The sequence below is a fragment of the Amblyomma mixtum genome, chromosome 3 (genome assembly GCF_055824585.1).
Source record: "Amblyomma mixtum isolate Tamu chromosome 3, ASM5582458v1, whole genome shotgun sequence".
NCBI lineage: Eukaryota > Metazoa > Arthropoda > Arachnida > Ixodida > Ixodidae > Amblyomma > Amblyomma mixtum.
The window spans coordinates 84,749,528-84,883,286 of NC_143014.1; the positions used below are offsets into that span (position 1 = coordinate 84,749,528).

General features: G+C 44.8%; 2 protein-coding genes across 5 annotated transcripts; one reads left to right on the forward strand and one right to left on the reverse strand.

The window, feature by feature from the left end:
- Positions 1–6,736: 6,736 nt before the first annotated feature.
- On the reverse strand, positions 6,737–96,531 carry LOC149350824 (transcription initiation factor TFIID subunit 4-like). Of its 4 annotated transcripts, XM_089579976.1 has the most exons (20): positions 95,443–96,531; positions 79,411–79,443; positions 72,892–73,050; positions 51,250–51,309; positions 49,871–49,888; positions 40,207–40,248; positions 36,215–36,349; positions 36,048–36,143; positions 35,607–35,726; positions 32,729–32,818; positions 28,109–28,231; positions 27,853–27,999; positions 24,593–24,777; positions 20,510–20,679; positions 20,304–20,434; positions 19,901–20,026; positions 15,539–15,595; positions 11,730–11,840; positions 11,560–11,610; positions 6,737–9,109 (listed from the first exon to the last, which is right to left on the reverse strand). In XM_089579976.1, the coding sequence occupies exons 1-20, from the start codon at positions 96,529–96,531 to the stop codon at positions 9,002–9,004; spliced, it is 3,051 nt and encodes a 1,016-aa protein (XP_089436102.1). In that variant the 3' UTR covers positions 6,737–9,001. The 4 variants fall into 4 exon arrangements, with proteins under 4 accessions (XP_089436102.1, XP_089436103.1, XP_089436104.1 ...); XM_089579977.1 differs by lacking the exon at positions 49,871–49,888; XM_089579978.1 differs by lacking the exon at positions 79,411–79,443 and having other exon boundaries at positions 95,443–96,527.
- A 258-nt stretch (positions 96,532–96,789) lies between these two features.
- On the forward strand, positions 96,790–117,980 carry tral (LSM14 family protein trailer hitch). Its single transcript, XM_089579980.1, has 7 exons — positions 96,790–97,053; positions 99,103–99,278; positions 103,781–103,952; positions 107,142–107,624; positions 109,953–110,088; positions 114,610–114,805; positions 117,294–117,980. The coding sequence occupies exons 1-7, from the start codon at positions 96,933–96,935 to the stop codon at positions 117,363–117,365; spliced, it is 1,356 nt and encodes a 451-aa protein (XP_089436106.1). The 5' UTR covers positions 96,790–96,932; the 3' UTR covers positions 117,366–117,980.
- The last annotated feature ends 15,779 nt before the right edge of the window (positions 117,981–133,759 follow it).

The following is a 133,759-nucleotide window of genomic DNA, read 5'->3' on the forward strand; positions in this document are numbered from 1 at the left end:
TCCCGTCGAACTTTCAAAGGCCTCATCTATCACCTGCTAATCTTATTTAAGTTTCTGTCGAGGGCGTTTCTGTCATGGCGCTCGTGGACACTGGTGCTGCGCTTTCTGTAATGGGCTAAAATCTTTGTCGCTCGTTAAGGAAGGTAAAGACACCAAATGCTGGACTATCGTTGAGCACGGCTAGCGCTCAGCAGCGTGTACCGCTCGAGTCGTGATTCAGTACTTCCTTTACACGATAGAGTTTGTCGTGCTGCCTTCCCGTCCTCATGTTATTTTCTGGGCTAGGTATTCCTGTCGTGCCATGATACTCTCAGTGACAGTGTTCTAGCGGTATAGTCGGGTTCTCTGCTCTGTTCCATCCTTTGCCGGACGCTACTCCTTCTGTTTCCTGTCTTTAAAGTCCTCGCCATCGAAGACATTGACCTTCCTTCATGCTTTTCCGTCCTTGTTCACCTCTCTTGCGACTCTCTTAGCGATGACACCGTCCTCTTCACACCGGACCATACTGTTCTGCAAGTGTCTTCCACTGCCATACACCGTACTGTCTGTATCCACTGGCGTCTCAGATCCGCCTCGATGGCTCAGTGGTTACGGCGCTCTCCTGCTGGCCCTAAATACGCGGGTTCGATCCCGGCCGCGGCGGCTGAATTTCGATGGAGGCGAAATTCTAGAGGCCCGTGTACTGTGCGATGTCATTGCACGTTAAAGAACCCCAGGTGGTCGAAATTTCCGAAGCCCTTCACTACGGCGTCCCTCATAGCCCGAGTCGCTTTGGGGTGATAAAACCCCAATAAATCAATAAATCAAAATCAAACCACTGGCCTCTGAGTACTTTTAGTCTCTAACCCATTTTCCTCCCCTACCGCTCTGCTCCTTGGTGAATGTCTTGGCACTATCCAACATATCGCGTCTCTTCTAATACGCGAGGAGACTGACGAATAGATACACCGCACCTCGCTATGAACGCGCTCAGCCCGCCTTCTGCGCCAGATCACTCTTCTACCGAAGTGTTCCTTCGCTCCATCGACGCCGACCTTCCTCCGCCGCAGCGGACACAGCGTCTCACCCGCCTTCATCAGTTCTGCTTTTCCTTCCTTGGACCGAACTTCTAGTTACACATCGCATCGACACTGGTGCCCACGCGCCGCTACGGCAGCGCCCCTGTCGTGTGTCTGCAACCGAGCGCCAGACTATTGAAGAGCAAGTAGGCCAAATGCTCCAAAATGGCGTCATTCAGCCCTCAAGCAGCCTTGGGCATCGCCTGTTGTGCTTGTGAAAAAGAAAGATGGTTCAATACGCTTGACTGTGTGTATTACCATTACCTTAATATCACGCACAAGGACGTCATCCCCTCTAAAGCATATGCGACGCTCTGGACCGTGTTTGCAAGGGGCAGCACTCTTCCTTCGATTTACGCTCCGGGTACAGCAGGTCCACATGTAAGCGGTCAATCGCCCCAAAACAGCTTCTGTGACTCCCGACGGCTTGTATTAATTTACTGTAATGCCTTTCGGTCTTTGTAATGATCCTGTGACCTCCGAAAGAATGATGGATACCATTCTGCGCGAACTAAAATGGAAGATGTTCCTTTGCTGCCTCGATGGCATTGTCTTTTCCCCCACTTTGACACCCATCTATCCCGCCTGAAGCACGTTTTGACCTGCCTCTCTGATGCCGGCCCGCAGCTCAACTAGAAAAAATACCGTCTTGCTGCACGCCAACTGACCTAATTTTAGGCCACGTTGCCTCCAAGAGAGGCGTTTGTCCCGACCCGGCCAAACTTCATGCTGTGGCTGTCTTTCCCAAACCTACCTCCACCAAAGACCTGCGCAGCTTCTTAGGTATGTGGGTAGCAAACCGATTATTCTTTCGGTTAACCTTCCTGCCTTTCCTTTTCTACCTCCTCCTCCTTTTTAGGTCTGTGCTCTTACATTCACCGGTTTATTCGCAACTTTGCTCCCATTGCTGCGCCTTTAACACAACTTCTGTTCGGCAGTTCCAATTTATCGCTGTGGTTTCCAGCGTTCGAAGACGCCTACATCACCTTGCGCCGCCTCCTCACGGCGCCGCATTTACTGCGCCATTTCGACTCGACCGCTGCTACCGAGGTCCACACAGACGCCAGTGGTGTTGACCTCGGCGCCGTACTCAACGCATATCTGGCTTCGATGAATACGTCGTTGCCTATGTAAGCCGCATATTCACGACTGAATCCAATTACTCTGTCAGTGAAAAATAGTGTTTGGCCATCGTACGGGCACTTACCAAATTCCGCCCTTACCTCTATGGCCGCTCTTCTGACGTTGTTACGGACCACCACGCGCTTTGTTGGCTTTCCTCCTTGAAAATCCCATCCGGACGCCTTGCCAGGTGGGTTCATATGCATGACATCAGCGAAGTCTATCGCTCCGGCCGCAAACATCGAGACGCTGACGCCTGCCCATTTCCAGCCGAGATCGCCAGCCTTTCCACGACGCCTCCCCGCCGTCGCTTCACGTCAGCGACATGCTCTCGGCGCAACGTACAGACCCCTGGATCGCTTCTTTTCTAGACTTTCTCTCCAACGTACCCCACGGCTGCTTTTCCGCCAGCCACGCTTCCCACTTCGCGATTCATGATCATCTCCTCTATCACCGCAACTACAGCTCAGACGGCCGCAAGTGGTTGCTTGTTATTCCTCGCCACTTGCGCACGCAAATACGCGCTCATTTCCACGCTGCCGCACAATGCGGTCACGCGGGAGTTTAGTTTTCAAAACATACCCCAGCATCCGGCTGCGTTACTACTGGCGCGGCATTAACACCTTCGTCCATAAAAAGATCTCACGGTTTTAACTTGGTTAGACCTATAATCGTGCGAGCATTCCCAAATAATTGGCTTATTGGGAAAGGAAATGGCGCAGTATCTGTCTCGCATATCTCGGTGGACACCTGTACCGCGCCGTAAGGGAAGGGATAAAGGAGGTGCTGACAGTAGAAGGAAGGAAGAGGTGCCGTAGTGGAGGGCTCCGGAATAATTCCGACCACCTGGGGATCTTTAACATGCACGGACATCGCACTGCGCACGGGTGCCTCTTGCGTTCCGCCTCCATCGAAACGCTGCCGCCGCGGTCGGGTTCGAACCCGGGTCTCCGGCTCAGTAGCCGAGCGCCCTATAGCCACTAAAGCGCCCTAAATCGCCAAGGTCAAATTCTGGCAATGGCCCGGGCCAAATTTGGAGGTTGTCATCGTGTCGGGCACGCTCAATTATGGTTGACATCGATTTTGGGCCAAAAAGGCAAAGGTCAAATTTCGGGGGACCCGCCGCGGTGGCTCAGTGGTAAGGCGCTCGTCTACCGAGCCGGAGTACCCGGGTTCGAACCCGACCGCGGCGGCCGCGTTTCGATGGAGGCGAAACGCAAGAGGCGCCCGTGTGCTGTGCGATGTCAGTGCACGTTAAAGATCCCCAGGTGGTCGAAATTATTCCGGAGACCTCCACTACGGCACCTCTTTCTCTCTTTCTTCTTTCACTCCCACCTTCCTCCCTTCCCTTACGGCGCGGTTCAGGTGTCCGCCGAGATATGTGAGACAGTTACTGCGCCATTTCCTTTCCTCAAAAACCAATTTACATTTACATTTACATTTCGGGGGTGGGCCAAATTTGGAGGTCACCACCGTGTTGGGCGCAGTCAAATTCGGGGACGGCCATGTTAAATTTGGAGGTAACTGTGTGTTATGCCTTTTTTACTTTTAACTTAAAGGGGCTGTGAAGGGGGGTCTCTAGACGCGATATGCCTAGGGTGCTAAAGGACGCCGCTTCACAAATATCCTCCAGCAAGAATTTTTTTATGCGTTTTGTGGAAGCTGAACAAATGAATGAACTTTATTCCCGTCAACATGGGGCCTCACGGTCTGGGCGCAGCAGTTAGGAGGGGGTGCTTGTCAGCTGGCTCTCAGCACCGGAGACCGCGGGGAAGTCTTGTAGTGAGCCGTCTCCGCTTGACGGATGATGAGTCTTAGCTGATACAGGTCGTGGCTCCGGATCAGCTCTTCCCAGGTGGCAAGGTCCGGGATGCTATGCGATTTAGCCCCAGGAGAATCCCGACACTCCCAAATTAAATGATTTTGCGAAGTCATTATGTGGCAGCTACTGCAGAGCTCAGGCTCCCCAGTGTCTTTATCGTGTAGTATAGAGTACGGAAAGAATCTGTTGACCTGAAGCTGAATTATCTGTACTCAAAATCTGAATTTCCGCGTCTTCGCGCCTTACCGTCTCCTCTCGTCACTTTTTGCACGCCGAAATGTCGGCGCTCCTCCGCCGGCCCCTCGCACTCGGTCCCCTCCGCCGGCTGCCGCCGCGCGCGAACCAGTCGGGCGAAACCCCGGCACCGCTGCTCGCCGCTAGGTGCGGAAGCGGTTTTTTAAATTGTACTGTAAATTACCGGCTCGCTTTTGAGATCCTGTACGCGGCGTGAACGCTCGTTGGCCTATATTCTACATAATGCAAGCATTTTATAGCCAACCTCAAACACCAGTTTCAAGGACCCTTTACTGTTGCTAGGCGACTGCCAAGAACGGTCCAAGTGACAAGATTTTTGGTCGGTGTTGGTGAGCGTACGAGTGCTTCCGCACTAATACATGCGCTCCTGCCTCGCATATCAACGCCACAAGACGTTGATATTGAAGACAGCCAGAGCACAGCGCTAGAGACTGTCATTTAAACCATAGCTTAAACATAGTGCCCTCATGCAGTGGACAGCGAAGCTGATCTGCTCGAGCCGCCGCTGGTTCGAAAACCCATTCGCAGCCATAAAGTGTTTCATAAGGGGGTTCGATGAATTATGTTGCGATATGGATCCAAAATATTATGACTCTGAGTACTCGAAGCTTTTTGCATGCCACAAAACTAGAAAGAAGCAATGACAGCGAACGAAAACTAATACGAATAACGCTAGGGGCGACACTTTCCGTTCTGCTTCAAACCTTTGTGGGAGCGAGCGCTGTTCCAACCACACCAAGGAGGCAGCGAAAAAAAAAAGCCAGTCGATACACCTTGCCCAAAAATGTGGTGAGAAAGGCCGGACAGGAGAAGGGAGACGAGTTTGGTGGGAAGGGGGAGGGGGACAGCCTTGCAATCCTACCAACAAAGAAACGTCGGGGACCAAAGGTCTCTACCCCTACCCTGCCTACGGCACCGCGTACGTGGGGGGGGGGGCACGCAAGCTTCCTCTGCGTGTGCGCTAGGCGCGGTTCCGATTGGTGGCGCCCAGTCTAAGTACCGGGTGAGTGAAACGCATTTTCGTCTCTTTTCATTTCGAATTTTCAAAGTGCAATAACTTTCGTTTGCATGCTCCGATTTCAATAATTCTTTTTGCACTGGTCTCAGGAACGCATGATAAATCGATTTAATGATATCAATCGGCACTGAGGAAATTATCGCAGTGCCCCTTTAAGGTGCGTCAAGCGGCCCCATGGTTTTTTTGGATGCTAGCACCAAGTCCCCCCCCCCCCCCCCCCATTTTACCAATTTTGCCGATCTTTGTCTGAAACCTGCTTGACCTTGAAAACCGAGTCTCGAACCGAAGTGAAAACCTGTGCTAGCCACAAAATTTGCATTTGGCCTAAACGTGCAAAATCGTCCGTCATTTTTTTTTTCGCACCTACAAACTTCGCAACATTCCCGCACCTTTGAAAACTACACAACGGCACCCTAAAATGGATGCAACAGGCAACAAAAAAACCACATATGTGCACTGCAAAGCTGGTGTACTGGATCCTACTCTCTTGAGGCCCTCCCCCTTGTCACACTGGCCTCGCACTGCAGTAAAAACTGCAAGTGCACCACTATTTTTATTTTTCTACAATGCAGCGCTGTTCTGTAGCCACAAACATAAATTGGTGCGGGAAGCAGCAGCCTTCTGCAGCACCAAAGCAGACACGTGTGCGAAGTCAAGCCTTTAGCAGAATTTTTTTTTTGTGACGGCACTTGCATAGTCCACGGTTTCAATGAAGTCCAGAGCTTGCATTTTACTTTTTCTCTAATCCGCAGTCTTTTTCACTACTTTTATGCTAAATTTACATTACAAACTCGCCCACTTTGCTATGTTCCCACCAATGTTATTGCCCAGATATGGAAGAATAAGTGTGTATGTGTGTGGGGGGGTGCAGCGCAGCAATTTGGCTTTTTGCATATGAGACAAAAAATGTTTACTCACATCTGGCAAATAGTTTTAAATCAACCCATAAACTAACAATATAACAATATGACATAAAAATGGATAAAAATCAGAAAGTGGCCAATTTAAGAGATAAATAAAAAACTTGAAATGCCTCTTACGACAGTACTACTGCCATTACTTTTCCCAAGTGTTTGCACCAATTATAAAACAATTACATAGAATGCTATGCTATAGCATGCTGAGAAATGCTGTGTAAAAGCAACATTTCAGAAGTCATACAAATGTCGCCCTAAATTCACAATAGGAGCTTTATGCCAATGCACTGTTGCATCTGCACTGTGCACCACAATTTCCAGTTATTGCACACCCACACGACCCTGAAACCACTTTGTTGTGCAGTTGATGCAAATGTACAAAATGCCTATGCCTCAGCTACAGCAATCTGTTTAAAATTAAAATGGAGAGAAAAAAAACTGCCACTGATGGGCACATCCAGTCGGCGCTGAACACGAGACATACATAGTGGTGCACACGCACCTTCACACACCATGCTCAAGAAAGCAGTCATGAGGCTAAATGTACCATGCTCATTCTTTATGCAGGAACGACTTTAGCATAAAAAAGTCCCATTGCAGTTACATTACACTTCAAAAACACACAGTAATTACAAATTCCTTCCAAGGATCATATCCCCTCAACAATAAAATCTTATTAAATATCTCTTGAAACATGTGCATACATTAGGTTATTTCTTCTTAATTTACAAGCAACTATGAAATATAAGCTAACTATCTGGTATCAAAGGTTAACATGATGTGTTTGTGAACTAAAACAAAAGCTTTATGCTTGTGGCATACTTACATATACAGTGCACGTTATGTGTTTGTCGGAGCGTAATAATGATATTTACAAGCAGTATCCATTGCAGCTCAGTTGTAGATAGGGAAAGCTTGACACGGCCAGTCCTACCTACAGCAGACACTGCACCAGTGCTTCTGAACAGCACCCAATAGAAAATTAAACAAGAGACAGGGTGGCGGTAAAATGGGCCACAAAAAAAAATAAAAGTATGAAAAAGGAAGGGCACGGTGCAATCAACATACCACTTCGCCTGCATGGAGTTTATGGTTGCATCAGTTTTCAAAACAGTCCAACAACCAACAATTTTGCAAAGCCTCATTTTTTTTTCTTTGCTCCATGCACAAAAAATTTACATGTCTTATCACAGAAGTTATGACAGCACAAAAGACTCCTGTGGAAAACAAAGTATAACCTATACATTGTTGTAAAAACACAAGGCTTTCATATACAGACATTACTATTTTCAATATAAACATATGTACAATGAGTTGGGACAGGAAAAGGAAGGAGAAGGAAAAAAATAAAACAAGTTCACAGTTCTATAAGTAGACAGGGAGCACTCTGCCATTAACAAAAATTTTTTACAGGCACAAGCTAGCACTAAATTTCTTGAGCTTGCCATGTCACTGCATACAAACAAAATAACAAAAGTATGCTTTTTTTTTCTTCTTGTTGCCAGCTTATCAGTACACACACAACTGAATGTCACTTTATACACATTTCTGCCAATTGCATAACCAACAGGTGATCATCATCATCAGAGGCTTTTACATAACAAAAACCTGGTTTCTGCGTAATTTCCAAAATTGTGTGTGCTACCAAACTCTGTTCAACTGTCTACTTTTACTCAATCTATGCAAAATAAAGAAGCATGCATAACAGAAGCCACTCATTATAAACAGTATACGCTGCAAATATATTCTCTGTGCTTAAAAACATGTTTGTTACTTGCCTGTGCACAATGAAAAGCAGTGCACAAGAGCGTCCATTCGTATCAGACAACAAGTAGAATCATTTTTTAAATGCAGCTATCAATGTGCTCCTAATCTCTTTTTTTTCCTGTCTGCTGCAGTCTCAAGAGCGCACACAAGTAAGCATCTCACTGCTGCACAAAACTATCAATTAGCTCACAAAATGCTGAGAACCACACAACAAGAACTTCTAGTATACCAAAAAACTAAAATGCTACACTACACTGACAAAACCTCCATGAGCACACTTCACTCATGGTGATTTTTTCACTCAGTAAAGGCAAAAAAAAATGATATTTAACGGACTTCAGATTACAAGCAGCAGGTGTCATTTTTTAAATGCAGCTATCAATGTGCTCCTAATCTCCTTTTTTGCTGTCTGCTGCAGTCTCAAGAGCGCACACAAGTAAGCATTTCACTGCTGCACAAAACTATCAATTAGCTCACAAAATGGCGAGGACAATAACAAAAACTTCTAGTATACCAAAGAACTAAAATACTATGCTACACCAACAAAACCCCCATGAGCACACTTCACTCATGGTGATTTTTTCACTCAGTAGAAGCAAAAAAAAAAGGATATTTAACAGACTTCACATTACAAGCAGCAAGCGCTAGTTCTAAACCACCAGACATGGTTAATAACTCCTTTGTGAGTTATCGATGCAAAATAAAAAGGCTGCAAAAAGAATCCACTCATGAAAGATAACAGGTGGTGGCATTTTTTGAAACACAGCTCTTTTTTGTGCTCTTCCCACTTTTCTTTGCACAGATTCACCCAGGCCTCAGCAACAAGAGAAAAGAACAATGCATGAACCAACAAATTGTACTGCAAACTGGGCGGCAATCAAGACATGGCTGGCACAAGTCAACACATTCGGGCAGGCAGTGGGTGAATATATTTAGAAGTGTGCACTCAGCTCAGTGAGAGCTCATGATTTCTGGAGGGTTAAGGGGGGGAGGGGGGGAAGCCACTTGTGTGTTCAAGGTGCAATTGCATGTGTGCCATTTTCTATTTGAGATAGGACTTGTACAGCAGTGTGCTGTGTATGCTGTCACGCTCTTGCTCCATGAGGAACAAAATGTCTTTCAAGTTGACTCGTTTCACTCTTGGCCGCATCTGAAGATATGAAGAGAACAGCAAGGAGTCAAGCAAAAAAGCCATGCTAAAAAACAAAAATTCTGTTTAGATTAGGGTAGACTGGCTAACTCCATTTAGCCTTGCTATTCTAGCCAAAGCAGTCAGGTGAAACACAATCGACAAAGCAGCTGTTGCTGAACAAGGCTTTGCTACAGATGAAACAGCACAATCTGTGTAAGTCAAGAGTACAATGAAATGCACCTTTTCTGTAACAACGTAAATATTCACTACTGCAGCAAAATACAGATGTTATTGACCAATTTTTTGGACTCTGATAATTCATACTTTACTGAGGAATCGTCACATTCCTCACAGGAATGTGTACATATGCACGACCAATATTTTGGACCCGTGAGTCCAAAAGTTTGATTTTTTGACCCAACACAGATGTGAGCGAGCTCTGCTGACACAACCAGCTGACTCTTTGCCACTGTGGAAGGTGGTTTCTTGAATCTTTACAACTGGACAAATTGGTTTGGATAGTCATGACAAATATTCTTCCTCTTTGTTGTTACTTGAGTTAAAGAGGTTCTGAAAGGGGCTCTCAATAAAGTTGCGGTATGCCTGGGATGTTAAAGGATGCTGCTCCATGGTCATTCTCCAGCAAGAATTTTCTAAGTCTGTTTTGAAGACGATCAGTTATCAGTCAAAATATGAATTTCAGTGTCATCGCCTTTCCCTCTCTTCTCGTCCCTTTTGCATGCTGAAAGGTTGGTGCTTCTCTGCCGACCCCACCGGTGGTGCATGCGGGAATTCCCCGGGGGGGGGGGGGGGGGGGGGGGGGGGGGGGCTTCCTGATTCACCGGAGTGAAAAAGCAGACTGACTGGCCGCAACCATGGTAGCAGCATGATGTCCGAAAAAATTTAACTAACAGCCATCTCTTAACTAGCATATGCAGGAGAGTGTAACGGAGGAGGGCGCAAGCATTAAAAAGTCACTAGAAAAGGCTCGCCAACTTCAGCACGCAGTGGGTTCTCTGCTGCGTGCAGAAGTATATTATTTTGCTCAGGTGTTCACGCCAACACAATGCAGTGATTGAGTTTATGCACTCTCCTCACAAGGCATTTCAGGGCCTCTTTAATGACAGGCTCTTCGTTCCCATCAAGGTTGTCTACAAAGAAGAGCGCGCGAACCTGGGTACAAAATCGTGTTGATAATGGGCATCAGCCGTGGCTGCCCATGAAAATGGACTCTGTCCTTGCCTCACACGATGCACTGCACACTATACATATACGTATAGCCTGGGAGTAAAAGGGGAGTAGGTTGTCCTCTAGCACACATCCTTTTAAGGGCATAGTACTCTGCCCAAGTCCCGCAGTAGATTTCAATCACTAAATAAACGGTGCTTACTATTGGCAACAGAGCATTATCCCCACAGCAAAGCATAGTGACTTGACGTTAGCAATGGGAGGAGGCTTTTTAAACGCCGCACCAGAGGTCTTGAGGTTAGCAAATAGAGGAGCTTGAAACCTCAGTTAAAATCTTCGTAAATGCTAAAATTTCGCATTTTTCGAAGAACGAATTGGTGTCCATTGCGAACCGTAAGTATTCCGTGAGTTTAGTGATGTAAATCTACCAGAGGGCTTGCACACCATGCCCTGGCCCCAAAAAGGGTGTGCACTAGAGGACAGCTAACTCCCTTTTTACTCCTATTTGGTGAATTCATGTTTAGAATGTAGCGCAGAACTGAATCATGCATGACCCATGCCCGTGTCACACATTGTGGTATCAGTGACATCAGGTGTGGTGGGGAAATGGGAAAAGTATGACTCTGGCTAATATTATCACTTGCAAATGGAACACGAGAAATGGCAAAATTTAAAATTTTTCAAATTGGTTTTTCTGATCAAAATGGTTTCTTAAAGTTTTCAAATTTTTTGGACTGTTTGATAATTCGGACTAATTTTTGGGTCCTGCCAGGTCCGAAAAATCATTCAGAGACTTCATATGTGAGCGGATACTTCAACTCTTGACAAAACCTCACCAGCATTTTCAACCCAGGATGCTTGTTCTGGTAATCTGATATCAAGCACTAACCTTTAGCCCTAAGTGACACAGCAGACTAATATGCTCACAAATCGCCAAGGCAGAAACAAAAAATTAACAGCAAACGTGCACGTCTATAGATAAGCATCTATGCTGTGAGACTATATGCACTGAATTTGATTACTACACTGCTCAAATCAGAACAAAAAATAAGGCTCTACTGCATTTCTTCTTAGTTCTGCCCATTAAGAATAGAGACCAAACAGACACAAGACACGCTCGCTCCCTAAAAAAGAATTCATTTAGTTTATACTGCAGCACTAGGTGTACATACATACAGACGCATTTCTACTATACAAGATACACCACTGCGTTTCATGGCCACTATATTCTACCAGATGACAGCAAAAACGGTCCTTGTAAAAAGGAAAAGTTTACTTACTGGAAGTTTTGAAAAAGAGTTGGTGAGACCTGAGCCGGTGCCAAGGCCAGCCTAAAAATTGGATCAAAGCAAGAGTGTCACTCATAGCATAAAAAATTGGAACACCCGAGCATTGCAGATTCTGGATAGCCAAAAAGACATGCAAGACACTTTAAGAAGCTCTAACTCACCCCTGCATTCCCACTATTTTCAGTCTTCAACTTTTTCCGTGGTCCGATGGCCAAAAGGGCTGTCATATTTGCTTCCCTTTGCCTCATCTCCTCCATTTCGGCTTTTTGCATCTGAAAGCCAAGACCAGCGACACTTTAACAATATTCAATGCAAAATGAAACCTCATGGTGAGAAGCAAGCAAAAGATTGAATCAGAGAAGAGAAGTTGTAAACTCTGGCAGCATACATCTCAAAGCAACAATCCAGGCTATCATATAATGCAGCTGCCCTATAAAGTAAAGGGTGGCATGACACTATGTTTAATAGGCTTCAAATTTTTTGCCCTATTTCATGATTAAAACAAAGAGTCATCAATTATTTCCACCCAGAATAACAACAAAGTACTCCTGTCCACTGCTCCGCCGTGTTTGGTCATCTTTAATGACATACAGTCGAACCCGGATATATCGAACCCACATATTTCGAATTATTGGCTATATCGAACACACAGATTACCCCCTTGAAAATACTATGTAAAAGTATAGGACAGTTGCGTTGTATATCGAATTCCATTTTCGCCGAACATTGGATATATCGAACGCCGCGCCGCGCCCCTGGAAGGTGCGCTTTCCCCAAAGACATTCCTGTCCGGTCCTCAGCCGCCTCAGCGGAGTACATTTCCGCAGTCAGCAGGCGCAGGGCCCTTTTTTTTTGTTCCCCGTTTTTGCGCCCCACCGGCGCGAGCTTTCCCACTCCTCCTCTCCTCCTGTACCGCCGGCGTGTGCTCCGTCAAGGTCATTGGAGATCAGCGAAGAGAGAGCGCCGCATGGAGACGCACGGCGACCACGCTTCTTGGGGAAAGAGAGAGAGAGAAAACGGTCGCTCGTGGGCACATCGTGGGTCTGGGGAAAAGAGAGAGCTCAGAAAAAAAAAAAAAAAAACGAAGCCCAGAGCGCCGATCTTTCTCCCTGCTCTTTCTTTTCCCTCTGTCGTTCCTTCGCAGCCGCGTTGACTGCCGCTCGCATAGGCTTCGCTCTTCTGCGCCTCGTGTTTTTTTTTGTGTGTGTGCCTGTGTTTCAACGCGCGACGTGAAGCAGGCCCCAGTAGCCAACTGTTTTGGCAAGGCAGGCCTTGAAGTGGCCGGAGATTAATGTCCGGAAGATTTAGATGACGATGAGTGCTTGGACGACGCGTTTCGCGACTTGTCCAATTTTCTCGGCGCCGTTCCGTCCGAAGTGACTGTTGAGGACTTTAACGCTGACAGCGAAGTTCAAGCGGTAGCTGGCGTTCAAGACGCCGACTCCAGCGACGACGAGGGCAACTGTGTTGTCGAAGAAACGCGTCCGTGCGCAGCCACTGAACTGGCGTCAGCGTTAGCCTGATTCGGCGCTGTTGCGGCGAAATGGAAGGCACTGTGCTCTCGCACCTGGACAGTCTCGAGAAGATCGAGGCCAGTGTTTTGAACTTCGTTTCCCAGGGGAAAAAGCAGCCCAAAATTAGTGATCTTTTTTTCCGCGAAATAAAGCGCTTTCACATTGCGCGCCCATACTATGTGATTCGCGGCTGTTCCAAACGGTAAGCCACAATTTGTTATGATCGGGAGTGCAGTTTTAGCCTATATCTGTATATCGAATTTTCGCTATATCGAACTATTTTCCGATCCCCATCGAATTCGATATATCCGGGTTCGACTGTATAGACCTTATGCGAAATGCACTGCCATCTAGCGGTCGCCGCGCGCGATCCGCCATGTTGGAGGATAGCCGCCGGATTCACAGCGCGTACTGGTACACGCTCGTCGCGCGCGCTCGAGTTTCACCGTCCTCAGTATGCCCACATATTGCTCAGTGCCTTGCTGTACGCAGAAGGGTCACAGAGATGCCCAGGGAAAAAAAGGCAAGAGCGCTTGATTTGAGCGCACTTCTATTTTTGGACTGCGATCCCCGACATCCGCGGCACAAATGTTGCAGAACCGTCGCTACATGTCGAGACATCGCACAACATATTTCGTTATCACCATGTAGCAAATGAAATTAGAAATAAGCTTTGTAGGCACGAAGAAAATATCACACAAAAGCTATTTTTCTCCTGCGATTGCCCGTGAAGTGCTGCGATTATCAGTCTCGCAAGAGAGTAATTGTGATCAGCTGTTCAGTGGTACGGGTCGCGCTTTGTGAGAACCGTTGCTCCTAGCGTTATCCGCCGCAGCGGTTACACGCGTTAGTTTTTAGTGCGAATATTTGTTTCGACGGAAACCTTAGCAAGGGTCAAGTGCCCGTGGCACGGAACGTTTGCGCTCTGCAAGTCAGTCAATCGTTTCTGTTAGACCAGGGAAAGGTGCCTATTTTGTGGAGCGACGGCTTGTAGGCATGTAGCGATTTCACTTTACCGGCCGGTTTCCACGAAACCGTGTGTTGTGTAATAAAAAAAGAAAGAACCGTAAGGGAAGCCGTTCAAGTGGTACCATAGTTCCAATTAGTAGCGGGAATGCATAACGCGTGTAGAATCCTCCAAAAATATCAGTGCACAACTGCTTGCTCGTCGTGGTAAAACCATAGACACTGCTGCATTCACGGGCTACGTGTTTTTAACGGCGATAGTCCAAGAATGGCAAGCACTTGTGTAGTGGGGTCGTGCGGGGACCTAGGGGTCTATGTGCCCGGTAATAATAATAAAGTGTTTTCTTTCTCTGTCTAGGGCAAACTAGGGGCTCTAGGGCACTAGAGCACTAGGGCAAACAAACAAATGCTGTATGAACTTTTCAAGGAAAATGAAAAGCGTCGCATGTTGAGAGGCCACTTTTTTTCGATACTACCAACATAAGCGTGAAGTTTACTATCGTTTGCTTTCGGCGCCGACGCAACACACAGAAAACGCTACCACAACAATAATTCAAGCGGCACAGCCGTCCGCAAAAAGTATCGAACGAAATAAAAACTGACTCAAACTAGACCGAAATGCGCACATTTTTAGCCGTAAACGAAAATTACACCTGCTTCGTACATTTCTTGGTGTTCAGCGTCGGCAAACTGACGTAGGACTCCATGAAAAACTTGTAGCGCCGTACTAGGTGGCGTTCGGAAAGTGGTTTGGACACGTAGTAAGTGTCTGCGAAGTCACTTAGAAACTTGGGCAGCAGAAACACGTCGACTGACCATTCAGTCATGTTTACAGGCTCAAGTGACAGTAAATAAGATTTTCAAGCGAGCACAGCAGTAAGGAAGCTAACGCAGGGCACGCCTAAATCCAGAGAGCAGAGGCGGAACGAGCTTCTGTCATCCTCCAACATGGCGGCTTTCCACTGGTTCTTCTTTTCTCCGATAGATGGCAGCAATTTTGCATAAGGTCTATAGCCTCCTGTTTTTAACATGCATTCCAAAATTTTTACACACTAAGAATACAGTACAATGTGCAAAGCTACTTCCATTACTCACAAACGCTCACTTTTTTTTTTAACTGCCAAACTTGGTGCAAGTGTAATTTCTCAAAGTTTGAAGGAAGACGAGACCTAATAAAAGTACAGTTGAATTATATACGGTAATTAACATATTTACTCATGTTATTTGCACGCTAATTATTTTTTAAAGTTAAGGCTTCAAAAATGGGGTACGTAAAAAAAGCAAAGATTTTGCAAACGCGTTTTAAAGAAACACTTCACAGGTCGTATTGCATAATATTTACTGTATATTGCCAACTGTAAGTTGACCCCACAACTCGCAGTAATTCAAATATCATCCTGCATATGTGCAGCAACACTAAAAAAATTAACAGGTCAAATGTACAACATCATATGCCTAGTCAATGAACCATAAACAAAACAAAAATGTACCTCTTTAGCCTTCTGTTTCAGCTTCAACTGCTCTGGATCCTCCATTTTTGAGCGACTCTGCAGGAAAAGGCAGGAAAAGTTGGTTAGCTCTTAGAACACCTCTGATATAAAACTGACCCACAAAAGCCTTTGAACACAGTTAAACAACAGGCAAAAATAATTCCAATGACTGCACAATGTTAAGATTCAGCACTTTCTTCTGACTACTCCAAGCAACAGCTGCATGCCTTTCTGTGTGTTATGTATGCATGGTGTACATCAATGCAGACCTGCTGTCAGAGGTTCACGGAAGGCAACATTGATGAACAATTCTATTTATCTGAACCAGGCCACACAGCTTCAGACTTAATGGTGCACTATATAGTTTGCACATGTACAATTAGGCTGCATGTCTTCGTCACACACGAGCAAAAGTTCGGCCTGTCAGCATTAATCTAAATACATAATCACGCCTCGGTAGTCCCGTGAATGTACACACAAAATCTGACAGCCACAGGTCCAGCAGTTCTTCCCTTATGAGTTTTCTCCATGCTCTCTGCTACGGGCCTCTGGGCCTACATAAACATGCAACAAAGTTATATGGCATATATTTAGTTAAATACATGCACGAGAGAATGGGTATTTAAATCAAAATTACAAGATATCTTATGGAAAACCACGTAAGACTTGGCAGCTATTTGGCCGCTGGGAGCAGAAATGTGGTTTAGACAAATAAACCAACTTGGGAGGCTGCTCAAAGCACCCCTATTGTTTCACGCCTGGAGGCAGGAGTGATGCATTTTTAAAAAAAATTCCATAAAATACAAATGTGCATTATTATGAATGCGAGGTCTCATGAGGATATTTATATTTTAAAGGGTGCGATTAAAGATAGTGAATAAATTAACTGTTTCGTTAATATATCGCCTTCCATAAACTTATGACTATCAGTGCACACGTGGGCAGAGAGGTATCCATAAATTACGATCCTGAAATGCTTCCATGCTCAGTTTTGCTATAAAATTTTGGTCTAAATGGGCTAATATTCCACAGCTATGCGCAGCTGAACGCCTTTCTTTTCGACTCAGTAGCACGGCAGCAGGGGAGCTTTCCTGGCGGGGACGTAGAACTGGTCGCGCGGCAGTCGCTCCAGTATTCGGGGACCTTGTGAAAAAGCATACAGATAGTTGAACATAATAACATCCAAAATTAATTTCGGAGTGAACTTGCACGATCATGGCTACATCATCACAAAGCAAGCCTGCCACTTAAGAGGGTTCACAAGTGCGAGTGCCCATATAGTATGTGCACTTTCAGAAGCTCTAGCGTGTCCATATTTGGTCGAATTTTCACGGGAGTTGCGGCAATGTCTTTATTTTTAGTAAAGCGAGGAAATGTTGCGAACTGATTTTTTATTAACGCTTCAATTTTCTTACAAGGCATAGGTAAATACCCAGAAAAATCATACTTTCAAGCATGTTGCTCTTTCTTGCCATTTCCTGAAAAAAAATAAGCTAACTACCAAAATTTTGTCTGCAATGTTTCCTCCCTTTTTCTTTCCACATTGTTAAGGCACAATTTTCATCCATATTGAGAGTGTGGTTTGCATTTTGCACGCTCTGAAAGTGCTGTGTATGCTTTCTGCATGGATTTGAAATTCACAGCAAGTTTAACCGCCCGATGTGCTGGTGCTGGGATATTTTCATGATACTATACTTTCAACTTCTTCTTTGGCTGTGCTCACTGTGTTTGTGCACGCGGGGTTTCTCGAACTGGGGCTTGCATAAACTTGGCTTATTTTTTTTTGCTTGGGCTGTATTGCTGTCTCTTTTTCTTTTTTGAGCAACCATGCACGCTTTCAAACCATCATTGAATGAGGGAGTGGAATTTGAGGCTAATAGACACAGGTGGTGTCCGCTTATTGTATACAGGTGCACAGTCTCCGCATGCTCACAAGTTTGTGCGCCCCCACTCTCCAATTTTGATAATCGCATTTCCCGCATATCATGCTGTCCCGAGACAACAGTTTCAAGCATAAACGAGTGGAGGCAACTCTGTTAATACAGCAGAATGTAAAAGCAACAAAAAAATGTGTGGTGAGGTGGGGCTATGACGCAGACGATTGGCATTCATCAAACATTCCCCTAATACCAGAGCGATCGCCGCGCAACCAGTTCTACGTCCCCGCCAGGAAAGCTCTCCTGCTGCCGTGCTACTGAGTCAAAAAGAAAGGTGTTCAGCTGCGCACAGCTGTGGGATATTAGCCCATAAATGATGTCCAAGGTTCCCCTGGGAGGTGAAACATTACCAGAGGCACAAAACATTTTGAAACCATATTCGCGACATGAAAGAGGCTCCATCAAGCTTCTGGAGTCTGAGTAATGCTTCACGTATTTTCTGCACATCCCTGCTGTGTATTGTAGTCTAGTAAAGGGGTTAAGCCGCGCATGGCAGTTGCAACAAGGGGAAGAAAGGCAGCTGTGCCAAGCTGCTTTTTCACTGTGTGTGGAAGGCTGGCTTTTGACATTTATAAAAGGGCTTAAGCTGTCCCCAAGGATCCCTGTGGGCAGGAATCGATCGATCAAGCGCGCAAGATTGAGAAAGGCAAGTTGACTTTCGCAGAGAATGGAAACAGGTTTGGAGGTGCCCCTCCTCCTCTTTGCAGTGCTATACAATACCGTCTCAGCAGGATAACAAAGCAGACTGCACTCAAGATGGGGGTGGTTGGACCCCTCCCTCGCATGCACTGGGCAAGGGGTCACCGTACCGACAGACTTGATGTCGTACATGCACACAGTGGCGTGTCGGCTCCGCAAGATACGCTAGCAAATATGGTGCCCGCTGGATTGATGGCAATGAGCTGGCCCATCAGCTCGCCTGCGACACTCTTTACCAAGCACCGTTAATCCCCTGGTCCAAGCTCTCAGAGGATGGTGGGAGACTCACCAAGCGCCACACCATAAAGGACGTTTACCTCGAGCTCTGTCTCAACAAACACCTTTACACACCCCCTCATCTATCACTCACCGTGCCGGAGGCTTGCCTTCTTTGGCATATCTAAATGCAGTCATCACCCCCTCCCGCCTCTTTCTCTATCACTATCGATCAGACCCTTCCTGTCCCAACTGCCCCTCTATCTATGCGGATCTGGCCCATTGCCTCTTCTATTGCCCAAATGCTCAGCAGTCAGATTCCTATCCCCCCTTCTCTATCCATCACCACCTGGCTCAAGCGGCTTGGCGCTGAAGGGGAAGAAGAACAGCGACGTCTGGCCGCCCAGGCATTCGACATGCTTGGACTGTAAATTATGGCCGAATAAAGGTCTTCTGCTACTACTACTGTCATATTGACGTAAACGCGGCTTATGAAGTCTTCATCATCTGAAGTTGAATTGCTCGTGTTTACATCATCAGGCAAGACAGCAAAGCAGTGGCAGTTCACTGCCGGTTAAGTACCAGACCATTGCAATGAAGCGAAACGAGTGAAGCGAGCTGCTGCACCAAAACAACCTTCACCCCCCAAGCCTCAGACAACAACTCAGCGACACACTCAGCAGCATGTATAAATGCTCTCGTATTTACACATCATGAGAATTGCTTCATGAGTGCACCTATAATTTTAGCACAAAAGCACTAATCCGAAGGTTCACGCCCAGCAAAATCATCGCCTTCTTGTTGCGCCGGGAGCACGAGTATAGTGCTTAGCATGGCCTAGCATGAGCACTCCATTAGACGGCACTGCCCGCTCATTGTAGTCTTCTACATAGCATAAATCCGGTGGTTCTGACCCTAGCAAAACTGTCACCTGCTTGTTCGACTGGGAGCACAAACCTAGCACCTAGCCTGGCTTAGCATGAGTGCTCCGTCCCGCAGCACTGCCCGCTCATCGTTGCCTTCTACGTGGCACAAACCTAGTGGTTATGACCCTAGTATGCCTGTATACGAATGCCTGTATACTGTATGCCTGTATGTACTGTATGCCTGTATGTACAGCATGCCTGTATACTGTATACGAATGTTGTAAGCATTCTCTGTCATTTTTTTTTTTGTTCTCAAGTTTAGTTTCTACTACTAATCTATTAAATTTACACTATTGTAACATGCTAAGATAACATGTAATTCTTAATATTTCCATGAACATATTTACACGATCAACTGTCAATAATTCAAACTTGACGGGGACCAAAAATCTGTTTGCATTAAGTGAAGTTAGAATTAAAGGGAGCCCTTTTAATGCACCTGATGTTAATGGGACGACAGGGTTGCTTAGAATAAACCGAAATTTCAAACTAAGTAAGTTCAAATTAGCAAGGTTTCAACGTATTGCAATTTCACTGCAAGTTTGCCAATGCCACAAACAAAACTTGGAAAACCTAGAACTTACCTTTGCCGCCCTAAGCAAAATCTCTCGCTCCTGCTCTTCATGCCTTTTCTTCTCTAACCTGTCCAGTTCTTCCAGAAACTTGAGCTGTGCTTTAACATCCTGAGTCACTTCATACCGGGAGTCAGTCTGAAAAATGACCGAAGATATAAGTCACAGGACAAGAAAAAATATGGCAAAAAGTAATCATTATCGACTTCTCGCCAAGGATACACAACATTAGGAGTTTTCTCAAATGCCTACGCAATGGCTGAAACTACCACATTATCCAGCCGTCAGCCATGCTCATTCATCAAACCAACATCTTTAACAAGGTGAACAAATAACTACTACCTGTAGATGCAGAAAGGTGTGACAACATCTCAGAAACCTTCATGAAACAACACAGAAACATATCTTTCCATACCTTGATGTTCTCAAGACGATGCTCAGCCACAACACCCAGCTTTTGCACAAGCGTTTTTAACCGCTCCTGGGTTGCATGGGAAATGAGGGCAACAACATCCGAGGGGATTTCTTCAATGCCGTACTTCACGGCTGCAAGATGAACAATAAAAATAAGTGCCAAGACTGAGCAAACACACAATGCCCCTCTGCCTAATATGTCCATACCTATGCTTGTGATCTTTCTTTGCAAAGGGTTCGTGAAGAGGAAGTTTTCATCTTTGCAGGACCTTATCTGTGTTCCGACAATCTCCGCATTAGATGCAAGAATTCTCTGGCTCTCTTCCACAAGGTTGACACCACCCATAGCTGCCACATCGTTGATGTCATCATCATCCCTGCAAAGAAAACCACAGCTTTTCAGGACTTGACAGCCTATGCTACACAGCATACTTTGTAGCATACACTGTACTAAATGTGCAAATGAAACAAATGATGTAACATTCCGCAAAATGCTTGTGCTTAGAACACTATGTAAGCATGCATATGTTTATGGTACACAGGCAGCGTTCACTTATACTCTTTTCTAACCATATGAAAAGCAGTAACTAATGTTGTCAACTTAGGTTCACTAGGCACTGCTGCTTCTGAAGTGTATTTTTTCCTGCTGCTTCTGAAGCGCATTTTTTTCAGATGGTGGAAAAAAAATATGCAACATAGTAAGCTTAAACCTGAACACATCTATGATAAATAAGACGTTGCAGGATATGAACAGGTCTCCGTGTGGTACTAGTTAATAAAGTAGTAGTTGAAGGCAACGTTGCACAGTGTGTTCACAAGCTGAAAGAAGTAAAGAAGAAAATACAGCCGCTCTACAGTAAGTGACACTAGTACATGCATTTGACCCCCCAAAAGCCACAGGTACAGCAAGCTTTTGACCGAATAGTACCATTTTATTCAATGTTCCCAATGCTGGTGCCTATAATCAGTCTCAGTAGTTCCTTGCAGCAGGTACTACCAAAGCTGCAATGAGTGCAAAAGCGACATTCTGACGCTGCAGAATGCAGTGCCAGTATATATAAAATGGCCATGTGGGATAGCGTACACTAAAAAAATAGCATACTTTGTAGTGTACATGAGCCAAACACTATTTCGAATTGAGCCTTATCATAGGCTCGTGTTACGCATGCCATTTCCCAAGTTTCCTGAGTGAAGCCATTGAGCGAAGCATAGTGGTGACCCTCACCCGGAATACTTCATTTGCTTTGCTGCCATAGGCATCGCGCAACCAACTGCAGATCAACTTTAATGAGATTATTCTATTCATAGTGCACTGGTAACAGGATTATCTCTCTTATAATAAGCAGTGGCCAGTTATAACGCACCATCTATAACTTCAATGTGAAGCACACTAGGCCTAGCGACGCCTAGACAGCACTGCCAGCATGCCAGCGGATGGCCCACTGATGTAAGAAGTGGGTCACTAGAGTAATTGCGCTGTATTATTGCTTCTACGTTACAGATAAGCTTACCTATCAATGAAATTATCGATATATCAAACTATATTTCATGATCCCCTCAGAGTTGGTGGGATCAACTGAATGCCAGATAAAATCCGAAAAGATGCCTTTCGGGAAATGCACTGTAAAACATTTTATACACACAGCCGTAACAATATGGTACATACAGGAAATGACACATCATGTGGCCCGAGGGTTGAAGAAAACTGCGGCATGTTCCAGAAATCAAACTCATACAGAATTTAGAAGCAGACGTGCTTTTAATCTGTGGTAATGAAGTAACTAATCAGAATTAATTATTAAGCACTTTAACCACAAGTGAAATGTAGGAGCGTGTGAATATTCAAAATTTCAAATACAAATTGAATATGTCTGTTATTCAATTCATATTCGATTCGAGAAATGGATATTTGAAAATACCTGAATATTCAGCAGCAAACGAATACCGCCGGCTTTCTAGATCCGATTATAGAAAAGCTACAATACCTGAACAAATTATTCGAAGAAGTGAGTCAGATGTGTCAGAAAAATGGTACTAAGGCGTCATCTTCACTTTTTTTTCCATCTTTTATATGCCAGGCTTGGATCTCGTGCGAAATTCTGCAAGTGGGCTTTCCCACATACCATACAATGAAAACAAGATGGCCAACCACCTGCTTCGAACCACGGAGAAGGGAAAGACTTTAGGAGACGCCGTTATGCCATACTTTTTTTACACTGGAGTGAGGGCTTCGCTTTGCCAGCTGGCTTGTCATTTCAGCACGTCTGTGCATGCATACGATGCTGCTGCACGATGGGCAGAGTCCCAGTAGTCCTCGTGAAAATACGTGACCTCCGGCATGCGACTTCCGGCACACTTTTTGTTATGCAGCTTGGACAGCGAGGGCAGATGGAGGAAAAGCACGAGCAACTTCTGTCCCGGCTAATTGCAGAAACCTCCTGCCTCCAGTACCTGCTGTAAAATTTTGTTTTGTTTGCTCTGCAGAGGACCACTCAAGCACTACGATACAAGCCGGCTCACATCTGTGTTTTGCATCGTGAACTCGAAAGCATCGAGTCGGAGCACACCCTCGGAGGCGTGACGGCACAAGTAGTAGACGCAGGCTCCTGTTCCCGCTTTCACTTGCTGGTGATCCAACTCCCAGGCTTGAAATGGATGCACAGCAACTTACCAATCGGGTCTAGCGTGCAAACCTACCAATTGCCGTCAAGTTAATTCAGCCTGCCTCAACGCTGTATTCTTTTTTCTTTGCCCGCTGGCTCATACTTTCTGTAATGTGCTCGCCTCTTTGCTTTGAGAAGTTATTTTGTGGACTGTGAAACAGGAGTGTTTAGAATGAACAGACACAACTGCCAAAATATAAAACGCAGTGAGGGAAAAAATACACTGCCGGCACTTTAACTGCACCTTGAGTTACGACGAGGTACAATTTTGCATGCATTATGGTTGCATCGTGGCAGCAATTACAACGACCAGCCACAATTATCACTGTAGTTGTTCAATTAAAACCAAACAAAGCTATAATTGCACAGAGTCCTTACCTGGAAGAAATTAGTCATTTCCCTGAAAATGCCGCAAACACACGACCATTGACGCTGTGACTGGCCTGCCAATATGCAGTCTCTGCACTCAAAGCTTCCTTCTCTTCAAGTTGCTAGCGGTGGTTAAGTAATGGAATGATACCTCCTGAATTTTCTGTCTCGCTGACAGACAAAAACGCACATAGCAGTGTGCTGCCGAGTTTTCTTTTTGCCACGACACTCCGGGTATGACATCCGAAAGTGCTTGGTATGCAGCACCAGCAGCATGCAGCGCGCATCTGTAGGATGAGTTCTCCGTAGACAATATCACGGTGTGGCCTCCGTGTGTGGAGTCTTTTTTTGTAAAAATTGTCAATATTTATAGCAAAACTATGACAACAAAGTCTGAATGCACCAATGAAGCATGCCAGCTGAAGTAAAAGCTAATAGTGTTGCTGGCAAGTGGAACATGGGGAATGACAAAATTCACAATTTTTCGAGCAGGTTTTTGAAGCAAAGTATTTTTTGAAGCTCACAGATTTTTGAGACTGTTCGATTAAACAGACCAATTTACGGGTCCCACAGAGCCGGAAAAATCAGTCAGTGACTTAGAGAAACACCTTTTCATTTTAGTTAATTCTACCACTATAATGCAGTGTGCACCACCAGCAGTGTCAATTAGCGAGCCCAAGTTGTGGACTTTCAGATTTGCTGCGCAAAATGAGATGTGAACCTATGCATAGCCTGAATCCTTCGGTGCACCAAAAGAACTTGCACCACTAAGTACCACAAAATAAAAATTACCTGATACATCAAGTAATGCTACAGCTCTAGAGGTCAAGCTTGAAGTCAAGTGTTAGAATTAGTAGTTGTGGCTGCACTTGCCAGAATGAAAACATAAAATATGAAAACTGTCATTGAAGACTGTCATCTCAGGAGTGGTGATAAGTATCTTAGTTAATACCGTAAACTTCCCGAAATGGAACTGCTGCACCATATAGGAGACAGATTTCAGCCAGCCAGGCCTTCAGGTTGCATTTTTATTACACTACTACAATTGTCATGGCTCTTGGCACCCAACTCAATGCAGGCAATTCACATTAACACAAACAGCATCTGCACACACAGAGGAGGTTCCAGCTACGAGATCCACGCATGTTTTGTTGCCTCTGTAACATATGAAGCAGCCAGCCCATGTGGAGAGCAGTACCGGCCACTTGGGGCACAAAGTGAAGTCTATTCTTAGATTAGTGCAGAGGCATGTACGCACCTGAGTGAAGAGTATGTGCGCTTCTCTTTGAGTGCAGTGACAGGTGTCCGTGTCGCCACAGGTGTGGCCACCTTTGTCTGCAGCGCTCCCACAGTGGCTGGTGACAAGGCTGCAGTCAAGTTGCTTGTCTTGGCCACCAAGAGACTCTTTGTACCAGGAGCTACTACTGTTGTGGCTGGCCGAGGCTACACAGCACCAAAGACATCAACATTCTCAGGTGAGCAATTGATTCAACTCAAAGAAAATATCGCTGCAAAAAAGTTTCCGCAAGCAGTTACACATCATGCTGAATTTTAGGCCGTCTCATAAAGTTTAATGCATATGGAACACATGACAACTACCCTATACATCAGCCTCAAGCTACATGAATTGCTACTTGAAAGCAAAGTGCACTTATTACCAGCGTAAGCAAGCTGTGTTTCGAGTTCGAAATTATGTTAGAAATGAGAAAAAATTTGCACCGTGAATGGAGATTTTTACGCCATGGTCAAGACTATAATTAACTTTAGAGCATGGTCCAGCAGACAAGGGAATGGAAAGAGGTGCTTGTTACGACATACATGACGGAAGCCAAGTCACCGAAACCAAGGAGCATAGGGCATGTCTTTTTTTTTTTAACTTTGTAGTTTTTCATGGATGGGAGGTTAATAAAAGCAGAAGAAAAAACAATCACATGCCGCCGGTGGAATCCAAACCTACGACCTCTGATTTTTACGTCCGGTGCTCTACCAACTGAGCTACAGCGACAGATATCCAATCTTTTGCTTTCGGGGATATTTATGTGTCGTGTAACCGAACCTTGAGTGTGTTCACCAGTGCCACCCTCGTCCATAGCGGCGGACGTAGTACGTCCTGTATGACTGCAGTGTTGGCTTCTGTCATGTTTAGAGCACAGTGTGAGCTAGGCATGTTAAATCTTCATGCTGTGAGCTAGAGAAGATTTCAAAGTGGACAGCTGCATTAACGAGCCAAAATAATTTCACTGTGATGCAATAGTGCACTTTGTGCAAGCCACTACTAGCTGAACACATCATTAGTGGCTCAAGTTTTAAGAGCATGAAAGTCATGAAAAAAATTCATTTTCTTGCTGCCTGGAAGCATGGCCTGACACTGATGGGTGTACTGTGAGATCACTAATGGCATTTTCGATCAACTTGCACAAGCCATTGCGGTGCACAGGAGCCCAAGGCAATGGAGCTCTATGTACAAAGGTGCAATTAAACAAAGATAACATTGCGCACCAGTGCACACCTGTGCCATTTATCGAAAATGCTATAAGGAAAATGGAGAGCACAGTTTTCATTTCGTAGCTGCACGATTTAAAGTACCATGAAATTAAGCCTTTTTGTGGCTGCCATGTTCAGAAATTTCTGCGGACACCTCTACACCGCCCCACGTGATCCTATAAACCAAAGCACAACTTGCTTGCCTACCGTGACAACATATTAAAGTGGAATCTGCATGAATACTGCAGTAATAACTTTAGAATAAGGCACACAATCATTCCAAAAAAGTAGCATGTGATATGGTTCACGACAGGTGTTCCACAAGCTATGTTAGTGTGGAATCCCTACAACGAGTAACTAATCACTTCACTTGAATTGAATAACTACACTCGTTTCATTCTACCTAATTATAAGAGGATATCATCGCTCAGCAATATTTTTCATCTAAGCCTTTTTCATAAACTTTACCACCACCATACACTCCACCACCATCTCATCCCTTACCCTCAATACATATCCAGCCACATCAACCATCGTCACAAAGAGGGCACTGAACTATAAACCACACAAACTTTCACTCAGTCATTCATACTCCGTACCGCACAAGAATGAAACTACCTTCCTGCAGAAGTCGTGAATTGGAGCTACTACAGCTCATTTTTAGCTTTAGCTAATAGTGTATATTCAGGAGCTTTTTAACATTGGTATAACTTTATATCATGCACTTTTATTTTGAACATTATGTCATTTGTTTCTATTTCAGTACTACTCCCTTCTGTAATGCCTTAAGCAGTAAGGGGCAAAATAAATTAAATGAAATGTCATAAGTGCCCTTGCACAAATCCCAACCCTTCTTTGAGTATTGTGTCTACACTTCATGTGAACACCTACTTCAAGAAACAACATAGAGATCCAAACCCAATAATGCCACAGAATATGGTTATTGAAGCCAGAACTGATCAGTTCACTAGAAATCTACCATATATGCGACTTCAATTTGCAGCGACTTCAATTTGCATCAATACAGCGACTTCAATTTGCATCAATACTTTCTAGGTTTGCAAGTCCACTATTCATTCGCCTTGTTGGATGACAAGGATACTTTTGTTGCTGCTGCACCGTATTTCACAGAACAAAATAAAAAGCACTGCGATGCCACTTTCTAAGCAAAAATCAAAACATGGAACATGATGCTGAGTTCACCAGGCATGTGCCAGAAAATGTAAGCACAATTAATGACTACACCTACTCCATCAAAGAAAATCTATGCAGCTGACCGAACTTCTATTTTTTGTAATTAAGCATGCTTTCTTTACTAAAGGTGTGAGCACAGCAGGTCCCAGATATTTGACTCATCAATACAGTGACTTTTTAAATGCCAACATTCTATGAGCATCTCAACATATTGCACACAGCACTAGTGTTGGGACACTGATCAGTAAAACCTCGTTAATTCAAAGCCATCAGGAGCACGAAAAATATGCTAATTAACCGGGTTTTCAAATTAACTCACCACAGCAGAAAAAAAAAGAAAAAATTAAAAATTCCACTGTGGGAACATGCTACCTTTACTGGACGAACTTTGCGATTACCGTACATTGCCGCGTCAAAGTCGACCATCCTGCTCATAGCCCTTGCTGACCAAAAAGAAAGTTGACTTGAAATATATAAGTCAACACATACAACCCCCCACCCTGTGTGCTTCGTCCCGTCGCTGCATTTTGTTCTGTAGTTTCCTGCAGGATGGCATCACGGCGCGCATAAACTTTAAGCATGAACTTTAAGCAACAAACACATAACAATGCAATCACAGGGACAGCAGTTCGAAATTCTTCTAAGTTCGAATTATCGAGGTTTTATTGTATTAGGACTCCACCATGGAAAAAAAATTTGCACTTGACATGTACACGATAAACCTTAAAGTAGGAACTAAAGGGCATCTTTGAAGTTTTGTTCAAGCTCCTTGAACCTTCACTCTACACTCAGCAATTAAAAAACTCAAGCAGTGCAATTCAAGCTTGCACGTCAGCCTACCGTGACCAATCGCTGATGCTGAGCAAGAACATTCTGGATGCCCGCAGTGTTAGCTAGCTGAGCTGCCAGGCCACCCGTTGTCGGTGTCATCACTCGCACCTGGGTTGTTCCATGAGGCACCGTTGGCCGCGCCACTCCGGCCACTTGCTGCGTGCCAAAATAAATCAACTTGCTTCACACTGACACAGACACTTCTGTGAGAGGGCTCTTGCACGCACGCCATCAAGCTTGAGAAATCTACTGCGATGCAACATACCTGGATATTGGGGATAATGGCTGGTGTTGATGGCAACGTCACTGCACCTTGTGGTGGTGGCCGCACTCCTTCAATGGTTAGCTCTTTTGTCATAAGAGAGTGCCGCAAATATGGAAGGCTTTTCTGAAATTAGCAGCAAAGATGTCCCCACCAATGGTGAATTTCATATCTACACATGATAAGAGCATTATAAATCTGCTAATATTGAAGCTTAGTGTACACCCTTGGCCAATAGTCTTCGGGCCACATGGTTTATTTTAGAAATGCACAGTGCTGTATTTACCGCACCCTCAGAAATCACAAGGTCTTGATAAGCACAGAGGTTCAGAGCTTTAGGGATGCCACATGTGATCCACTAAAGGGCAGAAAAGCAGACCCTGTCGCCTGAGGTCTTTTGACCAAGGCTGTACACGGCAGTACATGCTTAACTGGTACAGACAATAAGAATAAACACATTTTGGCGTAGAGACCTGTCAGCAACGAGAAGAAGGCAAAAGCCTACGTTAAAGAATTCAGACTGAAAATACCGTATGCACTCATGTAAGGGCTGAACTTTATTTTAGCAATTGACGAGGTGTGGCCCTTACATGAAACCAGCAATTTTCTGCTAAATTTGTTTTACTACAGCGGAGTCCCAGTTAAGTGTCCCCAATTTATGCAGCGACATGCATTTCTGTGGTGGACTAATGTGGTCCTGGCTAATTTTTTAAAGAAATAATGTAATAAAGGTATGGATAATATGATGCGCAATTATACATGTGATTGCTAGACAACCGGCACGAACCACCTGGAATAAAACAGATCCCTTTATTGGCCCACGTTGTCAATTTTTAGTGCAAATAAAAATTAGATAGAGAGATGTGCGTATAACTACTCAGATCCAGTGAACCGCACATGTGATCAGATTCTGTCGATGTGAGGTGGTCCTCATTTGGTTTGCTTTTCGGCTCGCTTCACTGACTATAAAATCATCATTTTAATGCGACGTTATTATGTGATGGTAAACTGGAAACAAGGTCAGACCTTTTATGATAAGTGGTGACTAGTTTCAAAGCCCCTTGCTGCAGTTTCAATGCAATTCCCGAAATACCCTCAATCTCATGCAAATGTAGCAATCTCATAAACCCTTATAAGGACATAGACTGGTGAAAGCTGCCTCATTACCAATAGGGACAGGAAATGGTGTCGCTATGCAGCTTTCTCCCATGAAGTGATCAGTCAAGTTTGGATGAAAATTCAAAAGCATATGACGCAAGTAAATGAGTAAAATTGATAGCACATTCCATCTGACATTATTCTGTCCTCTCATGTATTGCTCAAGTCCAATATTCAAAATACGAGGCAGCTGCGTGAATGGCGCAATCAATGAAATGTAGTCATTCAGGTGACAATATGAAGACACAATAGAATTAATGATTGAAACAAATTTCTCGCAGCACTTCTTACAGTTTTAACTGTGCAGAATATGAAAGCATGTGGCAATTCTAGTGATTTCAAAACACTGCAATCGCCTTGTAGACTGACATCATATCAACAAGGCCCTTCATTTTCAGGTTTTATTCTTTCCGCAATTCAGGGGGTAAAAATTGGGTGACAATTTTCGAGCTCAAATTTGGGTGAAAATCAGGTTATTAAGCAGTTCGTTTTTTTTTCGGGCAATTTTTTGCAGCACAAGGCAGTTCACTATAACAGTTTGTTCTTCTGCTAGACATAATATACCCTATTGTTTGCTCATTATTTCATACACATGGAAATCGCAGGTTTAAACAAAGCAAAATTTTTTTTGATGTATTACAAATATTTCATTGAATACATTGACAATCACCTTCAGAGCACTCCTGCGTCTGAGCAAAACCAGCCTGCCTTCATTTGTAGTGTGAAAACATTCAACATCACAACGATGATTTTAAATGCACAAGATTCTAGATAGGGGTGCCGTTAGTGTGGGTAGTGCTTCATACAGTGACTCAGATAAAACGTCTTGTCGGTAGCTATGTTTTGGCCTCTCACTTCTAAATTGCCCTTTTCGAACTTATCCTCAAATTAACCCGCGTCTAGAAAAAGGGGCATAAAAAGAGGTTTAAGATGCCTATACTCCGTATCATACACAGCAGGCAGCTCTGCGGAGGCTGCGGAAGTAGTACATCCATGAAACCATATTACTCCGCCACGTATCATTTGTCCTTCTCGAAGACTTGTTGAGCTTTTGGAAGAAAACAAAGAGCAGTATAAAACAAAGTGGTGGCACTGAAAATTACGATCAAAGCTCTGAGGCACTCAGTACTCGGACCCTCTGGGTTAATTTTCACTGCGTGTGAACTACTTTTTAGGCGCGGATTGAGTAAGCGCAACTCGTTCTACCAGCTGCATATCAGACTGCCAAAGTAATTTTTAATTCTCAAATCCTGATGAGTTGTAGGGTGAAAATATGGCAAGAGGTAAAATTAAGCACAGGAGATTGTCATTTATGACACTTAAGATCTGTCGCAATGAAATATACTTGTGTCCACTTTGGTTGTAGGGCAAACTACTTTAAGGGCACAGACTTCGCCTCCCCGAACAGGCGCACTAGCTTTGGCAGCGTTGTCTGCTATGTATGAAATAGAGTATACCGTATGAACGCGTGTAAGGGCCGCACCCGCGTACGGGCCGCAACCTGTTTTCCCAAAGAAAATATTAAAAAAAATAGGTCCATGTAAGGGCCGCACCCAAACTTTCCACGACCCACGCAGGAATAGCCTTTAAATGCACGCGCAGTGGCTTCCGCGATCAGCTTCGGCTGCCAGCAATGGCGCACTTGATCGCGGAGGCCACATACATGCGCAGGAGCTTCCAGGTGCCGCCCATGGATGGCGCCCGAGGCTGCGTCTCATCATCATCGTTGTCAACTTTTTCTTCCACCGCGAGCTCCCGCTATCCATATTGGCATCAGTATCACCAGCTCCAGCTTTTTGTGGCTCTCAAAGGAGTGGGAGTTGTGGCAAAGTGTTAAGTTCACCGCAATTGTGGCTTTTGTGTGCTGCCGCCAAACGTTGCAATTTTAGCACGCTATGTGGCTGGAATTCGATTTCGAACACGGCAAGCATGTGGCTGGCAGGAAATGAAGTACGCCTGCGGATAGCGCAACCAAAACGATGCATTGAAGAACACAAGCTGCACTGCAAAAAGTGCGCTTTCCGAGGCAAGCTGTGCAAGTTTCCAGAACTGGAAGAAGAGCTGCTCTGCTTGGTGATGGAATGCGGAACAGCTACGCATTGACAGCGGACATGCTGCGCGAGTTCTTGTGGGATAAGCATGCACCAGAGCACAGCACCAGCTCGGAATCTGAAGACTCTGCGAGTGACGACTGAATGTAGGACACCGTACAAATGCGTGTAAGGGCCGCACTTTTTTTTTCCAGATTCAAAGGCCAATTTTCAAGGTGCGGCCCATACACGTGATGTGCGAAAAAATTTATTTTTTTTAAGTAAAAACACACCAATCAGGGAACGAGCGGCATTTATCCTACATTCAATCGCCACTCGTGGAGTATTTCGACTCTGAGCTGGTGCTGTGCTCTGGTGCACGCTCATCCCAAAAGAAGCCGCGCAGCATGTCCGCTGTCAACGCATAGCAGGTGTTTCACACTTCTATCACATCGCAGAACAGCTCTTCTTCCAGTTCGGGAAACTCGCACAGCTTGCCTCGGAAAGCGCGCTTTGTCTACAATCACCGAGATGGCGCCACAAGTCCAGGGCGCAGTGGTATTTTCAAAATTCGCGCTCAAAAACTTCGCTCATCGGCAATCAACTCCTAGTGCCGTGGTAAGGAAAGAGTTAAGGTGCTTGCCCATCGTGCTAAAATTACAATGCTCGGCGGCAGCACGCGAAAGCCACAACCACCACAACTACGGTGAACATGCTAACACGTCTCAAAAGCAACAAAAAACTGGAGCTGGCTATACTGATGCCGATGTGGATAGTGGGAGGTCGCGTTGGAGGAAAAAGTTTACGATGATGGTGATGACCGTGGCCTTGGGCGCCATCTATGGACTGCACTTGGAAGCTCCTGTGCGTGTGCGTGGCCTTCGTGATCAAGTGCTCTGCGACGATCAAGTAGACCGTTTGCTCGAAGCCGGAGCTGATCACGGAGGCCATCGCGCATGCATTTAGAAGGCTATTCAAGCCTGGGTAATGGGAATTTCAGGTGCAGCCCTTACACGGATTTATTTTTTTTAAACATTTCCTTTGGGTAAACACGGTGCGGCCCATACACGGGTGCGGCCCTTACATGCATTTTATACAGTAAATGCCTCTCATTCCCCGATTGGTGTGTTTTTACTTAAAATTTTTTTTTGCACATTGTATGTATGGGCCGCACCCCAAAAATTGGTCGTCGAATCTGAAAAAAAAAGTGCGGTCCTTACACACACACATTTATACGGCAGTTGACCGAAGACACCCCTCTGAAATAAGCACTAAATATCAAATTTTCTTGCGGTGTCTTCAAGTTTATCACAAAAATTTTCACACAAATTGCAACAGGTACCACATTGCCCACCAAGCAGATAACACCACAGATAACACCACAAAATAAAAATTTTGTCCCCACCAACTAACTCCTGCAAATACAGTAACTTACTTTTAGAAAAGGTACAAGGCATGGCTGTGGTGAAGAATTGAGCTCCTTCTGAAGCTGATTTGTGAAGTCTTCAGGCTGAATTGTTCCATCCTGAAAAAAAAAAGAAAAATAAAGGAAAGTGGTCGTGAAGAATTTGCTTAGAAGCATTGACTAGATAAAATGTTCCTGCACTTCGTGTCATTTAGCATGCTGCATCTTGTCCTTTACCTAGTGGCAGCGCATGCTAGAAATGACATCACTCACTACACCTACATTTTCAGACATTCATGTCTGCTCCACTGCACGCATTAGCAAAAGGCACTGAATGCAAAGACTGCATGACCAAGAAGCCATTATATCATACAGCTCCGTGCAAAACAGAACTTGTCACACACAAAGTACAGTAAAACCCTGCTGATATGTTCCCCCTTGATACCCTCAACATCGTGGGCATTAAAATTGTCCCATAGGGTTATTTTTCTTCTGGTTAATACGTTCCTGGATAATACAATTTCCTGCCTACTATATTCAAAATTTCGACAAATCCTGAACGTGTTATATGCTTAGCGACCAATTGCTTGTGTGAAACCATACGAGTGGATCGAACTGGGGGCACACGCCATGCAAGAGCTGGAATGCAGCGGCAGTCATCTGCCCCGGTGGCTCCTCTGCAGTGCCTTGGTGCAAACGGGCAAAGCATAAAAAAAAAGTGTGTTTACATACGAGCGGGCAGTTTCCACGAGGACACAACATGAAAAGGAGAAATACAGCGGCTTCTTCGGAGTGTCTAAGGGCAAGGGGGTGAAGCATCTGAGAACTACACGAATGTGCTTACATATGGGCATGCTCGGGTCAGTGGAACTTAGAGCAAGAACGCAACAACAACCATGTGGCCCCTTTCCCACAGTGCATTTGTGCGAGGGGGCAAAGCATCCGCAAACGAGAAAGAGGCCACCAATTTTTGCCATTGACGCAAACGGATCAGATGTGTTGCGAAATTTCTTCCCTGCCAAGAACAACAAAAATGTGGACCAAATTCCGTGAACATTAGAAAAGGAGCTGCTCAGACCTTATGCCTAGGAATGGTAGTAGAGACTTTTTTGAAGTGAAAATGTCAATAAATACCTTTGTACCTCATTGAACAGTTAGATTCTTCAAAACTGGGCAGTCTGAATCACATGTTTTCCCAAGAAATTTTTTTTCTGCAATTTTTTTTTTTCATGCGAAAGCATTACTAGCCCCATCAGGAGAAATTTCATCAGCGACAGGCGTTGTTTTTGAGGCCCAGAGATGGTCCCAAAAAGATGACGTCATCACACTGTCTCCAAGCGAGGCGCATGGAGACAGTGTGGCGCCTCGCTTGTGGCGCATGGAGACATGGAGACAGTGGAGACAGGAGACAGTGATTGCCCGCGCGCTGAATCGGTGCCCTATATGCATGTGCCATCTGATAGATGGCACATGCATATAGGGCACAGATTCAGCGCGCGGGCAATCACACTCCAGCTCACACTTGTGCAGGGAGGCCAGTAGGCAAGGAGGAAAAGCAGTGCGCATAGTGACGCCATCTGACAGATCCCCCTGAGTCGAAGCCAAGATGGGAACGCTCACACACAAAGCACTCTCTCAACGCAGCCTCTGCCCAGATAAAATGCCATCTACTCCTCCTGTAGCGCACTTAGCTGTGACTAGAGTCACTACCTGCAGCTCGAAGTTCCGAGTGTGTGCCGGTCTTTGTGCATAACGAAGCATGCAGACGAAACACCTCGCAGAAAGAACTTTGATGAATGAAACTCGGCCACGCAAAAACTAATCTTTCGCATCCCCACATGTAAGCAGTCTAAAGTGTCTCTACCTAAATTTTTAAATATATCAACAAGGTTTTTGCTGTACTAGCCACAGGGTTGCCACCAACCCCAAGCACATAATATAGAACACATCCCAGCTACTTTTCCACACTCAGGAAAGGAAATATATGATACCACATGATGAAGTGCCATCTTACAGATCAGGCCACTAAAACAGCACTTGTCCCTCTTGTTCCTCTGCCATGACAATGTTTCTCTCAGCAACACTATGAGGCACATCATTGTCTAGTCCTAGTGTAACTATTCCCGTGTTGGCATGACCAGACTTATAGCCACTGATGACCACAAATGATGAACGCCATGGTGTAGACTACATACACTGCAGCTGTTTTATCTGGCCTGGACTGGTCATTCCTGCACCACGTATCATAGCAGTGCCATGAATGCATGCAGCCATGAAGTCTAGTTCATTGGTGCTTTTGCTTTATGGCAATTTGGCTGCAAAGTTTTCTTTTTCTCCACCAAAGAGAAAGGGGAGGGAGTAGATGGCACATGTGTGGCCAGTGTTGCATACGCACATAAGGCCTGAATTTTTAAAAATCATGATTAGCATGCTTCAACTTTCAGCCCTTTCAGCCTTGAAACTCCGTTTACCTAGAAATTTCCTGAAGTTTTCACAGCTTCGAATTAACTGTATATATATATAATTTACAGGCTGGGCTGTAAGTGTGTTTTCAGGAACTGAGTTCCCTTATCTACACCATATAAGTGCTCGGGACTAGGCAAGAGTATACAACTTTTCTTCAGCTTGGGCAGGCCTGAGGCTGGATATGTGACACTTCTGTCAAATGCTATTCAGGTCCAGAACAGTGAAGTCACCAAGTAGGGCTCAGGTGAGGCATAAGTAAGAAAATATGGTCTATGCAGTGCTAATAGGGGTGCAGGGCACTGGTTTACTAACACTGCCAGCAAGACAGCTTGGTTAGGACACACAGCAGCTGGCATCGTACTTTTGCCTGGGATTTCATCTTCAACATCGAAGTCCGAAATATTGTTTGATAGAAAAATGAAATGGAAAATCAACCACTTACAATGAGTCCCTGGATGAGACCCTTGACATTTGAGGCAACTTGTTCAGGTTGATCACTGGCAAGTCGTATCAAAGTGGATAGGAAGTTCTTGCATTTTTTCTTGGCAGTGTTTGGAGACATCTGCAACATGCACAACCCAAAGATGCCCCCGATTTCTACAACTGTCTGAAGACTACCCAAACTAAAACACAAAAGAATGCACATATGAAAGTATCCACTTGAAAAAGAGAGACGCAACTTTCACAGTCAGCATCTGCAAGCAGCCAGCCCTACTCCTAGTTCAAGAGCAACAGCTAGAAATTCAGGTATCACAGAACAACAAACAGGTATCATAAAATATGAAGTTAATTTAGCTTTTGGACATACTGCATGTTTCTGTTTGCCTGTAGAAAAAGGACACTGAGAAGTGGACATATAAAAAAGATATCTCGATATGCTCACCTGAGAGGGCGTTGTAGCTGCGGTCTGACTGTTAGCAACTGTGGTTTGAATGGAGAGAGGTTGTGTAACAGATGCAGTAGTAGTGGTGGCTGCCACCTAGAAATGGACAGAAGTGCAATCTGAGCTTTTCCTGTCCATAAAAAGTGCAACTGTAAGACAAACTGTACCTTGACTGTGACTGTCTGCTGCGGCAATGGCTGGCCCAGTGTTTGGATTGGGGTGCTACTCGGCACTGTAGGCACAATGTTGATACTAGGCTGACCCTGCTGCAAGACTGTGCCCACCATCGGTGTTGCATTGGTCTACAGTGAAAAATAGTTTTCCTTGTTACTGACGAAAGCACTTGCAAAATCAAAAACGAATTCAAGGCCTCTTCGCTACTACATAAACCAAGACAAGCAAACAACTAAACATAACAACCACTCCATCAAGCAGCTAATGAGTATTTTTTTCGTAGCTTCCAATACAAGGAGGACATTTGTGTAAAAAAGCCCTTATTGGATTACACAATTATAGAAATGCACATTACACTGCAAAAAAATGGGGCTTCTGGAGCAAATAACGCCAACAAGGTATTTACAGAATCAACCAGGCTGCATAGAAGGCACACATTTTTTTTTTGGCCTCCATATTTTTTAAGCCTGGCTTACACTCAATGCCCTTCATAAACTGGTGATCGAGTTGGGGTCTATTTAGTTTCTCCTAAAAACCTCTATGCTTCAAGCCTGTAAATGACACTGCTTGTGCATACAGCATGAAAATACCTTCAACCAAGATACAACATCAAATAAATGCTATTTGCGTGCCAGCAATACTGAAACTTTACTATTCTACTACAAATTACAGGATGTAACAACATTAAGGGGGGATGCGAGTCTTCAAAATATTTTTTTAATCTACGGTAGGGTTCTTATCAACATTATTCTAAGCATTTTTTATGTACAGCCCAAATATGCAATTAGAGTTTGAACAGCACAAGTGGAATTTGGTTATAGGCAGTTTTGCGATTTTAACTAGGCTCTCCGTTACAGGTTGGTTGGCTTATGGGGTTTAACGTCTCAAAGCGACTCAGGCTATGAGAGACGCTGTAGTGAAGGGTTCCAGAAATTTCGACCATCTGGGGTTCTTTAACGAGCACTGACATCGCACAGAACACGGGCCTCTAGAATTCCGCCTCCATCGAGATTCGACTACCGCGGCCGGGATCGAACCCGCATCTTTTGGGTCAGCAGCCGAGCACCATAACCACTGAGCCACCGCGGCAGACTCTCTCCGTTACAGGCTATCAGCCAAAAAATGTTTACAAATTATTTGAATTATTTACAGAATTGAATCACTCAAGATGCACTCTGCGCAGTGATGCTGCTTTTATACTTGCCTCAGTGAAAATACAATGGTACAAAAATCTACGAGCAGAACATACAAAACAGGTTGGGTGATAATTTAGGAAAGCAACTAATTAAATTTAATGCATAATGTAAAAGCCAGTAAAAATAGCATTCCCGCACAGCTCTACTCTTCCTGAATAAATTAATATCAAGCTCATTCCAAATGCCTAAGGCTAACCAGAGAAAAAGCCTGTAAGGCAGAGACTGCATTTGCAAAATCACAAACGGAGATAACAAGGCTTGAAGTCTATGCACACTTATTAGGTCACAGGACATCCAGTCATGGGAAAATGCCTGTAGCTTTGGCTGCACTGATTTGACGCCATCTTGAGAGTTGTCAAATGAAAGGGAGTGAAACGAGCTTAAAACGGTAGCAAAAAAGTGGCGATAAGAAAGCAGTTTCGAAACTGCGATCTTTTTTGCGATTTTTTTTTTTTCTCTTTAACTGCGAAGTTTATGAGAAAGCTGTATAGCTTTCCTTTGTAGCCGTATGGCTGCGCTCGGGTGGACGTCAATGAGTAATTACTCCCTTATTACAAATATACTCCACCTTGGGGGATTCCCCTAAACATTTGACCAAACTGCGATCGCGTGAAGTGGAACATCATTCGAAGCTCGCACTTGGTTTTTCAGCCACGCAACTCTCTAAGTATTCATTTTTTTTCCTACTTTGGGATCGTTTTGAGCGTGGGGTATTTTATGGAGATATACTTTGAAGTATATTTAGTACGAAGAACTGTTTTTCCAAAAACACTTCACCACCGTTACCTCTGGTCTCACTTCCTCTGCCAATTTAAAACACAAATTACAGAAAAAACAGCCAGTTCTGCACTCTTTCCTGGCACCATAGAGAAAGAGTTGCCACAATATTCCAGTATTTTCGTACTCATCTCCCGACAGTAGGCTAACCCTCTAACAAATGCACAAGGCTATTTTAATTTCTACACAAAATAAAGTGTTGGCACAGTAAACACCTACCAAGAGTTTACAGGAATAAATAAGTACTGAAAATTAAAATGTCCCTGCCCGTGCCACCTGGTATAACAGGCAACGAAACAACTACGGTTGGTTGACGGTCATAGCTGGCTATGTGACGGATATATCGAACTCCCCAACGCCAAGCGATGCCTGTTGAGATAACAGGCGGCAGGCTTCGCCACAGTACACACGTGCCCAATGGTGGTGCGGCAAGCGTTCATGCCAAGGTTCGGGCTTTTATCTCGTACTTGCCAACACTGCCAGGAAGATACAGTGGCATGGAGGATTGGAGACCAGCAGTCAGCACGCATTCATGCTTCTCACATCCGTCGACAATGCCCTGAAATCTGCGGTGTGGACGGCTATGCCCTAGCAGTAACCATCATGCACTCATGCCGGCCACACATGGGCAGTGAAAACGACGACAGCTTTCGCTCTTGCAAACCGCTTTCCACTCAACACGGCTGTGATGCGGAGAAGCTACCTTAGCGAGGCGCTTAACTTGCCGCCGTTGCGCATGCTGTGCTGTGCGGGGAAGCCAACCCAACTGCGCTCACCTGTTTTTTGGTGCCTCCAGAACTGCCGCAAGCGCTTTCGAAACGGCACTAAAACCTAGGGAAAAGTCTTCCCATTTCTCTAGTAAACCTGAGTTGCCATCCCTTCACTGACTAAATCGCACTGTTTTTGCGCGCGTTTCTGACGAAATTTTATACCACAAATTTTCGCTATATCGACCTATTTAACGATTTGTTACATGTTCACTATGACTAGGTTTTACTCGATATACTACTAACTTGCTCTCATCAGATACGTGCTGCTAATTATGCATCGAAGGTACCTCAACAATATAATTCTGGAGGTCTTTATCTGTTTGAACAAAGCCTCACACACCTTATTCCACAGTATTTAGTGACTTTTTGTGTGTACATATAATAACAAAGGGCTTTTTTTTTTTTATCCAGTGGCATAAAATGGCAGACACATGAATAGCATCCCATGAAAACATGCCAGCTGCTTCAAAATGTGACACGTTTTTTTGCCATCACTCTGCCCTTCTCTAATGTGCATGCATGGGTGTGTGTGCTTATGTCTGCGTGCGGGTGCATGCTCTTCCTTTGTGAAGCACCTATGGCTCGCATGGTACTAGACAAGGCTAGATTTCTTTTTGTATGTAGTACGAAATGAGAAAGTCACACACATTCTAACACAGAGGTTGGCCACCCATAATAAAATTTGAGAAAAAAAATAAGTTTCCTCTGCTTCACTTTCCTTAATATTTTTACACAACACAAAAGTGCTAAATATTAATGCAGCACAGCTGATGTAGTACCATCAGAGTCAAACCAAAATTCTAACAGGAAAACATTAACCAAAACAAGAACACCAAAATATTAGCTGCTGGAGAAGAAATACACGGAGGGCCTTAACACTTCCATGCAGCGGTCTTTGCGTCATCAAAGTGAAAATAAAATGCACTAATAGTCAGTCTTGCCTCAAGTAAAATCTTCATTTCACTGCGCCCATTTAAACCACCTTGTTTGTGTTGCATTCGGAGCTCAAATAACCCCAGGTGGTCGAAATTTCCAGAGCCCTTCACTACAGCGTCCCTCATAGCCTGAGTCGCTTTAAAACGTTAAACCTCCATAATTTGCAATTATTTGATTTAATTCCATAAACAAGTCATAGAAGCCTAAAGCAGTTCTTTTCAGCCTGGTTGCCCAATGTTATAAGTTCGGAACGGAACAGTAGTTCCAGGCATCACAGCAGTATATGCTGGTAACAAAATGGCATACTTTTCTGCCTTGGAGCTGCTGCACAGGTTGCGTCCCAAGGCTCTGAAAAGATATATTAGGTCACCATGAAACACTGCACTTGTAACAGAAAGCCGCACCATTTACACCAACAATGCATGTCACATAAAAAAAAAAGGTTTAAAATTTTTCTATACCACAAATATGCTGGAATTATTTAATAAGTACTTATTAACAAGCACCTAGGTGTTTTTTCCATACAGCATTTGACAAATCAGCAAAGACAGATAGGACTGATGTTTAAAAAATAGCACAGTGCTAAAAATAGTTCTTTATATAATTACTAAATAGGCTTCTTAGCTTATATAAACTATGTCTGAAAAATATTCAATTGCTAACATTCAATAAAAAAAAAAAAACCAAGTTGACCTCTTTTATTAAGCACAATTTTTATTCACTACTCAGCTTTTCATAACCATTATGAATCAGCTATCTGAGTCCTTCATGCTACTTATAAATTAAAAAATGAATAAAGCATTCAGGGTTTTAATGTCCCCAAATTAATGTGCAACAAAGCTGATGATAATTCGGACAACCCGAGGCTCTTTCATCTTAAGCCTGTTATCAGTGCAGGAAAATTCTGGATGCAGTAACTCAGGCACAATGGGATAACCAGCTCTAGTATTCGTCATCACCAGCCTGACTACGCCCACTGCAGGCCACAGGCCTCTCCCATGTCTCTCCAATTAAGCCTGACCTGTGCCAGCTGCAGCCACCATATCCCTGCAAACTTCCTCATCTCATCTGCCCACCCGACTTTCTGCCGTCCCCTGCTACGCCTCCCTTCTCTTGGAATTGTCTGTCACCCTTAACTACCCCCGGTTACCTTGTGTTTGCATTACATGCCCTGCCCATTTCTTCTTAGTTTCGACTAGGATGCCATTAACTCGTGTTTGTTTACTGACCCACTCCCCTCTCTTCCTGTCAAGTCTTAACATTACGCCTATCATTTTCCTTTCCACAGCTTGCTGTGCTGCCCTCAACTTAAGTTCAACCTTTTCCATTAGCCCTCACGTTTCTCCTCCATAGATGAGTACCGGCAAGATACAGCTGTTATACTTTTTTCTTGAGGGATACTGGTAAACTGCCAATCATCATATTCATGATTTGAAAGTGCCTGCTATATACACTTCACTCTATTCTTATTCACCTAGTTATTTCATTCTTCTGGTCCAGATCTGTGGTCACTACCTGCTTCAAGTGGATGTATTCCCTTACTACTTCAAATGCTTCGTTGCATTTCGTAAACTGCTCTTCCCTTTCAAGACTGTCGGCTTTTCCCTACCAAGACTATTGAACATTAAGTTTTTACCCTAACCTCTTGCCAATACAGATCTCTGAATGCCTCAGTGAAAAGGTTGCGTCTCCCTGCCCGACACCAGTCCTTATTGGGATTTCATTATTTTCTCGATGGAAGACTATAGTGGCTGCGGCTGTGCAGCTGCTATAGCCAATCTAATATAAACCACCAAATTAAAACACTATTCATCCCTGCAAGCAAACAGCAGCTTGAGATATGCTGTTATTTATAGGTGATGACTAGCATTATTTCCTGCACTGACGCAAGTTCACTTGCTTTTATTACCGAAGCTGCGCTACAAAAGCTCTGGGGTCCAAGCATGCACGGTATATATTTTACTTCTATTCACATTTTTGTTTTGGTTTTTTTATTTTTGCCATCAAAACAGCTGAGGTTCAAGATCCTCCACAGGGACCCAATTTAGATCTCTCAAACAAGTCCATTATGCAGTCACTACCAGCACACACAAGCAACTATATTTGTTTAGCACTCCGTGTATATCCTTTAGAAGCAAGAAAATGCCATCACAGTGATGCAAGCTGTTAAGAAGCTGTGACGCTGAACACATGGCACTTGGCAAAGTACAAGTTAAGTTTAAATAAGAAAGCACGCTGAATTGCCATGGCTTAATTTATAATCTTTGAAAAGAAAAAGAAACAATTTAACGATGCATTGAGAGCAACCAAGAAAGAGCTCACCTTAGTTTTCAGTAATGATATACATAAGGTATTGTAACATGGGTATAAAGTTGTAGGCATTTAACAAATCTTTAAAGTGTACAACAGCTGTACATTATGAACTGGCAGCTTGTCATCTATTAACACCACTTCTGTGTCAATTACTATTAGCTCGGATAAGCACCTCACTACAGGACCTATAAAGATCGCATGCCTAAAGAGTAAGACATTACAAACAGGTAGTTTCTTATCTACCTGCACCATTTTTATGCTGAACACCATAAGCTTGAATAAGCATCTCACTAGAAGGCCTACATTGGCTTCAAAATAACCTGTAGTGTGGAAGATTCTTTTTGAGACAGACATGATGGGACCTTATAGACCTCTTTAGCTAGCTAGATTAGCTGAACAGAGGTTCCCAAAATTGAAGGACTTTTGTGAGCACACAGGCATCATCAGTAAAGAAGAAACAGGAGAAAAGTGAACAAGGAGTTTACAAGAAAACATTTATATTCAGACATCCCACACAGTGCCTGCGTTCAATTGTTCAGTTGAGAGTTCTCTAGCAATTATGTGCTTTTTCATTGTTTTTGTTCTCCTGCCCCTTTTTTGTGACATAGGGAGACATATGCTCAACTTTTACTAAGTAAAAGACTACACAACCGTTCACAAAAAAGTGTGTTTTTAAAAAGCAAAATGTGCCGCCCCCCCATTGCCTTACCATACTAAAAGAACGCCTGTGCACACAAACTTATAGAGGTATTCTCTTGTGGTGCTGAAAAAATGCACAGAAGTCAATTTGTATAAGCTGAACCACTTTTTGCATTGTGTACATGAGAAATTAAACAATGGCTTGCAATCTGCTAGGCTCAGCAAAGAACTCAGCTTAATATATTGTTTCAAAGTCAGTACGTTGTAATAGACTTAAGTTTGCAGTTGCTGTCATCAGTGTCATCTTTATACACATCGTGCAGGTGAAAAGCATTAATGTTCCAATGCCCTCAAAGTGCTGACCTTAAAGTTTCCTTTAAAAAAAAAATAAAAAAAATTGGGTGGGTTCAAGCATACTCTACGTGCCAGTAAAATTTTTGCAATATGTATTTTGGCACATTGACCCTTGTGTGCCAAATTACATAACCATAACTTTCCTTTCTGCCTATCAAAGTTTTTCTTGTTCAACATTAAGGTAATTGAACCATGCCATCAAAAAGCTAGTTTGTCTGTTATCCTCACCATTAGGTCTACAAGTGGCTAAAAGGCAGCAACGAAGAGGTTAACGTGCATGGCATAACAGCAATCAACACTTTGCTTTCCCAATTTCTTTTTCGTATGTGCACATCATTAACTGTCTTTTATTTTGCAACACAAAAATGTCTTGGTAACACAACAATGTCATCAGCTATTATTCATTTTTTAACAGATATAAAAAGGTTTGTAGTAGCCATACACCACTGCTTAGGTGCCGTAAGACTTTTCTGACTTTGCACCATAGTACAGAATGGCTCCTTTTCCTAATGTGTACACACGATCAAAGTGGAAATTTTATGCCAAGCTGTATGCATCAAGAATACACTACAGTAAGCTACAGAATAATTGCACAAGGCATGAATTCAATTTAACACCAATGCTATTAGAAGCCTAATGAAAACAAAAGTGCTTTTACAAAGTGGTTTAGGAAAAACTTAAAATAAGTGCATCTATTGCATAAATAATCTGATTAACAACTGCTGCATCTTGACAATGCCTGGAGCTGGTCAAGACATGTAGCACCAACATCTTGATGAAGAAGTTGTTTGGTTTGGTTTGGTTTGGTTTGTGGGGTAACGTCCCAAAGCGACTAAGGCTACGAGGGACGCCGTAGTGGAGGGCTCCGGAAATTTCTACCACCTGGGGTTCTTTAATGTGCACTGACATCGAGCAGTATTCGGGCCTCTAGAATTTCGCCTCCATAGAAATTTGACCGCCGAATGAAGTTGTAGTGAAACCAAACTTTCACAAGATACACCTCTCATAAAGAAATAAGATTTGATTCCTTTGAACTGCTTTACTGAGACTGATTTTATTTTAAGCTAACTGGCTGACCACAAATAAAACTAAAGATGTAATCTAATCAAAGAACAGAGAAAACTATAGGAATGCTTAAGTCACCTTAATCGCTTTAGATTTCGCATTTGTCACAGCTTCTGCTGCAAATTCTGTGTGTGTTTGCGCCAGTTACTTTGCAACTGTCAGTACATCAACCGTTATATTCCGATCGCTAGCTACAGTAAGAAGTATCTGCTGTACTGTCTGACAATGCCAACATTTGCGTATATAACATTTTTTTACCAATTTCGATTCTCTATCTAGCTTGCTGTCTGGAACTAGATTGTGATAAGGTCGCAAGGTCACGTCATCTCTCTTGACCAATCGTTATTTATTGGCCACCTGCCACCAATCAGGGCGGGTTGTGATGACGTCACAAGGTCATGTGACGACTCTTCTCAACCAATCAGTGTATTTCATGACACCGGACATCGGCTAGAGCATTAAAAAATTAATCATCCCTTTAGGCATCTTCAATTGCTAGGAATAATGGCTACTAATATAAGACCAGCACTGCAAATCTATTTTTTTTTATTCCATGCCAGTAATTCACAGGCGCACCTTGGTGCTTAATGACATCAGCTTGAGTAATGACAGCGGTTCCGAGTTTGCGTGACGTTCTTAGCAACTTTCTTTTCTGATGCAAAGTGCCTGCATTAATGTTACAGGCCTATAGTAGTAGGGTCAAGTGGTTTGTAGTGGTTAGAAAAATGCCCAACAATATTCTAAAGCATTAACAGCAAATAAGATAAAGAAAATACAATAATGCCACAACATCCCATTCACCAGTAATGGCCAAGGAACTCAGAAGACTGGAGTCCTATGAATACTGAATTACTTACAAAATGAAATGTAATTTCATTTAGGGCACTGCTTTTTTTTTAATTAATGTCGAAAAGCAAGCCGATTGAATCGATCACTAAACTAGTCAGAAATTAGCATAAATGGCACAATTACACAGAAATTCACACCAGTTAGTGACTTGTGCTAACTGTACAGCTTGCGTGCCTCCAATAGATTACTGCAGTGCTAACAGATGACAAAAAAAAAAAAGGAACACATACACAGGCTTTGTTTACTATATCAAGTAGTGGCTGAATGAATGCAGGTTCCTTCCCTAGCCTGGTCTATTAGCATTACAGCAATACGTTAGGCACCCTGGTCCACAAACTTTCTCTTCTAGCCTTGCAAGCCTTTACTCTTAAATCCGATCTACACGGCGCACATGCATTAGACACAACAGGACAGCTTCTCAACCCCTAGCTACAGCACGGCCATTTTGGTACCAGAAGTGGCCGCAAAAAGTAAAAAAAAAAAAAGAAGGCCACAAAAAATGTTTAAATCCAGGTTCCCTAAATAACATTTAATGCAAAAACTAATGCTTCCATGTACACAATACAATGTGATATCACTAGTTCTAGCAGCACTAATTTTGTGCATAAGATTGCTCCTAACTGCTCATAACTCCATGCAGCACATCTTTCTATCATGTATGCCTTGCCTTACAATGCAGCAGAGACAAAAGTGACAGCAAAAGGAAAAGAAACGAAAGGAAAAGAAGAAGATAAAAGAACCACAGGCAGCCAAACAGACTCATAATTTTCACTTAACTAACATAACTTTCTGTACCTGCTTAACAAAGCAGTCACCAAATTCAAGTTGTTCAGAAAAAAATTAAATTGTTGGCATAATCAAAACTGATGAGCAACAGCATATATATTTTTTTTTTTTAGTCATGACTGAACAACGAATGCATGAACAGATTTCATAGCAAAGCTGTGCGAAACATCACTGAAAAACTGACAGCACTTAACATTCTCAAGAGAGGGAGGACAAGGATGTAATCCTGACCTTCAATGTGAAGAGCACTTATGTTTCAGATTACAAGCATGCTAGTGCACTACTTGCCTCTTTTTTTTTATCTGCTACTTAATGCCGCTCCTCTAGTGAGTAGAAGATGGTGCTGCTGCAGAAGACAGTATTTCATGGGGAGATCACATGCACATAAAATTCACCTGCCCTACTCCTATCTGTACTTGCGAAGCATCGGTGCTTGCACAATGTACCCTATTTACATGAGTATAATGCATGTTTTTTACTCATTTTATTGGTTTCAGAATGCATATCGAGCTATATTCAGAACCAAGGTATGAATATAGCGCAACTGTTTTCTCACTACTGAAAATAGCTACAGTGACCTTCACCACAAGACTCGCCAGCTGCTAGGAGAAGCCAACATTTCAACAACCTCAGAGACATGCGGCACGTGTGGGCGAAGTATAGGGTAGCTGTAAACGTGGACAGAACCCGGTGCAAGCAGTTTAGAAAGAGAATTAAAGCACTGAAAGAGTTCAGTGGAGTAGGAAACAGAAAGGAGGGTGAACAGGCACAGGACTGAGCAGTACGAAACAGCGGTGGCACGGTGGTGACAGCGGCCGCTTCTGCATGGGACACTGTGTGAGTTAACGTGTTGGAGGCCTTGCTGCGCACAATGTCGCGTGCATTTCTAAAGGGATGCCTCTCATATAATACCGACGCATCCATCACTTCCCCATTTTTGCGTCACATCACCATTTCTTCTGAGCCCCTTGGCTGTAGTTGGCTTGAGCAGGCTGAAATTGCACTATAACCGTAATATATATTTTTTTTTCTATTTTCGTGCAGGCGTCAACTCCCCCTTTGCATTATATACGTGTAAATACAAAACGTATTCTACGCAGCATCACTCACTGTGATATTCTGCAGATGCAGTTCAGATGTCTAGTACACATTCACAAAAAAGTGGCTGAACGCTTAGTGCACAACAGACTGCATCAGGAATGTTTTTAAGAGAGGCAGTGCTGGAACTGAACTAGTTGTGAGCTAAGGCTTCTATGTTCCAAAAACTTCTGTGGGCAACACTAAAGTTTCCCACACACTACAAACCACCTTGCCATTTCGCCTTACGATGAAACTTAAGTTTTCTGGCCATAGAACTATGTGTGTCCTTAACTTTTTTTTTCCTCTCAAAACTGTCAACACTCCCTTTTACAGCCAGTGTACACGTTCTAAAGCAACTCTAGTAAGGTACAACTCATGAAAAAGCAGTAAATGCCCATCAAGGGAGACCCTCCATCCAATAGAGATTTTCAGCTGAGGGATTAAGGTTCCGTTCCGTTCCCAGTCCGTAGCGGAGTGCCAGTGGAATGTAGCGCAAGAGAGGAGTATCAGTGCAGCGTCTCCAGCGGCCATTCAAGCACAGCACTGTGCTGCCCCACCTATTTGTCAAAAGTGGAGTTATCCTGAAATGGATATGAATCATGCTCGCTTTTATTATACTAAAGCTGCTAAATAAAAGTGGTGCTTCGAATCTAACAGTAAGGACGTCGGTTTAAAAAACACAAGTCCGCCCCTGTAACAGTCAAGTTAAGCTAAAGGCCCACGCGCCACTGAACCAGCTGTTTTTTGGCATACATTTCGTGCGCTTACGGCGCATCCATGTGTGATGACGCCGACACGCCAACGTTCACGCTGGAGGCCACCATGTCAGGCTCCGCAAAGACGCTCGCTCGCTTGATGCGCTCTGCTGGGATAACGAGACCAGCTGGCGAGCATGCACGCCGTAAACCCGCTGGCCGCCTCAGTGTTCGCCCATACACAGTGGCGTCCCCGCTTATCCGATGGCCACAAGCCCACTAAAAATCTCTATTAGCACTGACCAACTGTTATGATATCCGTGGTTAACTCCCTTGCACATGCCAGCCCCCTGAAATGTCATGCCAGCATGCAAAGGGAGTAGCCATGACATCATGAGAATCGGTGGATGCCACTGGTCCGAGGGCCTCTTTTGAGGGGCATTTGACACTTCGTTCTTAGCAATATCCAGCTATAGAAGGGCGCCACGCATGTTTGGCTTCAATGTGTGAGTGGCTGCACATACAGAAGCAACTTTTTCTTCCGTGTGAACTTGTGCATGTGGAGAGGAAAATAACATGCTGTAGTCCCCCTAGTGTAAATGAACCAAAAGAATTTGATCATTTCTGTTTAATTACACCAATGAGAAGCCACTGCATGAGGCTATCTGGTTATAAATTACATGGTTGTCATGTTTATTTCGAGTATCAAACCAGGGTACTTGCATAATCCCATGCAGACCTCAATGATTTTACACTGCTTTCAGGCATCAACTTACTAGAATAAGAAGAGAGTGGTGCAAACCTAAATCAAGCTCGCAACATTCATGAGGCCTTATTCCAGAACTTCAAAAAAAATTGTAAAGTTTCTAGAAAGCTGAAAATGTAATTTGACAAAGCAGTTCATGCCGCTGCTCATAAAACAATTTAGAACTCTGTTCAGGCTTTATCATGCATTTTAAAAACATTACTTGTCGCTGCCAATGCTACTACATATGATCGCTCTTTTTTGCTTGTCCAAAAAAATGCCCATTCTTCATTACTAGCATTTTCTGATCAGATGATCCAGAACAAAGTTATGTGCAATAAATACTTGCGTACGCAATACAGTGCTCTCAATGAATAAGTCCACTGCTCAGTAACAGGAAATTCTTTGCACTTTACAAGACCTTTAAATAATGCAAACAAAAACAGAACAGCACTACAGTATCCTTCTCGATTGCCAAGTGCCAGGTATCCTCGTCACACTTCCATGCTCAGGGCTCTTTTGTGCAAAATTCAGGCCACATATACACAGCAACCTACATAGTTTCACATGAAAGATTCACTGTTATGCTGTACTTCCTTACACTACAAGATGCTGACAGAATAACCTCCTCTATATAGCGTGTCCGAGGTACCTCACTGAAATATCTGCACCAAGCTACCATTAACGTGAAGTAGTTTTCTACCAGTGTTAAACCATAACTAGCACAATAAAAAAAAGTGTTTCCACGTGCGCTACTTTCAACATCACGAGACATGTATTAAGAAAAAAAATCTGTTTTTTTTTTTTTTTTTTTTTTCTGAAGTGCCCTCCCCGATGAGGCTTTGCGTGCACACTGGGGCAGAGATGTGAGCCGGCAGCTGGTCACATGATAGCAATCTTTGAAGCCCAACAAATAAAGCTACGTAAATAGTACCTTGATGGAAACAGCATTGCTAGCAGTTTTTCATGACAATCTACAACTTTTGTACTCACATTTTGTTCCTTAAGCCAATAATGGAGTAGTTAGCTAATTAGTCTTGAATAATTAATTAACTCTGAACAAAGAAACATATTGCAGACTATGCCACGCGACTCTGAACAACCCTCAGCTGTTATATATATGCAAAAAGAACAAGGCTGCAGCTAAACACATTATGGTAACACAACATATATGAGCTAATATTAAGTAATCCCATATTTCTGAGGAAGAAAATATTACAACAGAACTAAGATTGGGATAAATGCTTGTGAAAACATCATTAGGCTGTGAAAGTCCTATCTGAAGCTAAAGCACTGAAATAAAGGGCTGACAATATGCATTTGTTCTGATTTTAAAGGCTAAAAAAGGGTGCGAATTAAAATAATACACAATAAACACACATACAAAACACATGCAGAGTAAGCATTCAAGATGCTTTGAGCATAACTAATTAGTGGGTCTTACCGGAAGATGCGGCCATGCCTCACAGATGGAAAAGGAATTGAGATGAGAGCACATGCAAGTCAAAGCATGAACCACAGAGAGAAGCACAAAAAAGAAGATAAGCAAAAGCAAAGCACACAATAGGCAAAGTGCACTGCGATTCAAACTCAGTCTATTAAAATGCATACAAGGTTTTCTCATAACACATTTAAATTTAAGAACAGGTCATTCAAGCAGAAGGTTTAAAACAAAATGACAAGCCTTTCAATCATTACCAGTATGCTGAATTTTTCTATCCGCTTATCTCCCTTTCCATCCTTTTTCCACATATAGAAAACGTCACTGCTCATGGAAAAGTGAGGCATGTGTAAAATACTGCGACATTTTGCATAACTAAGCAATCTTCTATAAAGCAAGAGGAATCAAACAGTAAAATGTCAGATAAACCAAGACAATAAAAAGCATAGAAATAAACAAAAAATAAACTGAAAAGGTCAATGAGTCAGCGCACGGAGAAAGTGTCTGACTTAGCTATTCAGAACATTACAGACATTTCACTTGTGAATCAACAGAAAAAACCACTAGATAGTGTACAAGAGATTTTTAAAAAGCTTAGCAATCTCGTCAACAAGAATGCAGCTAAATGCTGTTCTATGCTTTTACATTCACGCTAATACACAGTGATTAAGTCCAAACATTAGTGAAAGATTTTGTGAACCCTACACATGAATTCAACCACAGACTTATTAAGATTATGCATATATTCATTCTTACTACTATCTACTGTGGTTTTCTTAGTTACATTTGCTCCCTTTGGTTACATGCTGCAGTTGGTACAGACACAAACAATGACAAATAAAACATTCTCTTCTAAAACCTTTGTTAATTCAAGCAATACTTCCCAACAGCTCTGAACAATGCAGATGCCCAGCACTAGAAAACTGGACTCTGCATGACTGCATGTGTCACCATATTGCCAAAACAGCCAAAAATGCAAGCTGCTAGTTGTGGTACAAAATGATCTGAGGTCATGCTTGCCTAGCGTACTACCAATATAATGGAGCAAGTTACATGCAAAAGCTAGACAGTTTTTGGTCCCACAAACTAAGCCCATTGAAAACGGCCAATTTAGAACAAGCTGCCCCCCTAAAGACTGCAACAAGCAGGTGATAAAAACTGAAACAGTGTTACTTTTGCAGGCTCAAAGCAAGTAGCAGTAACTGCCCACCAGAAGCAGGAAACCCATAACCACTTACACATCTGAAAGACACAAACAGAGGCTGTACATTGCTGGTGTAATGCTGGTAAAATGGCGAAACATGCACAATAAGTGTGGAGCAGCACAAATTACTGCATAATAGTTAAGAAACTGAAGAAAATAAAGGGTATGTTATTCTCACCTGTTTCATGTGCTCGTGAATAGGAGCACGACGAACTAGAGGAGTTTGATGTCTGCAATTCTGCAATGATAGGCCTCTTTAACTACCAGCACAAATGTTACTACTTCAATTACAGGAACTCCTCTACATATCAACAACCCCTCTTCTCCCAAATTTTTCAAGGCAATTAATACACACAAGAACACTGCACAGGCAACCAATTCATTTTTACGGTATTAATTAGAAATGTTGCAATGCTTTGGCTACATCATAACTCAGTGCTACAAGTGTGCATGTTTTCAAGGCCACTTTTTGTGAAATGGGCATAAAACCACAACCAGCAGCATGTACATGCTTCTGTACTTGCACTAAAACACGGGCAGTGCAAAAAGGATCCCAACAAAGCTAAAGTGAGAGTTATCAGACATAATGCTTGATTGCGTGCTATAGTATGATGGTAAAGTAAGCTCATTACCGACCAATTTTGACCATGACATAAAAATTCATGCCTTGGCTCATGACATGTGTAAAGGCCTGTAAATTGACTCTTGGAGCCTGTAAACTCTAATTACTCGGGAGTTTACTCAGGAGTAATACTTATGACCTCATGGCTCATGGATGCTCATGGTTCTTACAAGGCGAAAGGCCTGTAAACTCTACGAGAGAGAACCGTATCTGATTTTATGAATACAAAGATTACTTTTAGCAAAAAAATTAATAGTAACAAGTCTCCTAGCCAGTATCAAATGAGCGAGTCTTACTTGGGCACATTTGTCTGCACACAACTCGGTACCTACTACCAACATGAGGCAGCAACATTTAGGATACGCTGTCATTTGTTCATATTTTCAGTTATCATTCTCATAACGTCTTAGACACATGCTTCTGTGCATCTAACTTAATATAAGCACAGGAGGGATAAACCTCACTCTAGCACATTCTGCACTCAAGAAGTTTAGTCAACTAGTACAGTCCCTGTTACTAAAATAAGAATAGCAACAAGCTAGGGTGCAATTTTGGCCCCATCCACTGCATGACGCATGTGCCACTACATAAAAAAGATGACAATATAAAAATGGCATATTTCCCTACTAGCAAACCAAAGTGCCTTTAATGCACTAAAAAAAAAAAAAGGTATTATTTCGCAAGCTTACCTTGACCCTTGGTGACATGTTTAGCAACTTTTAACTAAAAGGGAAGTGCTGGCTCCAAAGCCAATTTATGTACACCTCTTTTGTCTAAATGTTACAAATCCATTAAGGAATATGAAATAGCAGTCTGCACCTCAGGTACATAAAAAGATCATCAGAGATCATTTCACGTGCCTGATCAAGAAGCACAAAAGCAGCACCACAACTTGAAAGCAGCCAGCTGAAGCTACTGCAAATAACAATACTTCTGGACACCCTCATAAGAGACTACAGCTACAAAATGACTTTAATACCACTGATACACGAGCCACATTTGGACTAGGTCAGTTAAGCGTGTTCTTCATTTCCATGACCTGCTTCTAAATGGCTTGAACATTCCTGGGAAGTTTAAAATGGGTCCAAGTTGATGGACCATTACCGGCCAGCCACAATGAGAAAAGTACAAAAGGATGCATCCCAGTATTTCAATAACAAAAATTGCATTATAAAATTAAACGCAGTGTCAGAATCTATACCACCACAGGTAGTAGAGTCCTTTGAGGCACTCGAAAACTACATTTGTGATACTTTCATATGTGCCTGCGCCATGCATAGCATAACAAGCCACTGCTCAAGTCTGTGGCCTTTTTTTTGGGCCACTAATGCTATGGACAAGAATTGCATATGACTAAATATGGTATATATTTTTTCTTCTGGGGGTGCCGCATTATAGAAAGACCGGTTTCTTCAATCCACTCATGTCAAATAGCCCCGTGACACAATGGGTGAATGAGTGTGGCACCTCTACAAGAGCTGACACAGTTTACTGGCTGGCACTAATTTGAACTTCCTGTATATTGAAACTGATGCTTTGGCTCCAACAACAGCAAGCGTATTATAAGGTTCCACTCAAATTCTTCCTAACTCGAAAGTAAATTTCAGTCCCTTCCAAGTTCAAATTATCAGAAGTTGACTGTGGATGCAAGTTACCTGAAGTTGGTATGGCTCGAAAGGACACAAAAGTTTTGACTACGGCAGTGTGATGTTAATTCAGTGCATGTCACTACTGGGCCTTCTGGCCTTGCTGCAGAACAATAATTTCCTCAGACCTCTGGCAATACCACCATCACTTGCATGACATACTCATGTGATCTAACAATCAACCGCACGTCATTTTGGCCATGCTGGCTGCAGTAAGTTGACTTTCGATCATCAGGCTAAGCCTCTAGCTAAGCCATCATTCCACAGTACTCCACACACCTGTCTGGACACAGCACACGAAAAGTGCAGTGCATTGGGCATCATTTACAAGTTGCCTGGGGTTCGAAACAACACCTTACCATACATGTGCTTTCCTATGGAACATGATTTACTTCTGATGCCTGATAAAGCTTCATCGAGTTAAATAAATTAGTGACAAATGTCGTCAATACACACTCGAGCGCATCCTTCAAGCCCCCTAGACAAGTGAGTGGAGAAATGTACGTTACAACCTGAAATACAGAATGCTCAATGGACCTTTAGGAGGATTATAAATGGAGATGACCAGGCGGAGTTTAACACACAGCTACCATCAAAATAGAAATGTGAATACCCCCCACCTATCATGATTCCTGCAATGATCCAGCTATGTGATTAGGCAGTAAAGAAACAGCCATATGTACAGCATGTTTTTCATTAAAAAGGTGACCAAACACATATTAAAAGTAGTAGACACGGTATATGTCCCTTAACTCCACTTTGTCTAAGAAAAGAGAAAATAAATGAAACCACCTTAAGTGCCCACTTACAAAATTTTGTAGAACACCCTCAAAATGGCCTCTTTGCCACTTTCCAGAATGGATGCAGCTCAAATTGTTGCATGAGGTGCAATATGAAGGCTAATTCAAAGCAGGGGCAGAAGCAATTTCCTGTTCCAGCCAAAAGGTCACCTGCCTTTCATTTCTACTCTAAACTATACTGAATTTTTTTAATGTAGAGGTGACAGTTAATATAAGTGCGAAGCACTGTAAGACTAATGGGAGCAAATTCTAATACTCTTCTGATTTATTTACAGTGTAGGAAAGACCAAGCCACAGGGAATTCTGGAGCCAACGGTCTTTCCTACAACTGTATTAAAGCTTATTATTAAAGCTGTATTATTAACTGTATTATTACAGCTTTTAGCACAACAGTGACTATTAATATAACACTCAATGCTGGTCCCTTTGTAGTGCTTGACAAAACAGCAGAATTTTTTCCTGTTCTTCCCTCCTTTTAGCACGTTCGCAACACCATACCCTGAATTACCCCAATTTACGAACCGAAATAAAAACACTTAATCCATGCTTCTTAACCTGAAACAGTAGAAAAACCAGAAGCCTAGGCAATACCTGGCATGACACAAACAGTAGATTGCACAGTCGCCCCAGCAAAAATGACTAATATCCCTTTACTGCTGCTATGTGCTAAGTCACACAGATATAAAAAAAAATGTCGCCAGTCATCACATTTTTTTAGGTTAATGGTACAAACTGACCATTTAGTGCTACTCTAACCAATGTGTCAGTATCTGCTTTGCCTTCAAAAGTGTTCACTACTACGGAAAAGAGATCATTCATTACAGGAACCTCAAAGCATGAACTGTACAAATATTAGAAGAGCTCAGCCACGCTGTGTATAAAACAAACTGGTGAGTCCGTCATATTACTGACGCCGGCTATGCCCAAACACTGTCATACATGCCATCAAGTTGCCATGCCCTACAAGTACTTTTCTTATCAAGTTAGTTTATGAAAAAGAACCCTTGCATTTAAAATTCATGGTAACCAGAATAGAACTAGTCAGCTTTTGTTCAGACTGCCATACCTATCCCCCTTACCCACCACACAAAGCTAAATCTTAATGTACATAAAGAAAAACATTCGAACATGTTCCTACACCACCAAAAAAGGGTTGAAATCCATGCAGGGTATCACACATGATGATACCATAATCCATGATTAGCTGATGTTAAAATCACATTGCATGAGAGCTCCAGGTCATATAAATAGCCATTAAACATTAAACATTCTTGTATGTTTAATGCCATTACTATGCCATTAAACATACAAGAACAGTTCAGTCTCAATTTCAACAGGTTTACACAAGTACTTAGCCATTTTGAAGATGTATTTAGTATTAAGATATCACACACACATGCATGCATAAAGACTGCTGACGCTTGTTTACGACTATATTTTTGCTGTATTAAAAGGTGCGTTGTGTACCAAGTGCACAATGAGCTGAACTAACCAGTAGAGCTTGTACTAAACAAAGTTATCACTAAAATTATGAACCAAAGCCCCACAGAGAGGATTAAGACCAGATCACATTTTTACCAAACACTTCACACAATATCTTCATAACATGGCACTGCCAGGAGCTACACAGTAAGCCCATGCTTCACAGCTTAAAATCTTTTTGAAAGCAAACCAAACGGAACACTAACAGCTTATAAGAATTGAAGAAATTTTCGCAGGCACAGCCTATGGCTTCTTTGTGGTCGAACGGGTGCAGTCATCAATGACTGAAATGTGACACTTTGAGAACATAGCCTAAACCATATTTTGCGATGCATGATGCATGCTGGTAAAGACTTCACTGAAAGAAACCCTAAAATAAATGTAATGAGAGCTGTGCTACTCAAACATTTCTGAACATCTCTCAAAGCAGAGACATTTCAACACAGCACAGAAATTTACTGAAGGGTCTTCACACAGCTGCACACACTATCATGGGCGATATCTTTAGCAGCTGTACACTACATGTCACACAAGTGCAGGCCCTCTGAGTCTTCACTACGAGAAACCCTATAATACTGTATATACTCATCTAAGGGCCGCACTTTTTGTCCACAGTTTTGATGGGGCGCGGCCCTAACACAGGACCATAACGGTGTCTTGATTATGCGTCTTTTTTTTTATGCTGCGACACGCATTTTTATGACAAATCAGCACTGTCCCGGTGAATCCTTCAAATACATAATGCATTGAAAGCATGGGTGATAGGACGTACGCCCGTCGACCGGCAAGAATTAACCGCATAAAGTAAATCAGATTGCTAGATCAATTTACTGGCAGGGTTCACGTGATTCTAAGTTAAGATCAAGATCCTCCGAAGATCTGGCTCTCGAATGACCGACGGTTCGGAGTGGCCCGCCTCGCGTGCGACCCGCCGCCGTCAGTGTGAGGTGGCGTTCACCTGGCCTGCTTTTCGGCGCGCTCCACTGTCTCGCAGAAATCAATTACACGTTCATTTTAATGTGAGGTTATTGTTTGGCGAACTAGTAAAAATGTTACACCTTTTACAGTAAACCGTGACTAGATTCAAAGCACTTTCGGTGCAGTGTCGATGTAGCACGCTAGGCCTAATGACAGCTGGCGAACGATGCACCACTACGGCGCCCAAGCCAGGTGGGCTGCGCGTCGTCACTGGCGTAGGTGCACCCCATTCTAATTCTAGTTTTTTTGTGCAGCATAACGTTTTGTCCTTTATGGTGCAAACACTGAGTGCGCAGGACGAGTTAGCAGTCCTGCAGCACTGCATGTTCACAGTTCCAGACGGAGTCCGAGGCGCGGGAAGACGCGTGCGTGGTCGTACCAAGTCTCGCAGGCAGTTATTGTCTATCAGCTCCCAGCGTTACCTACCATGCGGGCAAATTACGCACACATGAAGCAATTCTGTTAGCTGACTTTTTTTTTTTTTCCAAATACCAGCTACCAAGCTGGGGATGCGGCCCTTACACGAGTATATACGGTAAGTGTAATGAGACCTGTGCAATTTCAATATTTCTGAACATAGACATTTCATCACAGCACAGAAATTTACTGAAGACTCTGAACACACATTACCGAAGGTGATTAATTAACAGCTGTACATTCCATGTCAAACAAATGCAGACCTCTCTGCACGAGTGACTGGAATGTGCAGTCAGGCTCAAGCAACTCTTCCAGTGCTCTGCGGTTCCAGACAGAAAGTTATCCAGCTCTAGAGCTTTGCAGTGCTGGAAGTGGTATGCGAGCCCAGCCACAGGGCCACAGACAGCTGTGGTCACACATGCAGTGGCCTTTAACACAGGACATCACTACCTGTCAAGTAAGCTTTCTCTACCAATTTTAACTAAGCACTTTTACCTTAAACATAAATTTGTCCCCCGTTTTTGCACCTATGAAATGGTCACTTCAATTTAGACTATTTATGCCATTGTAAGGTTAGCAACAGGTACATCTAGTCACTGAAAATAGAAGCAGCTGTAGCACTGGCAATACTTAAAAAAAAATGTCCTGTCTAGAGGTAAATGCTAAAGACTACTACAAGGACACTGTACACAAACACATTAATAGACACCAAGGAGTTAATAAACGGTGGTTAAGAAACTGGTCATGTCCGGTTAGAGGCTAGTGCAGGCGGCTAACAGGTTTGTCATAATTAGTATTGGCCTCTACACCAAACCATGCAAATAATTACAAGCACACAAAGCCACTCCTGGCAGACCTGCATATAGAAAGCAACTATTCAACATAATTTCATATTACTAAGCAGTGAATAAACCAGTTTATGATAGTCTTCACTGAATGCAAAAAACTAGGACCACGGCACCATTGCTAGGAGCGAATGAAGCTGACAATTTTACTTGTGCGCCTTTTCCTTGACAAGCTACTTGGGCCATCGGTACAACATTTAAGTCTACAGAGTAAGTCACTTTATTTTGTTGGATCAGGCTAGCCTGTTCTTTAAAAAATTCGTGCAGTGACTATCCCATGGCCTGTTCCCAGCACAAGGTAAAGAATGCCAGAACACTAGGCAAAAATCTGGACAAGAGAAATTCATAATATTCATAATTCATAATATTCATAATAGTATATTGGCTTGTGAAATAATTATTTCAGCAAAAATATTAACAAGTCAGCTCCTTAGTTTTAATTAAAACAAGATAGCCCTCAGCAAAAAAAAGGTGCATGCTTACATCTGCCATAAATGTATCATCCATAATTGCACAAGCCTAATGAAAATTTGCAGGCAAAATAACATAATAGGGTATCAGAACAAGACAAAGATGGTTAAAGAATACCTAATACATGTCACAAGAACAGTGCAAAATTTACTGTGCACTTTTTTTGACCATGCGCATCAAAGCCCTTAACCCTAAACACAGTCAAAGCCTCTGCCTTAACAGATTCATTAGCACAACAGCACAATAATGCCTCGATTAAAGAAAATTTGCAGGGAAATAATATAATAAGAACAAGACAAAGATGGTTAAAGAATACCTAATAAATGTCAAAGAACAGTGCACAATTTATTCTAAACACAGTCAAAGCCTCTGCCTTAAAAGATTCATTAGCACAACAGCACAATAATGCCTCGATTAAAGAAAATTTGCAGGGAAAATAATATAATAAGAACAAGACAAAGATGGTTAAAGAATACCTAATAAATGTCAAAGAACAGTGCACAATTTATTGTGCACTTTTTTTGAACATGTGCAGCAAAGCCCTTAACCCTAAACACAGTCAAAGCCTCTGCCTTAAAAGATTCATTAGCACAACAGCACAATAATGCCTCGATTAAAGAAAATTTGCAGGGAAAATAATATAATAAGAACAAGACAAAGATGGTTAAAGAATACCTAATAAATGTCAAAGAACAGTGCACAATTTATTGTGCACTTTTTTCCTGAACATGTGCATCAAAGCCCTTAACCCTAAACATTAGTCAAAGCCTCTGCCCTAACAGAAACATTAGCACAACAGCACAATAATGCCTAAATTAAAGAAAATTTGCAGGCAAAATAATATAATATAATATCAGAACAAGACAAAGATGGTTAGAGAATACTTAATACATGTCACAAGAACAGTGCACAATTTATTGTGCACTTTTTCCCTGAACATGTGCATCCAAGCCCTTAACCCTAAACACAGTCAAAGTCTCGGCAATTTCCTCACTGGCGTCCCAGAACCCTCCTCGCAGCGCCGCCTCTCCTCCTCCGCTCTTTTCTCCCTTCTCTTTTTTTCTTTCACGGCTGTTGCGCTCTTCGGTCTATTCCTCCGGCGAGTCTGTCTCCGCGCACCGCCGCCGCGAATCTGCGCGTCTTCTGGACCTGGTCAGCGCGCCTCTCAATGTGCTGACGCATGAACACGTAGGTGGTGGTGGAAACGTTTATTGCCAATGATGTAAATCGTAGGGGGCGCCTGGTTTGCCGCAAAAGTTTGCATGATTACGAGTATTGGTCTGGGTATCGGGCATGCAGCAGTTGTCGCCAATGTGCAGCCTGCGCTATGGTGAGGGACGGAGCGGGGGGTGCGTATTCCCTTCTTTTGTCTCGGTAATACGAGAGAATATCACGGAAGGAGACCAGGTAGTGCATTCCCTGCTCACGACAGTATGAGGCATTAAAGGCTTTCGCCTTAATAAAGCGATTCTGCTAGTATTGTCTTTCACAGCTGTTCTGCTCCTGGCGAGCTTCTAGGGCGGCCGGCTCGCGATTTTCGCGTTGCCCTTCGAGCCATTTGTGTGGCCGGCACGTTCCCCGCGCAAAGAAGGCGACTGCGCACGTACTTAAAATGGCGTTAAAGGGCGATTCACACGACGGTCCGTTCGCCCGCGGCCCGCGCACTACCTGGTCTCCTTCCGTGATATTCTCTCGTATTACCGAGACAAAAGAAGGTAATACGCACCCCCCGCTCCGTCCCTCACCATAGCGCACGCTGCACATTGGCGACAACTACAAACCCCGGACCGCTCAATACCCAATACTGCTGCATGCCCGATACCCAGACCAATTCTCGTAATCATGCAAACTTTTGCGGCAAACCAGGCGCCCCCTACGATTTACATCATTGGCAATAAACGTTTCCACCACCACCTACGTGTTCATGCGTCAGCACATTGAGAGGCGCGCTGACCAGGCCGCGGTTCAGAAGACGCGCAGATTCGCGGCGGCGGTGCGCGGAGGCAGACTCGCCGGAGGAATAGACCGAAGAGCGCAACAGCCGTGAAAGAAAAAAAGAGGAGAAGGGAGAAAAGAGCGGAGGAGGAGAGGCGGCGCTGCGAGGAGGGTTCTGGGACGCCAGTGAGGAAATTGCCAAAGTCTCTGCCCTAACAGATTCATTAGCACAACAGCACAATAATGCCTCGATTAAAGAAAGTTTAGAGGAAAAATAATATAATAGGATATAAGAAAAATACAAAGATGGTTAAAGAATACCTAATACATGCCAAATGAACAGTGCACAATTTATTGTGCACTTTTTTCCTGAACATGTGCCTAAAAGCCCTTAACCCTAAACACAGCAAAAGCCTCTGCCCCAACAGATTTGTTAGCACAACTGCACTATAATCCCTCGATATCAAGGCTAATTTAGTAGATCAAACTCACCATGAACAACTTATATATCAAATCCCTCACCTCCCAAGTGAGATTTAGTGTGACAGACACTCCTTTGTCCGCAAGAAAAGCACAACTCCGTTAACCCACCTGTAAACCGCCCACGTAACCCTAACGTATAGATATGGTGTGTAGATGAGTAGATGGAGGAAAGAAAGAACTCAGGAGAGGCGGTTACCTCACATTCTTTGAAGTCGGTTCCCCCTACTCCCCCCGTCGAGGCCCGCTTGCGCATGCGCAGCAGGCATTGCAGCAGACGACGTCGCTGCGCCCGGCGTTACACATTGGCTGCGCCGTCGGCCAGACCCCCAGTAGTCCTTGCGAAAGCGCGTGACTTCCAGCACACTTAAACAGCCTGGGACGATTTGCTACAAAGCGAGGATCCCGCTACGCAGAAAAAGCTCATCAGCCTGGCGGCCGAGGCTGTGACCGACCAACGGCACCGTCCCCGGCCCGGTAGCCCAACCCCCGGGCCCTCGGCTTATGCTGAGGCTCACGGGGGAGGAAGCTACCACCCTTTGGCTAAATGAAGTTGATTGACTGACTGACTGATTGACGTGCGGCTCGGATAGCGAGGGCTTCTTCTGAGTTTTCCTTCCTCCATGAGTAGTATAGACAAGCGTCATTGTTGTAAACAAACGGGACGCTGCGGTCGCCAACGGCGCGGCGTGTAGGCAAAAACGCAGCATGCAAATCTGGGAAATAACACTGCGTGACTTTGCCGTGATTCTAGCGACATTTAATCGTTTTACAAGGCCGGTGTTGAAAAAGAAACACTTGTTCAAGCTCGCGAAAGTGAACACTGAGAAAAACTACGCGCCGCACGTAGTACTACCACCAGAGTGCTGCTTCAAGCGTCGCGCTTAGTGGCTCGCTATGAACGCCGAATTAGGCAATTGGCAACAGCTTTTTTTTTGTGTGTGTGTGCGTAGCGCTTCTAGCCGCAATCACGGAATTCGCCTAGGCATTCCGAAGCCTGTACCTGCTTGCACCACTCTCAGTTTTGAGAAAAGGAAAGGCGCATAGCTAGTTCACTTCGTCGCTGATCACCTCAAGCCAACTCAAGCGCACCACCACGCCAACTAAAAGCTTGTGTGTTTTAGTCGGGGTTCGTGGCGCGCTTGAGGCGACCACCAGCAAAATGAACTAGCAATGCGCCTAACCTTTAATCAAAACCTAGGGAGGTTGTACATTGCGAATAAGACTCTTTTTGCTTCGTGCAAGCCGCCCCTGCTCTCTCCCTCCGTGAGCTTGAGGCGCGAAGGAGACGGTGGCGACGCCACGTAGCTCGTCTTAAGCCTGGCCCGCATGGAGCGTTTTTCCGGGCGATTCGTCGGCGTCGACGGCACCGGAGCGTTTTTTTGCCGCCGGAGAGGGCGTTTTCGCCAAATCGTCGGGTTCTGTCGAAACAGAAAAAAACGTCGACGCCGCGCCGACGCCGGGAGAGGGCAGCGACAGAGGGCCAATGAGAGCCGGAGCGGTCGTCACGTGACTCTGGACGGGGCCACGCCGGCCGAGAGAGACGCGCTCGTGAGCTCTCTCTGACCACGGCCGCTCGATGCGCGGCCGTACTCTGGCACTGTAGTTTGACCACCAAAACTGCGTCGTGCTTCCCGGAAAGACGGGCATTTGGCGCTCCGAGGGTACCGAGTTCTAGTTCACAATAGTACCGAGGCTTGGGGTTTCTCGGCCGAAACGGCCGAGGAGCGTGTTGTCTTTCGGAGGAGTCGCTTTTAGCTGGCCGCGCCGCGTAAACGGTAGCGCCATCTAGTGAAAAGACGCCAAGCACATCAACGCTGTGTTGAAGAAATTTTTTATCCGTAATTACTGATAACTACGATGGGTGCATTGCGAGCCTTTTTTCGTTCCAAGAAGAAAAACTGCAAATAGATGAAAATGTAGCAAGTGACTAAAAGCTAGACAACTGCTTCACCAGGTGTCGTTCTTGCGAGGTAAACACACTGTATTTAGTTAGGCCTAGGAGCTTGAAAATCGCCAAATTATCTGAAAAACAAGGGCTAGTTATCGCTTATACCTCTACGCGTGGGCGAGCTGTGCGAAGTAAAAGCGAACCGCTACCTTTTGAGCGAGCTATCGCGTCGAAGAATACAGCGGTGACATGTATTCATTCCAAAGTGGGCGAGCAGGGCGCAGCCATCTTGTCAACGTACGCGGCCGTAGCGCGCGCCGCTCGGCTGCTGAACATGCGGGAGTGAATTCGTCGACGCCGGCGCGGGCGTTGGGCGCGCGACGCGATTTCGCGGGTAAAAAACGCTCCATGCGGGCCAGGCTTTAAGCGTGGCCCGCATGGAGCGTTTTTCCGGGCGATTCGTCGGCGTCGACGGCACCGGAGCGTTTTTTTGCCGCCGGAGAGGACGTTTTTGCCAAATCGTCGGGTTCTGTCGAAACAGATAAAAACGTCGACGCCGCGCCGACGCCAGGAGAGGGCAGCGACAGAGGGCCAATGAGAGCCGGAACGGGCGTCACGTGACTCTGGGCGGAGCCACGCCGGTCGAGAGAGACGCGCTTGCGAGCTCTCTCTGGCACTGTAGCTTGACCACCAAAACTGCGTCGTGCTTCCCGGAAAGCATAGTTATTATCCGGAAACACGGGCGTTTGACACACCGAGGGTACCGAGTTCTAGTTCACTATAGTACCGAGGCTTGGGCTTCGGGTTTCTCGGCCGAAACGGCCGAGCAGCGTGTTGCCTCTCGGAGGAGTCGCTTTTAGCTGGCCGCGCCGTCCATCAGGGGCACGCGTAAACGGTAGCGCCATCTAGTGACAAGACGCCAAAGCACATAAACGCTGTGTTGAAGAATTTTTTTATCCGTAATTGCTGATAACTACGATGGGTGCATTGCGAGCCTTTTTTCGTTCCAAGTAGAAAAACTGCTAATAGATGAAAATGTAGCAAGTGAATAAAAGCTAGACAACTGCTTCACCAGGTGTCGTTCTTGCGAGGTAAACACAGTTAGGCCTAAGAGCTTGAAAATCGCGAAATTATCTGAAAAACAAAGGCTAGTTATCGCTTATACCTCTACGCGTGGGCGAGCTGTGCGAAGTAAAAGCGAACCGCTACCATCTGAGCGAGCTATCACGTCGAAGAATCCAGCGGTGACATGTATTTATTCCGAAGTGGGCGAGCAGGGCGCAGCCATCTTGTCAACGTCGCCCGTAGCGCGCGCCGCTCGGCTGCTGACCATGCGGGAGTGAATTCGTCGACGCCGGCGCGGGCGTTGGGCGCGCTACGCGATTTCGCGGGTAAAAAACGCTCCATGCGGGCCAGGCTTTAAGCGTGGCCCGCATGGAGCGTTTTTCCGGGCGATTCGTCGGCGTCGACGGCACCGGAGCGTTTTTTTGCCGCCGGAGAGGACGTTTTTGCCAAATCGTCGGGTTCTGTCGAAACAGATAAAAACGTCGACGCCGCGCCGACGCCAGGAGAGGGCAGCGACAGAGGGCCAATGAGAGCCGGAACGGGCGTCACGTGACTCTGGGCGGAGCCACGCCGGTCGAGAGAGACGCGCTTGCGAGCTCTCTCTGGCACTGTAGCTTGACCACCAAAACTGCGTCGTGCTTCCCGGAAAGCATAGTTATTATCCGGAAACACGGGCGTTTGACACACCGAGGGTACCGAGTTCTAGTTCACTATAGTACCGAGGCTTGGGCTTCGGGTTTCTCGGCCGAAACGGCCGAGCAGCGTGTTGTCTCTCGGAGGAGTCGCTTTTAGCTGGCCGCGCCGTCCATCAGGGGCACGCGTAAACGGTAGCGCCATCTAGTGACAAGACGCCAAAGCACATAAACTGTTGAAGAATTTTTTTATCCGTAATTGCTGATAACTACGATGGGTGCATTGCGAGCCTTTTTTCGTTCCAAGTAGAAAAACTGCTAATATATGAAAATGTAGCAAGTGAATAAAAGCTAGACAACTGCTTCACCAGGTGTCGTTCTTGCGAGGTAAACACAGTTAGGCCTAAGAGCTTGAAAATCGCGAAATTATCTGAAAAACAAAGGCTAGTTATCGCTTATACCTCTACGCGTGGGCGAGCTGTGCGAAGTAAAAGCGAACCGCTACCATCTGAGCGAGCTATCACGTCGAAGAATCCAGCGGTGACATGTATTTATTCCGAAGTGGGCGAGCAGGGCGCAACCATCTTGTCAACGTCGCCCGTAGCGCGCGCCGCTCGGCTGCTGACCATGCGGGAGTGAATTCGTCGACGCCGGCGCGGGCGTTGGGCGCGCGACGCGATTTCGCGGGTAAAAAACGCTCCATGCGGGCCAGGCTTTAAGCGTGGCCCGCATGGAGCGTTTTTCCGGGCGATTCGTCGGCGTCGACGGCACCGGAGCGTTTTTTTGCCGCCGGAGAGGACGTTTTTGCCAAATCGTCGGGTTCTGTCGAAACAGATAAAAACGTCGACGCCGCGCCGACGCCAGGAGAGGGCAGCGACAGAGGGCCAATGAGAGCCGGAACGGGCGTCACGTGACTCTGGGCGGAGCCACGCCGGTCGAGAGAGACGCGCTTGCGAGCTCTCTCTGGCACTGTAGCTTGACCACCAAAACTGCGTCGTGCTTCCCGGAAAGCATAGTTATTATCCGGAAACACGGGCGTTTGACACACCGAGGGTACCGAGTTCTAGTTCATTATAGTACCGAGGCTTGGGCTTCGGGTTTCTCGGGCGAAACGGCCGAGCAGCGTGTTGTCTCTCGGAGGAGTCGCTTTTAGCTGGCCGCGCCGTCCATCAGGGGCACGCGTAAACGGTAGCGCCATCTAGTGACAAGACGCCAAAGCACATAAACGCTGTGTTGAAGAATTTTTTTATCCGTAATTGCTGATAACTACGATGGGTGCATTGCGAGCCTTTTTTTGTTCCAAGTAGAAAAACTGCTAATAGATGAAAATGTAGCAAGTGAATAAAAGCTAGACAACTGCTTCACCAGGTGTCGTTCTTGCGAGGTAAACACAGTTAGGCCTAAGAGCTTGAAAATCGCGAAATTATCTGAAAAACAAAGGCTAGTTATCGCTGATACCTCTACGCGTGGGCGAGCTGTGCGAAGTAAAAGCGAACCGCTACCATCTGAGCGAGCTATCACGTCGAAGAATCCAGCGGTGACATGTATTTATTCCGAAGTGGGCGAGCAGGGCGCAACCATCTTGTCAACGTCGCCCGTAGCGCGCGCCGCTCGGCTGCTGACCATGCGGGAGTGAATTCGTCGACGCCGGCGCGGGCGTTGGGCGCGCGACGCGATTTCGCGGGTAAAAAACGCTCCATGCGGGCCAGGCTTTAAGCGTGGCCCGCATGGAGCGTTTTTCCAGGCGATTCGTCGGCGTCGACGGCACCGGAGCGTTTTTTTGCCGCCGGAGAGGACGTTTTTGCCAAATCGTCGGGTTCTGTCGAAACAGATAAAAACGTCGACGCCGCGCCGACGCCAGGAGAGGGCAGCGACAGAGGGCCAATGAGAGCCGGAACGGGCGTCACGTGACTCTGGGCGGAGCCACGCCGGTCGAGAGAGACGCGCTTGCGAGCTCTCTCTGGCACTGTAGCTTGACCACCAAAACTGCGTCGTGCTTCCCGGAAAGCATAGTTATTATCCGGAAACACGGGCGTTTGACACACCGAGGGTACCGAGTTCTAGTTCACTACAGTACCGAGGCTTGGGCTTCAGGTTTCTCGGCCGAAACGGCCGAGCAGCGTGTTGTCTCTCGGAGGAGTCGCTTTTAGCTGGCCGCGCCGTCCATCAGGGGCACGCGTAAACGGTAGCGCCATCTAGTGACAAGACGCCAAAGCACATAAACGCTGTGTTGAAGAATTTTTTTATCCGTAATTGCTGATAACTACGATGGGTGCATTGCGAGCCTTTTTTCGTTCCAAGTAGAAAAACTGCTAATAGATGAAAATGTAGCAAGTGAATAAAAGCTAGACAACTGCTTCACCAGGTGTCGTTCTTGCGAGGTAAACACAGTTAGGCCTAAGAGCTTGAAAATCGCGAAATTATCTGAAAAACAAAGGCTAGTTATCGCTTATACCTCTACGCGTGAGCGAGCTGTGCGAAGTAAAAGCGAACCGCTACCATCTGAGCGAGCTATCACGTCGAAGAATCCAGCGGTGACATGTATTTATTCCGAAGTGGGCGAGCAGGGCGCAGCCATCTTGTCAACGTCGCCCGTAGCGCGCGCCGCTCGGCTGCTGACCATGCGGGAGTGAATTCGTCGACGCCGGCGCGGGCGTTGGGCGCGCGACGCGATTTCGCGGGTAAAAAACGCTCCATGCGGGCCAGGCTTTAGACGATGAGAAGGCAGAGCGGCCTCATAAAACGCCGGTGCACTTTCCGTATTTATCTCTCCGGGTTGTAAAAATTCTCCTGCGCTAACCCCGGCCGCGGCGGTCGAATTTCGATGGAGGCGATATGCTAGAGGCCAGTGTACTGTGCGATATCAGTGCACGAGACCCCCAGGTGGTCGAAATTTCCGGAGCCCTTCACTACGGCGTCTCTCAAAGCCAGAGTCGCTTTGGGACGTTAAACCCCCACAAACCAATCCTGCGGAAACCACTGGTTTACTTCTGCTCAAGCACAGCCCACTGGGTAGCTCATGGCAGTCTGCGCTTTTCGATAAATAATTTAACATTGGAACTTTCCTGGATTGCCCGGAATCGTTGAAAAACTGGAGTCGTCTGCGCGCAGAATTCTCATCGAGGCGAGCGGGATAGTATTTGAGACGCTGCGCCATCTGGCGAACTGCGAAGCAACCAATAGTCCGGCTCGGAGCTGGTGTACGTCTCGCAGTAATGGCGCAGCTTGTCAAGACGAAAATTCTCCGCGCAGACGACTGCAGTTTTTCGCCGATTCCGAAGAATTCAGGTAAGTTCTGATGTTTAAATTATTTATTGATAAACGCAAACTATCATAAGCTACCGTATGAACTGTGCTTCGATGTTTACATTATTTATTGATAAACGCAGACTACCATAAGCTTCCCTATGATCTGTGCTTGACCCCAAATATGGAAGTAGTTTGTGCAGGATAACTTTTTACAACCCAGACAGATAAATATGGAACACTCTGTATAGCAGGGTAAGCAGTGCTAGTGAACACACTTCGCATTTGATTAACTACGCAAATCGGCTGTAACTTTTTTTTTTTTTTTTTGCGCGAGACACGTCCAGGACGTAGTCCGAGTGCTTGGCATCTGAAAAGAGCCCCCTGCGCTCGATTTACGATCACACGCACGCGGAATATCGCGTCTAAAACGTCTTATAATGAGGGCCCGACAGAACGCGAATGAGTTGCAGCCGTTGATTCGTGCACTGCTCGCCGCGCGACTGAAGAGCAACCATGCGGATTAAGAGACGCAAACTATCAGATTTCGATGCCGGGTATTTCGCTGGGCTAGTTTTTTTTGTTTTTTTTTTGTAGACATCTTGGAATCACAGCGCTTGCACACGAGGACGAAGAGATTCTGATGCAGAAACGCAATACTAGCCGCGGCCGATCCGTCGCCGAACTTGTTGAGCACCACGGACGCTGCTCATCGCTTTCGCCCCAACTATGATCTGTGCTTGAGCCCAAATATGCAAGTAGTTTGTGCAGGAGAATTTTTTACAACCCAGACAGATAAATATGGAACACTCTGTATAGCAGAGTAAGCAGTGCTAGCGCACCTACTTCACATTTGATTAACTACGCAAATCGGCTGTAACTTTTTGTTTGTTTGTTGTTTTCTTTTGTTTGTTTGTTTGTTTTGTTTTTTTTGCGCGAGACACGTCCAGGACGTAGTCCGAGCGCTTGGCATCTGAAAAGAGCCCCCTGCGTTCAATTTACGATCACAAGCACGCGGAATATCGCGTCTAAAACGTCTTACAACGAGGGCCCGACAGAACGCGAACGAGTTGCAGCCGTTGATCCGTGCACTGCTCGCCGCGAAGAGCAATCATGCGGATTAAGAGACGCTAACTATCAGACTTAGATGCCGGGTATTTCGCTGGGCTAGTTTTTTTTTTTTTTTCTTTTGGTAGACGTCTTGGAATCACAGCGCTTGCACACGAGGACGAAGAGATTTTGATGCAGAAACGCAATACTAGCCGCGGCAGATCCGTCGCCGAACTTGTCGAGCTACACGAACGCTGCCCATCGCTTTCGCCAAAATTTGACCGCGATAAACTTGTGGATTATGCCACTGCTTTCTTCAGCCTCGCGGCTCAAACTACCGCATCACAGCTCGTCGGGATATCGCGAATTACGTTCAAAAACACGCAAGCGTGGCAAACCCAGGCCGCACCATAGCACCTTTTGCCGACACAATAAAAGTCACTGCTAACGCAAGCGCCGCCGCATCTCCGTGACGTCACGGCCTAACGCTTGTCTACAGAGTAACTTAAACTCAGCTGTAGGCACAATAAATAACTTCCCATGCTACCGACTTAGTCATTTAATGCAAGGTTCAATTTGGAGGTTATACCAAGCTAGTACTATCAAAGCTAGTAAAGTGGAAATCCATTACCTACCGACTGTTGCGGAAATAAACGCGAGCAGTAGGAATGCTGCCTCAGCTAAATGGGTGGATTGTTTAAGCTCAAATTTAGCACAGAAATGACAATTTGTTGGCAGAATTGTTTCATGCTAAATTTGTTTGTGTCACTTGCCTCAATCTATCAAAAAAAGTCGCATATTAGAATCGTCTGCGGCAAAGGAAATCAAGCCTTCCTGTGGTGCCATCTCGTTTGTCGACCGTGTAGGTTCAGCAAAGAGGGTGTTTTGCGGGATGTTTGAAGACTCTCCTTCACCAAAGACTTGAAATTTAGTGGAGTTTTGGCCAAACTACGTTTATTGTGATCATCGATAAAGCAGTTGAAAAAGCTTCTTCAAACCTTTTGCAAAACAACCCTGCCCCACTGATCTCCACTAGGTAGCTGGATGCTGCATTCCCGCTTTCCGCAACGAGCGTGAGTGAAGCCACCGGAAGTTGGACGGCTTGTCCCGGATGTCGGGTGCCTACTGTGTATTTCAATGCAAAAAATCGCGTCTTTCGCTCTTTCGTTCTCAGTTTTTTGCAGACATCGTGTGATGTCTGCTGTTGTACGGAAGGAACAAGCAAGCAGAACGCGACAAATGTGAGCATTGTGTGCAGAACCCTGTAATTTCAGAGAAACCGAAGAAAACCGGCATGCAGGCCTCACCCTGCCGCGGCAAAGGGGCACGTGCATTAAACACGGTGTTCTTATCTGGTTCTTGTCTTCCAAGCGTAATGCAGAAGTAGTGGAATGATGATGAGGCTAGGTTATCTAAAAACCGAATTTTCGTGTAGCAAAGAAAAGGCAAACGATGGCGCAGAAATCCTTACATTCGAAGAGCCACTTGTTATACAGGTGCCACAGTGTCAGTTTCGAGTCGGTGGCGGACAATGACTCCTCTCATTGATGGCAGGTGATGTTTATCGCTTTAGGGTGTCACGTGCTTTTAACCTAACTCCAAAGCACAGCCACGTTTCAACCACACAGCACGAGAGAAACGACTGGCGAGAAAAACGAATGCTGCAGCACGCGTGAGAAGCGCTGTTAGAAGTCAACTGCACCAAGCGTCACAAATAAAAGCCCATTCAGGAATAACTTGCTACAGTACGAAACAGTACATAACACACTCCGTCGAAAAAGCAGTATCGTACCTTTTGGAGGCGCTAATGTGAACCAACCGAACACCGCCAGCACCTCACCAGATAGTAGCCTTGTCCTCACTCTGGTTCGGTCTAAACATAATTCAGTAATATGGTCGCTGCTAAGTCGGCTGCCTGGTGAAGGTTTCCACCTATTCTTTCTTAAATTTATCCCCACTTATAGCATAACTTGGGCTTGAGCGCGGGAACGTGCATCACAGTAAAGAGCAGAGTTGGCAATGCTAGCACAACGGGATGACACAGAGCTGAGCATACGTGGCTCCATACTTGCTGTGTGTAGCGACGTCCTGTGGTCTGCTAGTGTCGTCCCATTGCAATGCAATGGACCCTTATTTCTGAACCGTATTTCCCAAAGACTTTGCTGGCCTCCTCGTGCAGGTGATGGCGCAACAGGTAGGGATTGTTGTAGAAAACGGCGAAAAGACGAAATGCTAAGTGGAAAACCAAAACTGAAACTGAAAAACCGTGCTGATGTCCGATTCTGTGCACTGCCAAAGGCTGACTTCTGGGACAAGCACGCTTACTTGTGGTGGCTTCACTTTCGGGCGCCCGATGCGCCATTCAGCCTCCTAGTGGAAATCAGTGCCTGGCCCCCCCTCCCTTGCCGAATCTCCACGGCCGACAAACAAGATGGCACCACCGGTGTGATCGCTGACAGAGCGGCTGAAATTCCTTCATTGTTGCCGCAGAAGATGTGAACGACGACGATGTAAATATCCTACTTCTTTTGATCGAATCAGGTAAGTAACCCAAACAAACGTAGTATAAAACAATTCTGCTGACCAAACGCCATTTCTGTGCGAAATTTGAGCTCGAACTATGCGCCCGTTTAGCTGGGAGAAGCATTCTAGAGCGCGTGTTTATTTGCGCAACACGCCGTATGTCGTGTGTAATGCCCTAAGGGCAGCTTTGGTGAAAAAGCAGGCAGCATATAAGTTAGTTCTCTTGCTCAGCTGCTCTCAAAAAGGGCCTGCTAGCCAAACCAGAAGCTTCAAAGGCAAGTAAAATTAAAAGAGAAGGTTGGGAGACACAGTAATCAACAAAAAAAGATATGAATAATGAAAGCTAGAAATAGCCCAAAGCCTACCAACAGCCTTATACAAAGGCCACAAAGAAATTGTTTCATAACTAGCTTCACTGCCAGATACAAGAAAAACAATGTTATGCGAGCACTGAAATGCCGAGAAATACTTACAACAGACTTATAGACGAAGGAAGCCAATCACAGAAACCAAGTAGCATAGAGGAATGTCTCTCTTCTTTTTATATAATTTATGGGCTTAATCAATGGGATATTAATAGCACAATTATTTGAATGATGACAGCTAATTAGAAAAAGCATAAGAAAATTTTTTTAAAAAATTGAGCCCCTCATTTCCCTTCCCTTACCTGCTAATTACAACAGATTGGCCCCTTAAATATTGAAATGTAAAAAACTCTAGCCCCACTCAAATAAAGAAGTGCTCCTACAATGGACTGATTAACATCGCTCAGAAGGTAGCATACTGCTGTCTATAGGGACGTAATTAAACATCAGTACTTGCCAGATTTCTTTTTTTTTTTGTAATTACTGAAATACTAGAGTCTCCCATGAGTACAGTTTTCGGAAAACCTTGCTCAGCAGCCAAAACAAGGGGATGTACCCACTGCCAGTTGGAGGAGCAATCAGCGGCCTGTGGGCAAGTTGCACAGTTTCTTGAAAATGCTGTTTCATCTGGTCATTAAAATTAAACTAAAAAAAAAAGAGCCATCGCTCCTCTAAAACACTGCAAAAATGCAACATTCAGCTTCAAAACAAGCGAGCAGCTCGCCCACCCATTTAGCCAGGCTTTCGGTTGCTTCTTCATCCAGCAGGTGGGGCAGCCTGTCAGATCAGCTGCTTGGCTCAAGACTGCAAAAACTGCACTCGCAGCTGACAACAGTTTGCCCTTACTTCTAGAAAACATAAACAAGTACTAATGTTCAATTACGTCTGAAACAATGTAGACAATAATAGGCTACTTGTGAGCTATGTTTGCTCTCAATTAGGACAGTAGTTTGCACACAGGAATTTTTTTTAAATCCAAACAGATAAATATGGAAGTCTCAGTACTACAAAATAAAAACAGGAAGCGTTAAAACCAGCATGCTACTAAAAAAAAAACATGACATGAGCTGCCATGCACCAATAGCATTCATGCTTCTGAAAACAAACTTCATAGAACAAGCACAATAAATTCACCACTGTAATGCAAGCACACAAATGCAGTGACAAAGACATGCTGCATAAATAAGTGCTAGCAGCTTGCACATTTCACATCCAAGCTGAACTACACCTGGACACGATGGTGTTACACACTACCCAGCTAACAAGTGCATAGCAGCACAAGAATACAACCATGCAATGCTGGCAGGGGCAGGGGTTTTTGGCCTAGACGTACAATTACTATGGCAGCACAACATGAACTAAAACCACCTACCTGAACAGACTGAAGCCGATAAGTGGGTGCTCCGGACATGGTTGCGGCTGTTGAGTTAGGTGGCAGGCTGGGAGCCACATTCACGACTTGAAGCTGCCCATTTTCAGTCTTCACAAGCAAGGTCCCTCGCATCATACCCGGCTGAAGAGTAATCGTATTCTGCAAAAACAGCAGCAGGTGCCACACACGCACACCAAGAGAACTTCAGTCATTTATGATGCACATGTTAAGCAAGAAAGCTAAGCAACGCTTGTGCCAAACTGTGCACTCAAACACACGAGCTCAATACACATTCTCTACTAACCCTAACTTCACGCTAAAATATTTATGAAAATAACATAACATAGCTCTCATTTCCAGAAGCACAAATGCAGCTTTCACACCTTTAATTAACTGAAGGTAAAACCTAACATTTGGTGAATTAAATCCTTACACACCAACAGAACTGCTGAATGGGACTACTGTTACCAGTAAACTATCTCTTTAATAAAGCAAGTGATATTTTGTCATTCTAATCCATATATCCATTAAGCAGAATTCAAACATAAAAGCAGAAAGATTTTTTTAAAAGGTCACCGGCACTTTTTCAATCGCATGTATATCAAACTTTCAATGTTGTAAAGCAACAGCAATAGCACTACACATTCAACTTTCAATGGCCCTTTCTTTTTAAAAAAAAAATACTTCAAATTCAAATACAACATGTAAAAATAAAAATAAATGCCACCACAGAGTGTCAAAATGGAACGGCATCATGCATGCCCACCAAACTGCTTGCAAACAAAAAAACCTAATGTTCTAGCACAAAAGGCACGAGAAGCTAAGAAAACTTCCAACAGGAATGACAGGACAGCAGGCCTTGCCTTACAGCAAAGATTTAATTTTCAAGCACTTAAATGTAAACATAAAACTACACCACATTTTCCACACTTACAGTAAAGAACACAGACTTGTAAAGCCTTTGCTTTTGAACACTGCAGACAGGCTTCAAGTCTGTACAGTGAACACAATCACTTCCACTATGTCTTACAAGAAAAAATCAAGCAACTTTACCTGTAGACAGGCACATACAACTAGTCCATAAGCACATGGAAGCAGCACAGTGCACTTAATATTTTACTGATAATCCAGCAGCATTATACAAACGTGTATTTATTCCAAAGAGCATGAAATGCTGGGCTTGTTAGTTCATAATGCACAGAAGGTGAAACCAGCAAACACAGACACAGAACAAGACAGAGGAGGCACACACACACCACCAATGGACTAAACCTCACTTATTCCAATGGAGAAACTAACATTAATATGCTTTTCCTACACAAGCGCACACAAGACATTCACGATGATTAAAAACATTTACACTGATAAAAACTGACACTCCTTTTCAGTAATAAAAACTGAAGGATCGGTTATACATGTCTGCTTATTCTTTCTGATTAAAAATGCTCCAACAGACAATGCTACCAAATTTTTTTGTTAATAAAATTTGATAATTCAGCATTTCGCGGCTATGTTGCCGCAAAAGGTGCATATAATGCTCAGAGATTTGAATTCGAAGTTGAAAAAGTTTTCCTGCTGCTCCGATTCAAACTCGGGACCCTCTGCTGACGAAATAGCAGAAGAGTGAAGTAAAGCGGAGGAAACAGAAACGAGGACTTCATGACTGCTGGCTACGAGCACTACGCTCCCACCTAGCAGCAGCCGAAATGAAAACTGCTGGCAGATCCGTTCCCGATTCCGACAACAAAGTTCTCGCAGAGAATTGCAGCCTGCACTTCAACGACCTCAACCCCACACAGCGTGCGATGCTTTTGACGGCTGAGGTGGCGGGTCTGGGAAGGAAATCCTAGCACCGGTGAGTCGGCAGCACCGCTGTCACCGCCGAGCCACTGTCACGACTGATGTGTACGACTGGTACGTGCGGACATAATTAAATTCTGTAATAATAGTCCTTGTAGAGCTGGTTATGCAGCCCAGCATCTTGGTACGCTGATGAAGTGAACACGCCGAGGGGTGCGATTGCTAACGTGAAGGCGCACTGAACTGAACACTGGCTATACACAGCTATTATTCCTTGTCACAGTTGTGTGCCGTTGCATGAACTTCGTCAGAGGAGCACTTAAAGAGGCACTTGGAGGTCCTCTGCTGCTTCGCCTTTGTAAATCAAGTCGCTTAACAAAACCATGCGGGCAAGCAGAACACATAGCCGCGAAGCACCCCAAAACATACCGAAACTAAGCTGGCCGCCTGTTGCACCGCCAACTGCAGGTTTTCTTTGACTTCAAACAATCAAGTTGTCTTTTTTTCACCTTCGTCGTATGATAAAAGTCCACTAGTGGTTTCAAAGCAAAACTTATGTACTTCAATACCGATCAAACATGTAACTTTCGTGCACGTTTGTCAGCCTCAGAGATCTGTGGTGCCTATCCTCCTATTTCATCATCACACGCGAGACTGGCCTGTGGCGGCAATACCTGTATTTTAGTTTTTGCTCTTTTATATTTCATAAGAGCTTTGCTTTCAGAAAGCTTGTTTTGTTTTATTAGGGTTTAACATCCCAAAGCAACTCAGGCTATGAGGGACGCCGTAGTGAAGGGCTCCGGAAATTTCGACCACCTGGGGTTTTTTTAACGTGCACTGACATCACACAGTACACGGGCCTCTAGAATTTCACCTTCATCGAAATTCAGCCGCGGCGGCCGGGATCGAACCCACGTCTTTCGGGTCAGCAGCCGAGCGCCGTAACCACTGAGCCACCGCGGCCCTGTTTTCAGAAAGAGCGGTGTTTTTTTGTGTTCAGGAGCTGGTATTCTATCGATACAAGCCAACTTCAATTTCTCCTTAATATCCCTTTAATTTTCCCCAACCAATAATACTAGCGAGGAGAAACTGAGGGGAACAGCGAAAGATGGCAGGAAGAAGACTGAAGTGGTCCCTTACTTCCACAAGACGTCACATGGGCTGAAAAAAAGTGGCTCAAAAATTTGGTGCTGCTTTGGTGTTTTGTGCTCCCCATAAATTTTCCGGTTTGTGCACCCAAATGACAGCAGCAAACTGGTGCTTGCAAAACCAACCAGTGGGTGTGGTCTATTCCATCCCATTGTCATGCGGCAATATCTATAATGGCCAAACTGGAGGGTGCCTAAATGAATTTTGTGGCAGCACCTAACAACTTTTGGCTCAGGCACAGGAAGCAACTTAGCCTTGCATGTCAAGGACTGCCGCCACTGTTCCCCTCAGTTTCACCTCGCCAGTATTATCGGTCAGGGAAAATCAAGACATGAGCGTGAGCTGCTGGAAGTGTTTTTAATCAGAAAGAATAAGCAAGCATGCATTAGCGATCCTTCAGTTTTCATCACCAAAAAGGAGTGCGAGTTTTTATCATCGTAAATGTCTTTCACCCTGTTTATAGTGTGCACTTGCGCAGAAAAAACATGGAAATTTTTTTTCATTGGAATAAATCAGCAGTAAGTCCAACGGTGTTGTGTGTGTACCTCCTCTGTTTTTTTGCTGCGCCCATTTTCACTGGTTCCACCTTCTAGGCATTAATCCAAATCACCATAAGAAAAACCTTGTTTTCCTTGTGCACACTGGTAGTAACCGCTACCAACCATAATAATGGGATGCTAAATACATGTACTAGGCATCTTGTTATTACACAATTGTCTAATGCTTTCAGAAGTATGCATGCCAAATGCAAGCACGCCTCGCCTTATAACAAAAATTTCATTTCCAAGCACTTTAAACGCAAATATAAAACTGCGCCACATTTTTATACTTATGGCAAAGAACAAAGACTTGTAAAGCCTTTTGCTTCTGTACACTGCTTACAAGCTTCAAGTCTGTACAGTGAACACAGTCACATCCGCTGTGTCTTAAAGACCCATCAGATGTGACAACTCACCACAACCAGAAATCAGAGTATAAAGAAAACTTCCACCCAACAACCACAGTACTTGTTCAGAGTTCAGAAAGTGTACAAATCACATTAAAAAGCAAACAGAACATACTCTTGACCTAAAGGAACTAGTGCCCTGAGCGTTGAAAGTTGGTGGGGTTGTCATGCACAAACAACACACTGAAACACTCACTAATAGGCAAGCTATGCCTGCTAAACTCTACCCATATGGGCATCAGTACACTACACTGATGCCAGAACCAAGTTCAACTTAGTTCTGACACCACTTGTACTTCCCCCAGCAAAAAAAAAAAAAAAGTGTGCTGAAATATGAAATATGATAAATGCCAGGTATCCTCCTCTATCTAACCCTTCCACCAAAGAACCCATCTCAGCCCACCCCAAAAATTCCCAGCAATGGAATTGTCTAAGAAAACAAGTCCTGCAAGTGCTTGGCCTTCAATTGACTGGCAGAACACTCAGGCAGAAAACCAAGCCTACCAGCTGAAGTCAAACCCACAAAAAAATGCAATATGTATGTCCTATTAAACACATTCTGTCTGTTCTAACATTTAGCTGCACAAACGCAATAGAGGGATAAGAGACAAGCTGAGACAGGCTGTGTGAAGCAACACCAAAAGGTGCTTCCAATGCCAATGCTATGGCTACAGCTACCTCTACTCAGATTGACAATGCTTTGAGCGATTTTGATCAAAAGGAAACACAATGACATAAGACAACGTAGTACATGGCACAAATGAACTTTGGCTGTTGAGCATTCCTCAGCTCTCTCCACATAATGGGTGGATGCCAATGAGTAATTACTCCCTTATTACAAATCTACTCCACCTTGGGAGATTCCCCTAAACATTTGACCAATGGGAGAGTCTCATTCGTCCAAACATTTTGACTAAAATTTCCTAATGTCAACCCTAACTGAACTTGCAATGCTGCTATCTCCTTCATGGTCTCTCAATAAGTAGCAGTGGTGCCATATTAACAGTTATTATGGTAGCTCAAAAAGGTGACATGCAATCCAAAAGCAGAAGATGCTACCTACTATGGCAGAATCACATAACATGATTTGACACAGATGAAAATGAAAGATAGCTAATCAAGCAATAATTATTTTTCAAAAGAAATGCTTCTAAAAAAATTTATTTCAAGAATACCGGCACGTATTGAGGCCCAAAAGGTGTACAAAACAAAGTATGCAAACAACAGTAAAAAAAGAAATAAAAACTCTGAAAGCACTTATATTACACATGGCTAAAAAAAACGACCAAAATTTGGCATATTTAAACAAAAAAAAAATCTGGTACAAAATGGAATGAGGTGTGCCAAAACAATCACATTTGCATATATGAATTTTTATCCTGCTAAAACTCCAGTTACAAGAGCCACACCATAGCCGATAATGCACTGCAGTACTTTTTACCACAAGAGCAATGCAATGCCTTCCGATTCGGTACGCTAAAAAGAACAAGCAGAATAAGACATTTTTAAAGTGAATAAATCACTTCAGTAGCTGAAAAAGTGAATAAGTAGAAAAATATTCGAGCAACTTGCACTGCAAACAAGTGCACCGCATCTACCCCTGGTAAATTAGTATCAGGGAGTAACAGTGAGCACTTATATTTTACTGAATGAATGAGAGCATAACTCCCTTGAGAACAAATCAGCTATACATCATTCCAGACAAAGAAATTCATAGGAATGACGCGCCATTTTCGCATGTTTCGCCATCCTGAGTGGCAAGATTCATGCTACAAAAAATTTTAATCTTTCCATTTTCTATTTAAACACAGTTCCCTCGTGACAAGCACACATTTGGGCCATCACATTTGCAAGCGCCTAAAAACCATTATAAAATTAGAGTAGCCTGTTTTCCAGTAGTAAATATTTTTCATTTCTGGTGTTTTTTTCATAATTCTCATGCAACAGCACAGTACCATTAAGACCCAGTGTGTTTGTGTAATCAAGTACTCATGTAACTAATGCATGCAGGGAACACAAAAGTTGGCCAACATGTGCTGTTTCTTACAATATTCACTTTTTTTCCAAGCAACCCACAGTGCAGTGCTGGTGCCTCTTAACTACTGAGAACAAATTTTCATGCTTGTGTGTCACAGGGTGCTTAACAGTGAATTCACAAAGGCCAGACTGCACTGATGAAGTATACCGATTCCTTTTCTCTTTATTTTTTTTTGTACAAGCTTCCTTGTCTAAAAAAATTAAGTGTGTCCACCCTATTACAGACTCACCTGACTGATTACAGACACTGAAAATAATTTGGTACTTCTTAGTATGGCATTGGTAGACACTGGACATCCTTGTGCAATCAGGCCTCAAATGAATTTGCACTTCAGACCCCCTCAGTTGCATGTAATGACACGGCAAGTGACAAGCTGGCACAAGTTGGCTCTTGAGGTACATGCTGTCAGAAGGCCGAGAAAAACTTGCCAAGAGAGTGGCAAGCTCCCAGAGGTGTGTGAGTGTAAAGTATTGCTTTTATGCAAAGGTGAAATGCCAGCTTGCCCAGTTGTCCTGGGCATGCAAAAGTGCAATGAAAAAGTGAGCAGTGACCCCAAATTCCCAGACCAGTGCTAGCTTATACTCACGTCATGTTCGGGAGGCCTATGGTAGCGGTATCTCTGCAGAGACAAGTTGCACACTGCACATTACAACACTGGATCAAAAGCAGTGGACTACACATTACAACACTGGATCAAAAGCAGTGGACTCTTCACAACAAGCCTGCTACACAACAAATAACGTGTGCATACACATGCACACAAACACACAGTAAACAGGCCGTACCAATTACACAAAAGCTACCAAAACCTAAATTTACAAAAAGATAACTAACAAACAACCTTGTTAAGAGATGATGTGTAACTGCCAACTCACACAAAAATGGTAAAGAAACTCCCCACAAAGAACTCTAATCTAGTTTGCAACATTTCACATCTTTTGCAACACTCTAAATGTCAAATTTCCTGCACAACAAAAACCCCTTTACCATAACTCCCCTCCCTTCCTCCCTTTTTGGACAGAAGTTAGGTGCACATTTGGAGACCTACTGCAAGCCTCATGCTCTGAATGTGCCTGCCCAACTGCTTGACAGAGCTGCATTTAATTACTTCACAAGTGGAATACACAGCAGACTATGCAGAGAAATACACAGCATTTTTTTTTAGCTCTAAAACCCAACTCTCCACTGCTGCATCTAATTTCTGACCAAACGACCAGTCAAGCCACTTGTGTAAAGGGGTCTTTTTGCTGTGCAGGGAAGCTGACTTTTGAGTTTTTAAAATGGTCCACGGGTATAAATAATACCTAGCTTTCTCATAACTGCCCCTTCGAAGTTCCTGCAGGTAAAAGTTGTAGGATAAAGAAGTGTTAACAGCATTACTGTGATTAATGCACGGCAACAAAAACATGAAATTGCCTTCTATGCAGCATGAAACTCAACATCAACTCAACTCAACTTTCTGTCCTAAAGCTGCATCAAAGTTAATGAAGGATGCCACAGCTGAAGGCTTTGAATTAACGAGACCCCCTGTAACTCTTTAATGGGTGCCACAATCTCAGTACATGAGCATTTTTGACTGCTGTAATCAGTGCCATATGACCAGGCACCAAACCTGGAACCATTAACTGTCAGGTTACTGTGATGAAGCACTGACCACATGAGGCCATCGCCATTGCACAATGAGCTGGCAGCCGCTGAGCCACTGTCGCTCATCGTGTCACTCAGTTTCTGGGCTTGCAGGAAATTTCGCCCATCGTCTGGAAGCCGCTCGCGAGACTGGGCAATATCAGAAGGCTTTTTGGGTACGTAACTTCCAACCTAGTTATTCTGCGAGCAAAGTTCGCTTTTCTAGCCTGCTTCAGTGAAGAAGTTGTTGATACAGTCCATGCTGCCAACTCTCACTTCATCATGAGTAAACTAGAAGAGGCGCAGTCATGAGCCATGAACTGAAACAGTTCATTGAAAGCCTGCTAGGAGTAATGAAGCAAGAAAGGATTTTGTGGCATATGTCTCGACCACTTCTTACTAGTCTCAGCACCACAAACAGTAGTAAACGATGGCCATCGCTATCGTATGTTGCGTCCCAAGGAACATCGTCTCATGCGGTTACCATTTGAGTTGGCCAAGACCTAACAACTAAACTACAATATTGTACTGATATGTCTGTTGTCCACTAAGTGCATAGCAAGCTCCTTGGAAGTACTAACAGCAGCCAACGGCTGCTAGAAAAATGCTGCTCCAGCTCCTTTCCGGTAAGAGAAGGTTTAGCCCTTGATTTTGTATACAATGTGAAGTGCTTGGCAACCAAGGAATAACACACGTTTGCTTTTAAAGCTATCGCCCATCACAAATATGCCATGCGACTTTTGAGAACAGCTACCGTTGCATTCAGATGGGAAACTGCACTTCTGAACGTCGACAGTGAAGCACATAATCCTTAGGCACAGGGGCTACAATATAGCAGAATTTAACAGGTCACATAACAAGACTCAATTTCTTTGCTATAAACCAAAATAGGAACTTGCTGATACATTTATGAGCATGCAATGGTAGGATAATGCCTTCTTAATTTTCGCATTCAACCATACTGGTTAATAATAATTATGGTGCTCCTTTCATGCATCCAAGACTAACCAATGATGCTCTGTCATGGCCATTTCGTCCCAAAAATATGAGTTTTAAATTTCAACAATGCCTATGGCAAATTTCCCTGAAAGTTAGTCAAGTAGAAACTTTCCTTATACTTCTGGGTTGGACGTTTCAGTGTGAACAAAAAAAATAAAAGTATGCCAAATTCAATTTTCAAAATTCGGTTTTAACTGAACAAGGTCAGTATCCTTGACGTCTGCAACATAGCTAGCTGGTCAATGAGCAAGAATTAAAATTAAAGGAGAAAATTAACTAATTATGAAAGACAGAGGTGTGATGGAACAATGATCCCGTTGGATTTAGTAACGCAGAAGCATTGCTCCTATACTTTATACACCTCTGCAGACTGGCAGGCTCCACCACCCTGCAGATGTCAACTGCTAGCATAGCGCTGCTTTACAGTCGTCACCCGCTTAACGCAGATGCTTGGTTAGGCAGGTTTTTCCACCGTACGTAAGGTCACTGACGTGAAGCCCAGCATAAACGCCCCGAAAAAATGTGTTCTGGCTACCACAATAATTCAACAGCAGTTCCATTGCTGTCGTCAACCCAGAGACCACGGAATTCCTCATTCTCTTGATTGACCCAGTGCAAAAACCCAACACTAACGCGACAACTCAGTTTTTAGAAGTAAAATACTTGGGTATTTGTCGGACAGTTCCATCATTCAACTTTTGTTATTTTGACAAGATAGCATTTCCTTCGACAAGTGCAGTTCTTTGTGCAATTATTTTTGCATTAATTAACAGTAAACCACCTACTTGCACTGAGAAAAGGCCAACATAAACACCAAGTGACTTTTGACTGCATAGGAATGCCACGCTATAACACCGGAAAAAAAAATAATTCATATGTAAAAATAATGTTTACGGAAAAAGAAGTGTTCTGAAATGAAAATTAAAATTTTGAAGAAAAAAAAATTAAAAACTGAAAAGCCCAACCACAGCAACAGTGTTTAGCTAAAGTAGGTCTTTCACAAAATACACTGGCACAATAAGAGAATAAGTTAATTACATTGCCACAATGTTTTATATTGCTAGAGTTTACTACAATTTGTAATACCGTTCTACTTGCTTTCCTATGCTTACATTGTACAAAGAAATAATTAAATGCACATGTCATTCAGCATGAAAGGCAAGCGTCATGTATGTAAACAAAGGTGGCGCTGCGGTCGGCAGCGACGCGGGGTATAGGCAAAAACACAGCATGCTTGTACTGTGCCTTCGAAACCAACTCATGTGCGCAAATATCTCAAAGTGTGAGCGTCGCTTGTGGTTACAAATATTTTTGTTGATGCCCGGAGAGTAGTTCAGCACTTTTTCAACATGTTCGCCAGACGGAATTTACCTGGCGGAGCACTGCATGGGCTTCCTTCGCCGCTCCCAGTTGGCAGCAACAGCGCGGCTACGATGGTCGACTGCGATGGCTTATTAAATGAAACAAGAAAGCACGAGGCATCGAGGAAAAGATATCCCCTACAGACTGAACTTCTGGGCCGATACGGCATACCCGAGTGCTAAGTGCAAGAAGCAGGACGATGCGATGCATGACAAGAAATAGCTTTTCCACATGACGAACATTGTGATGTGCTTCCTGTTTTAGCCAAGCCACTTCACTCCGGAGAACGCGGAATATTGCCACTAAGTGATACAGGTACTTTGAATAAGGCACGCAGATGCGATCACTCTGTTCTTTGGAACTTTGTCGAGTGCGCAGCGAACTTAAATGTTTTATTCTGCTTAATGAAATACATATTTGTGGCAGGAGTTGGCATCTCGCTCCACCGGTAATGTCTGCAAGAATGCTCTTTTTGTTCTATTGGCTTTGGGAGACTGCATAAGCGCTTACACAGATGTTTTTCTCGAGCTTCCAAGGAAATTTGTGTTTGCTGTGCAGAGCTGAATATCTTGTCATTCAACTTATTTTAATATTTGCATTCTAGTGCGTACCTTATTCTATTTGATCATAGTGGCCTTCGATGTGGTATTTGCTGTTTTCACCTGGGTATGATCAACCTGCAATAAGGTAAAATTCAAGTAATCTGGGATGCGTGGGACATAGCCTTGGTGATGTGACTGGCATCTGACAAGGGCCCCCTGAAGGACGATGACGCGCACAAGGAATATCGCGCCTAAACTTCTCGTGAGAACCCAACAGAACACGAACGAGTTACAGGCGTTGATTCTTGCACTGTTCGCCATGCCACTGAACAGCAACCATGTGGAATAAAAGACGGAAACTATCAGATTTCGATGCCGAAATGCAATACTAGCCGTGCTGCCAATCCGTCACCCAACTAGTTCCGCTCCATGACCGTTTCCTATCGTTTCGCCTCTATCTGACCGCGATAAACTAGTGCCGCTTCCTTTCTTCAGGCCTGCAGCTCAACCAACCACTCCAGAACTCGTCGGGATATCGCAAATTATGTTTAAAAACACGCAAGCATGGCACACCCAAGCCACACGGTACCGCCCTTTGCCTACACAACGAAAGTCGCTGCTGACACCAGCGCCACCGCATCTCCGTGACGTCACGGCCTGATGCATTATCAGGACATTTTGTTTTCTAGTCTTAATATTATTTTGATTTTGGAGATAAAAATCTGGCATTATTTTTTGTACTGAATTGGGTACAACTTGGTTTTTCAAAAAATGATGCCATAATTCAGGTTTTGTTGGTTACTTTTACCAGCAACAACAAACTGTTCACAACAACTTTTTGCAAGACATAAAATACTCAACTTCTAATTATTTCACAAACAATTTATAACTGACAGTTTGCATCAACAAATTTTACTAAAGCAAGTATTTACTTTTATTTATTTATTGTAGTTGTCACATCTAGATCATTGCATACACTGCCACCCCCATGCGCAATGCTTCCATTTTTTTGCTAGGCCTTCCCACCACTGCACCCACACTGCAAAAGAAGTTATCACGAGATAAAACTGCTGACTGTTGCGTCAATCAGAGAAAATCGAAAAATAATTCTCTCGGCTTAATCGCTTGCTTGTTCGGGCCCAAATTTCGCACCAAAGTGGCATTTGGCGGTCAGTTTTGTTTTACACTTCGTTTGGATGGGGTACTTATATGATTCGGTCAGAATTAATCAAAAATCTCCATTGTATGTGGTAACGGCGGACCAAAATCGCAAGCTTTTGCAGAAGTTGTACCCGTAGCACCATCTGTGCCTGCCGGAGGAACGAGTGCTGCAGTGAAACGCACGAGGGGTGAAAGCGGCTGCGTGGTTGGTTTGAAAGTGCTTTCTGAGCTATTTTATCAAAATTGGGCAGAAAGCGTTGTTTCACGCAACTGCCTTTCTCCCCGCACCTTGCGCTTCTCCCATGAGTTTCACCGCAGCCTGCCTGCACGGTAGAGTGTTCGTCGCCTGGAGGGCGCATGATGGTGCTACCGGTATCATTACTGCAAAAGCTCGCATTTTTGGTTCGCCGTCGCCACAGATGATGAAGATTTCCGATTAATTCTGACCAAATCAGGCAAATACTCCACCCAAAAGTAATATAAAACAAAACTGACCGCCAGATGCCACCTTTGTGCAAATTTTGAGCCCTAACAAGCGGGCGGTTAGGCCGAGGGAATTTTTTTAATTTTCTCTGATTGATGCAACTGTCTGTACATCATAGATAACTGAAACCACAATGATACATGAAAACACCGCTCTAGAATGATGGCTTCAGGATATTTGCTAGTTTCCATGCTATGCGGTCAGGTTTTTACACTGGCAAACCAATTTTTTAAGGCACTTTTTCAAATCGAAATCAGAGTTCACCCAACTTTTGTACCTGCTCAAGCTGCTAAAATCAGTTTTTGTTCAAAAACAAAGGGAACTACATAATATGTTGCAACACAGACTTGTTTTTACTGTCTGTGGCCTTAGCATGGCTACTCCTACTATAAAAAGCGCACGCAAGTTTTTCACACCATAGCCTTCCTCAGCTTAAGCCTAACTATGTCAGCACATTCTTTCTAGACAGGCATGCAGTTTTCAGTCAGCAGTGTCTTAGGTTAAAGTGAGTTCTTGAGTAAGAGACCCTATATCTAAGAAAAATGCCATGTATAAAATATTTCTCGTTGATAGACTGCAGAGAGAGCCAGTTTCTTCTTAAAACTATAGCATTATTGTTACCTTAGTTGACTGTACTCTATCAGTAGCACTAAATGTTCCTATATAGTATGCCCTATATAATATGCCCGCCTCTACAATTTGTAAGTACTAATCATGTAACAAGCTGCTTTAAGTTTTGTGCACACATACTTAAAGGACTAATGACACCAAATTTTTGCTTGCGTGTTCTCTTCTTTCAAACGATGTGTTAGACATGGGTATACATTGAGCACACCATGGAATTTGTCTGCGACCGCTAAATAATTTATAATTGAATTTCTTCTTGACGCTGTTTCGGTTTTGCTTTCAACTGCCGAATGATGGCTGTGGCGTGTAGTTGATGTTTAGGTCACGTGAGGAATGAAAATCTGCTGTATAATTGCTGATAGGTCATTTTTTGTCATTCCGGGTCTTGAAAGAGACTGGATTAAGTGTTGTAATGAGTTCTACATAACAGCGATTATATTAGCGTTTTGACCTAAACACCAACTACACGTCACAGCCATCGTTCGGTTGATGAAACCGAAACCAAAACAGCACTAATTCAATTCTAAATTATTTAGCGGTCATAGGCGAATACCACGTAGTAACCCATGTATTCTAATGTCTAACGCATCATTTGAAAGAATAAAATACGCAATAAAATTACGTGTCTATAGTCCTTTAACAAAAATAGCTTGAGCACTGGTTAGTGCACTGTTTTGTGTATGTCAATTCTACCATAATACAATCTTAATTTGGCACAGCAATGACAAGAACCAAAAAAAAACAAGTCTAGTCAACAGCCAACCACAACCTGCAAGAATGTGCAGTCATGGTCAAAAGTAAAGAGTGCACTCTGCACATGATTGAGTCAAACATGAAGTTCTGCTTCAAGGCTCATAAAACACTCTGAGCATTAAAAAGACCTGGAATGCCAAAGCAATTATATTTGCGAACTCTGCAGCATTAAAGGTGCTGCACAAGTTCCACTACACAGTCAACTACAAGCTGCAGTCAAATACATATGGTGGGCCCTTTACATATGATAAAGAATGCATATACTGCAACAATGCATATACTCATATACTCATCACAATAATGCCTTCATGGTAAAGCTGCATGATAAAATTGAAGTTCATTAAAGGAGTGCAGACACCTAACTTTTGGGTGCGTGTTTTCTTTTTAATGACGCATAACGCATTATTATACATGGATTACCACGTTGCAGTCTCCTATGACCGCTAAATATTTTATAATTGAATTTCTTTCTCGTGCTGTTTCGGTTCCAGTTGCAACAGCCAAACGATGACTGTGACGTCAAAATGTGGCTATAGGTCACGTGAGGCATGAAAAAATTGCAATATAATCGTTGCTTCTACATTCGTTATCATTCCGGCTCTTAAGGAAGGCTGGCTTCCACACTGTAGTGATTTAAAACGATGAAGCAGCGATTGTATCGCAGTTTTTCTGTGCCTTACATGACATATAACCACACTTTGACATCACAGCCATCGTTGGGCTGTTGAAACCGAAACCAAAACAGTACGACAGAAAAATTCAATAATAAATTATTTAGCATTACCAGTCGTAGGCAAATACCATATGGTGATTCATGCATAGTAATGTCTTCCGCATAATTGTAGAGAAGAAAACATGCAACCAAAATTAGGTGTGTATACTCCTTTAAAGGGGCATTGAAGCGAGTTGATTATGTCTACGCTGCAGCATGAACCACATGACACAATATTAGGCCATTTCGTCATGTTCCTGACCTCACATTTGTTAGTAAAATGCACATATACAAAAAAAACTGCAGTGACAGTATTGGAACCTACACAATGTAACATGTAACGTCATTCTTGTCATGCTGGCTTAACAAGAGGCTCAAGCCATTGTTAAACCAACATAACTAAATACCGCTGTCACACAGACGACCTCAGTGCCCATTAGGTCAATGTATGGTGAGTGCGAGGCTGCTCTCAAGGGCTCTTAACATTCCAATGGCCAACTGCCAAGCTCCAATGAGTCGATCCCCATCTACTTCATTGAAACATTCACTGAAAATCATCACAGGGCACCAGCCGATCCACACCGAGTTCGATAACAATTGACCCAGCAGGCACTGAAACTGCTACTGTAAGAAGGGTATAAGTTCAGACAAGCGGAGAGCTTCTACTGCAGTAGGTACCACCCAACACTTGCCCATCACAGTCTATATGAAAATGTCATGAGTGATGTCACTAGAAGCAATGAAAGCATGAAAATACAAACAGCCTCATACAAGGCTCTTTTCTCAGGAAAAAAATAAAATATAAATGTGTGAAAAATGCAGTGAATGTTGTCTGAGGACCCTGAACTTCATGTTCCAAAAGCAAATAGACCAAGCTCTTTAGTTTCCCTTTGGCCTAACCATGCTTTACAAATGCAAATTCAAATGCTGCAAAACTAAAAGAATGTTGAATCACGAAATTTACGCTGCCTGGAGGTTTTTTTTTTTTTTTTCTGGCATAATACCAACTCACAAGGCTGATTTTACAAAATTAAATTATATGTTGTGCATGACGAACTGAGGAGAGTACATGTGGCACAGCTCACACTTGAACAAGAGGTATTCATAAAGTTCTGCCTCCTGGAGAGGAAGTTATTAATTGAATGATAAAATGGGGAATGCTTCTGACGATAGTAAAAATGTTAATAGCAAGAAGATGCAAGCCTGTCGATGGGAGATATATAGAAATATTGATTGGTATAGTGAAATCTTAAAATATATGAAATGCATTCATAAACTACTTCCCGTTCAAAAATGATTTTGTCCAGAGGGGTGCACAGCACGGAAGTGTACCATGAGGAGTAGCGACCCTGCCTATCCGAAGCTCATGGGTTGGACCCACACATGACCAACGGGGTGGCAATAGTTGCTCGAGCAACCTTCCTCAATTCAAATAAACGTTTTCTCTCTCTCTCTCTCTTTAAAAAAAGGAGGGCAGCGATGGCTAAAGGTAGAGCATCCACCTCACATGCAAGGGGACCGGTGTTCGAATCCTAGTGCCACGAAATTCTCCACCGGGTTTTTTTTTTTAAAGAAAAACTCCGCGTGGCGATGGAATTACACAACCAGGCCTGGGGTGTGGCCTGATCTCGGTGACCAGAACAGACAACGCACTTCCTCATCAGAACAGGATTTGGCCACCCTGGTGTAGTACTTGGCCGCAACCTTCTATGAACAAAACAATTAACCCTCAGCCCTCAGCGGCTGCAGAGCAACTGACCAAGGCAGCGGTCAGACCTGTGACGCAGGGGAAGGTGCTAAGAATCACTGGCTTCGGACAGGCCGCCATTGGAAACTGAACCTGGCAACATTTGACGCTAGAACCTTATCCAGTGAGGCTAGCTTAGCAGTGCTGCTGGAGGAATTCATCATCATCATCATAATCATCATGATTCAATGGGTATTAAATGGAATGTCATAGGGCTTAGTGAGGTTAGGAGGACAGATGAGGCATATACAGTACTAAAGGGCAGGCACGTACTGTGCTATCATGGATTAGCAGACAGACGAGAACTAGGTGTGGGATTCCTCATCAATCAGGATATAGCTGGCAACATGGAGGAGTTTTGTAGTATTAACGAGAGGGTGGCAGGTATCGTAATTAGGCTTAATAAGAGGTACAAGCTGAAGGTGGTGCAGGCCTATGCGCCTACATCAAGCCATGATGACCAGATCGTTGAAATCTTCTATGAAGACGTGGAATCGGCAATGACCAAAGTAAAATCACAGTACACTGTACTGATGGCTGACTTCAATGCGAAGGTAGGCAAGAAGCAGGCTGGAGACCAGGTGGTAGGTGACTATGGCATAGGTTCTAAGAATAGCAGGGGAGAGTTATTAGTAGAGTTCACAGATAGAAATAATTTACGGATCATGAATACCTTCTGCCACAAATGAGCAAACAGGAAGTGGTCATGAAGAGCCCCAACAGTGAGACTAAAAATGAAATAGACTTCATACTGGGCACTCACCCTGGCATCGTGCAGGATGTGGAAGTCATCGGAAAGGTGCGTTGTAGCGACCACAGAAAATAAGGTCTCATATTAGCTTAGATTTGAAGGGGGAACGGAAGAAACTGGTGAAGAGAAAGGCTATTAACGAGTTAGCATTAAGAGGGAAGGTAGAGGAATTCAGAATGTCGCTGCAGAACAGATCTTCCGCTTTAATTGAAGAAGACAACCGTAATGTTGAAACAATGAACGATAACCTCACAGCTATCGTTACGGAGTGCGCCATAGAAGTAGGCGGTAGGATGGTTCGACAAGATACTGGCAAGCTATCTCAGAAAACTAAAGATCTGATTAAGAAACACCAAAGCATGAGGACGTCTTACCCCACAGACAAAATAGAACCAACAGAGCTATCGAAGTTAATTAATAAGCGAAAGGTAGCCGACCTAAGGAAGTTTAATATGGAGAGAATCGAGCATGCTCTAAAGAACGGAGGTAGCCTAAAAGCAGTGAAGAGAAAACTAGGCATAAGTAAAAACCAGATGTATGCGCTAAGAGACAAAGAGGGCAATGTCATTAGCAATATCGATAAGATAGTTAAAGTAGCCGAAGAGTTTTACACAAATCTATACAGTAGCGATTGCAATCGGAATGTTACTGAGAGAAGCAGCAGAGCACACAGCAGATATGTTGAAGGACAGAGGAGAGATTGTGCTAGAAGAACTAGCCACCCTGTATACGCAATGCCTTGTGACCTCTAGCGTACGAAGTGCTTGGAAGAACGCTAACATTATCTTAATTCATAAGAACGGAGACGTCAAGGACTTGAAGAATTACAGACCGATCAGCTTACTGTCTGTTGCCTACAAGGTATTTATTAAGGTAATTGCTAATAGGGTCAAGACAACCTTAGACTTCAATCAACCAAATGATCAGGCAGGCTTTCGTAAAGGATACTCGACAATAGACCACATTCATGCTATCAGTCAGGTGATAGAGAAATGCGCAGAATATAACCAACCCCTCTATATTACCTTCATTGATTACGAGAAAGCATTTGACTCAGTGGAAACCTCAGCTGTCATGCAGGCATTGCGGAATCGGGGTGTGGAAGAGTGTTATATGAAAATATTGGAAGATATTTATAACGATTGCACAGCTACTATAGTTCTCCATAAAGTCAGCAATAAAATTCCAATAAGGAAAGGTCAGGCAGGGAGACACAATATCGCTAATGCTATTCGCCGCCTGTTTACAGGAGGTGTTCCGGGGCCTGAAATGGGAACAGTTGGGGATAAGAGTTAATAGATAACACCTAAGTAATCTGCAATTCGCTGATGATATTGCCTTGCTAAGTCACTCAGGACATGAACTGCAAAGCATGATCAATGAGTTAGACAGGCAGAGCAGAATGGTGGGGCTAAAAATTAACATGCAGAAAACCAAAGTAATGTTCAACAGTCTAGCAGGATAACAGCAGTTCACAGTTGGTAGTGAGGTGCTAGAAGTGGTAAGGGAGTGCGTCTACTTATGGCAGGTAGTGGCCGCTGATCCGGATCATGAGAGGGAAATAACTAGAAGAATAAGAACGGGGTGGAGCGCATATGGCAGGTTATCTCAGATCATGAACGGCAGTTTACCAATATCCCTCAAGAGAAAAGCATACAACAGCTATATCTTACCGGTCCTCACCTATGGGGCAGAAACATGGAGGCTAACAAAGAGGACAGCTATGGAAAGAAAAATGATAGGTGTATTGTTGTTTGTTAAGGGAACAAACGCAGGTTAAAGACATCCTAGTCGAAATCAAGAGGAAGAAATGGGCTTGGGCAGGGCATGTAATGCAAAGGCAAGATAACCGCTGGTCCTTAAGGGTAACGGAGTGGATTCCAAGAGAAGGCAAGCGTAGCAGGGAGCAGCAGAAAGTTAGGTGGGCGGATAAGATTAAGAGGTTTGAGGGGATACGGTGGCCGCAACTGGCAAAGGACAGGGTTAATTGGAGAGACATGGGAGAGGCCTTTGCCCTGAGTAGGCGTAGTCAGGCTGATGATGATGAAAATTTAAAGGCATAACACTGAAATGAAAATATTGAATGTCCTCTTTCCCAGCCGCACATTATTTCTTAACATAGTTTCCATCAGCAAAGCTACACTTCCACCACCAGTGCACGCCATTACAGAAGAATGAGGCTGACTGTTTTGCCTCACCCACCTCAAAGCCTTAAACTCACACCTTCAGACTTCTGGCTATTTCTCCAAGATGAAGAAACATTTTCAATATATGCCTCCCATGTCCAATTAAGAGGTCATCAATGCAGCAATGTCACCTACAGCTGCCCTCATTCTACTATAGCCCAGTGTGCCTGTCACAGATGTGCATCACCCACCACTGGGGACTGTGCCAAAATGTGGTGGGTTCATGGGAAAAAGGACACACCTAACTTTTATTTCAAAGTAACATCGCCCTTTCCCTTCCTTCAATAAAAATGTTAGTCAAGGAGACACAACTTACTTAACACCCCTTGCATCTTGAGTCTTATGGTCGACTATGCAGTGATATTACCCGTGGACAAAATTTTTCAACAGTAACCCTCAAAATTAAATCTGAGAAAGTAATGCTGCAGGTATTCTGAGACTGCACAAATCTGATCTGTTACTCTTTAAAATAAGAAGAACACGATGCGCACAGAGACCGTGCACAAAACCAGAATAAGACTATGTGAACAGAACAGCACAGTGGCACTAACATCGCGACCAATGTCACTATCAACAACGTAGTGGGGGTAAAATTTACATTGTGTGACGTCACTACTTTTAATTTGTGTTTGTTTCTCGGTGTGCTCTTGCGAGCCCGGCCCACCGCGGTTCTTGTCGTCTGCTGCCCCAACACATCGCAGCACGTCTGCTGCCCCAACACGTCGCAGCAGTTGTAAAGCTCTTCACTGTGAAGCATACGAGTATTACAGTCGATAGTGGAACCAGGCTAATGTTTATGACATAGGTGTGTTTTTATTTCTTTTGCTGATCCCAATATAAGGATGCAGGTGGAATCCAGGCTGCAGCAGTTTCATTTCGATAAAAGCGAAAGGCAAAAAAGGCTAATGTACTGTGCAATGTCAGTGCACAATGCGGAGTTGTTTTAAATCTTTTCTTGAAAGGGGGACGCGGCTTTCAAATCGTGAAAATCCCGGAAAAAAAAAAACACCAGATTTGGTATTTATAAGATCTTTTTAATTATATCCAAAATAATTTCCCCGAAAACAGCCCAGAAGTGACTTTAAAAAATGCTTTAGTGACCGTACTTAGCTAAAACCTGGCTACATCTCTGTGAAAATGCCAGTGTTTTTTGACCTGATCACCATGCTTGCAGAACGCATAGCATGAGAATGGCTTCATGAATTTTCAAGCAGTGACGTTCTTATATTTCTGCATTACTATTCCATTTGTTTAATCTGTCACTAATTTTGCCTTACGCAAGTGTGGAAATAACATTCTGTGTAGAAAAAAAATCAGGCTGCTAAAAATATTTGGACAATATCACTGCATGAAGCATTCCCTAGGGTAAAACAAAAGAGTGACTGCATGCTCCTACCATGTTTTGTTGTCATGTCTTCCACTAAATAATTTATAATTGAATTTCTTCTCTTATGCTGTTTCGGTTTCGGTTCTATCGACTGAACGATGACTGTGACGTCAAGTTGATGTTTTGGTCACGTGATCCACTAGAAAAACTATAATATAATCGCTGATATGTAGTTTTAATTCGCTATTACATTTAATCCAGCCTATGCCAAGACCTGGAATGGCAAAAAATGACCTTTCAGCAATTATATTGCAGATTTGTTTATGCCTCATGGGACCTAAACACCAACAACGCATCACAGTCATCGTTCGACTGATGAAACCAAAACATTGTGAAAAAGAAATTCAATTATACATTATTTAGCGGTCGTACACGAATACCACAGGGTGCTCCATGTATACGAAAGTTGAACGCATCGTTCGAAAGAAAAAAACACGCAAGCAAAAATTTGGTGTCTATAGTCCTTTAAGAGTGCTAAAATGTTCCACAGCGCAAGGAAGTTCTCCATGAACATTTCCTTCATCTTTTTTTGCATGTGTCGCAGCTTGCCTTTTATTTTCTTTGTTTTTCTCTTTCTGTTTCATTTATCATGGTGCAGGTAACAATTTAGCCTGTAACTTCTGAACAGCACTAGATAGAATCACAATTCTTTTTGCTAATGGTAGAAGAATGTTTGTGGTAATAAAAACAAATCAAAAATGCAAAACCTTATTTTTCAAGAAAATTGGCATTTCAAAAGTGTCGTCATGCGTTAAGTGGTGTGTGATGTCAGCGCACGATGGGGCAGTTGTAAAACACCAGCTGTTTAGACACTTTCTTCTAACAACCTGAAGGAGCTAGTGGTACGGCAACCAGATAGCAAAAGACACAGGTAGAATCCGGGCCACAGTGGCCACATACAGACGAAAGGCAAAACAGACCCGCGCTGTGTTATGTCAGAGCACACTGCGGCAGGTGTCGCACTTAAATAGTTGAGCGGCACTGCCCACCAATCAGCTAAGCAGCTCCAAGCTGAAATAATGTTAAAAATTCAATCTTAGCAAATTTACATTATGCTGGTGTGCTGGGAGTGCCCTCTATCGCTGTTTGCAAACAATGCACTATCTCAGCGCTTCGCTGGCAACGCTTTTCAGCCCCAGCGCAGAGCATTATGAATGTTGACAATGCAGAAGTTGTCATATGCCATGATCACAAAAGCAGTTCACGGCTCGCATGAACATCAAACTTCACCACAAGCTAAGTGAGAAGCGCGATGGCAAGTTGCAGCAGACGATGGCAGCACAACCTGCCAGTGCCTTCAAGCCAATCCCAATAGCATAGCAAAAAAAAAAAAAAAAATGTCACGTGTTGACGTCAAAGCGAGTTTGGTATCAGCTGCAAACTCTGTCGCCAGATTACACTAGCATGCAAAATATGTTTGTACGCATAGCATGTGGAGTAGCCTATATGCGCAATTTGTGCACAAGAACCGGAAATAGCTGTGGGCACTGTCTGGTGCCCATAGAATCGCCTTTAGAATGAAAGTTTCATTCAATGTGAACATACTAATATCACTAATTTGCAATAAAAAGTTAGCAATATGAGACTAAAATCGAACTTAGCAGCATGTCCATCATTGCTCCAACAATCATTGTGACAACTGCTACCATAACACTCATCTGTGTGTTCATTACTTTTCGCCACCATCTGAAACAGTATGTACTGCAAGAACTCAAAAACCTGAAAGCAAGAAATCTTTGATGCACAGAACAAGCAGGTAATGACAACAAGCTTTGTATGCAAAACCCACTGTAAACATGAACAAGACGTATATGCAAACAATAAAGCGGTGTGACTGTGCACCTTCTGAGCATGCACTGTCAACCACACATGGCTTTTATGCGCTTGAAAAAAGGTCCCGAAGCAACCAAAAACATGTAGAACATGTTTTTGACTGTTCACATACAAAACTGTGTAGCACTGGCGCAAGTACGCTCAAGCAATGCCGCAGTTTTCGCGCCCCCAACAGTATGTCGTATACTGTGGCTCGCTTAATGTGTGCAGACGCACGAGCACACACAGTGTTCCCGCAGCGCGACAACGTGAATCCGCGCAGGGCCAGGAGGTGCAGTACAGCGATTTTCCACTTGAAGGCGGAGAAGCCTGCCGTTCAAACGTCGTCAAGGGACTGCCCGTTGTCACAGGTGACAGGCAAATCCCAAGCGCGCGAAGCCATACGGCCCCACGGGAGCGCCGGCGGCAATGCAGCTCCGCACTGCTGTTAGGCCGCGAGACAACGTACCTGAACGGACGGAGCGCCTGGCCGGGCGGCCAACATCTGCGGAGCCAACCGCACAGGACTACCGATGACGACCCGGGGCGCCAGCGTCTTCTGGCCGACAACGGTCGGCGCTCCGGGCCGGCCAGGGTTCACGTTGACGATCTGCACACCGGGCGGCAGGATGCTAGGGCTGGACACAACCTGTGTGACCACGCTAACGGGTTGTGGGCCAGGCTTTGACGCCTGGATGACGCCCGCGGCCGGTGAAGAGCAGCGCAGGAACTCCTGCCCAACCGAGGCCGCCGGCGGCTCCTGCTTGATGAGGATCTGCGGCTTGAATGCGGCCTTCGGGTCTTTTGGGTCGACCACGATGCGCGGTTTCGCAGGTTGGCTGATGATGAGAGGCGTCTGCTGCGAAGCCACGTTCGCTAGATTGTGGATAGCACTGAGGCCAGGAGTAGTGGCGGGCGTGTGCGGGCTGGTACGGATAGCTGTGCTTCCGTTCGGGACACCCTGAATTTTCACATTGCCCCGTTGCTGGATAACGGCATTGTTGACGGCAGCAAGATTGGCCGCATTAAAGTGACCCTGCGGCGAATACACGATCTTTATGTCCGAGTTACTGATGGGGCGCACAAGCGATGTGTTCAGCAGGGCCTGCTGCGCCGTGCCAGTAACTTGGTTTATGTAGCCACTAGCTGGGAGAGCGCCAGGCAAAGTCACCATCACAGTGTTCGTCGAACTGGCAGGAGAAGAAGCGCAACTACTAACGCCAACAATGTGAGACGTGGTCGCGATCGTCTTTCCAAAGTTCGACACCACGATGCTTGGGCATGAATTCGCAAGCGCTGCAGCCACACCGTGTTTTTGTCCGTCGTGCGGCAGGCGCTGAAGACCGTCCGAAACTGGCACACTATTGACGTGATTCGTGGTTGCTGAACTGACGGTGAGCTCTTGGTTTGGAGCATGAATCCCAGACGATGAAAGTTGTGACTCTAAAGACCCTACTAATTCGCTTACTACTGACTCATCCACATCTGTGGTTAGCATTTCCTCTAGAGATTTGGCTGACGCCATTTTCGAGTTACAACTGAAAAATAAAGTACGCATGCGTGTCCCCGCCAACGAGGAATTGTGGGTAACAAAGCACTAATACCTCCATCAAGTGTTGTCAGTAGGAGCAAATAAACAGTTTTATTTCACTAAAATGTTAATTTTGAATCAAAATCTTTGATAATTGTAGTTTTCTATACTTTTTTTTATAATCTCACACTTCATGGTTTGAAATTTTTTACTTTTAGTACTGTTATTTTGTCGCGTTGAATGAACGTATTAGGACAAGGCTACTTTGCATACTGCTTTCGATGGTGGCGCCGCCTTGGCCGGTTGCGTAAAAACGGGTCCAGGTCCGCCATTTCCTCATCCCATGATTTGACTCAGATAGCGTTGGTTAGGCCGGAACAATCTGTTGTGATCGTGCTGGAGGCACGTAATTTGTTCCCGAGTTCACAATGAGTACCGGTATACCATACTTGGGCAGCAAAATAAGCCTAATATCAAAGTCTGAGATTCGGTATGAAGGCATTCTGTACACAATCGACACCAAAGAGTCAACCGTCGCTTTGGCTAAAGGTCAGTATCAGCGTCTTGTCGGAGTGTTAAGAACGTTTGTCTTTGCCTGCATTTATGTGCGAAATGTGTCTGTGCACGCTGCTTTCAGCGTTTTGAATTGTCACGTGCCTGTTTCTGTGAGTGCAGCGGACGCCCGAGAAGTAGACAGAATAAATGTTGCCGCCGTTTCCTTGGTCAGTTGTTTCGGTTGCTGGAGGGAGTTTACGAGAGCAGAACAAAGGATTATCATGTTTTTTGTGTATTTTATGCCGCTGTCGGCGAAATAGACTGTTTGAGGGGAAACCTGTAGCAGCTTCATTATTTCTGCGTTGTCATTTTAGGCTTACGAGCTTCGTGCGTTATCTCGTAGTGAAACTGCAAATTTGCATAGGTGTGAAGCGTTAACCATGTTGCATAAGTGCCAGTGTGCATATCACTGCGTGTCGTAAAAGCTTTTTACAGCTGCCTGCCGGCATTGCACTCTTCGGCTGCTGCATCAGCTCGTCGTTGGTCTCGTGGGTCAGTTTAAAATCCCGACGCTGCAGGTTCAGTCCCTTTGTTGTGGACTTGAAAACGCGTCGCTTCTGTCGTGTTGCACTGTGAGCGACTCGTTATGCGTTTGAGTAGTGCTCATAAATGCAACATTCGTGCATTTTTACCCCGTTTTCGCCGGCTGTGTCGTTGCATTTTGCGTTGTGCGCTTGCGTACTCGCTCGGCGCTTTCACTTCGTATTGCCGAACGCCTTCTGTCGTGTTGCACGTGGTTGACCTCGCCGTTTAAACTAACGCGTTAGTCGGGCTTGTAGCGTTATCAGAAGCTGAAAACTCGGCGTTTGCATTAATATGCTTTCGTACTGCTGTTGCCTCGTCGCGTTAAAGCTGCTTTTGACTTGAGAATGTGCTTGCGTCCCAGCAACGTTTCTATTCCTAAGTTGTTCGTGCGGAGCTTTCTTCGTTGTTTTTAAGAGCCTAATAGCATTTTACGTAAAACTAAGCACTTGTCTGTTCACGTTGACGCAGCTACTTTTGTTCTTCTTAGTGCCGCTGCAGCCAGTTTAGGTTCATTTGTTTAGTGTGTGCACGTGTCCTTACTTTCCTGGCCTAGCCTTCGTTCACTATTTTTAAGCCCTCGTTTTGTTGTCCAGCCATCGTAACATTCGTATCCTTGTGATGTCTTCGGGCCAGTTGTGCATTTAAAAGCATCCTTTGCGTTTAAAATGGGTTCATTTTGCCTGTGGTTTTAAACTGTTTTGTCTGTCAAGCTTCCAGGAAGCAGCAGTCTTGCTTGAAACACCATGCATGGTTTGATTGCAATGCTGCACCATGCCTTTACTAACCTTAAAGAATCTGCTGCTTGTTCCCTGTTATCAATTGCCCAACTGTAGATTGGGCGTCAACTTGCTAATTCATACACCTTTGAGCATTTGTGTCTTGGCTGTCTAGGTCTTCAGCATTTCGTTCAGAGCTCAAATGATTTGATTCACGGATTTGGATGACTGGCAGAACGGTTGTGTAGAGGACAGGATTTTGAATTGGTAATGGGGGTAATAGCATTATACAGGAAATTTCTTTTGTTGAAGGTTATCCCTGGAACTAAGGTTCGCTGCACAGTAGTTGAGTTGCACTTCAACGGTCATGTGCTGCATAATCTAGTGCAGTAGATTCTTGATATTTGCAGAGTGGCTGAAAATTTGTTCGATTAAAGGGAGCCTTCGTAATGCACTTAACGTTGGTGGGTGAAATTCTACTGTACTTTCTGAATGATCACTAGTTCAGCTTTGAATGAGTTAGTCAAATGTTGCTTCTCACCGCTTTACTCTCTGAAATGGCCAAGTAGGGCATTTTGCTCAGGAAATCAGGCTGCATTTTGGTGTCTGTTACTTGCATTGCATTCATAGTTTCATTGTATCTCTGCTTTGAATGCACTACAGGGAGTCTAGACTCTCCTTTGCTCACAATCAAACTTCCAGGGCTTACCAAGCCATCTCGGGCTTTGAGCTTATTCTGCTTACTAGCACCTGACATGGCATGTTTCTTGAAGACACTGGCACATTTTTTTTACTCCTTCAGTACGGTCCTTTGGCACAGAAGATCGCCCCACTGATCGCCCTGTAGCGCCCAGAGATGAAGTCTATGAGTACATTATCTTCAGGGCCCATGACATCAAAGACCTCCGTGTGTCAGAGCCTCCCAAGCCCCAATCAACCCTGCCTGGAGGCCTCACAAATGATCCTGCCATTGTTCAAGTAAGTTCTGTAAACAGTGGTTGTGTACTTATAGTCGCGTTGAATTTACTGTGGCTGCAACCAGGTGCTTCCACTTTCGCTCCAAATGAGATTTGCTATGCCGTCGTGCTACAAATGTCAACAATTGTGCTAAATTGCTCCAAAATGATTTGGGCAATGATGATGATACCGGACGGACCTCCACGGGGGTCAAGCAGCCGAAGCAAGAGCCTATGGATTGGTTCTGGACCAATGCAAGTCTGAGCGGAGCCGATGCAACTGAATGCAACGTCAGCTGTTTTTGCATAAGAAAGAGCGGAGTGCTGCTGTCAAAGGTGCTGCTAGCCGAAGAGTATACAACAAGCGACAGCTTTAAGCTCTTCATGAACTTCATTTGATCCATTTTGTCCATTTGTTTCGGCCAAGGCAGTGTTGGTTCTGGTGCATAAGTGGCTCAGTCAGCTTAGTTACTGCACATTGTGCACTGTTGCATTGTGCAGTTTGTGACGTGAAAGTGCCCTATTGGCACTTGAGTTATGTTGCATCCCTATTGCTATCTGCCGTTCGTGGCAACGCGATGAAGGTATACTGCAGGGAGCACAGAGCCTCATCAAAGGAGGTGTGGCTGGAAAAACATGGGCAACATTGAATCCGGCCACATACTATTGGCTGAAGCAGGTACCAACCTTGCAGACATCAAAAAGCTTGCAGGTGTGAATGAACAGCTGCACAATGTGCGAATGCTGAGCAGTGCCGTAACGTAAACCATCACTAAAGCTAATGTGTTGCATGTGGAAGGGAGATCAAAAAGCTAGGTTTTTCTTTTTTTTGCTGATAAAGTGCATCATTGTATCTACAGGGGTTCTTTGTTTTGTTGATTGGATGACTACTTGAGAATCACTGGTGTAAATGATGCTTTCTGTGTTTGCTCTTTTGTACAGAACAGCTTTAAATGTTGCTCCGAAAAGCCAACAGCAAGATGTTGGCTGTAATTTGATTTCAGTTTAATTGTGGTTTGAAATTGGCTGCTTCATAGGCTCTGCACTTCTGAAAATAATGCACAGCTGCTCCAAAGGGTATTTTTTGATGCTCCAAAAGTTGCTCCAAATGTTTCACAGTGGCAGCACTATGCAGCTTCATGTGAAGCCACTGGAGAATGGCAGGTGTACTCCTTCAAGACACCCATCATTTTGCACCTTTACAATTATTCGCCTAGCCTTGTAAACCTTCTCCTAAAGTGTGTAAGGCTTGCTGTGTAGAAATAGTTGCTTGAAGCCCGTAAAGAGGCACTAAAGAGTTCTCCAAAAACTGCCAGTCTGCCTCGAACACAAATATCATGTACAACAGGCAAAAACGATGCATAACGCCTTTAATCCTCGAAAAATGTGCATCCGCAGCACCACCCCACACGGCGGCTCCAGCTGACACCTACGATTGGCCACGACAACTGTCACATCGGAACAGGGGTCTGCTCCAGCGCTGCTGTGACTAGTAGATGGCATGCGCTCCGCTGTGTTATGGTCATAGCTAGCCTGACAATGTTTATGAACTGCTTCTGATGCTGCAAAGTGCTTGGAATTTTCCTATATCCCCCGAGCCCCTAGCATTCCAAGGCGCACGTATAAACGCGCCTTGGAATGCTACGAAAAGGATGTGAAATGCCGTTGCGAGTCAGTAGGAAGTTGGCATGTGCGTGTGCTTCTGGTTGGTTTTGTGCAAAATTTGAGGCTAGAAAAAAGTTTTCATAAGAAAGTAGTCATATGGTGGCTGAGTAATGGGGACGAAAATTCACCTGTCGGGGGTATGCAGGAAAGTGGCTGTGGTTGCATGGCGCTTGTCCTCTCATTTCTTTTTTCCCTCCTTGGGTGTTTTGTCACTGAATAGTAAAGTTTGAGGCCGTATTACATATTACATGCCCCGCCGCCATGGATCAGACTACTGCATTCTGCTGTTCAACATATGTAGTGGGCTCAATACCACAGCGACCACATTCATGGGAGAGACATTACTTGCAGAATCTACTCGGCACGATGAATTTAGAGACTTCACTACTTCAGACTCCAGTGCACTTAATGCACCCGCGTACACAGCCTGCTTCTCTATGCGTTGCAGATTTGACTTCAGCAGAATGGTTCAGAGCACCGCTGGCATCGTGTGGCTTGGGCAGGTGTGCACTCAGTCTGGGGTCACACCTGCCATCCACTACACTGTCAGAGTTGCACTTGATCCACTTTTTTCAGACTCAAGGAGGCTGGCAGGCCAGACTCTTCTTTCTCGATTCAGGTTGATGTGGAAACTATGCGCCCATCTCGGTTAGCCTAGAAAATGGTAGCACTACACCTAAGGTATGGTCTCAGTTTGTCTTTTTCTTACTCGAGGGAACACTAGTCGTGGACAACCAGGCGTGGCAGCTTTTTCTTCAGCCCAGGCTTCTTACTGTCAGTTGAGCACCGGATCTTCTGAAGATCTTGATCTTAACGTAAAATTACATGACATTTGCTAATAAACTAATCTAGTAGCCTGTTTTACTTGATCTGGTTAATCGTGCTAGTCGGGTGCATGTATTATAATCCATACTTTCAGTGCATTGTGTATTCGAAGCATTTGCTGGGACCACATATAATCAGGGCTTCCCTTTAGTTAGAAAAAGTTGGCGGAGAAATCCCGGCCCTGTGCAAGAGCCACACCCTATCAAAACCAATGTAAAAAAAAAAAATGCAGTTCTTATGAGTGTATATGGCATATCATTGCCACAGAATTGATCCGAGCTGTACACCGTAAGGCTGTTAAAAATTCTTCCCTTTTAGTGCCGCAAGCAGATGTGCTACTAGCCTCTTCTGTGGCGGGTAGCAGTGAAAGACGGTGGTGTCCCAACATTGGTGGTCATACAACAGAAGGGCAGACCAGACATTGTCAGCTCACCATTTCACTTGGATTTGCACTGTTGGATTTGCATTGGATTTGCACAGTTCCAACGCAACAGCAGACATAGCAGCCGGGAAAACCTGGGAACCTGGGACAGCACCTGGGAACATAACAGCGAGGTTCTACTGATAGACTTATCATGCGAATGTAAAGTATTTTTTGCAACCTAGCATGACTCTTACAATAAATGCCATGGACATGGCGGCATGCTTTGCAAGGAATGTGCCAAAGGATTTCTTCACAGTATAGTACTCAAGTTCACTTCATAGCAATGCATTTTTTTTTCCTTTCTGTGTATGCAATCATTCTAACAGCTGTCTGGCAGGCCAGCATTGTTACATTACCATCAATTCTTTTCCCAGCTGTTGCTGTACTCCTTGTGGCATGTGGTGCATAAACCTTTAAACTTTTTTCATTTGTTATCAAGTTTTTGATAATTCGCTCTCACCCTGTCATTGCTTGGAGTCCCAGTTGGCTGAGTTGGTAAAGCAACTGTTGTGATGAAGTGGTGGTCTCGGGTTCAAGCCCCAGACCAGGAAGGATTTTTCTGTACCTACAAAGTTTCTGTGGAATCCATTTGGATTTCCTTTGTGGCTGTGCTTTGCTGAATGCCAGTGAGTGATCTTGTAATGTACACTTCAGAATGTGTAATATGCCTTTTGGGTATGATCACTAGATGTAAGGTTGACTGGTCTACTTCTGATATTTGCTGCCTGGTTCGACTATATTCACTGGTCATGCTTGGGCATCAATTCGGAGGTTTTCCAAGCTGTTGCAGTGCTCTTCCACGTATACAGATACTGCCAGAACACTGCAGTGTTCTGGTTTGCAGGTTGTCAAACCAAAATTCGCAGGTTTACATATGTGCCCATTGGTGTTAATGATTTTGTCATGCAGGAAAGCTTCTTCCATGTAACATTGAAATTGGAGCACGGCAGTTACCATAGTGTTTTCAGTGTCGGCACTGCATTTTCTGAACCAAGAGCACATTGACCTCTGGGCGTATCGATCATTCCTACATGGTCCTTTTAATTACGCATTCAACCATTTGTGGATCGTAGTTGACATTGTTGTACACAGTCAAAGGCTGTCAGTCAGCATTGTTGAACTCTTTAAGTAAGTATACAGTCTGGGAAAATCTAATATTACGGTGTTGTCCCTCTGCGTGAACATTGGTAAAGTCTTGTTGCTTCGCATATCAGTGGCGATGCCCAGTGGGCAGGAGGTTAACCACATCTTTTAAGTGCAAAGCATATGGCAGTGCCTTAAAGGATGAAGTGCCGTGCCCTTGTGACGCAGCTATTAATTAAAGTACGATGTTCCAAAGAAACAGGTTTAGAATGCTTTCATAACTTGTGCACATTTGCCTGTAAATAGCACCCTGCTATATTTTAAGTAACCAAATTTTTACTTTTTAAATGCAGCGCATATTGTGAGTGTCCAGCTTTGGCTAGAGTTGCACTATGAACAACATTAAGAACATGCGACATTACCTTTACAAGTATTAGTAATCTTAACAGTACTGTCTCAAGTCGCGGTGGCTTCATGCTACTTCTAGCTTCAGGAAGTTTTCAGGTGCCAATTTCTTTTTCGTGCAGCATTCAGCTACACCAGTCGGTGCTGGAGCCAGCTTTTCTGCACCTGCATACAACCAGGCGCCTGCATCATATGGTCCTGTGGGGACTCTACCATCGTATTCTATGGCTCCACAATACTCTTCACAGCCTTCACAGCCGCCAGCGGCAAGCCTAGGTGGATCCCAGCAGTCGGGTGAGTATGCAAACTCGTTTAGTGCCCTCTAGAAAATTTTTATGCATGCATTGCACAGGCTGCATTGGTTGTACTTCCAGCTTGAGTCAAGTTGACCCCCCCCACCCCATTAAGACATTCTTGGGTGAGATTAAAAATGCAAGACCATTTCATTTCCCGTAGGACTGTGTAAAAAAAAAAAATTCTTTTAAGACTGCTCTGAGTGTCCTTCGCTTAAAACTGAGCTTTTGCGGTGACAGTGAATCCACGCAACTGCACTCTGCAGGCGTCCAAATGACAGCGCAAGAATATAGAAAAGCTCTCTATGCAAGAAAGCCTCCCCCCCCCCTGATTAGCTGGCCTTCACGCACCTTCACAATTTTGCAGGAGGGTCTTCCTTGGAAGTAAGCTTTCTTGCCAGTGCGGAAAAGGCTGAGCATTATCGCACCTCTCATTCTTAGTCTGTTGTAGCCCTCTGAAATTTACTCTTGGCCTCTCGTTGCTGGCACATGTAGAAGTCATTTGGGGTTGCTCGAGGCAAAAAAGTTTGAGAACTCCCGATTTTGGGCCTGTTTCAGAAAATTTGTTGAGCAGCTGACTGATGTGGAATCTTGTGTCTTCATATTGTTCACTACTGTGCTTTTAGCTGAACATCTGAAAGATAATTCAGCCTCTTACTGAGGTGTATGTAAGAAATAAAAAAACTTGTTCCTATTGTGCCGACAGTACAAATTTATGGCTATTTTATCACTTCTTTGGTTTGTAAAATAGCTTGGAAATGTTTAATTCTAGTACAGTACATCCCCACCAGATAGTATTTGTCTAGGAAGGCCAGACCCTCTTCTCAGCCATAAAACCCATTCACTACAAACGGAAACAAAAAAAAGAATGGAGGAACTGCAAGCTCTTATGAAAAAAAAAAACGAACTCTGAGCAAGTGTAATATGCAGCACATCCATATCCCCTCCACTTCATGTCCTCTCACAGCCTTTCTCTACATGGGGCGCAGTGACCAGTCATTCTAGTGCCCATTCGATAATTCAAACTTCGCTTCAAGTTCGAATTAACGAGCTTTTACTGTAGTCTGATACAACTCAAGAACAAAGCCGCTTCCACAGCAGTGGATCAGAGGTTATGGCACTTGGCTGCGGCCGCTGCGGTGGCTCAGCGGTTATGGTGCTCGGCTGCTGACCCAAAAGACGCGGGTTTGATCCCGGCCGCGGCGGCTGGAATTTCTTTGGAGGAGAAATTCTAGAGGCCCGTGTACTGTGCAACCACCTCGGGTTCTTTAACTTGCACCGGCATCGAAACTTCCGGAGCCCCTTCACTACGGCGTCCCTCATAGCCTGAGTCACTTTGGGATGTTCAACCCCTATAAACTATAAACCAAGGGGGGGAGGCTGTCCCCAACCATAGAGGGAGGGGGACTATCCCCATTTATCTGCCACTCCCTGCATTGTTATCCTGGCAGGCTCATCAGAATCGGCAGACTTCGGGAAAGCCACTTCGTTCCCGAGTTGTATCAGACTACAGTGCACAGCAGTCGTATTTGCAGCAAATCTCAAGTACACTAGCTAAGAACACATGCAGCATTTTGCAAAAAAATATATTGAAATTTCAATCAACTTCTGGGCCAGTGCATGCAGCATATTTAACCAACAATTTTTCGAAAAGTTGTGCACACATTTGCCTTTTTTTGTTTTAATTGTAGCCAATAAGCTGCAGTTTGATATATTACAATGTGCAGTGCACTTACCACTTGTGAAGAAATTATTTTGAAATGCTCTAAAGTTGGCGGGGGTTAACCTTGGCACTGCTGAAGAATGTACCATTGCAAGTGTACTTTATATCGGGCTTTTTCGATATTATAGCATGTCAAATCTCTGCCTCGTATCCAAAAAATTTTCAGCCGAAATCCGCTCTTCCAGTTCAGTTTTTATCGAGCGCCATCAGTCTCGCTTCTGGTTAGAGATGCTATCTAGCAGTAGTGGAAGTCGGTAGTTTCGTTTTCTAGGCCATTTCACAACGCTCACGTGACTTTGGGATGAAATTCTGTTTTGTAGTAGAGCAATGGAATTTGTCACGGTTGTCGGGAAGTATCTCGAGTAGTTTTCACATTAACAGTTTCGATTTGCATCATTGTTATACCCAGCTTGCAGAAAGCCTGGCGTGACAAAACATGGTAGAAGCCCACAGTTGCTTTTATATTTTAGCCAAATGAAATAGTTCATGCAGTTACTTTCTCCAAATATTTTGATCACCTTTTTTTTAATTTTTTACACAGGACATTATATCCATGTTTGAAAAATGGTCGTTATCAACATGCCAATTTAGCTAAACAGTAAAAAAAGTTATTAAAAAATATAGGAATGTCGCTGCATAGATGAGGTAGAAGAGGCTGCAGTTACTGCTGCAAGACACTGGCCTCTCCAGCTGGGCTGTTTAGTTGGATCGTGGACACTTGGCCCAGCATTCCTAGGGAGCTTGGCGGTACGGAACACTGTACCGAAGGGCCTCTCTGAAGACGGCCCACCAGACTACGATCGCCAAAGATGTCTACACACTTAAGATAGGTGCATGCTAGCGCATATGTCTGAATCAATTTGCACTTGCTCGCGGCACAGGCCACGATTAGGCGCCTCTGTACCTGCCATTCGCACTTCACACGTTGTATCCGGCGTGCTGGCCTATACAAACAATCGGAGGGCGTTCAGCTTTCATGGCTTCCAGAAAGTCTTCCTTTCCTTACATTATACGCGGATGAAAAATTTTTGTTTGTACTATCCCCAAATTAAATCTGTTATATGTGGGTCCGTATTATATGCAGGTTTTTGCGGTAAATGAGTTGACAATAAAAAGCAGCTTCGTAGTGAAGTTCACTGTTGCAGTATCTGTTTAACTATTCATTCCGCAGACAGCTACATAGCAACCGTAAGACTCACTTTTGTGGTTCTGTGCCTTTCTCCTTGCTTCCCGGGCTTGATTGCTACAGTATTTTGGGGGCTAATATTATTGGACGGGAGGAAATGATGCAGGAAAAATGCAGAAATAAAATTTTCATAATTGAAAATGAAGAAAAATTTTGCCTTGCATGATTTCAGAAGAAATGCCTCGGATTAAGTGGACAAGGCAAGCAAAACTTCTAAAAAGAAACGTGCATATGTATGACGGCGATGCTTCATTTGTGCTTGTGCTGTCTTCCCCCTTCAGGTTCTCAGTCTGGAAACACAACTCCAGCGCAGCGGAAGAGCCCCACAATGGATGCTGGAGTGCAAGTTTCGGTTCCTCCCACTGAAAAACGACAGTCTCCTCGTGGCTCGCAGCGCAGCCATGGGCAGCAGGGTTCTGCAGGTCCTAGTAGGCAGCAGCAGCAGCAGCAGCATGGCCAGCAGCACCACCACCACCAGCAGCATGGCCTGCAGCATCACCACCAGCAACATGGCCAACAGCACCACCACCAGCAAACCCTTCAACAGCAGCAGCAGTCACGTCAGGGGGGGACACAGCAGCAACGAGGCCGCCGGGGTGGCGTTGCTGGCGGCTCGTCTGGAGCACCTAGTGGACGACCTCGCCAAGGAGCATTCCGTGCTGCAAAACCCAAGGAACCTCTGAAGTTCGATCGGGAATATGACTTCGAGCAGGCCAATGCTGAGTTTCAAGAACTGGAGAACAAGCTGGCACAGACAAAGATCAGTGAGTAAAAGTCTTCAAATCTTTCACTCCCTTCCCAATTTTTTTTCCTTGCTCTTGTAAGATCTGCTTAGGTCTGCCATGACATCTTAAATTAGACATGCATGTCATGAGTTGCACTTGCAGTTTTTCACAAGTTCAAGAAGGTTGGGGGGTGAACTCTGCAGGGAGCTTGCTTTCATGGTTTCTCGCCCTTTTGAGGTCGTTAAAATTTCTGGGCTTCTGCAGTCACGTTTGTTGCGAACTAAGAGTCTCTGCAGGAAAAAATTAGCCGGAACGAATGTGATAACCTTCAAAACATGTTCTTTGTCAGGGGATGCAGTGGCACTTTCTTTTAATCACTTGTAGGTTGCAGTTTTCTGCAGTGTTTGTGTTTGTCTGTTTCCCCTCTTCAGGGTTCTTTTCTCACATCTCCCTTCCTTCGATCCCGGCCGCGGTGGTTGAATTTCTTTGGAGGAGAAATTCTAGAGGCCCGTGTACTGTGCGATGTCAGTGCATATTAAAGAACCCCAGGTGGTCGAAATTTCCGGAGCCCTCCACTACGGCGTCTCTCATAGCCTTAAGGCCCAACTCCAATCTCACTTCCGAGGCGTCGCGCCGCGCGCCAGGCGTCGCAGGCGTCAGCCAGAACCAGTCTGCGCATGCGTGCGGCGTTAGACGCGAGCAGCGCGAGCGCTGACGCTCCGATCTGTCCCTGCCAGATATTTGGCGCGCGGCGCCGCGCGCGCCGCACGGCACAGAGTGAGAGAGTGTCGATGGCGCTGCGGGTTTTGCGATACAGCATCACAGTGAAAAGGCGTGCTTAATTATTTGTGTACCAAATACATTCCACACGTTTTAAAATCATTTATTTACTCGAATTACTACCTCTCGCTACTCTTGGCAGTCGAACTGCTTTTAGCAACATCAACCCAGACGCGAGCGGCGCGAGCCAGTTCCCGGAGAATGGAGATGTGTACCTCTCTCGACGCCCGGCGCAGCGCGTGGCGCGACGCCTCGGAAGTGGGATTGGAGTTCGGCCTTTAGTTGCTTTGGGACGTTAAACCCCATAAACCAAACCAAACCACATCTCCCTTCCATTTGCGCATTTGTTTTTCCCCTCCCTTTTTTCCTCCTCTGCTGTCCTGAGACAGGCACAACCCTGCTCATCCAGCATAGGCCAGTGCCTACTGTTCACCCGTCAGTTTTCTGCTGCACCCGACTGCCCAGTGAATGGGCAGAATTAAGCGAGCCAGCAATGTCTCTAATCATCTCTCCACATCCATCTGAGCAGATGTTCCCCCACCCCCCGGTCACTCTTGATAGCTTGATCGCAAAACTTTTCTCATTTATGTCCAAGTTGTGGAGCTCTCTGGAAACATTTTGAAGGTGCTTTCACTTACTTATTTCTTCATTCGGTTTCCATTCTGTATTGTCCTTTAGTCTTCTCGCAAAAACTGTATGTAGTGTAATGCTTCTCGTACCCTGTCATCTTCACCCTCACTTACTTATCCGGCTCCTATTTCATTAACTGCATGCCCTTGGCATGTCAAAATACACCAGCGTTTCATCAACGTTGCAGGTCTTGCCGCGCTCGTAGCTATGTTCTCTGCAGAGCTTCATCACATACCACTGAACAGCAACACGTTTCTTCAAATCTGCTGGCAGCTTCTGGCATATGGTTGTCTGGCGTCTCAAAGAAAATCCATTCTCATCATAGGCTCCACCTAGTCCCAGCTTGCATGAAACACTGTGTGGGGAACCTCAGATTTTCTTTCACCTGTTGGGCGCAAACATCTCTTGCTGTACCTCTTGTCTTCTTGTGGTGGAAGTGATAAGGCATCTGGGAAAAGTACAGGCTTGTTACTGCCTTGATCCCTAATTCCGCTTTTTGGTCAACACTGTCTGCAACACCTTATTGTGGGGCGAGTGGTTCCCTCTTTTTTTTCTTATGATTTCGCATGTGAGGCGAACAACAAAACCGAAACCTAGGGCGAAGTTCTTTTGTTTTACAGTAATTAGGTGTGATTGAGCCAAGTTAAAGCTGGGTTCCCACAGCTCGTCTGTTATCAATACCGCCAAATAGCATCTGCCACTTCGTGATGATGCTGCATTTCGGGTCAGCATACTGTGTTCTGCCAGAAAGCCTGTCTGATGTGACATGAGATGTGACATGAGAAGCTTGCCCATCTGCCTTTCGACTATAATCAGTCTGAACTGTGAGAAATGACAATGCACCTGGGCACAGTTCTAGGGATGCATTAGTTTCATCCTCAGATTGCATTGTTCATCCCTGTGAACGAGTCTCCAAAGGGTTTAAGTATACTGCACTGATTTCATGTTCAATTTCAGCTGACGAAAAGAAAGACGACTCCGGCACAGAAACACAAGTGGGTGACAACCATGAGGATGACGACGTGGTGTATTATGACAAGAACAAATCCTTCTTTGACAACATCAGCTGCGAGGCCATCGAAAGAAGCAAAGGGTATGTGGCTGTGCATAAAATCTACTTACTTTGAATCATAGTAGGTACCTTGTACAGTAGACTCCGATGCTTGGGAGCTGCTTAATTTGGTTTTTCGGTTAGAGGTGAAGTGTTGGTTGGGTCAGTTTTGCATGTAATACTATAGAAAAATCTCATAATTCCAGTCAGAAGAACACAGTATTTTTCAGCCAAGAGACTAAAGGGGACAGTCATCTTTAATCGAATGCTCAATTTTTCGAAAGCCACAGTAGCTCAGTGTTTGTCATTGCCATCTGCTCAATCCACAGCACCGCCATTTTTGAGGCAGCGAGATTATTTTCTACAGCTGCCATAGGCGCCAGCAGCTCTGTATACTGCAAGCAATGAGATGCGTGAAGTGTGCATAATGGAAGTGAGTGGGCGAGTTGGTTTTAAATTCTGACAGTGCAAGCGCTCAAAAAGAAAAGGAGTCTTTTTTATTTTTCTGTCGTCCTTGTCTTTTTGATCGCTTTCACTGTCGGAATTGAAGTGTGCGTCGAAAAGCTGCACGCCAGCCGAGTTGATGGCGTCAAAGCATTGTTGCTTGTTTGCGGATGATGCCGTGCTTCGGACGGCGTCTTTAGTCGTGACGCTGATAATCGTGTCAACTCGCAGCTACTATAGCACTCTACCTTGCAACGAAGGTAGAGAAAAGTGAGGCACCACCAAGCAAGACATTGCGCGGGAGTACGGGATCAAGCCACACTCTTTCCAGCCTTATAAACAAGATTGCGGTTTTGTGATAACTACCTCAACATGCCTCTGCTAGCTTATCGGGGCGAAGCGCACATACACAAGTGAGCCTGATGGCAGATTTTGGCGAAGCTCTCCGCTTTGAAGAATACTGTAAAAACCCGCGTATAATAAGAGGTTATTTTCCATAATTAGCGTCCTACAAAAATTTTCGAAGTTGCTCGAAGTTTTGGTTTCGTTTTTGCAGCGTGGCTATGGCTTGGCTTCGTTACTCTCGACAAACGACGTCACGACGTCGTTTCTTTGTTGATCTATTGGGTGCGCCAGAGAGGTCGCGGTGTGCCATGTGCCTGTTGACAATTCACGTGCTTCCATGTAAGGCAAGTTTCGCGAAGTGGATATTGTTTTGGGGAGCACGATGTGAGGGTCTCGAAAACTGTACTCTGCTGCTTTCAAGCGAAAAGTGATTTTAGCTGCGGAGAACATCGGCAACGGTGCGGCCGGGAGGCAGTTTGCTGTCGTCGAAGGAAGCATTCGTGGATGGCCACGACAGAAAGGAGCCACTTCCCCGCGCAGCGGAACGCGCCGAAGCTTTCGCAGCCGCTTGATGGTTGTGAAAACGAACTGTTCAAGGACGCAGTCAAGCGGTGCTACGCAGAGTGGATACGCTCAAGTGAGCCTGCAGTGACGCCAACCGGCGGCCGAAGCGGTTAAGAAGCGCTGCATCTCGAACGCCCTCGATGGCACGGAAGATGAGTACATTTGGGATGACTTGTCGGACAAAGAAATGTCCGAAGAAAGCGCTACTGAAGAAGAAAGTGATTGAAGTGGAGTGCGGGATGAGATTTGAATAAATGTCTTCTATGAGCTTGTGTCACTTGCATTATACGCGGGTAAAACTTTTTTTTCCCCATTTCGAGTTTCTAAAACTTCACCTCGTATTATACGCGGGTTTTTACGGTAAATTTCCATAGACTCCACAGTTGAAGCTTGCGGTGCGCTCACGGACAGTGCAATTCTGGAGATTCTTAGTCTGTTATTGTGCTTCGTTCTTAATTGGAAGTTCGTTTAATATTGTTTTTTGTGGTCCCCGTGACCTTCATATTAACAGAGTAGACCGTACCATGACTGGAAGTACCTTTTTTTTTAATCCGAAGCATACCAACATCTTTTTTCTTCTAATGCGCACTGAACGCTCAATAGGGGTGAGATTGGAGCAGTGGCTTTTCCATAAACAATCAACAGTGGCCCCGCCACTCGGAACAGTGGTGCTTCCAGGGAGTGTCTCTGGCTGACAGAAGAGCAGATGCCACTCATGCATAGTTTCTCTTTGGCTCTGACCCATTTGACTTGACTGTTGGCCAGATTTTACCAGTTTTCACTGTCATGCTTCGTCGGTCTTAGTTAGTGCTCCGGGTCCAGTAAGCGTTCAGCACTCTTTCACGGTTACATTCAAGATGGCTGTCATTCTTTGCTCCAAATATATGGACGGTGCATCGGGCCAAACGTTCGTTTTGGGATGGGTGGTGCAGGTGTGGCGGCTGCAGTGAGGCAATTTTCGGCTGTTGCACGTAATGTCTTAGTGCAGTTATTTCCGAAGTGTGGGATTTCACTGGAGAACTACGTTGGAAAGATTTACTGTGTGACCGCAGCGCTAGTGAGAACTATGGCTCAAGTGTGGACGAGTAGTCCAGTGACTAATACATTTTCGTCGTGGAATATGCCCACATGCACACTTTTTTCATGACATGTGATATAGGTAAATATGGTAGTTTGAGCATCTGCCTTGCATGCGGGAGGTGCTGAGTTCAATACCCTATGCCGCCTGGTGCCCAGCTTGTTTGGGGTGAAATGCCTGGGAAATGGGTCTTGGACCCTGAGCAGAACGAAAACATCTTGTGCCATGGGGCTCTGGCCACAGATGCCCTTGCGCCTTAAAAATTGTACTTTAGACTTAGATTTCCTTGGTTGTTGCAAGAGGGTTCCATGTACACAAGAGCACAGAGGTGGCATTGCAAGGACTGCAGTCGTTTGCTGTCACATAGTGAGGGTAACTTGTGCAGCTCAAAGACATTAACGTTTAACAATACAAACGCAACGCAAGCAGTGGAAGGCAAAGGAGATGCCTGACAGTAATACTATGCCCTTGTGAGCAGCCCGGCTGACTAGTAGCAAACTGAACACAAAAAGGTTGGGTGGCAACTGCCAGCGCAAGTCTGGTTAACTGGGCACAATTCGTGCCCTCGCCACTTGCACCTTTCGCAACCACACGCAGTGACGCTGCCGCATTGACCATTCTAAGCCTGCTCTGCACACACCCGCATACATGCTGGTGCTCTGGAACAGCAGTGTGTGCAAAATAACTTTTTTTTTTTATTGTTCGGGTGAAAGGTTGGGGGTGCACAAATGAAAGAGTAAATATGGCATACGGTATTTCAGATCTCCCGGAAACAGTCCGAACGCTTGCTCCATATTGGAGTCCACCTTTCTGGAAAAGTTGGTTCATTGCAAGAGTATTTTTGAGCTCATTATATGCTGGTTCGATTGTAGCGCCTTGACTGGGAGCAGTGAAGTCTTGTGATGCTTGAATGTGCTTCGATGTATTCTACCCAAAGCATTTGATATCCATATGCCAGATATGCTTTTCTGAATAGTCCAAGACAGATTTTTCCAGACTCTCTAGGGACCGCGAAAACTATCGAAACTATCGGGCAGTCTGGAAAATCTAATTTCACCAAAAAAAATTGCATTTATTGCCAGCATGCCAGAGCAAGTCATCAGGTCTGAATCTCCTTACACACATTCTGCAGCTCCTCATGACTAAATTTTGCCACATGTCATGTGCACGGATGGGCAGCAACCACGCGCAGCCTGGTAGTGCTGCCCTTGGCATGCCGCCAGTGAACGCAGGGGTTGGGACAGTCTAGACCGAAAAGCGAACACGCCGCTGTGGGGACTGTGCTGCACCCACAGTCCGATGGGTCCGGAACGAGATCGCAAAGATGGCTAAAGAACAGAGAAACGGCCAAAGCAAGCACTCAGTTGGCGTGGCCTTCGTCATTAGGCCTCTTTAACTAGAGCCAAAATCTGCATCATATCCAGTGCTATGCACTCTGCAGTGGCTTGCTTCTAACGAGAAGTGTCTTGCCTGTCAGTTGTTTACTCCCAGTTGTTTACGCCAGTTGTTTATGGGATTACGATAAAAAGGTCAGTTTTGTGCATTTTGCCGCAGGTGTGCTGACCTTGCTTCGAAATGTACCACAATTTTCTTCCACGCTCAGTCTCCGTGAAGCCGTACCCTTCCCATATGCTGCTGCGCTGTTACATCTTCCCGTAATCCGGACGAAAGAGTGCACAGATGAATTCCACGAACTCTTACTGCTGTTAAAGTACACTGCAAACTCTCTCAGAATATCAGCCTCTTCGTTTAAGAGGCCCCCTTTAAGCTAGAATTTTGTTTTGTTTGATCAAATTTTCGATCTCTCTTGCAGTTTGAATTGATGAGGTTCCACTGTACACATTATATGCGGCTTGGGTATTGATGGCGAGTGCGAAGTGGGTCTGAAAAATCGGCAGTCAGTAGCAGTGCATTCGAAATTTCAGGTGCTCTTGTATATTGGCTCTATGCGCCATGTCGTGGTGCCATGAAAAGGTCCAGATTATCAAGCAGGTCCGAAAAATCGGACGTTGGAATTTTCAGTCAACTGTACTTGCTCATTTTGATGCTCAAGTGCACTGGAAGTGTGTGGCTGTGCTTACTCATCCTGGGCAGCACAGCTATTTGCATTGCTCTTGTTTTCATGCATCTAGTGTGCAGAGGATAGACTGGCGGCAAGAACGCAAGCTGAACCATGAAACTTTTGGCATCTCTGCAAACAACTGGATGAGGCGTAACGCATGGAGAGGCCGAGGTGGTTATTGGCGTGGAGGTCGAGGTGGCCAACGCGGAGGTCAGCGTGGTGGCCCAGGAGGAAACCGTGGAGGAGCCAGGCCACGCAATGGAGCGGTGAGATGTCAAGCTTTTTGGGCATTTTCGTCTACATGTACAGGTCGCTCAAATATGAAAGGGAGCAACTAGTGCACAAAGACAAATTATTTCAGTTATTTCTCTAATAAGTGGAGCTTTTGGATGGTATGAGCCAAGAAGAAAACTGTTAAATGTGCTTCTTGCACATTGAATGCTGAAACTTGGTTCCCCTTCATATTAGGACCTGTACTGTATTGTGACCTGCACGGCACGGTGCTCTTAAAGCTGTGTACCGTTAAGAAAGTCGGGCAGTGCAGAAGTGTTTATACAGTAAACTTTTTCAAAACGAGGGGAGAAACATATTATCCGGGAAAACATGAGTTCCAAACAGTCCACTTTTGAAATATGTAACTCAATACGTTTTTGTACCTCATTCAGCAATCTCTGTTCATAAAAAATTGTCTATTGGCATTTCTTGGCACAAGATTGGCATAGAAATTCGGTCAGCATTTGCACTGTCTTGCACGTGGAAGGAACTTGGCAACACATCCTGTCTACAGTAATGGCGGAAGTAACCAAAATCTCTTCGTCATTTTTCAAATGCTTCACCCCCCTTGTGTTTGCACCGCAAAGACACCTCATTTCTTCTCTTCACTAGCATTTGAGAGCAGTTTTTGGTGGTCATGGTGGTGTTTGACCTTTCTGCACCTTGGCACCTCAGAAGTCATCATGACGATTGACTTTTGCTGCATTTCAGCTCTTGATGTTGAGTGCTGTCATGTTTGGCCAGTACACATATTATACGACCGCAGTTTGTCAACATTTTAAGGGGGGACGAATGTCTTAACTTTATTTCTCGCTAGAATCTTGTGAAATTTTGCACCCAGATGCATTTTATTGCGTAAGCAATACTGCGCCAGGTTTCGAGCCGTTGCATAGCTCCTGGTGGTGGCAGAGGTCAAACAGATGGAGCATCGTTGCCATGGCAACCGTTTCAGCCACGCTCCACCAGGCGGCAGGACAGTCGCTGTGCCGCTGCCGCACGCTCTCAACGCATGTGTCGGAATGTGGAGAGGAGAGGAATTTCCCTAAAAAACCAAGCAAGTGCCATGCGATTATCTCCCGTGTCTGGGAGGAGTTCAAAAACACTAACGATGCATCAGGCAACCATTGTTCGGAACCTTTGAGACACTTATTGCAAAGGTAGGATAGGAGTGTGAACTCTGCAGTGAGATCGTTTAGATGATGCACCGAAGCTCAACGTCAAGCAGTTTCCAAAGGGATCAGACAGAAGCTGTCTCAGCAAGATGTCCTGAACTTCATGTCGAGAGGGTGGGCAGCAGTATCAGAACATGTGATACGGGAATCCTTCAAGCGCTCTTGAAGGATTCCTCTCTTGGGCGGCAGAGAGGATGGAGAGCTTCAACGCCCGGAGGGAATGGGATCGCCATTCATGCCCGAACCTGGTGGTGTCTGCACAGATGTGTGCTTGGACCTCATGTTTTGTTTGGAGTCGGAGGAGTGGTTTGACGGATTCAGTGAAGATTAGCCGTGCTTTCAGCGCCTGGTTTTTCACTTCTAGTAAACTGTTAGAATTTTTATTTGCATCTGCTCCATTTACACAGCATCAAGCCACGGCCCCCCCTCCCCCTACCCCGCCCATCCCCAAATATTTCGAGATTGTCTTCAAATTTTAGATGTGCTCAGTATTTTCCAGTAGGATCAGGAAATCGTATGAACCGGGAATGTATGAACAAGGTTTTACTGTTTACTGTATAAGTGCTATGGTCTGATAAAACTGGAGGACAAAGCGGTGCATGCCTCAAAGGACACTTTCCAGGCAGTTTCGTAGATATTTTCAAGACAATGCAGTTAACCTGTACTTCGGGAGATATGGGTCTTAACATGAAAATTTTTATTACAGATATCATAAGATAGTGTGTAAACTTTTTTTTTCCTTGTGTTCTCTATATCAAGTTTGAGTGTTTCCATATTGCGGGAAATTACCTGACGCCTTATTTTCTCGCGGGTTATTAAGCCATTCCTTCAATATATTTTCTTCTAAGCCCAAGTTTCCCCTCTTAAGCAGTTATTGTACATGAGCACTTGTATCATAATTTAGTGTTTTGCTCAGACACTAGTGTTTTCTGTGACTGTGTGAGTGTGACTAGTGTAGTCGGAGACTAGTGTTTTGCGATAGACAACATTCTTCAGTACCATGCTGACAAATGATATCTTTCTGCAGGACTGGTGGTGCTTGTTTTCCTAGTAGCTCATGCTAAGCAGCTTTAAACTTTCTTGCCTGGTCTTTTCTGTGTTTTCATTAGTGTTCGGTAGGGAAGCAAGTGTGACAGTTGTTGTGAGCACTTGATTTAACTTTGAATCTCCTTTAATTCGAATGCAATGTTGAGGTGTCAGCAGTTGCTCTGCGTCCCTTGTGCTTTGCATTGCTTAGTGCATGTCATGCGCTTCTTAATCCCGTTCATATAGAGAGCCCCAATGTGATCTGTACTTGGTTTTGCTGCAGGTTCCACGTGATGGCTGGTCATCGGTTCCCCGGACGGATGCAACCGGCACTGCAGATGCCGCGTGGCCCTAGCATGTGCTGCTGGGCCACTGTGTTGCCTTGCACCGAGACCACTGTACATAAGCGCACAGCATGGGCTGTGGAAACGGGGAGTCGCTCGAGACATGGGTTACAGGGGCACCTTTGGCAAAGGGAACAGTCCATCGCAGTCAGGCAAAAAAATTGATTTTTTTTCAGTGCATTATGGTTAATTGCAGGGTACCTGAATTTTTTTTTAGTAGTAAGAGTACCTTCTGCTTTACCTTGTGCACTTCCCTTCCATACAAAATTTCTGCGATGTACTTTCACATGGTCTTCCTTAAATTGCCTTTTCATATGTTGGCATCTAACAAAGCCCATTCATTGCCTTGTAATATTAAAACATTTTCCTATGTCTCTGCAACCAACGCACAGCTGGATGTTATTTATTTTGTACTGTTCACCAGATGACGGTCCAAGGTACAATGTCAGGGAGTGCGCCTTGGCTTTTTTTTTTTATCGAAGGCCATATTGTACAGGCTGGGAAGCCATGTAGGTCCTTTTCATGCAGCTGGGAAGCCATGTAGCCCCCTTTGCCTGCAGCCCCTTCATTGAAGATAAGATGAGGGGCAATATGGTCAAAAAATAAAGTGGATTCTTCGTAGCAAATTTCTTGTTCGTTTCTTGCTGTTTTGTTTTCAGTTGCCTGAAAACAGTATTTCAAAATGGTTTTCAGTTGCAGGCTTCCCTAAAATGCTTGGTATACCCTGTTCATGGAACCTTCCTGCTGGAGCCAGTAGCACTTATCCTTTGAAGTTTTCATTTCGTCACTCCTGCGGTGATGGCAGGAATAAAGAATACAGATCATGCTGTTTTCTTGCAAATGTGGAAATCTGTCAATCATTCTCCAGTTCGATTTGACAGTTCGCAAAATTTCATGTTGAAAGGATTAATTGGAGTGCTTCATGCACTAGGACGCAAACAGCGGAGTCCATTCTGCAATCACCAAATTGCTTTGATCTCTCAATCTGTATTGTAGCTGGTGCATATTGCATGCACGTGAAATTAATAAACTAGCAGATGGGTGAAAACTGACATGGGCGATGGTGATCAGTTGAGGTTCATTTGGAAAACTTAAAATAGCGCCACAGTTGGATTTTTTTAGTTGTTGTCCAGTGTGATATAGTGGAAAAATTACATTAGTCTTGTTTATTCACGAATGGGGTACCTTGTGGTTGGCAGTGATGTGTTGGATTTTTAAGATCTGAAATATCGCCAAAAAGCAATTTGAAGTTTCATTGTTCAGTGCTTAATTCTTGGGCCATGGACACACCATTTCCAAGGTGCGCGCTTTGGGTAATAGAAACTCATTACTAAGGGGGGATTCGTCGTCGGGACAGTCGTGGTGCAAGCTGCAGTTTCCTGCCTCTAGCCTTGTGAGGGGCAAACCCATGTTCAAGGCATAATGTGAAATTGCAGTGAACCTGGGGCGCTATTACGAGAAATCGTCTCAATTTTGAGACTCTGACGTCAAAATGACGACACCGCGAGTTGTTGACCGCGGACTCAACCAATTAGCAGCGAGGTTGTGGTGTCTAATAGTAGGGTTCCACCCAGGAAGCATTTAGTTGCGCAATAAGGGACCGTATACTAAAGTTTTGCTGTAAACACGCCGTTAATAATTTGAAGAATGTTTTATTTCGCTAACAAACTACGTTTCAAACTGAACGACATGAAGCAAAAGAAGAAGCGTCCTCAATTTTGCAATTAAGTTTGCTCTTCAGTCACTTTTGCTGCCGCGAGGGTGCGCTGACGCTGGAAAAGCGTCGGTAGCGGCGGCTAGGCGGCGTGAGCTGCCGCCTGATTCAACCGATTCAGCCTTATCCCTCCACGCACATATTCAGCCATCGTAAACATGGCAGCCAGAAAAAAAAATCAGCTGATTCGACGGCTGTCCTCTTTTTTTACACATTACGCAGAATCAAAGTACTGCGCAGACGTCTTAAGTGCGCGGAAAAATCTGTTTAAAGGCAGTGATTGCTACGAGTCTGCCGAGAACAATTTGGAAGGAGCGCTTGGCTCGAAAACCGGCGAAGGCAGCTTCAAGGCAAGTTCACACTGGCGAGTTGCAATCGTCGCGCTAGTATTCTAGGCGACCGATTTCGGTCAATTAGTTACGGTTTGCGAAGCACATGTAAAGCGGGGAGGGAGCGTAATAAATCGATTTAAGCCTGTCGCGCGACCTCCGCGACTCGCCAGTGTGAACTCACCTTGCTGCTATCGATGGCAAATGTGCTCCAAGGGCGATGCGTGATTATATTTATTTTTGTTCAGAAAATACCCGGCGACCATGAATAATCACACTGCAGCAACTGCCGACATACGGAAGCAGACCGGTGCAGCTGATGGGAGCTTGCAATCTCACTGCGGGAATTAAGAGCCGGCACGCCCGGTCACTGCGGCAACAATCACTCTTCCGCCTCGTAACCAACTCATGCCGCCCGCTTCGGGTTAAGCACTTGATATTCGTGTTGGTGGTGCCGTTCCGTTCGGATGATGCTCGGATGACGCCGCCGGGGATACTGCGGTGGCGAAAGTTTATGCGAAGGAAGTCCACCTTCGCCGCCGCCTTGTCTTGAGGGGTCTCGCCGGAAAGCGCGCACCTTCTGCGACTTAACTTTGACAGTGGTCTCCGCAACTCACCGCAAACACTTGCACAGTCGGTTGGGCTACGCCGACGTTTACTTCATTTCCTACGGTGTCTTGAAACCCACCGGCGGCGAAGGCGCGCACAGGCACTTGCCGCTCCACTGACCGCGCACTCACCCGCACACCTCCAAGTTCAACGCCCGAGTTCGTCGCACAGCCATTATGCTCCTTCCTATGTCAAAACGTCGAAACAACTCGTCCGGCACGTCAAAACCGTCTTCATGCACCCTCTTACACCGCTGCTCGCGCGGCCACCGGCCATGTAAACAACCGCCATTTTCTGTCTCGAGCGGTTTGAGATCACTCGTTCTAGTCTCAAAAAATCGTCTCAATCGGCTCGCATAATTAGGCAAGCAACGTCACCACTTCTGGCGCACTTCTGACGTCGGCCGGTGACGCAAAAAACCAATATGGCCGCTGGTCACGACCGACCAATAGGAACGGGGCAAATGAGACACTTTTTGAGACACTTTCCGATTGAGACGATTTTGAGCAACTCGTAATCGCGCCCCAGGCTGCTGCTAAAGATTACAATATTCAACGATGTATCGTTCACTGTTCTCTCTATGAATTTATTTTCGGTTTCAGCATTCTGTCGGTTGGGACGTCGCAAGTGAGATCACATAGGAGGCATACAAAAACTTCAATAATGTGGTTCCGGTGCCTGGAGCAGTTTAGCATATTTGAAGAAGTTGAAAAGCCTGACCACTCGCTTGTCGCGTCACAACCGAAATCAACTACTGGGAGGGGATATTATAGATTTGTTGCGCCCTAACAAACCCCACGTTGTGAATCCATGTTTACTAATGACGTAGGCATCATTCCAGGGAAAGCACAAGAATTTAGTTCACATCGAAAAGAACAAAAAAAAACGCCGCGGTAGCTCTGTGGTTACGACGCTTGGCTTCTGGCCCGAAAGACGCGGGTTAAGCCCCAACTCCATGAACGCGTCCACAGCGTGCGTGCGGACGCCTGCGCGCCCAGCATGCGACGAGCGTCAAAAAGGGGCATGCATCTCCATGCTCCTGGTGCTGGCTCGCGAGCCGACTGAAAGAATATCGAGCTGTGAACAAAAAATGGTTGGGGAGCTGCGAGGATTCCAAGAAAATTTGGGGGAACCTGAAAGAGCTTTCATCCATGTGAAGAGTCCCCGCGCCGATGGAGTTGGGCCTTTAGATCCCGGCCGCGGTAGAGTGTATTCTGATAGTACACACTGTTAGCAAAAAAAAAAACACCCAAAAGGGGTTTTTTACTCCATATGTATGAATATGTATAACATATTCAGTAATATTCTAAATTGATCAACACCACAAAATAAATACATTAAAAAAAATCACCTGTGCCCCTTGGTTTCTGTGGCTGTTGGCTTCTGTCCCGTATATAAGAGTTATTTTGGAGTAAATTTTTTTACCACCCACAGAAATGGAGCCCAAAAATGGTTGGTTGGTTGGTTTATGGGGTTTAACGTCCCAAAGGGAGCCCAAAAATGGCGTCATGTTTATTCTCATTCAGGCTTATTACAGCAGTGACAGCTGCGGAAACGGGCAGTAGCTCTGCGGGCCGCCGGCAACCAAACTTGGGAAACTGCGCTGCCCTAATGTGACCCCGCATCACGCATTCCTTTCGCCGTCTGCAAGCCCGGCGGCGGCGTAGGCGACGGGAGTCGTCTGCTTATCTCCTTTTGCTGTACGAGCTCGTTTGGTTGGCCATGTTCATAGATGAAGGCATGTAACATTATAATCAATAGCTGAAAACTGAAAAGGAGTCGCTGGGTAGTTTTCACGGTCATGCACCACGCTATAATTGACTAAAAACCAGAGCAGAAAAGTTGGAAAACACCCTTGATGGTAGTTTGGAATGGCCGTGTTTGCCTTCATATTCACTTCATTAGAGTTTGGCTTTTCAATATGACAGAGGAAAAATGTCTCATCAGCTCAGTCAAGAGCTTAGCGTTGACACTATGTTCTGTCACAGTTCCACGTTCATGCAACACATAATCTGCTGCAACACATTGCGAGAACCACTGAAAAAAGCCTGAGAGAATTAGGCCTAAGCAGGGGCTCTAACGGGGTGGTGACGCTAACAAAGGAAAGTCGGGTATAGTTAGAGCACTGGAGGCTTCACAGGAGCAATTCAGTTATGTAGCGGAAAACGGCGACAAGCCAATATCTTGTACCGTGGTAGGCGCCCGTGAAGGAGCAGAAGTGGGCAAAGATCCAGCGACGATGGTAACCAAGCGGTCTTCACTCACCGCCATTATCGGACGACTGACCAGAAGCAGATGAGACGCTAGGTGGCGGGGCGGATTGCACAAAATGGTGTTTTCTTACTCCATTTCGGCACTGGTGGAAAATTTGGCACAATTAACTCCCTTTCTAGACTGGAGTAAATACAGGTAAATCCTCATTTTTACTTCTTTATTCCCTCATGGGGAGGACAGTCCACCTTTTAACTCCTCACTCATGGAGTAAATGTTTTCACAAATGGAGTAAAAAGGGTGGCCGCCACAATTTATACTCCCTTTTGGGTTTATTTTTGTTTACAGTGCACTATCCGCGGCGGTCGAATTTCGATGGAGGCGAAAGTCTAGTGGGCCGTGATACAACTTAAAGAAACAGCAGTTGCTAACCCTGGGCCGCGGTCCGCCGCGTCCTGTATTACTCCGCTGGCCAATCGCAACTGTAAACGAGATCAGTTTTTTAATGTTTGACTATATCAAACAATCCATCTATCAAAATTCTAGAGCTCATAATGCTTTCTCTTGTAATAAGCTTCTTGTTTACGTAACAAGAAACGTTTAACCAGCGAACTACTTTTTTGTTGTGGAGGAATTCTGTGCGCGGAGGCTGAATGTGGTCGGAGCTTCACTGTAGACTTAAGTTGTATACGACTATAGTTCTTGGAAGTAATTAACTACCTTTTGCGTTTTTATCTGCCGGCTGTCTCAGTAAACTTGCGTTACTTTTTCAACGACAAAAGCAACTCCTTCCACAAGCACATCTTCAAGTGCGAATTATACTGGCAAATAAATTATGTTAATTACTTGCAAACGAACTGTTCATATGTTGACAAAAATGCCGATAGACCCTAAGTGACCTTTGATCACACAGAATTACCACTTTAAATCGCCGAAAAGAAGACAGTAATTCGTTCGTCGAAAATATTTTTCGCCCCCCCCCCTCCCAAAAAAAACGAAATTTGCCATCGAAATAAATGGAAATAGAAGTCCGCCGAATTTTCTAAAAATAAAAAAATGGCTGAAGGCTTCTGGAAGATTGCAAAAACAATACCCTTGGCTGCGCCTTGGTTCGGCTGGTGGTGTCGCCATGGTTGCCCTTGGTTAAACTTATGGCTATACATTGTTTTGCTTGGTTTCTGCTATTGATACCCTTGGTTACACTTGCGCCGGCGTTTCCTGGCTGCTGCATTTCGTTGGAGCCTTATACACATCATCCGACATACCGAGGTAGCGCCAGCACGGCAACTGGGAGCAACCGAGCTGCTCCCCCACCGTTATCTCCCTGGTGTGACGTCATAGCAACTCGCGCCCTCTCGCGGCAGCTGCGCAGTGGCAGCTCTGCCGCGCCCATGCCACTGTACCCATGCTAACCGCGCGAGCTGGGGCCCTGTCTCTCGGTCTGGCGCGACGTCACGTGACAATGTGTGTGCGCGCGCCCTCTCGCGGCAGCTGCGCAGTGCGCCGTGGCAGCTCCACCGCGCCCATGCTAACCGCGCGAGCTGGGGCCCTGTCTCTGTGGTGGTGGTGGTAAACGTTTATTTGCTCTATTTTACAATATTTTTTGCGGCTTCATATGGAGTCTTCCATCTTATCATCAGGGTCGGTTCCCCTAGTCCAGGGCTCCGCTGAGGGTAGCTGCCCTGCGTGCACGCCTGACTAGTCCTTGTTGGACTTTCAGGATGTCGCTGGATAGCATCCTCTCCCACTGTTCCGCACTCGGGTTTTCAATGATGGATAGCTTGTCTATTTTCTGGCATGCCCATGTGGTATGGTATAATGTTGGTTTGTCTCCACACCACGGGCACTCGCTCTTGTACTCACAAGCTGCATGCCGCAACTACCTAACGGCAGAATCAGCCACAGCGCGCTCCGCATTCTCCGCTCAAGTGGCAAAACCGAAAACAACCAGGCCAAACACACGATAGTCTGTCTCTCGGTCTGGCGCGATGTCACATGGTCACGTGACAATGACAATGGTGTGTGCGCGCGCTCTCGCGGCAGCTGCGCAGTGCGCCGTGGCAGCTCCGCCGCGCCCGTGCTAAAGGCCGATTCACACGACGGACCGTTCGCCCGCGGCCCGCGCACTACGTGTGCATACGTCAGCACTTTGAGGGGCGCGCTGTCGGCCGCCATCCATCCATGCATCCAGCGCGCCTCTCAAAGTGCTGACGTATGCACACGTAGTGCGCGGGCCGCGGGCGAACGCTCCGTCGTGTGAATCGGCCTTAAAGGCCGATTCACACGACGGACCGTTCGCCCGCGGCCCGCGCACTACGTGTGCATACGTCAGCACTTTGAGAGGCGCGCTGGATGCATGGATGGATGGCGGCCGACAGCGCGCCCCTCAAAGTGCTGACGTATGCACACGTAGTGCGCGGGCCGCGGGCGAACGGTCCGTCGTGTGAATCGGCCTTAACCGCGCGAGGTGGGGCCCTGTCTCTCTCGGTCTGGCGTGACGTCACCACAGGGGTCAGCTAAAGGTCAATGGTGGAAGCTCCACGACCACGCTAATGGCTCGAAATTGAGAGCAGTATTGCTTTCGCAATAAAACCGAAAAGTCCAACGGTAAACTGCCGCGAAGGTGGACAAAAGGTAAAAGGCGTGCTTGGATAGAAATTATCCCAAAGTGAACAAGGAAGGGGAAAGCCTCAGGGTGCTTGCCAACGTTTCGACAAGAGGACTTGTCTTCGCCTCGGTTTACTCTAGAGAGTTTCAGTAGGGCCATTTTTTTTACCTACACTGGTTACACTGGTGTATCAATTGTATCATAAAATCATGATACACTAGCCAGTGTAGGTAAAAAAATGGCCATAGTATTGCTAGCATTGCGTGCATAGCGGAATAGCGGGTCCAGAGTGCGCAGAACGCTAACGGGGAAAACTTGGCGGCGTCCTTCCAAGCTAGAGCCGCCCGCTTCAGCTGATTCAGCAGTCCTTGCGATTCCGGTCGGCATGTTTACCGGCAACTACTGGTGTTGGTGCTTTTCGCTATGACTTGCCTTGCTTCGGCGATAAAGTTTAAGCTGCAGTTCAGCCCAGTTTTTGAGATACGCTTTCGATTCTGGAGCACTCAAGCCTAATGGGACCTCCTGCACTGCTACTATACTTTAACATTGCCCTGAGTAGATGACGCTTACGTTTATTTAATTTTATTTCAATTTCCAGGTCATTTTGCAGGCTAAAATAAGCGCTGTTGTAATAATTGGCTTAAAAGACTTGGAAATATTATTCTTTGGCAAGTTAGCGGCTGTGGAGGCCATTTCAGAAGGACCTTTAGCCTCCATGCAAAGCAGATCGCGTTTAACATTTTCAGAACGCTATTGTGACGACCCCACATAATGCGCAGGTCCACACGGGACGGAGAGGCAAGAAGACACCGTACGGCTCAGTTTAAACAAAATGATGTAATCAATAATTATACATTGCACATCAGAGGCTGGGGTGCCCGAGCTTACGTGGCGACGCCGTCATGGGGGCGATGGAGGGGCTCCGGAGTTGCGATCCGTCGGTTGCTGGCAGAAGCTGCGCGCCGTCCGGCTTCGGCGCTGAAGGACCCTTTTCGTGAACGATGTCGTCCTCAGCGTGCCTTTCGTCCGCACTGGCCAGCTATATGTGCTCCGCCGGCCACGCCCGATCTCCTGTCTCCCAGGCTGGATGGTTTCTTTCTTCCTCCTTTCCACGGCGGCGCCGCGGCACCCCCGACCTCCCTCGTTGGAATGTCGTTTGTCTCCCGCCGGCAGCTTTCTTCTCTTGTCGGGTTGTCAGCCTCTCCTGTGTCCTTGTACGGCCAGGCAGCCTAATTGGGCTGGCTTTCCCTCCCGCCGGCGCCTTTGTACCATTGTACCCCTTCAGTGGCTTGCCGCCGCTGGGGGCTCCGTCAACGCGGCGCCGCCGAACGCGGACCGTTTAAGGGGAGACAAGGGAGTAGGACGGTTGAGCACAGAGAAGATTCCGCCGAAGATATGGGCCCTGGTAGCTCACGCACGGAACGTCACACTATACTAAAACTGTGTGAGAGGACGAGTTGCTTGCGGCACGCTATAACGTAATTTCCCTTCGGTCCGCTATCACGCCAACGCTATACTAAAACTCTCTACTATCCAAGATGGTTCCTGACGAAGATAAGTCCTCTTACCGAAACGTTGGCGAGCACCCTGACGGTTTTGCCCTCTCTTGTTCACTTTGTGATTGTCAAGAACCACCTGCGTGTATACCCTCTCGCTGCCTTGGATAGTAATGGGGGGTTCAACAAATTCCAACGCAAACATCGGGTGACACAGGAGATAGCGTAAAGCTCATGCAGGCGCCACATTAAATTATTGAGAGTGAAAGCCCCCTCCCCTACATATAAACTCATGCAGACTGTTTCGCAATTAAACGCGCGCTGTAGAACGCTCCTCATAGCTAAACCGGTCAATTGTTCGAGCTCAAATTTGGCATATAAATGGCGTTTGGTCGGCAGAATTGTTTTATACCACATTCCTCTGGGGTACTTGCCTGAATCAGGAGTCAAATATTCGCATCGTCTGTGGCATTGACGAAACGGAATAGGCAGCTCTCTCAGCGATTGCACCGGTGGCTCCTCATTGCTGGACCGTGGAGATTATAGGCGAAGGACGGGGGTCTTTTGCGTGATGTTTGAAGGCTCTTCAGCAACTGCTTTATCGAGGATCACAAAAAGCTGAGTTTGGCCAAAACTGGTCTAAATTTGAAGATTTTTGTGGCACAGCATCGTCAAACCTCCCGCAAAGCACTCCTCCACCTCCTTTGCCGAATCTCCACAGTCGACTAAAGAGATGGCGATATATATATATATATATATATATATATATATATATATATATATATATATATATATATATATATATATATATTGCCACGTATCATTGTATTGTAGTGTCCGTTCGTTCGCGCAAGGCCGCAGGAAAGGGGTGTTATCATTTGTGTTCGTGACGCGAGAACCGGACTAATCTCGATTGATCACAGCCATGCCGAGCTGCATCTACGTGTTTCCAGATTACTCTAGATGATCTCGACCTGTTATCTCGAAGTTTCCTTGCCGGCTTTAAATTGAACGATGCCGCGAGCAGCGGGTATGTAGTTCGACGACTGACGAGCACGTTTGTTGCTTACGCCGCCGTCGAGTGATTCTGTTCTTTTGGTTTGGTTTGGTTTGGTTTGGTTTATGGGGTTTAACGTCCCAAAGCGACTAAGGCTATGAGAGACGCCGTAGTGGAGGGCTCCGGAAATTTCGACCACCTGGGGTTCTTTAACGTGCACTGACATCGCACAGTACACGGGCCTCTAGAATTTCTCCTCCAAAGAAATTCCAGCCGCCGCGGCCGGGGTCGAACCCGCGTCTTTCGGGCCAGCAGCCGAGCACCATAGCTACTGAGCCACCGCGGCGGCTGATTCTGTTCTTTTGCAGGCGCAAGTCAGCCCAAATAAAGAGCTTCATTTCCAGGTCTTGCTGGTGTCCTACTGACCGCTGATATATATATATACAGGGTGTTTCACCTAAGACTTTCTGCAATTTTTAAAAATAAGCTATTTGAATTAGATGCGCACTTTTTCTGGCATAGCATTGTCAGTGGTGTAGTACATCATAATGCAGCTAAGCCGTGCTAACTAGCAGGCTTGTTAACCAATATTTAATAGTTAACTTTTAAACTATTACCGTTGGGCTCCTTAATTATTGAGAGGCATGTAGCCCACCGTAAGTAATGTCCATATCCGTTTTTAGAATTTCGAGAACGCGATTATCCTCGGCGCTGTGGCCCAACAAATTTTGGCTATTTCGACGAGTTAGGTTCACTGGTGAGGTTGCTTTGCCTGCAAGCTTCTCAAACCGCATGTATTTTGGCGCGATGTAGGCGAAATTTGTTGGGCCACAGCGCCGAGGATAATCGTGTTCTCGAAATTCTAAAAACGGATATGGACATTACTTACGGTGGGCTGCATGCCTCTCAATAATTAAGGAGCCCAACGGTAATAGTTTAAAAGTTAACTATTAAATATTGGTTAACAAGCCTGCTAGTTAGCACTTCTTAGTTGAATTATAATGTACTACACCACTGACAATGCTATGCCAGAAAAAGCGCGCATCTAATTCAAATAGCTTATTTTTAAAAATTGCAGAAAGTCTTAGGTGAAACACCCTGTATATATATACGAGGTCTGTTAGAAAAGCATCTGACCTTTGGCCGTTGAAAAAAAAACTTGCATAACTGAAGCGTTGCAAACCTAGTCATCTTTAAAGTAGTCTACTTGGGACTTCACACACTTCTCCTAGCGGTGCTGCCATTGTGGGAAGTATTCCGAAAAGGCCCTTTTCGGAATGTGGTTTAGCTCAGCTGTCGTTGCAGCCATAATATCCTCTCTTGTCTGAAATCGCGCTCCTTTCAATGGCCTCTTGATTTTGGGAAACAGCCAAAAGTCGCAGGGGGCCATATCAGGAGAGTAAGGAGTCTGCTGAACTACAGGAGTCTGGATTTCTCCAAAGAAGTGTGAATCAAGTGCGAGGAATGTGCAGCACCATTGTCGCGATGGATGCGCCAATTTCCTGTTGACCTCAGCTCCGGTCTCTTGCGCCGCACAGCATCACGTAGGCAACGGAGGACATCCCTGTAGTACTCTTTGGTCATTGTTTGACCCTGTAGAGTGCGTACTCGTGGTCTGCCACACAGAGGATGTCAAAGAAAGCAGTCAGCATCACTTTCACATTGCTGCGCAATTGGCGGGCCTTCTTAAGTCTTGGTGACGTGGAATGCTTCCACTCTGACAACTGGGATCTGGTTTCCGGGTCGTACCTGTACACCCAAGACTCGTCACTAGTGATTATGATGTTGATGAAGTCGGGGTCACTGTTTGCGGAATCCAGCATGTCCTGTGAGACTTCAACACGAAGCTGCTTTTGCTCCACCGTGAGCAGCTTCGGCACGAATTTCGCCGCAACTCTCTCCATGGCCAAATCTTCGGTGATAATGGAATGTGCGGAGAAATTGCTCATGTCCACCTCTTCCTCAATTTCTCGGATAGTCACGCGACAGTCCCGCATCACCATAGCGTTCAGTTCAGCAATGACCTGGTCATTTTGGCATGTTGATGGCCGATTGGAGCGTGGCTCGTTCTCCACCGATGTGCGGCCATCTTTAAAACAATTGTAACGCTGCTTAAACTGTGTGCTGCTCATAGCATCTTCACCGAAAGCCGTCTGAATATTTCGAATGGTTTCCACTCGGCTGTCGCCAAGTTTATGGCAAAATTTGTTGCAGTAGCGCTGCTCCTTTCACTCCGCCATTTTCCTTGCAATAAAAAACCGACGAGAGCACTGCACACTGCCTCACTCAAACGCTGCTTCCCAGCGACTGACGCTATCGGGAGGCGGGAAAAAATTCATGCATGCGCATGAAGGTTCAAGATCGCCTGATGCAAGCGCGCTTGTCTCATATCCATCAGGTGTTCGCAAAAAAAAAAAATAAAGTCGGATACTTTTCTAACAGACCTCGTATATATACGAGGGGGTACCCAAAAGAAACCGGACTAAATTTTTTGGTCGGCAAAACTTCTGTGGTACCGCGTTTTGCCACTAGGAGCGCATAGAACGAACATTCCAGAGTCAGTAAGCCGAGTGCCGTCGTTGAAGGAGGTCAGACTAGTTTAGGCAGAGTTTTAGAGTGACGACTGTTTTGTGTGAACGTCGTTTTTGCAATGGCTGATTTTTGTGAACAGCGTGCGCCGGTGAAATTCTGATTTTTGCTCGGAAACAGTTGAATGGAAACTCTTGAAATATTAAGAAAGACGTACAAGGACGATGCTATGGGGACAACTCAAGTGTTCCTGAATCGAATCTTGAATCAAAGCAACAATCATGCCAATGGAAAACTTCAAATTCACCTCGCCTCAAGAAAGCTCGTCAGGTGCAACCAAACCTCAAAACAATGCTGATTTGTTTTTTCGACGTGAGAGGAGTCGTCCATTGAGAATTTGTTCCGCAGGGTCATACAGTTAGCCGGGCTTTCTACTTTGATGTTTTGAAAAGATTGGGCAACAGTGTGCGGTGGAAGCGGCCAGATTTGTGGCGGTCGGGTGATTGGTTTTTCCATCATGGCAATGCCCTTGCTCACACAGCCCTGTCTCTACGACAATTTTGGACCAAAAATGGCATGACCCCTGTTCCTCAACCCTCATACTCTCCCGACCTTGCCCCGTGCTACTTTCTTTGTTTCCTAGAATTAAAAATTAGGTCAATGGAAAGCGTTTCGCTGATGTTGCTGAGGTGAAGAAAAAAACGACGGAGGCACTGTCAAGCATCACAAAAGATGAATTTAAACAATGTTTTGAAAAATGGAATGAAAGATTCGACAAGCGTATCATTGCAAGTGGAGAATACTTTGAAGCACGTTGAAGGTCTGTGCTTAAAGTGTGAACAAATAAGTTCAAACTTCAAACAAAAATAAGTCCGGTTTCTTTTGGGTACCCCCTCGTATATATATATATATATATATATATATATATATATATATATATATATATACACACACACCAGGTGTCCAGACATCCCGTGTTTTTTAGCTTGGCTACATTTAGCTGGGACACCTGGTGTGTGTGTATATATATATACAGGGTGTCCCAGCTAAAAGTAACCAAGCTTTTAAAAAAGACGAAGTGTCCTAGCCGCGTGAGACCAACTGAGGGTTGTTGCCAGTCGCGTGTCCTAGTCTGCGGTATTTTTTTCATTGTGCAAACGTAATTAATTAGCAGAGACTGATTAGCTAACTTTTTAATTATTGCCTTTAGGAAGAAATCGTCAATGCAGGAATTGTAGATCCCATAGAAAAATAACCGGTTGCGGTGTTTCCAACCAAGTACCACTGATACAGCTTCTTTTATTTGCCTTAAAAGAAAGCCCGCGAAATACAAAAAGAACCACGTGATCGGGAAGCAATTTCAGCGCTCCCAGACGACCGATCAAACAACGACATTCGCTTATCTTAGCAACGCTGTCCAGAACGGGGTTCGGCGTTTTGCGATGGTGCGAACGAAGTGTGCAAAAGCCATAGTAGTGAAAACGCGACGACACACGACGCCAATAAAAGGTTTTACTCTTCTGAAATGCCATTAAAAAACCTCTTAAAGTATCTAAACAACAAAATTTTTTTGAAAACAAATTTACTTTTAAAAGTGCACCTGTTAATTACGAAATATTAGTTTTTATAGTGTTCATTACTTGGCCAATAGGAGACCGAGTCGTCTCTTAATTTGTGGAAACTTTGCACTTAAATTCTTTTCTGCTCGTTTATTGCAATCATTAGACAAGATATTGAATGTTAGGACGTTTGTAGTTATCAAACAGCTTTATTTTTTATTATTTTTTGGCCAAAAGTTGCAGTTCCGCAACAAGTAGCTCACCGCCCATGGAGGAAGGAAAACTAAGGTATAACTAAGGAGAGGCCCTTCGTATTCCCAATGCAATGACGAGAATGTGGCGGAAGTGACGTCAAAATTTAGGCTTAAAAAGTCGGGCCACTAGCAACGTTGTTGTTGTTGCTAAGAAAACTCGGGCCACTAGCAACGGCGTACGGCGTCGTTAGCGTCGTTGTTGCTAGGGGCCCGAGTGTTTCTCGGTGGCGGTGGACGGGCTTTCGGCACGGTGTGTTCGGCCTTGCTTGTTAAAGTCTACATGCCTGGCGTTGTGACGTTACGCACGCATCTAGGATTGCTTTTAAATTCGGCAAATAACCGCTCATTTGATATTTTGTTCGTCAAACTTGGTGTCGTTACGCGGAGCGATCGATGCATTGAAATGAATCTCGTGAAAAGGTGGCACTCTGGAACAGCGCTTCGACACGCGAAGAAGCGTTGATTGTTTTGATCAGCGAACTTTCGCACCTCACCAAACAGCACAGAAACATGAAGCCGCTCTCGGCGATGCTGAGCTGCGTTTCGAAGGCCACAGGGCGGGTGTACGGTAGTGAGGAGGATGGTGAGCTGAGCGCAATGTCGTCTTTCTTCGCCTGGCGTCGGAAAAGGTTCACAGCACCTGTGCGCCGGTCTGTGTCTAGGTGCGTGTTTACGGGGAGGGATGTGTAGGAGTGTAGCGGCGAGCGGCGCGGTTTTTTTGATACCTTTCTTTTACGAAGCGCTTGCGAGCCGCGCGCGATCCCCGCCCCGTAGCTCGGTAGAGAAAGCAGATAGTGAGGAGAGCCGAGCCAACTTCTGGTTGCGGGGAGGCTTCACAAAACGTGACGTCAGGACCTCTCCTTAGTTCTTTCCTTCCTCCATGTCACCGCCCCATGATGCTTTGAGCGCCCATGGTGGCTGAGGTGATCACGTGGGGTCTCCATGCAAACTCCCATAGACGGCTTGCCAGCTTTCCCTCTAGGTAATAGTAAGAAACTCTATGATATATATATCGAAGGATACCATAGAGTTAATATACCCTCCAACAGAGAGAGCGGACAAAAAAAAAAAACAAAAAACGAGAAAATGAAAAGAGCAAGGAAGAAACCTCGAAAAAAAAGTGAAATAGGTAAAAGAAAACCTTTAAAGTAGTGCTTTTTCTTCGCACCCAGCAATAATGCACCCAGGCCCGGTTGAGGGGAAGTATTGGAAGGAATGTAAAAAAATGTAAGCTTACATAGTAAAATTAAAAAGGAAAAAAAAGAAACAAAAAGAGAAATTGTGTGGCATTCGCGTGACCAGGGTGAGCACACCCTGGGGGGGGGGGGGTTCTTCCTTGCTCTTTTATTTTCTCGTTTTTTTTTGTACGCTCTCTCTGTTGGAGGGTCAGATTTTATTTTTATTTTTATTTTTTTTGCTCTCGCGGCCAGGAGAAGGAACAAGTTTTCGCATTTTTCTACGAAAGTTGTTGCACGGCCACGCACCTGTCGAGCACCTCCGAGCTGGACACGCCTGTCAATAAGCAAGCCTGTGGTGATTAACAAAGCAGAGGCCGCATCTGGACATTGTATTTTCTTACTGAGTACCTGGTCCTCGCACTCTCTCTCTCTCTCTCTTTTTTTGTGTGTGTGTGGGTCGCACTCCCTCTAATAATATTTTATGCGTATTTTTCTGCTATGTGCTTTCTGTTTCCCACTAACCTGTTCTGTGCCCACCCCTATAAAAGGGGATGCATTAACAATGTAAATCACTCCTGAAGATCGGTCTTCCGATCGAAACGTCGAGTCGAATAAATATGTTTCCTTTAACGAAGCGTATACTTCGCTATATATTCTTGTAAGCAGTCAAGTACTTCATGCTTTCGCAACACACACACACACACACACACACACACACACACACACACACACACACACACACACACACACACACACACACACACACACACACACACACATATAAGATAAAGTCACCAGAACTTGAAAAACATAACAAGATTTAATTCACGACTTCTCGGCTAGTCCTCCAGCCGAAACGTCGTGAATTAAATCTTATGTTTTTCAAGTTCTGGTGACTTTATCTTATATTAATCAATCAGC

What these genes read in the sequence shown, in the direction of transcription:
- LOC149350824 (XM_089579976.1), bottom strand. Translation starts at nt 96,531, where the DNA reads ATGCGTACTTTATTTTTCAGTTGTAACTCGAAAATGGCGTCAGCCAAA. An exon ending in AGCAGCTCCAAGGCAGAAAA is followed by an intron (nt 36,350 to 40,206) that starts GTATGCCATTTT and finishes TTTTCACTGTAG; the next exon opens with ACCAATGCAACACCGATGGT. An exon ending in ACTCTTTTTCAAAACTTCCA is followed by an intron (nt 9,110 to 11,559) that starts GTAAGTAAACTT and finishes TCATATCTTCAG; the next exon opens with ATGCGGCCAAGAGTGAAACG.
- tral (XM_089579980.1), top strand. Translation starts at nt 96,933, where the DNA reads ATGAGTACCGGTATACCATACTTGGGCAGCAAAATAAGCCTAATATCA. An exon ending in ATGATCCTGCCATTGTTCAA is followed by an intron (nt 99,279 to 103,780) that starts GTAAGTTCTGTA and finishes TTTTTCGTGCAG; the next exon opens with CATTCAGCTACACCAGTCGG. An exon ending in CCAGGCCACGCAATGGAGCG is followed by an intron (nt 114,806 to 117,293) that starts GTGAGATGTCAA and finishes GTTTTGCTGCAG; the next exon opens with GTTCCACGTGATGGCTGGTC.